Raw genomic sequence first — 144,179 nt, 5'->3', positions numbered from 1 at the left:
GATTGGCATCAGAGAGTCATAAATGGTGAGGGAGTCAGTGATGCAGTTATCTGCTTCAATCTGAAGGGATACTATGGAAAGGCGGAGAAGGTGGCCCACAGAGGCAATAAGCTTAAAATAGCAGATTGCTCCCTCTGAGGTAGCTTGAGTATCCAGAGGAAAACGCTCATGTAGTTGGTCAGCATAGAGATCATACATGCAATTTGTTCCTGTGAAAATGCCACATTTTCAACACTGGATGCAATCACTCCAAACCATTAAATACACATGGCATTAAAACAAAAAAACCCTAAAACTTGTGTTAAACTAAAGCAAAGTATGAAGGCATATTTAACTTGGAAAACAAAGTAATAGCAGAATTATAGAGTGGTTTCGGGTTGTAAGAGATCATCTAGTTCCAAACTCTCTGCCATGATGGGGATACCTTCCACTCCACCAGGTTGCCCAGACCCCCATCCAACCCAGACTCAGACACTTCCAAAGGGCATCTACAGCTTTTCTGGGCAACCACCCTTAGAGTAAAGAAATTTTCCCACCCTAAACCCAAACTTACCCTTTCTCAGGTTAAAGCCATTCCCCTTTGACCTTGTGTAGCCTCCCTTTCTGGCTGTCTGTGTCACTCACTGTATTCATCTTAGATACAACTCTGTGGTCCAAGAACAGTCTATTTATAACAAGTACATGTCCAACAGTGCTGTTGCCAGGGTATTTTCTTGCAGGGTATTTGCACTAAAGCAGTGCCATCTTGTACAATTTTCAGTTAAAGCTCTGCGGAGTCTCTGGAGGATACTTAATTCTTCACTGAGACATACTCATCTACTTTCAAAGCATAAATGTACTGCTTGCCCCTATGGACATTAGGATATTTAAAATACATAAAACAAAATCAAAGGAAAAATGCAGCTGCATATCTGTATGCTCCCAGCTTTTTTATTGATCAAATATCAAGGTTCTCAGTGTTTTATCATGACATGAGCTAGAAGTGCTAGCAACAAATTCAGATTCACCAAGTCCTTCAGTTTGGAAGGGATGCTAGGAGTTTTCTTGCTCAACATTCTGCTCAAAGCAGGATGAAAATGAATTCAGACCAGGACTTTGTTCTGCCCAGTCTTGAAAATTTTTGCAGTGCTAGAATTCACCATTAGAAATGGAAAATGAAAAAAAAATTATGCAACCTACCCTACACAATATTTATTAAAAAAGGGGTAAAAATTTGTGTCATAATTTAGACAAGGATATTTGAGGAGAATATTACCCTACTTGCCTCCAATTTTCCAATTAAGGTGAAACAACTGCAATTTCCAAATATAATATGTTGAGGTCTTTATTTCAATTCAATATTGCAGCTAGCAGTCAGCAAAAAGCTTAGAGAATTTTTGTTTGGTCATGTCTAAAACTCTTAACATAGCTCTTTAAGAGGTGAGAAGGAAGAAAAATGCAAATTAGGTAGAATAAGATCAAAAGTGAATATTTGTCTTAATTTCTGCCTACTTCAAACATAAGTAATAGTTACCATCATAGAACACCAATTAAGAGCACTGTGAAAGTTTACTACCAATTGTTGACTCAAATTAAATGTTCACCTAGCTAATCAAGATAGGAAGTGGCAGGCTTTGTCCAACTTCTACTTCTAAATTACAGTCTTGAAACTGTGAATGAATGTAACATGAAACTAATGCTATGAATGTTTATGAACAATCTGTAAGGGTCACATTCCATTTAAATGAATTACAGTTAAAACTATTAAAATAAAAAGCTTTTTTTAAGTAATTGTTCTTCCTTATTCCTTGTTCTTACCTCTTCACAACAACATTATTTTTATAATAGTTATTTTTGCTTATCTAGTCAGCCTTAGCAGAGCCAACTTTGATCATAATCTCTAAAATTATATGTAACTACCATTATTTCTTCTAAGTATTTAACAATGGGGTGAGCTCGCTGTTGTTATGAGGCACAATTAAGAAATTCAGAGCTGACTCTAGAACTACAAGTAGTTCAAGCATACTAACTTGAAACTAAAGCTGGATAAAGTCTTTACCCAAGCAAACCCAGCACAATCAGATACTATGGCAATGCCAGAACCCCACATCAGCTGGATGTCCAAAAGTCCCTTCTCCAGCACCACTCTTCAATAAATCTGCTCTCCATTTTGAGCCTGAACCAACCACTGGGTTCATCTCCATACCCAAAGTTAACTCCATTGCTCTCAAAATACAGCCTGCCAATGCTTCTTCGTTTTGTGCAGATGCATGTTCACTTTTACCTCTGCATCGTATTCCAAAGTCCTAAACAGACACAGCCAAAGAATCCCAGCAAATAAAATTGCACCAGTATAAGATTCTCAAGTATTGTGGCCATCCATGCTGTTTATCCCCAGGAGCTTCATTATATACACACTCCACACTTCCCACAGATACCAGCTGGCACCTGTAGGTGCCTATACAAAGTCTCTAAAAGATGTCTAGAATATGGCAGGTCATCCTCCCATTGTGTAAAAGACACCATGTAAGTCCTAAAAAGCCCTAGCAACAATATTTATGTTTTGCTCTTCTTAATTTCTTCTTTTTTAGGGGTTTTAGGGGCTGCATTCTGGAATAAATTGGAACCAAGTTCCAACTGTGCTAACTTCTCCACCCTGAAACATGGAAATGGAAAATGAAATCGCTATGCAAGTAAACACCAATACGTAAAATTCTTTATAGAAATATATGCACATTAATTAGATGGTTTAGAAGCCAATCTTGTTATGCTTTGCAGTTTAAGTTGGGAGGCTTTTAACAAATGAATGCTATAGCAAACTTGACTTGAGTTTTGAGAAATGATGGGCTATTAGCAATATAAACATTGGACCATGCTCTGTGACCTGAAGTCCGCCTGTGGACCTCAGAACAAGCAGAGCTTGACTTGGCTGCATGGCGAAAGTAGTTGCTGGATTCCAAAAAAAAATGCAAGCTAAAACCTTTACAAGGTAACAGAAGTGCAATAAAATGTCTCAGGAAAGAAAACCACAAACATAGAAAGCTCTAAGGCCCTTGAAAAACCAAAATGGTGAGACTTCTCAAGATGAAGAGTCATGCTGTGTCAAGTAGCAAGGAAGGTTAACACATCCCCAGCTGATTGATAACTGTTGGCCCAACAGAGTCTTAGTAGGTGTCTCCATCAGAGGTGCAGTACTATTGCTCAGCCTAGTAGCACCTTTTTTCTAGGTACCTACTTCATGCACTAGTGAAGGGAGATGTACTGTACTTTTGACCTGCTTATTCAGTGCTTTGCACACTGGAAAATAACCCTTCTGGAAGGTTTACAAAATGAAACCAAGCAGGTGTGCAAGTAGTGTTTCCCACAACCCTGGCAAAACTCAACTGCCTAAAGTAATTACTGTTAGAGAATTCATTCAAAAGAATCATTAACCTTAGAGAAAAGGGAGTTAAGGTGGATAAAAAATGGACAAAAGCATGGACAACACATGCTCTTTTCCAGCATATTAAATTCATTACTGTCCAGTTAAGAAAAGGTTAATCTGCTGGTCAACACAATGAATAGCAAACATCTGATTTAGTTAGCTTCCTACTATGTCACCAGCTACCTCTAAAAATTTACTAGCAGATTAAAGGTAGATAGTTCCTGTATTTCTTACAAGCAAGATTCATGGTCATCCTTTTAGTAAGTCAGGACTTAAATGCCAAGGCTGAATTTAGCCCTCTTAAATTACCACACAACAGTATCTAAGTCCAAGTCATGAACTAAAAGCTTTGTTCTCCACCTGTCCTCTGCTGGAAGCTACCAAAAGGGTGAATTACCTGTTCCCGTTGTTGACCAATAATCTGACCGAAGACCTGCTGCATAGAAAAAAAGTTGTGTGAGTTCTCTTGTTTGCCTGAAATCCAGAATTCAGGGTTTAATTAAATCACACCTCAGTCCTAACACTGAACACACAGGACAAAACACTTTTCTCAGTGAGGGGGGTTGCCCTAGCCCCCTTTGTGGATGCAATGGGACAGGGAGAGAGAAACGGCAAGCATTTCTCACAGCAGCTTGTGAGAGATTTTAGGGAGTTGGAAAGATGTGATAACCTGTTGACCATAAACAACTTGCGGGGACTGTTTTTCTACCTTGTTTTTCCATTCCTCTCAAGGACAGTGCATGAGAAAGATGTTTGTGTTTGTTAGCCAATAGAGTAGAATCTATCATACCTCTCTATAAAAACCGCGCAGTTCGTTTGAATAAAGCGCTTCTTTGCCTTTGCTACGATCCTGCTTCTCGTCTGTTCCTGCCCTGACCCCAGAGCACGAGCGACACCCCTTTATATCTGAAAATTTTGCAAGCAGCTTTGGAGGTGAGGCAAGAAGAGACTGCATGGCAATTAAGTAAAGTCAGTTGAAGGACTGAGACAGAGGTACCCTGGACATCATTTTCTGGCTGATGCCCTTAGAATGGAAAATCATTAAACATTTTGTAGCTTAATACATTAAATATTCTTGAATCACAGGTTGTGAGTTTGTTCCCCAGACAGGAATGGCACAAGAGGAGTGATAAGAGTCTCATTTTCAATGAAGTGATCCACCTAAACCCTTCATGTTTTTATGCTTTTAAAATCACAGACTAACCCAAATCTGCCTACAAAGGTACCCATTTTACCTTCTGACTATGAACATAACCACTCCCAATACAGGAAGCTTTGCAATCACTACTTGCAGTGACAATTTGTACCTTGATTTGACCTCAAAACTAATTTTTATTTTTCTTAGTTTTTTTCCTCTATTACAATTTTAGGAATAGAAGCTAGAGATGTAGGATCAAGATTTTAGTTTATTTATAGAATTTTTTACTCCAAAGTAAAAATATTTGCTTAATGAAGTATTTCCTCAAGGATATGGATGTGTTCTAGTACTAACCACTTAGGACAATGGAATCCAAGTCGACTGCAAGGCCCTGAAGACTTCCCACTGAAGTCCGGTTAATGACACTTGTCTGAATGGAATCCTTTAAAATGGCAGCCACACAATCCTCACTCAGCACTTGCCCCTTCGCCTGTGGTACCACAAATACGATCCAGAAGTGAATAAGAAGGCCTCCATTGTTGTTGTTACTGAAATAAAGAGCTCAGGTTATTACCCTGTTGGAAGTCCTCTGAAGACTGGATTCTTAGCCCAAGCTTCTGAAGCATAAATTCAGAAGTGCATGGCTCATTTCCATATTTTATAATTACTTTAACCCAGTGCATGTATATTTTCCCCTTAAAGAAACAAACATGACAAATTCCAAAACACCAAAACACGCTCTTCACATCCAGTTGGGAGTATTCAGTAGGCTGATTTCCTGAGGGCTCCTAACTATGGAGATCTGTGGAAATCACATTGTCTACACATGAATTAGAGCTGGACTATTTCCTAAAGATCAAAACAGAAGTAGTAGAACAGAAACAGTAGAATTATAATCTCCAGAAATGCAGAGCCCTGCAGTGCTATGTACCTCACCCTGCACTGTGTGTTGCAGTATGTAGGAAATGATTCCTAGACTATTAAGGCAACACATTAGAGGCCATGTATGATCACACTAATCTCTACCTCGTTAGTGGGGAGAAAGACCTTTAAATTAAACACAGCCTAAAAACCTCCAGTTTCTGAACCGAAACTGTATTTGGTTCTAGAAGATTGAAATAACCAAACTTCTAACATTAGCTGCAAACATTAATATTAGAGTAAGAATACTTTATTGCATAGATTTCCTACTTCTGAATTTAAAAATGCTTTTATTTCAGTAGCAGTACTCATCAAATATGTGTGATTTAATCAATAACACAGAGTTGAGCTCCAACAGCATGTTTAAGTGGTTAAACTTCTACATGAGCCAAAGGATCACCAAACCTCTTTATTGACATTATTTCTGTTCATCTTGCATTGTATTTCTGCCAGACAAGGAACTGTTCATATGACTTTAGTTTGCCCTTACTTTTGTTAAGTGAATGGTAGAGGTTATAAACCTATTTTAGTATCAGTTCAAGTACATAGCAAAGACATTGAACTATAACTATTAAAAATAAGCTTGTTTTGTGGACTTATTACATTATCTACTGCCCAGCAGAAAAGCAATTACTTTAACCACAGTTTTACCTGACTTCTGAGACAGTGGACTGCTTGTAAAATTTGGAGAAAGAAGAAGTTGTGTAAACCAAGTTCATCTGAAAGACAAAGTATAAAGATTTAGCATTTTGAAAACCAGCCACACCTAGAGATACTATATACCTAGGCTTTTCTAGGAACAACCTATTTTCCACCAAGATTATGCAACATGCACACACTTCCAGACATACATCAGCCAAGCTAGGCAAAAGAGGAGATGAACAGACCAGCTCTTCAATGCATCTGTAACAAATCCAGTATTCCCAGGAAACATCAAATCTTCTGCCCATGGCCAGCTGGTATATACAATAATGCTCTTTCCATATAAATGAATTTTGACAACAGTGCACATCCTTCACCCAGAAAATCCCAAACAAAGAGTGCATCCCTATCTTCATGCCAAAACTTAAGGCCAAACTTCAAAAAATGTGCACACACTAAAACTTTTTTTTTTGGTGTTGCTGCTAAGGTACAGTGAACAGCACATACCAGACCTTTTCCCACAGAATCATAGAAAGACTGAGATAGGAAAGGGCATCTGGAGAGCATCTAATCCAATGCCACTGCTCAAAGCAGGGTCGACTATACCATGTTGCTCAGGGCCAGTTTTACGTTCAAGAATGGAGACTCCACACCTTCCCTGGATGAGAACCCCAGTGCTTGATTCCTGTCGCAGATAAGGAATTATTTTCTTAATGTGTCCATGGAATTTTTACTCTTTGATTCCTTTGTGTCTATTTTCTTCATTAACAGCTTATTATTAATATATTTCTTTCCAATACACACAGTGTAAAATGTGGAGAAGCAAAATCTCTGCATGTTCCCTGCTGAAGGACTGCCTTTGGACAAAGCAAGCTCCTGATTCTCCCTGTTGCTAGGCTGTGATAATACTGGTGTGACAATAACCTTCCTCTCCCCATCCTGTTCAAAGCCACAAGGTGGCATGTACCTCAAGCTGTTCGGACCTCACACTGCAACTTTATAATTAAAACTAATGTGCAAAGAACTATAACACAGAATATTGCAAACACTGTTGTCCTAAGGTGATGTTAGGATGCTTGTATCCCCATTCGTGTGTGTTATTTATGCTGGATATTATGTTCTGTGCCTTCAAGACTGGCTCTGAAGAGGGAAAGTTCTGTTTTGGCCTCTTATCAGCCATTCCCCCACAGCTGGTGGGACATACAGACGGGACAGTACATAGCGCTGTTTTTTGCTTTTTGCCCTGCTTTTCGCTTTTGCTCTTGCTTCTGCTTGCTCTTGCTTTTTTCCCTCTTCTCATTAGTTTATTTAGCTAAACAAATTTAGCTAGTCCAAATTCCTTCCTGGACTGTTTCTCCTTTCCTGTTTGGAACTACTGGAACCTGCTGTGGACTGGGACTTGGGAAACACCGAGAGTTTGCACCTTGAGGCTGCAGCAGCTGCCCCAGTGCCGGAGGGACCAATAACAGAGCAACTACCCCAGGAGAGACTTTCTGAATTTGTCATTTTTTCAGAGTGGTGAACGAGTGGTGTCATCTGGTATTGTTCATTTTGTGTGCTGGGAGGTGCTGTGCCTGTTAAATAAACAGGTTCTCTCCACTTTTCTCCAAGGAATTCTTCCCGAACTGGTTGGGGGGAGGGGCCATGTGGGTTTGTTTTCTGGAGGGACTCCCCTTTGGGGATTCTCTCCCAAATTTGCCCTAAACCAGGACAACTGTAAAAATCACATCCATATTAACCCTAACTTTAATCATTTGAAAGAGGAAGTTTAAACAATAATTTTAAGGGCCTAAATAAGGTGGGTAGAGCTCAATCTTGCTCTAGATTAAGGTACAAGAGATTTTATGTATTACTGTTACTATCAAATGGAAAGGACCTATCTTGAGAGGTTTTTCTACCACCACCTGGGGTCTCTGAGCCAGTAACAAAAGGGTTTTGAGGAGAACAAACAAAATCCCAAATCCCTCACTTCCCTACTAACAATTTTAGTCAACAGTTAAGGTTGCCAGTTTCAGCAATGCAAAATCCATTGATGAGTTCAGGCAAAGTTCACAGATAAAAAATAAATTCCAAGTAATGTTCAAGTAGGAGGTGGTGACACTGGCAGCTCAACACCTTCTCCCAGTTGCCTCTCTCCACTATGTATGACATGGGCAGGACAAGAGCAAGTCACAGGAAATACAGGACATTAGAGCTGTTCCATGGAAAGCAGGAAAAGGTGATGCCCTGCATTGGTTATCTGAAAGGACTTCAACAATTAATAAGCAGGACTTGGAAAGAGCTGCAAAACAGGAACATTAGTTCACATTATAAGATGACAAAAACTTAGTAATTACTGAAAAATTTCTTGGTTGCATCTAACTTTTTGTTTGTTTTTGTTTAGCAGTTTTCATACAGTCGCTTGAATCCTTATGTGGACAGCACTGCAGTTCCTGGCAAAAATGTATTTTTGCTCCCTACACCAAATGTCTTTAAAGTCAAATTCTCTTTTAACCAAGACTCCCTGTGCCCCGCTCCCCCACCCCTTCCCATTGTAGAGCAGCAATTGATCCAGAGTTCTATTTTTGCTTTGACTGATGCAAGGTATTTGGGAACTGTAATGGTCTTTAGAATACCTAGTATCAGCAGGAAATGTAAATTTCCTTCTGAAATATGTTTGTGATCCTTAGGGTAATTATAGATGCTTTAAGGCAGAAGATACCAGTGTAAATGCAAAAGAGTTCAAGATTTTTGTCTGTTTGATAGCAATTGAGTTTAAGGACTTTTGTAGAATTTTAGTCCCAGATCATAATTTTTGGGTGAAAGTATGTAAAATTTTAAGTCAAATGTAAAAACAAGATCCATTCAAAACTGTTTGTGATTAACAAGCTGAAAGCAGTCAGTTCCTTCATATCTCCAGACAGCCACCGCTTGCACATAATCCTCCGAGGGAGAAGGGGTAGAAGAATACAGCAGCCTCAATGGCCTCTAAACATCACTTGTCCACAGCTCTGATCTTTTTTTGCTAACCAAGCAGCCCACCCATCTTACCACATGCTGCACAGTCTGTGCCATAGAGAGGAATTCCTTTGATTCTTTCTGCCTATATTCTGGAAGAAACTCTATGTTGGCAACACGAAACAGTCCAACAAAATACAGTGCATCTTTGTTTTCTACCTGAACTGCAAGAAACAAAGAAGACAGTTAGCCTTTCTTTTTAATAACAATAAAGGTTTTTTATTAAATTCTAATCCAAATTAATCTATTTGGCCTAATCAACTTTGTAGTTTTAAACAACTACCCAAAGAACACTACACTTTTATAGCCAAACTGTTCTAGATGTGTACCAACTTATGGTTAATTGAGCTCCTGTTACCTACACACAAGATAAGATACCACCATACAAACAAGCCAGTGTAACTGAAGGCAGTATCAACATCCTGATTCTGGAGCATCCCTAAGGTATCTTAGGCAGTATTAGCATCAGGGGCCTAAAGAGGAAAACATAGCTTTTAATGCTTAGTTACACACATATTTAGTTTACTCCCCTTTTACTTCCTCAAATCCGTTCTGAAAAAGAATGTACTTATCTGAACTTCAGAAGGCCAAGAAACACAAGGGAAGGCAAAATTTCTGAGGAATCAAGCTCATAAAAATCTGCCAAGTCTATGCAAATCAGCTTGCACATTAAAATGTTTTTCATACCCCTGAAATAAAGTCATGTTCCCTGAAGCCTGCTTTTCTTATCACTTGTTAGGTCTTAGCAAAGACAAAAGTTTTTCAGACCCCATTTTAAAATTTTCATGTTTACTTTAGAAAAAACCTTCAGGACAACTGAGATCCTAAAATCATCTCAAAGTACTATTGGCGATAATGATATATAGAGTTGCATGAACTTTCAGCAACTCACCAATGAAGAGCCACAGTAATGTCCAGGTTACAACTCCTAAAATGAATAGAATGAGGGTAAAGAGAATTATTTTGTTTTGAAAATTCCATAGCAACTTATCTTTTTTCTTCAACTTGTCATGCTTTTTCCTTGCCAAAATCCTCTTTACCAGCTTGTCTTCTGCAGATACCATTTGGACTGAAATGTTGGCTGCCTAAAATAAGGTGAAAGACAGCAAAAATCGTGGAATGTTTCTAGCAGAAATTGTCTGATCAACAAGTCTCAACCAATTTGTTCCTCAGAGAAAAGTCTCCACTTCCTTCAGGCTGTGGAGTAGTGGCTACGGACAGGCTCTTCCTGCATACCTGGCTCCCTCTCAGAAGTTACCTCCAGTGAACAGGAGAGCACAGCACAGGTCTTGCTGAGATGGGACTTGCACAAAACCATCGCCTGGATATCCAAATGCTTGACAGTTTTTTTTGAGCTACAGTCTCAAATTTTCTAAGCTGGATACAAAATATGTCCTGACCATCTCATCTAGGTACAAAAGACTACATGACCATTTCTATATTTGCAGGAGTAGTTTCCACTTCCTATAAAGTATCTACATCTTGTCTGTTCTGGAAAGCCCATGTATACCAGACACCACCACCACGCCTCAGGCATTTTCCTCTGCAAAAGAAAATCAACACATTTAAGCAGACACAAAATGTTTATCAGTTGCTGCAGGCACAGCAAGAGCTGCCTGAAGAAGTCCCTTGCACTTCATAAAAATCTGTCTTTAGGGTATCTCCTGATACAGTCAAATGGTTTGTTGTGAGGTCAGCTAGAGGTTCAATCATATTTCTCAAGTCGATTCATTGTCTTATCTCTTCAGAGTTTAGCTGGCAAATTCCTGGTCCACTCAGAGTATTACTGACCATGTGTATTAGATATGAATTCTGTTTTAGCTGTTACACCCAGCTGCACCAGAATAAAATTACAAGAAAAAACAAAACCCCCACAACAAAACCCCAACAAACCAAAACCCACCACACATTTTCTCCTTACATAAAAATTATAGCATAAATTAGATAATATTGCTACATAAACAAGGAGCATTCAAGAAAAATTCTCTAAAAACATGTTGATGCCAGTGAGAGGGAAGATCTCAAGGAGTGGCTTTAGGTAGCTGTGGCTTGTCCATGACTGGAGGTGTTGACAAATACCAGTCAGCAATCAGCAGCAAGGGTTTCAGTGCACAGTCTTTTATGAAGCACAAAACAGTCTTAGACAAAATGATGTGGCTCAGGAGCTCATATATATGAAGATTAAACTGAAATTCATCAAGATGAAGACGAAAACAAATCAGTTTCTTCCCTTGGTTTTGGAACAGCTAGATTCATTTTAACAGCATCTTCAAAGCATGTCTCCCTCACCTCACAGCTGAATTTATGCCACTCAGAGGCCTCTTTAAGTGGTACATCATTTTTAAGCCGAGCAAATAAAAAAACTCTAAGATTTGCTCAAGATGCTGACAGCCTCACTCTGAGGAACAAACTGCTGTCCTATCACCTATCCCTTCTGTGCCCACACAAAAATACACTGAGGAATTCACACTCACACTAGAAGAGACACACTAACAGCAGAGCCCCTGACTTGGGCAGATCTAGCTGTTCCCTGTGCTCAATAGGCCTCTGCAGAGCTACAGCAGGTGATGATGAGGAGAAAGTGTGCAACAAGATGCTCACCTATTTACCAACATTGTATTGTTTGAAGCCTCTCAGAAGGTACCCTGCAAACATCTGGTTGGGGGCTGTCGGAGCTGTACTGGGATTCAGAACTATGTCACCTTGGAATAAACTCTGGATTTAACTCTCCGGCAGAACCCGCTCTCTTTCTCTTCACCATCACCTGAACTTTTTCCACCAGAGGTAAACTGAGTTTCTACTTTTCATGGGCCCATTCCGAGTGCCTGGCTGCAACTGCCTGCGAGCTAAAGGTGTCTCTGAGGAGAAATATCCCCAGCAGTCATATCTAGCTCAGTGCAATGAATATTAGCCCTGTTCTTAAAAAAATTTTAAAACCTGTGCAAGTCTTCACCAACATATTTTTGATACGTTTCTCTGATATTATGCACTAGTGATACTATCAAGAAGAGACCTCTGTGTATCCTCAGAGGAAGCATAAGAAAGATCCCCACAAATATCCTGCTGGTCCCCTAGTCAAATGCAACAGATAGCAATCTTTTATCTCAAGAGTGGAGGATGTTGTAAAAGGAGAAGAAAACATGGTAATAATTAATAAAAAGTAGAGTTAAAAGACTTAGTATGACCCTCTACAATTTCCTCAAACAAAATCTTTAAACAGAGAATTGGAACATTTCAGATTCATGTCTTCTATCTAGGTAATGAACTGCACTTGTTTTGTGTGCTCTCCCTTTATTTACCCATCTTCTGTATTTTTTACAAACTTTATTGAGTCTCTTTCAGGATAAAAATGAACATTTGTTTGTTTAAAGCTCTGAATTGTCACAAAGCTCCTTTATACTCTTAGGTGTTCAGTAGGCCAGCTTGAGGCAGTTCAATGAATGCTGAATTCTGACATCTGAAATTTCATCAAGAAATGAAATTTCATTTTTTTTCACTTTCATCAAGATTCCCACAATAATATTTTATATTAATGTTTTCCCATGTAACTCGTTTTTGTGGCTCTAGACCTAAACAGACAGATTTATTATTAAAAATTAAATCCTGTCAAGTATTGTTAAAAATTACTCAATATTGACATCACTGGATATATAAGTGGGCAGTTGAAACAACTGATGTCTTCATTTCATCTACTGTAATCCTCATCTTATTTTTCTTTAAAATCAATTCATGTATCAAGCTTTCCATGACAAATTTCTCTTTTACATGGGTTTCATAGGAATATTGAAAGCTGTGTGCTACATTATCAATATTTTCATAGTTTTTATTAATTTACCATAAACCTTTTATACTAAGGAAAGCATCAGCAAAGTTAAGCTGCTCCCTTCCCTCAGTAAGGAACATAATTCTCAATCCAGCTTTCCTCTACTGCAACTTAGTTCTTGTATTCTAGAACTGGTTTCCAGCTAACATAGCAATTTGACTATCACCATACACTAAATTATTTAATTACATCATTGTCATGAGTTAGCACTCACACAACAATCCCCTTCTCTATCTTCTCTGGGAAAAGCAAAACACTTTGCCTCCTTTAATGTTGCCTTTCTTGCCTAGAAGTTAACTTTTTTGAAAAACACACTGCATGACACCAATATAAGCTTTTATGTTGTCACACTGACACGTCCATTATTTCAATTGTCTGAAAATATATAATATTAGCAATTCAGGGATAAACACATGTTGATATTTTTAGACTGAGCTATAAACCAGAAAATGATACCAAATCTAACCATCACATTAATTTTAATACTTGAGAATTAGCTCAGAAGACATCTAAAAAAGTCAAGAAATATAGAAAATCAAGAATGTTTAAGTCACCTACTTACATTTACTTCATCTTCAGGTTTAGCTGTTGGGGGATCATTTTTTCCAGCCATTTCACCAGAATTAATTTTATGACTTGTCCAAGCTGAGAAAGAGCCTTGCACCTTTCCTCAGGCACCCCTTCTGCTTGTGAAGCTGAAGACAGCTAATTGCAAGGTCCAGGACCAAAAGAGGCATCAATTTACTTCAATGAGTATCCAGTTGTAATCTCATCTGCCCTACTGCACCTTTGCAAATGTTAGAAGACTGCTATCATGTAATTTCAGACTTCAAATTCAGACTGAATAAAATAGGCTTTTCATGGACTTTAAAAAGCTGAAATAATAAAATACAAAACTACAGTTAAAACTACAGTGCAAAAATCTATACATCACTGATCCTAATGGGTCCTTCCCAATTCAGCATAATCTATGATTCTGTGAAAATGTCATGAACAAGAAAAGTGGCAAGCAAAATGTAAAAGTGAGAGCAAAAGCATGCTAAAATAAGGAAAAGAAATGTAAGCACCCTAAGTACGAGTGTTGAAAATCACAGATAGCAACAGCAAATAGAGATGAGCATTTGGACTATCTTCTAAAATTTTGTAATGTACACTGTTGAACACTCACATTTGATTCTTGTATTATAACTGAAAAATTAACTGCTCCAGGCAACTTACTTCATATTATTAAAATAGATCAGGCTTCAAACTGAGACTTCTTTTTGTAATCAGATGCAGGAAGTCACTTGTATTATAACAGTTCCTATTGTCTTAGTTAATTAAATATTTATAGAGGATGTAAACCAGTACTTTCCTCAGTGGATGCTAAGTATAGAGCTGTCTTTCCTTTTTAGTGATTAATAATCTCAATGCCTTCCTTGAGTCAACTGCAGAAATGGTACTGGAGATATACAGTTATTATTTTAAAGATAACCATTCTATTAATTTATCTTTGAAGATATATTAAAAAAAAAGCACTAGAATAGAAAAAATTTTATTATTAAGCTCTGGGCTGTATTAAAGCTTAACAGCATAGGAAAGTGTATCCATATACTCCATATTACTGTGTTTAATTGCTTCAAAGTCCCTATTTTTTGTTTGTTTGTTTTTGTTTTTATTGAATTATGCTTAACTTTTAGGGACTACTCTGGTCTCAAAGTCTCCCACTCCCCCATACATAGGGAGTTACTTTGCTGTAAGTGCTATTTCAGAAGCTAGTCCATAGATTGAAAGTGCATTGACAGGTAAGTCCCTGTTGTAGTGTGTTTTTATAATTTGTAATACTTGGTAATAGTTTTGGTTTTGTATCCACATATTTTTCCCAAATGGTTTATCCCAAATTGTACCCCCCTCCCTTTACCTGTGTAATCCCTTTCCATAGCTGACATAATCCCCAAATCCCCACCCTGGCTCTCTGTCAATCACTCAGCATCCCTTCCCCTCCATCTAGAAGCTTCGGTCCAGGATGTCAAGTAATTAGCCACAGGCTAGGGGTCAACCCCTCAAATGTTACCCCATACGCTGTCCTAAATGTCTATCCCCCAGTACCCATCCCTTAGGGTCACTTATTGGTTAGTAAAATGTTACCTGTTTTTGGTTTCCACTTCCCTTCAAATGTAACCTTGGCACATCTCCCGGGCCTCTCAGCAGGAGGTCCCCTGAGGTGTAGGGGCTCCTTTGGGACTCCTAGAATAAAACCTTAGATTAACCCCTGCTAATCCAAGTCGGCCCTTTTATCTTCTACTGATGTCTCTAGCGTCTCTTCTGCTGCAAAGGCATCTAGCCTAGCTGCCCTCAGCACTCTGGGGGCATGAGAGAGTGTCTCCCTGCTGTCGGCTATGTCGGGGTTGCCTCCCCACTGTCTGCTGACCCGGGGCTGGCCGGGGATCCTGAGAGGCTCCCAGAGAGACAGAGACAAGTCCCCATCCCCTGCACTACATGCAGTTTGGGAGGTGAAAGGGTGTGGGTAAGAAGAAGAGCAGCAAGCAAAGAAGAGGGCCTGGGAAAGCAGGGAGGCACAATGTTGTTTTGATGTTTGCCTTCTAGTTTCCCACAACCCACATTAATACTTCAATTTCTATTTGAATTTGCAATAAATTAAGTAAATTTTCCCCAAACTGAGTTTATTTTGCCTGTGAAAGTATTTGGCAAATATAATCCAAATATTGCTGAGTGGAGCATGCCTGGGCTTGTCTGGCCTTAGTGCTCAAAAGTAGCAGCTGAGGTTTTTCACCTCAGAGACACCCTTGGCTGGCTGGGAGTTAGGTACTCAGAATGAGTCCAAGCAAAGTAGAAACTCAGTTTACCTCTAGTGGAAAAAGTTCAGGCAATGTTGAAGAGAAAAGAGCGGATTCTGCTGGAGGGTTAAATCCAGAGTTTATTCCAGGGTCGCAAGAGTTCTGAATCTTTGCAACAGCTCCAACAGAATACTGACCACATGGTTCCAATGCCTTTTAAACCCACAGGGAGGGGGGAGGGAGAGGATAGGTGAGCCACCAACCAGGTGGGAGGGGGAGGGCCTCAGGGGACAATGACACCTGGACAGGCCTATGACCCCAGGTCTGAGAAGCATCTTTTGAACTTCTGCCAATCACACGACACCCTTGCTGAATGTGGAACTTGACAGACAGCACTTAGAAAGAGGGCAAGGGGGCAGGGGGGAGGAAAGGAAGAAGTTGGCACAATATCCTATCCCTATATCTGGAGGGACAGGATATAGCTTCACACCACAACAGGCAAATAATCTCCCTCTCTTCATCAGAAATCATTTTCCCTACCTCCTGTTCCTTCCATTTTCTCCCCCAATCCTGCTGAGGAGAGGAGGCAGGGACTGAGCAGCTGGGTGGGAGTTTGGCTGATAGCCATGGCTAAACCATGACATTGTTGCATTACCTAATACATACTTTCACCTCCTCTCCTTTTAAGAAGCATGGGTTTGAGTTTTGTTCATGATATCTTTACTTTGAAACAGAATGCACTCAATATAAAGAGACTGACAAACTGAAATGAAACATGAAACACATTAGAAATAAAACCATCTTACAAAAGATGTTTGCTGTTGTTACACTGTTGTTTGCTTCTGTTTAATTAATTGCATAATTAATTGCATATTCCCTATATTAAAAAAAAAGTTTGAAGATTAAAAAAATTTAAACTTCAACAGACTTCTCAGATCATTCACGCACTGACCAAGATACTTGTTTTTACTCACATCATTCTCGCTTAGCGGAGTAACTTCCTCATGCACATCTGTTTGGCAGCCTGACTTTCTTTTTCCCACCTCATCAAGACCCTCACACAACCAGGGCAGTTTGACAGTCTAATCTGTGACCTCCCATGATGGGGGGGGGGGGGGGAGGGGGGGAGGGAAAAGATAGTGAAGAAAAGATAACTGGATCTTTGGTGCATCCTCCCCTACACACACAGACACCTCTCTCCCTTTCCACTCTGATGGGCAATGCGGTTTGTCCTAGGATGAAAAACACCAGACAGTATTTGAAGGAGGAACAGTCTGGATGCTCATGTAATGAATGCATTCCAGAGATGGGGAAGCTGTGATGTTTGGATTGACATTGGTGCATGCTGGCTTGCAAAAGGGTATATGAAATACCACTGGAGACCAGGCAATCTGGGCAAACTGATGTCACACACAGACACAGAATCACTAGGTTGGGAGAAACCTTCAAGATTGAGTCCAACCCATGCCCTAACACCTCATCTAAACCACAGCACTGAGTGCCACATCCACTCTTTTTATAAACACATCCAGGGATAGTGACTCCACCATCTACCTGAGCAGACCATTCCAGTACTTTATCACTCTTTCTATAAAAAACTTTCTCCTGATATCCAACCTATATTTCCCTTGGCACAGCTTAGGACTGTGTCCTCTCCTTCTGTCAGTTGTTGCCTGGAGGGAGAGACTAACCCCCATTTGACTACACCCACCTTTCAGGAAGTTGCACAGAGTGTTAAGGTCACCTCTGAGTCTCCTTTTCTCCAGGCTAAACAACTCCAGCTACCTCAGTCATTCCTCACAGGGCTTGTGTTCCAAGCCCCTCACCAGCCTCACTGCCCTCCTCTGTCACCATTAGGTCGGATGTGACATAGACATGTGATCAGGGTCCAAGAAGAAAAAAGTTTTTATTCTGCATGTTCTCCAGTTTATATACTCTTAACAAAGCATGATCTTAAGTCATTAACTACATCACAAGAACTTCTTATATTCATTGGTGCAAAGAAATTAACATCAATATAATTGGCAAAATTTTACAGAAATTTAATAAGGCATGTATACACATCTACTTATACATGTAGTCTAGCTTACAAAAATTTTCATGTATCTTTTCTATACTGTTTCCTTGCTGATGGCCTTGTCTTCTTCCTTGCTATGGATACACTTGAAAATCATCAATTGTTATTTCTTCTATTAACTCAACTTTGCTTGCAGGCCAGCTGTCAAGCCCCTCCATACCCCTCTGGATGCGCTCAAGTGCCTCAACATCCTTCCCAAACTGAGGGGCCAGAACTGGACACAGCACCCAGCTGTGGCCTCACCAGTGCCAAGTTCAGGGGAAGAATGACCTCCCTGCTCCTGCTGGCCACACTGTTCCTGATCCAGGCCAGGATGCCTTTGGCCTTCTTGGCCACCAGGGCACACTTCTGGCCCATGTTCATGTTCATTAGTCCCTTTGCCCCTGGGCACTGTCCAGTCGCCATCCCCAGCCTATAACATTGCGTGGGGTTATTGTGGCAAAAATGCAGGACTCAGCACTTGGACTTCTTAAACTTCATCTATTGGTCCCTGCCCACCCATCCAACCATTCCAGGTTTCTCTGCAGAACCCTCCTACCTTCCACCAGATCAACACATGTTCCCAGCTTAGTGTCATCTGCAAATTTACTGATGACAGGCTCAATACCCTCATCCATGTTGTCAATAAAAATATTGAACAGAACTGGCCCCAGCACAGACTCCTGGGGAACATCACTGGTGACTGGCCCCCAGCTGGATGCAGCACCATTCACCACCACTCTCTGGGCCCAGCCATCCAGCCAGTTCCTAACCCAGCACAGAGTGCCCTGTCCAAGCCCTGGGCTGCCAGCTTTTCCAGGAGTGTGCTGTGGGAGACAGTGTCAAAGGCCTTGCTGAAGTCCAAATAGACAACATCCACAGCCTTTCCTGCATCCACCAGGCAGGTGACCTGGTCATAAAAGGAGACCAGGTTGGTCAAACATGACCTACCCCTCCTAAACCCATTTTGACTGGGTCTGATACCCTGGCCAACCTGCATGATGACACTCAGTACAAACTGCTCCATAACCTTACTGGGTACTGAAGTCAGGATAACTGGCCTATAATTACCAGGATCCTCCTTCCCACCCTTGTTGTGAATGAGCATCAGATTGGCCAGCTTCCAGTCATCACCAGTGAGACCGGACTGTTGGTAAATGATGGAGAGCAGCTTTGCAAGCTCATCTGCCAGCTCCCTCATCACCCTGGGATGGATCCCATCTGCTCCCATAGATTTATGAACATCCAAGCAGCTCAGCAGTTCTCTGACTGCCTCCTCCTGGATAACAGGGGGATCATTCTGCTTCCTGACACCATCTACCAACCCAAGAGGATGGTTGTCCTGAGGACAAGCTCTGCTGAAGCTGCCAGCACTCCTTTAACAGGGAAGACAGGGAACACTCACTTTTGGATGAGTGACTGAAAGTGCTAATATCCTGATAAATACAGAGATACAATCTTGAATTAACTACATAGGTGCTTTCTTGCTTTATAATTGAGAATTCTGCAGGGTCAAAGACTGTAAACTGACACATTTCTAGACAAATCTCCTTATATTTATAACCTTTTAGATACTATATTCCATTGTAATAGATCATAAAACTTTTATTTATATGCTGCATTGGCAATATTTATATACTGTACTAACAATGAACCTAATCATGATCATGCAGACACTGATTGCATCCTGCTTCTCATACCTGGCTGACAACACTCCTCAGCTTCTCTGCTACACCCCTCAGCCCATTGTGTCCCTGGTTAAGGGAAAGGTTACAGAGGATCCACACAACAGCCTCAAGCCATAGCAGAGATGTCTGTCTGTATTGCACAGATGTATCCTGGAGGAAGCTGGGATATTGAATTCAGCAATTCAGCCTTCTAGGACAAAAAGCTTGTCCTAGAAGCTTGTCCTCCCCCCGCTGTGCTGGGGGGAGGTAGGGTACATCTCATCTGTCTTAGACTGTCTAAAAGTTAGGCATGTAAATCCAAGTTTGTTTTCTAGACCGAATCCATACATGATGGTGACAGGGAAGATGAATCACACTGTCACAACTGAGTACAGACAGAAAAGAGGCAATTATCTTACCAAACCTATCTTCTACAAAATCATCTCTGTGTAGTAGAAATGTTGACCTTCTGACCAAAGCTGCCTTCATGCTCAGCTCAGAGGCCTTCTTGCTCCTTTAACTGATGGGAGCCCAGAATCAACCTGACAGCATCAGCCCACTAACAGAGCAGGGAGCTCCACAGAGCTACTAACCTCAGCATGACATTTTTTCCAAACTATTCATCTGAAGTGACAGAGTTTGCTTGTTTTGCAGAATCTTCCATTGCTTGCCAGAAGTGTCTAACAAGCTGCATGAAATCATAGAGGAAGTCCCTGCACAAAGCAAAGTTAATTCTACTACAACCTGGTTTTATTACCTATACGAATTCTCTTGCATGCTGCTTGTATCTGTTTTTCTTCAATCAAAACTCAGGTAAAGCATAGATTTTAACATGTCTGTGAAACCTAAACAAGAGCTTAAGAGGCAATTTATAGCAACCTTTCAGGAGGCATTCATTAACATCCTTATCAATCGATTTTCATTGGTACACAATCACACTGATTCCATACTTTGTCACTCCAATAATTTCATCATATTACAGCCTATTTTACTTCCAACAGAAGAAGGAAAGGTTTTGGCTGTCCTTCCTAATAAGCCAACTGAATTTGTTATTCAGCTTCATTTTGAACACGGAGAAAGTAAAATACCTATACCTTCAATAAGCATGTACTAATAACTACTGTGGTATTAGTAGTCTGCGAAGATCTGCATACACACAGGCAAGTCATTAACATCTCTTCCACCCCTGAAGACAGAGGGAGCACACAATAGATGCTATTTCAATTTTTTGAAAGCTGAAATTGTGAGAAAGATGAAGTGATGCTTTTATCAAAGTATGAAAGTGGGTGATGATTACTAAATACTAAATTATTAATAACTGTCTAGTAATGCATATTTCAGTATCAACTTTGAACCTCTTTTCCCCTCCTCCACTGAATGAGTACCATGTTGCTTGCTCTCCAGGTCTTTGTCATCTAGAAATGCAACTATAATCACAGTGCTTGTATTTATTTTTCTTCTTCTTGACCTCTTACTCAATTTCTGATTGCTGACAATGCTTGACTATGGACTAGAGGTCTCTGATGTAACAAAACATTTTCCAACAGACAAAATCACTTTGGAAATTACAGGCAATTGAGCTGCCTTCAAGGATCCAGAAGCAATACATGCATACATAACTGCCATTGGCAGAGCACATCACCTGAAATGAAGCAGTTGACCGTCTTGCATAGCAGTGCTAACAGAGCTATTTCATCTCAACAACAGACTGAGAATATCTTAGTGATTTGCATCACATCAATTTAAATTAAATTTAAAACACTAAGTGAGCACATTTTTGGACACAACATCCATTCATCAGTCTGTGCCATTTTAAGGACAGCAAGCCCTGCGTTTCATCAGTTAATGGTCTTGCACTATTCAATGCTCATTGGTGCCACTAGCTAATTTTACTCTCCATTTCTGTCTTACTTATATGAAATTGCTATGTGTAGCAAGGCAAGTAACAAGTCAAGCAATACTGACATAGCATACATGTAATACTGCTGGATTAAATATGACTTATTAGTGTGGTATTTACCACAAAGGTTCCAGGATGAGGGAAAAGACGAGAAAGTTGACTCCATGTTTCAGAAGGCTTGATTTATTATTATATGATAGATAATATATTAAAACTATCCTAAAAGAATAGAGGAAAGGATTTCACTAGAACGCTAAGCTAAGAATAAAATAGGAATGAATAACAAAGGTCTTCTCTCAGACCGAGACCGTCTGGGCAGGTGAACTGTGATTGGCCCGTAATTGGAAACAGCCTGATGAGGCCAATCACAGATTCCCCCTGTTGCATTAACCATAGAATTGTTTACAGTTTGTTCCTGAGGCCTCTCAGTTTCTCAGGAGGAGAAAAATCCTAAGGAAAGGATTTTTCATAAAACATGTCGGTGACATATTAGGACAATCACAGAGGTATGAAACATGCTGTGTTTCAAATAAAATAAATACTATAAAAAATAAAGTTTCTGCAATAATGAGGTTGACCCAGCTGAAGTAGCACTGAAACCAATAGTAACAGCTTCTACAGGGGCCAAGTTAGGGCAGCTCTTCAGCCAAGCAAAAGCCACATTTGTAGCTTTTCAGGTGATTTCCTGATGTGCAACCTTCCATCTTTCAGAATGCTCAGTGTCGTGTTCTTGGATAGGTCAGGCCTGAGCAGAGACTGACAAGCCAAGTCAAAGCACTTTTACTGTCCCTGCAAATCACACTTCAGTTGGTGACCTGGCTCTTAATTGGTTAAAAGGGAACAAAGATAAGATTTATAAGGTCATGGCTTCAGCTTGTAGGCAGTGCTGTACAAAAGCACTGGTCCATGAGGCTAAGACCTCCAGAAATTTTTATGGTTAATGGATACTCTGTTCTCTATCACCAAACCCTGTGTGCCACATGGAAAGCAAAGAGGAAAACATCCCTTCTCTCACTTTCTTAGCAGTCATATCTGTTGACACAACAGATGCCAGCGGATGTGAGTCTAATGTTTAGTGCAAGCAAACCACAAACATCTTACTCACGCTTATTTCCCCAGGAAACCCAAAGCCCCATTCCAGCCTAGCCTCAGTGTTTGCCAAAGACAAATGCCCCTACAAAATGCCAATGTAATCTACTTGTTCTGCCTTTCTACTGTTGCATTTTCCTTGCAATTAGGCAGAGAAGATCTGAGATACACTGATAGAAGACCAGCACTGGAAGTTTAACTCCTTGTCTTCCCTCCTCTTTCTTTCAAAACCTACCCATGCCATTTCCTTTCATGTTTTGATTATTTCTATTACTCTGAGCATTTTCTAAGTAGGAGAATAGACCAAAAAAGCCTGGGGGGAAAAACCCCAACAAATCAAACCAAAACCCAATCCCTAGAGTTTTTTCTGCTTTATTACTTTTACCTAAAACACTTCAGGAGGGCACTGATGCCACCTCTGATACTTTTATTACTACTCTATCAGTCCTTCCATGTTATGATCCAGGCAGGGAGAAAATGGCAAGCACATATAACTTCAAACTGTTAAGGAGCAATACAGGTTTTTTCTTTCCTTTCAAAACAAGTAATTTAAACAAACTATTTCACCGAGTCTGGTGAGTTTGGAGTTTTAGTTTCTTTGTTCTGGAGTTATGGGGCAGCTTGACAGTGAAGAGTGACTAGAAGCGACTGCCACTGCTGTTGTCATCCCTCGCCCACTAAAGATTTTGTTAAGCAGAGTACCCAGAAGTCCTGAGATTAAAGAGATTAATTCAAGAACTTAAAAACCTACTTGACAGGGAGGGGCTCCAGGAAATTAATCCATGTAATTTGACAAAAGTTTACACAGAAGTATTTTTAGTATTTGAATAACATAATTCTGCTATTCCCAAATAACTTACAAGGAAAATCTGGTTTTCAGAATAAAAACCACATGGAAGCACAGACAAGCCTGTCAAGATGAACTGCTCATGAGGGCTGTTAACCATGAATATCATTGACCAAGATTTGCACTGGGTTCAATTGACCAAACTGCCCTGTTGAAATTTTATTATTTTTTTCCAGAGATGCTCTTGACATTCTACCTAGGTCACTGCAGTCTTCTCTGACCTTGACATCTTTGGGTACTATCAGGCAATTTCTTTTTCTCAGCTGCAGGGATGCTAATCTTCATTGTAGTTTGATCACCAGCAGAATACCTGCTCGTGCCCTTGGGCTGAGTGACGGGAAATAACAGACAGAAGTTAAGAGGATCTGGAATGATGGAAACAAATGAAAGTTTTATTTTAAACTTGTTACTGTGATCCACACAAGCTGCTTTTTTCCCTTGCCTGCTTCTAGGTTCTGCATTACAGAGATTGCCGTTGGTATGTTGGTAATAGAAGCAGGACTTCAAGGGTTGGATGTGGGCATGTTCTGTATATGGCAATGTCCTTACACATTCACTGCCCTGTGAAGAAATTGTAAGAACTAAGGAACTATAAACAGGAGGGACCTACAGCCCTGTCTGCTTCATTTACAGTATAATAACTTTCAGAAAATTTAAAATCTTAGTGTCGTTTTAACTAGAGCTGAAGGGATTTGGTTTTGTTTCTGTGTTTTGTGTCTGCCATGTGGAAGGTCAGCAGAGAGAAATATCATATCCAGCTGCTGTGTTATGGAGATACAGCCTCAAAACAAAGAGCTTGTAAGCCTTTCTTCAGCATCATCATGTTATCCAGCTCCATCAGTCAAATTCTTACAGTTATCCCACTTGAGCCAGCTTTTTTGGACAAAAGATTTATCTGGGATTTAAATACTGTATTATCCCATTAGCAAGTCCTATCCCATATTTTTTCAAGAAGCTTCAACTCTCCCAATGTTAGAGCCAATCACCTTGTGAAAGGTAAAATGAAGCTAATCAAGATCATTGGGGAAATCAGTCTTATCAGCAATTTGCCAAATCAGGCAAGCCACCTGAGATTTAAGGCTCAGGTGGATATCACAGCACACAAGCTGATCACACATGTACAAGCGCAGTGCCTAGTAAGGGCAGCTGGTCACATAAGCTTCACCAGCATACTGCAGCAAAATTTCAGTAGCCTTTGTTATCTGGAAAACATGGGATAAGATCCCCACACTAAATCCTTTGTGTACAGTAATGTCAGAACCTGCAAAGACTGCACTTCCTGTATGTAACGCAGTAGTGCCAAATGTCTGTGTCTCTTGACCTTCAGACACAGGGAGCTCCCTAGATTCACTTCCATGTTGGCTACCTATCTACCTTTTGCCTGCCCAGACTTGTAGTGGATTTATTTTAACAGGCCAGATAGATTCCTTATGGTGTTTTGAGGAGTCAAAAGCAGCAGAGAGCTAACTTAGGATCATCTGAGATGCTGGTAGAGCCACCTTTTTTAGTGCCAGGGCCACAAAACAATATAAACAAGACAAAAATCGCCTACAGTTCTATAAGGACAGCCTGGACCCTTCCTCACACAGCTCAGAATTTTGTGCACCCTCATGTTGTCTCTGCTCTTAGTTTTGCAAGCGACATGCAGGGCTGTCAATATTTCTCCTCCAGAGTATTCATTACACACTGAACCCATCACATGGTTGGGATCCTGTTCAAGACAAATCTTGGAGCTTGCCTCAGCCTCATAATGTCTCAAACTTCTTTCTCATAAAAATTTAAAGAATATATTTGACCCCAATTTCCCTTTGGGTGTGGACGTGGGGAGGTGAGGACATGACACATAACTGTATGTATATGATTTCAAATTGGTTATAGATATTGTATTTTTCAATGTGTCTTCATAATACCTTGCATTTTCAGTGCAGCCCATGTCATGATGATTATAAAGAACTCCCAGACACAATAATAGGAGAAGCACTGAGAATAGCTTTGCATTTGTAATGAATCCTAAGGGAGGAAACATGATTCATTCTGTAAAACACTGAGCACCTGGCAATAGCCACATCCTCAATCCCAAAGGACAAAGTGTAGTTAGAAGCACCCAGCTCATAAGTGATGTTCTTTACAGAATTATTTTTGGAGTTATTTTTCCTCACTCCAAGGAAAAAAACCAGTGTTCTTAAAAATCTAATTTTAAATAAAATGTTCTTTTCGAGGTCCTGGTTACCTTTTGATAGACACGAATCTATATTGGAATAAAAACACTTTAGTCAGCGCACTGTCTTTCATTTCTTTGTGTTTTGAGTAGCTCCTGCTGGACACAGGAACAGTTTTTCCCAGTGCAGCATCTCTGCCTGCACAGAGGAGAGGATCTGGAGACAGCTTGTGCATTTTGTTGTGCATTCAGTCTTATAGTAAGACAGCAAACAAGCAAATGCCAGTTCTCTTTAAGCTATGTACATTATCAGTGTCCCCTATGAACAACTTCCCACTAAGGTGAATAAAGATCTGCCTTCCCACGTTCCCAGCCAAGGTGACGGGACTTGCAGCTTCACTTGCTATATATAGATTTAAATTAGAAGTATTAACTGAGCCTATGCAAACATTGACCAAAGGAACAACTAAAATTTGAGACCCCTGGTGACCTTTGATGACAGAACAGATGGTATTGATGACATCAAATATGAGTGGTGTATGTTTCCATTTGCAGAGGTACTTCATCTCCATCTTCTCCCAAATGAGGGAGATACTCCTTTTTTCTAAAGGAATAGCTTGTTACCCTCCACTCCAGTCTTTTGTTCCCAGGAATTTTATTCTGCCTTTATTTTACTGGGCTTTGTGGGTTATATTTTTCTGTATTTCATTGGTTATTTCAAGTCTGCTGACAGGAAAGACAGCTTTAAAACCATTTATTCTTCCAACTTTTTCTTTCTAATTTGCAATTTTTTTTTCCCTACAGACCTACCACATGTATAAAACAGGCAAGTTAGCAGCAGGAAGGTTTATTTGCAGACTGCATCTGCTCCCCTTTTCAGAGTTAAGCAAGGTAACCAGAAGTAGGAAGAAAATTAACAGCAACAAAAACCCCCTCTCTTGTTTGCTCTGCTCATTAGAGGGTGTTATATCCCTCAGCCCCACCTAGGCCAGCCATGACCACTGCAGTTCAGTTCCCTGCAAGCTTTGCTGACCACACAGTGCTCTGTAAGGGCTCACACCTCACCACCATGACACAGCAAGCGAACAAATAAATCCAGCTATTTCCATACCACATCTTCTCATACTCTAAAAATGTCACTGAAAGGTTTTGAAGTTTAAAGCATGCTAACTGTTCTCTGCTGGCCTTGCTCACATGTGTTATACCTACAAAACAATTAAGCTAACTATCATTTTACAGTTGTTCTTCTAAGCACAAAGCTAAAATGCTCCTTTCATTTCAAAATCACTATAAAGAAACTAACAGTTTCTGAAATGCATTGTGTTTAAAACTAAAGATTCATTCTAGATGTAGATTAAGGTTTATGATTCATCCCTTTATAGCTAGTACAGAGCCTCTTAAAGGAAGAGGACAATGTTCAGAACTAAAACCTCCTTCCTTTATCCCTCCTGCTTTTGTAAGAGCTAGCATTTACACTTAGCTAAAGGGCAAGAGCATCACTGCTCCTGCAGTAAAGTGCTCCCTGGGCCCATCTATCTCCAGCTAATAATTCCAATTTGCCTGGATGTACTTGACTCCAGTAGGAGTGCAATTCACAGAGCAACTGCAGAAGGTAGTTCTTAAGGAACTCATCGTATTACTCAGAGACAGGCATTTCAAATAGAGAACATATTCTGTCAGAGTGAGGTACACTCATGCAGCCTGCTTCAGTGACATGGCAGTACTATGGCTTGCTTTATTTCACAACTCCCAGTTAAAAAACAAGCAGCACAAAAACTGTTTAATCATTCATGGATTAATTTTACAGAATGCAGAGGCTGTAAACAGTAATTTTGTTTTTGATTTTAATTCTACACCAAGCATAAAGAAAGTGAAAAAGACAGAGGTAATAAAAAAAATAAGAAAAATAACCACTTACTGTAAAAGCATCACTCTCTTTTTTCTACTTACTTTGATTCAACAGGATACAGGTGTCTCACATCCAGAAAACACAGAAATATACCACAACAATCACTTTCACATAATACTTCTCTTCATAGTCTTTCTTGAAAGGCTATGGAAAAGCATGACTTCATTAATGCATAACCCTGCCCAACACCACCACCACAAAAACAAACAAACAAAATTTCTCTGTTCTAGCCATTGTATTTGGCACCTCATGATCCAGCTGACATTATGGCAATGCTTCTGGGGGAAGGGTTTACGTGATTAAACATGTCACAACACAAGAAGATTTATGCTTTTAAGCAAGACCTCAAGAACCAAGTAAATTTCTTACAAAACACAGTATGATTTCAGTGGATTTTTGGGACCCCCAGTAGAAATGTTTTTTAATTGCAGTAAGAAGCCCTAAAGAGAATATCTCAAAGAAAAAAGGTAGAGAATGAAACTGATTGCATAGGAGCCTCAAGAAAAAAAAAATTCCCAGTACTCAGAAACTGCAGGTCTGTTCCCTAAAACTCACTTCATGGTGGCAGGCCAGCACTGTGAGCAGACCGGACTGGCGTCAGCTCAAGCCTCAGGACTGACCCCTGGCACAGCCACCTGCAGGGCTCACCTTTAGCTGTGCCACTGCCCTAGTTAACAACAGCCCCATCGACATCCAGCAACAAACCACACTTCGTAACAAACAGCCAGGGAGGATTAGCAGCTGCTTTCTACAGTCCCAGGAACACTTGCCCCTGCTGAGTCCTTCTAGAGTTCCCTAGAGCAAAATGCCCCACAAAGTTCACTCCAGCTTACACACACAAGGCTGGGTGTTGTTTACCTCACCTTCTCTTTGCTCAGGATGGGCTGAACCTTCCACTGCAGGTCTTTCATGCACTCCAGCTGCCAAATTCACCTGGCTACAGCTCAAGCTCTTGCTTTTCAGTAGCAAAACCTTCTTCAGCTGCTATTTGCATGGGGGCCCAGCTGTAGCTCATCTTCACAGAATCATACAATCATTTAGGATGGAAAATACCATAACATTGAGAATTTTAATTGAGTCTGACCATTATCCATGTTCCAAAATACACTTCTGAGGTAGGAGAATCTAAGAAATACTGCTTTAATTTAACACCACTGTCAGAGCTGTCATGTCAGGTCTGGGGAAAAGGTCTTTTTAAGAATGCCAGGAGATGATGAACATTCCTGGCACATGCACGGAGTCCCTTGGTCTCCCACTTGCACCTTCCAAACCTGAATTACTGATTTTTCCTCCTTCAATCAAAAGGTTTAGCTATTCTCCTGGAAAACTAATGTTGCCAGACCTGAATTTATGTGATTTTTCCTGAAGATGAGGAAGGGTATTTGCCCCCTTTAACCAAGAATGACACCAACAAAGAACATGTCCTGTGCTCAGCAGCCCTGGGAGTGCTGGGCCATGCACTCTGGTGCATGCGTGCAAGCACTCCACCAGCACATTTGAGAACCTGGTCAAAATAGTGCTTGGGCTGAGTCCTGGAAAGAGCTGGAAGCAGCAGTTACCCTAACATTTACATTCTGTGTGGGAGGTAATACAAAGATAGAATGAAGTGTTGACTCATAATGACACTAATGCAAAACCTCCTCCTAGAAACAAACCCTGTTCATTTCTGCTGGCCTTTCTGTGTCTTGACAAGAAATGAGAGAAACAGAGCATTTAGTTAATTCTTGTGCAAACAAAAAAGCTTTCATCTACCTCACATATTTGCTGACAGGATAAAAATTTTCTTAAAATCCAGTTTGAAAATATGCAGCAGTGATGCCTGAAGATTTTTGCTTTTCATATATTTTTCACATACTTATAGTTTTGTAGACTGTTAATAAATAGTTATATAGCTTCTAGTACTTTTCCTGCCCTTTCTTTCACATTTTAGAAAAATAAGCTAACCCTGTCTAACATGTTCCTAAAATTATGTTCAGTCTTATTTTCAATAAGAGGAATTCTAACAAGGACATTGTTTTGCATTAGAACTTAGACATTGTTTTGCATTAGAACTTAGAAGACATAACAAGAAAAAGGGCAAAGACATCCCTGGAACAACTCCAAGGTGCAGACCCTAAGGGTGGGTTACCGGGGCAACTGGTCTCTTATTGGATGTATCTGCTAGATGTACTAATTAATTAACTTTATAAAATTTGTAGTAAATCAATTGTGCTTGTGCACAGAGCCATATATGTGCATCTGAAAGCTTTCATTAAAGATCTGCTTTTAATATAAGCACTCTTAATATTGTTTGGAAATTTTGGTCTTTGATTTTAGGCAACAGCAGTCACCAGCCTGTCTCAGATATGTGCTGCTGCCAGCCCCCAAAAGCCTGAGGCTGCCTGCTCCTTCCCTCTAGCACTGCCTGTCCCCTTGCCAGGAAGCTGGGCCCTGCAGATCTCAGAAAAGTAGAACGCTCTCTTGAGTTTCTGGACATCTGAACCTAGACATAAACATTGAAGCTGCCACATGGTCTGCAGAGCACTGTCTCAGTGGAGCATAAGATTTACTGCTGCCCAATAACAGAGTAACATTTCGACCTGAGTCCTTTAACAGAAATTTCATTAGGGAGAAAGGTCACCTTTCTAATATCCCCTATAAATCCAATAGTACCACAGACAAATCTATTTCTACATCTGAGGAATGGCATTTTAACTTCATTTGAATGTCACAGCAACACACACTGTGTGGTAGTGCAAACAATGCAGGTGAAAGCAGAAGAGCTTCCTTCAAACCAAGGCAGTGATTTTCCCTCTGTGGTAACACTTAATTTTTTTTTTTGTCCCTCTCTGTCATTTTATCTCATTGTTTTGTGCTGCTCAGCCTTAGTTGTAGAACTGTGGTGGTTTTATTTTGGAGATTCATGGGCAACCTCAGCAAAGTTAAAATAGATGCATTGATTTTTTAGGGTGTGGAGTAGTGGCTGCTTCTGAATGTTTTCCTGCTAGTGGCTTGTGCTGTCTTCTTACCTGCCCTTTCTGCAGGATGGCAAGCCCCATAGAAGAGGAAAATTGTTTCCTGTCAAGAGCATACTGTGCACAAAACTCGTGTTGACAAAATTGTCTGTTACTCTGTTTGGTGACAACCTTAAATGTATGGTGTTGCAGGTTGTTTCCTTTGGTAGCTCTTGCATGCATTAAAACAATCAGCTTTTATGTTTCTCTTAAAGTTTGTAGAAGACAAAATAGCTGTAGGAAGATCTGTGTACACAGGCTTATCTGCAGCCTTCGTAACTCCTTACTCCATTGCTCAGGACCTACCATGGCAATCACAGAATCACAGGCTTAGAGTAAATGACTGAATTTCTTTCCTCTAAAGGTACTCCTCAACATATTTAAAGCTTATTTCTAGTTAGGAGACATTACCATATCAGGGATGCTATTGATATCTGAGCTGTTCCAACCACCACTAGTGTTAGTATTTCCCATTAGAGGAATGGAGATAGCCAATCCAAACAGTACAGCCAGAGCCAATTGCATTAAATTACAGACATGGAAATGAACCTTTTATCTCCTGAGTCCTTATCCTTGCTCCTTGGGGGCTCTGTTTGGACCTAAGAAGTCAGTAAAACAAGAAAGCTTGGTCTGAATGTATTGTGGCCTGTGAACAGCCCACACAGACAGCTTCCAGGTGAAAGAGACAGGGCTGCTGCTGCCTATTGCTGCAAGGAGCACCTTCCTTCTACTCTCATCCCTGCTGAGTGTGGGAGATGCTGTTTAGCACAGGCATCTTAGAAAATGATGCTGTGGGCTGATTTACTGGAGAGCAAAGCCTCTTCATGCTATTCACCCTCATTAATTTTTATTTTAAACAGATCTTGTTATGTTTGCCTGACAGCCCTCAAACTCCAGCTTAATTGAACTGGCTGAACTTAATACTTTCTGTTCACTGTATTTTCTTTCTGCTTTTCTTGTACATGGAGATAAACTTGGATCCCATACTCATGTATGCAGTTCTTCCTCCCTCACAAAGTTGTTGAACATCCTTTCAGAAGGCCATTAGATGCCAATTTAATGTTAAAAAGAAGTTATTTAGGAATTGTCCATAATGAGATCACAGTCTCAAAACATCTATAAAGGCAGATAAATGTAATTTACTTGTCTAGAAATATGGGAAAATGAAGCTCAAGGTGACAATATTTAAGGTGTTTCTGGTCAAGCCTGCTCTGATGGGGCTTTCTCTAGCTGATGAAGGGGATGATATTACAATGTTTTTTATTTTTAATCACAAAAATATTCTATTATTCTATTCTATTCTATTCTATTCTATTCTATTCTATTCTATTCTATTCTATTCTATTCTATTCTATTCTATTCCTGGGATAGCTCATCAAGTTACAACCAGGCTTCAAACAGGATTATAGGCAGTGTGTGGGGAATCTTGTTTTAGCTTGTCCTTGCTGTCAAACTGAGTCCAAAGCCTTCAGTGAAATGCTGTTCATCATCTGCAGGGGAAACTCCCCCCTGAGCATTAGAGAGCTAGGAGAGGAAACACATAAACCCCTCCTCCCAAACACACACTCTACCCCTCAGTGTTCAAAGCTCTTATACGACTTTATTCTGTATATCAAGGCTTTTAACTACACAAGGTTGTCACATAAATTAATTAGCCTTCTGGGAGACCTGAATAGGTGCTTTTGATGCAGTAGAAGCAAATTTACAATGGCTTATTGCTAATATAAGAGAAGTGATGATGTTTTCTGTTAAGTTGGTGGCAACTAACTTGGTACTGCATTACTTTACTTCTTAGCTTAGGATGTTTGTAAACTTAGTAGTAAGGATATTTTAATAGAAGAATATGCCAGAGCTGGCCAATATGCCAGAGCATATTTGCATTTAATTAACAGTAACATTACTACTTCTATATCTGCCATATGGGAATATGAAAGGATAAAGCTAACCCCCAGAAAAAAGTATACTTTGCAGCATTGACTGCCAGGTACTAACAGCTAGATTAGTTTGATGGATTAAGGTAGCAAAAGAATATGTTATGATCTTAGGGATTGGTTGCAAAAAAAAAGATTCTGGGGAATCAGTATTTTTGGCCATTGTTCCCACACCAACCAGGTTCTGTGTCTGGAGCTATATGGTGTACATTTTCTTTCCTGGAGCACTTAGCTGTTTTTCCCTAATAAAGTTGGTTACTTTTCAAAGTATAGTACATAACTTCCCCCTAGATATGACATTAGTTGTAGCATGAAGAGACCAGCAGATTTTCTTACTAAAAGGAAATAAGCTGATTAAAGAAATCTGGGCTGATGGCAAGACAAATGCTTGCCACCAGAAATTTCATCTTGATGAATGTGAACAGCAGCCACCATCCTCTAATAGAAACTACAAAGTCATAGACACAGTGGGTGAACTACTGCCCTACCACAGCTGAAATGTGAGCGCCTCTGTCTGAGATGCACCCTCTCGAGCTGTCATCTGTTATTCTGCTGAGCTAATTCACCTAAGTAACAGAAGAATAGCCCTGAATAGGTAGTAAACACAAACCAGTGTCACAGTAGTACAGTGGAGGAGACAAGATGCCCTGGAAGCTGTAAGAGGAGGTACAAGTGGGGACAGGACCTTTTTAGTGGCAGCTACTGCAGATCCACTCAGCCCCAACAACATGACCTTCATATCACTTTCTATGCAGTGCTTTGTTGAAGCAGGGAGATCTTATTCTCTTCTCCTGACAGGGAAGATAGAGCTTCCCATGGGCTGGAGGAACCATCTTTTCAGTTTACTCAGTGGCTGAAATTTTTGAAGCCACATGAACCTGTGTGTGGCTGGCCCTAGGGCTATTTAGTAAACACCTAGCTGTCAGCATGTGTCACTGGGTTAAAAGCCAGACAAAAATCACCCCGTCTGTATATGTAGGCACTTAGAGAGCTGTCAGAACAGATTAATCTTCATTTGTTACCTGCCTAGATATTATGTTTTCAAGCCTTCTTGGAAGACTTTCATTAATTAAAAAGAAAAAAACCAAAGAACCCACAGCGTTCATTTATCATGTTTCCCTTCCCTCTTGCTTGAGGGGAAGAGGTGAATGGGCTTTGTGAGTGAAAGCCCAGAGACAGTCAATAGCAAGGAAACCTGCACAGAAAATAGTGTGCATCCCTCAAGTGTGTGTGGGGAACAGCCCCAAGGCAGTTGTGCTGACTGGCAAGTCAAGTACTCAGAGAATGCTCTGTTAGCCTTTGGTGGCCAGGTAACTGTGTCAGCCACTTCTTCTCTTGACATTCCAGCAAACTGTCTCATTCTCTTGACATTCCAGCAAACTAGCCACATTTACAGCCCTTCATAAATGAGCATAATAGACTATTTGAATTTGAATGGTGGGTGTTTTGCAGGTCAGAAGCATTCTGGTACTTTTGCTCTATTTCTTGCTTTGCATTTAAAACACAACTTGTTTTGTTCTTTGCTTGGTATAGTAGCAACTATCACAAGATGAAGCCTGTTCTCACCTCTGTCTGACAGACTGTTCATTCACAGTGGAGAATTCCCTAAGTTTGGAGACTCACCTGCTGGTGGGTGTACTGAGTTTGGCTGGGTGCTGTGCTTTGGATTGGGGACTAAAGAAGTTGATAACTCACCAGTAATGGCTACTGCTAAACTGCCTGCACAGTACCAAAGTCTTTTCTCTTTCTCATTCTGTCCCCTCAACTGTGAGTGGGCAAGAAGCTGGGAGATGCACAGCTTAAACAGCTGACCCCATGTGGCCAAAGGATATCCCATACGTATTGTGTCATGGTCAGCAGCAAAAACTCAGGGAAGAGGAAGAAGAGAATAGCTGTGGTGACAAGTAACCATCATGCATGCTGAGGCCATGCTTTCCAGGAAGCAGATAAATGTCTGCCTGCCAATGGGAAATAGTGAATTAATCCTTACTTTGCTTTGTTTTCACACACAGCTTTTGCTTTCCCTATAAAACTGATCTTAGCTTGCTCCACAAGTTTGTGGGCTGAAGATGACCCAGCATATTAGGTCAAGAAAAATCTGAGTTAAATTGGCTGGGACTATATGAATCAGACTCAGTGGATAGTAAAATTTTTCTTCTTTTTAGGAAAATACTTTGGATGTGCCTTTAGACAAACACTAAATTGAACATGTAACACAGACTGTAAACACTGTAGCAGGGAATCAATCAGAGAGTGCTCTTGGTTAAAGATAAGAGAGATTGACCATTGAAAATATTTAACTCATCTGCACAGTACCATGTGGTTGGTTTCAGTTTTTACCTCCTTTAAATAATGAGTCTTTGAGGTATCTTTATTTTGTCTTTATTCTTCAGTCAAACAATATCATCACTGATTGAAGAACGAGGTTACTGGTTGAAATACAAGTGCAGTGTGAGACAAATATGGAAGATAACACTTTGCAAATAAATTAATACAGAATAATTGTCTTTGCATAGTTCAGAAGTGAAAAGTAGGAGGCAGCAGTGCGCACGTGCTGTGAACTGACACACACCACCACAAAACCCCAAGTTCCTAGGTGAACTCTTGCAGCTGCAAAGAAAACAAACCAAACCAAAAATACCCTAAACCTTAGAGAGCATTAACTATTAAAAACCAGGCAGAAAAGGAACTAATAAGCATTTTTTCTTTTTCTTTTTTTTTTTTTCCTTAACAGACCATGCTGCAGAAAGAGTGTTTTCTCCACAGACAGAGATGCTTTTAGATAATCTGCCTGGGCATCCCATAGCCTGTCATACCCGACTGTGATGCTCCTTTGTTGCTGCCCATCTGAAGGCCTATTACATTCTGTCCCTGCCGAAGCTGCTCTTCTGAAAATCCTCGTCGATTCTGCTGTGCTTTCCTGTCCAGATACACACAAAAAAAGCAACATACGTACATATCATCATTCTGTGTAGGATCATCAAATCACACAAGGATTGTGATCATGAAAATCAATCTGAAATTGGTTCATATCCCTTGTAATGCATTAAGTCATTTGCCCCATCCCATGTGCTGGGCGGTACTGGCTGGGCTAATTGCTTTCCTGCAGATAGAAGTAATGCTCTAGTCAAACCTACAATACTTTAGACTTTTACTGTCCCTGTTATAGCAGAACCCCGAGGGATTTCCCCAGAAGCTGTGACAGGTAAGCTATTTATGCAACGTTGTATATAAAACACAAAACAGGGTAAATTTGTGTTGAGCACTATAGTTCTTAACAGCTGCAGTCCATGGGATCTGATCCATGAGACACTTACCTGTGCTGCACTACAAGTTAATACCCATCTGGAGCAACAGTAAAAACTGTTGTAATTTAACTCAGTGGAGTAAATAAGAGCAGCAGTGGGTCAGAGAAGGGACTTGATCATTTTTGCAGACGAGACACTGATTGTAGGCAGGACAGAATGTTTGCCTTGTTGCTATTTCCAGATCTCTCACCTCCTAAGCAATAGGCTTTGCCCGTTGCACCTGTGTCTTAACTGTATGGCAGTTCCTTATCTTCTGTTAAAACATACTGACCATTTTTGTTCAGTGTCCCTGGTCTCAAAAGCCCTTTGAATCAAGGAACCTTTGTTAGAACATAAAAGAAGCCTTTTTCTCCCTGAAAATAGCATTGAAGGTCAAAGTGGCAGCTAGGCAGAAGGAGAAAATTTTGCACTCTGCTGCCTTGCAAGAAACTGTTCATCTTGGATTCATCTTTCATTTCTACTAGGTGGGGAAAGCAATTTACAATGGAGAAGAATGAGCCTGTTGTTATTGAATGTGCCATATGAATCGGCAGAGTCCCAGACTGAGGGAGGCTTTTCATCTACCAGACTCTGCTCCGACATGGGTAGAATCTATTTCCCTGCTTTGTCTGTTTGTCCTGTGATTAGGTTACAGGTTACACAGCAATATGGCATTGCGTTATAGTTCCCTTTTTCTTCCCCACCCCACCACTAGATGAGAATACTAGGTTAGGTACCTGCTGTGATTGAAAACCATCAACATGATCCTCTCTATGAGGGTGAGATCCTGCACTGTGCTGACAACCCTGGCTCAAGTCTGAGAAAGCACTTAAACTCTCTGTTAGGCTCAGGGTGTTCAGGAAATTGCAGGAGACAAACTCACGTCCACGTGAAAGCCCAGCAAAGTGGAAAGGGGAGAAAGATCCACAGGACACCAGGGCTGACCAGTCATTTTCCAGAATGAGTCCTCAAGTGATGAAGTATAGACTAGTAAGAGGGCCTATAGAGGCACACCACAGGCTCTTAGATCCCACAGCTCTTGGTAGAAAACTCACTGTTTTGGGGGAGGCACACAGAACTGCGGTGCCTCAGAAAGCAGGCCCCTCTCACTGCCGCTTAATTTTTTTCTCCAGAATACTTACACAGGCAGCAAAACTACTGCCAGAATCTTCATGAGAGAATGTTTTTAGAACAACTCCTATTACTTAATTGAATCTCAGGTTCACTGTGTCTGCCTCTATTTTAATTAAAAAAACAGGAAAGTATTCTACTGTTCTTTTCTCTTTCCTCCTAGAATTTTTTGCTATGTTGATGAGTACTTCCACAGAAAGTCAAAAAGTAATTAAACCGAGAAAAAAAAAAGAGAACTGCAAAGAACTGCAAAGAAGAAATAAAAGGAGAGACTAAATGATAGCCTGGATAGGCTAATAAAAGTTAATCACATATATGGCTTGGATCATATAGTGTGATTTTTACCATCACAAGCCCCACATTTAGTATATGATGGTCTTACAGATAACATGTACAAGATTTGTTTTCAGATGAGTGGAAATGGCCTTAACTGAGACTAAGAAAAGAGAGGAAGGCACGTCTACTCACCTGCCATGTCTCACACTATGTCAAGTTCTGTTTGGCCTGTCTGGCATCACTCTTACCTAAAACTGAGCCCACCAGATCTGTCAAATTTTTGTGCCAACTTTACACTAGTGGTTGTGTTTGCCAAGCCACAGAATAACAAACAGCTATGGAACCTTGAACCTTGCTATGCGAGGATGGGGATATCAGTCTGATGGCACTGGGAATGTCAGACACTGGCAAGTTAAATGGCTTACTTCAAGTGTGGCATTATCCTAATCACTGTAGATCCCTTCATGGATATGCTTGCATCATTTGATACAGGTCTCTCAATTCAACTTAAGGCGATTAAGAATCACCCTGAAAGCTCTGAATTATGAGTAACACTGGGTGGCAGTGAGTGGGTTTGGTCTGCCTGAAGGGATAGAGAAGCTACTCAGGAAACACCTCCTGACTGGCAACATGCCTTAACACCGGCTTTCCTTAAGGCAGCAACAGTAACATGGTATTTCACAGGGACTGCAATGGATATGGGTTGGCTATCCAAGTAGTTTGGGCTGAACAGACAACTAGAAGAGAAGGGAGGTGATCACATCTTCATCCATGCCAACAAAAACTTATCCCACCCCATAATTAAGAGTCCAGATGAAAATTAATTTTTCTATGTGGGACTTTGTTTTAGTTACATAAAACAAATAAGCCTGTCTGTGTCATAGTGATTTCATGTCTGCTTTATATTAAAGAATGTAACTGGATTTGAAATAAATTTTACACTTCATTATATTCCATAAATACAAATCTATTTGTGCAGTGTATTAAGTAAATGTAACCTGATTTCATTAAAACAATGCATAGGAGTTTGCATTTATTCACCTGAAATTCAAATCTCAGATTTGGTTTAACCAGCTCAGTGTTTAAGACAAACAAAGTGAAGTTTGCTTTATTTTTGCTGAGCCTCACCTAGATGTCAGAAAATTCAAGCAAAGACAAGCAGTCAGAACTCTTTTTGCTAACCTGACTTTGACATTTCTGTGTAAGAGATACTCTTGGATGGCAGAAACTTATGTCAATAATATGCGTGTGGGGCAGGAGAGTAACTGCAGGAGGATTTTCTTTTCTTTCTGTCCCTGCTTTACAGCCTCCTTAGCCAAAATAAATGGAACTTCAGAACAAATAAACAGCTTTGCCAAGACAGAGACTTCTTTACAGATAAGCAGTGCTCCCCAAGAATAAAGAAGCCTAGGAAATGAAATAATTTTTGGCTGGATGAAAAAAGTAAAGAGACTTCATGCTTTCTCTTGCTAAATGAAGGGGTTGCTACTTGGGGGTTCACAGACATCCTTAACAGCCTTGTCTTCCTTAGTCTTTCTATCTGCTATCTGATGTGAGAGAGCAAACCTGATGAAAAATGTTTGCCCTTTGCACCTTCCATCTTCCCATCTCTAGCCTCCAGAGAAAAAAACCTCCCTATTACAAGGAAACTTGGGAAATATTCTTCTCTTCCTTTCCCAATAAATTTCCTTAAAGCCTAAAGGCAGATGATATTACCAGCTTCCCAGGGAAGACAGCTCTGAGCAGCTGAGCTCTGGACTTTACCTGTGGAACCAGGACGGATCTCCTTTGTAACAGCCATCATCCTTGGTGACTGCCAAACTGCCCAAAGCCATTAAGGTTCTCTGCACTGCTGCCATGTCCTTCCCTAGAAAGCCAAACAGTGAAATTAATGTAGGAAATTCTTGCTCAACAAATAGCTTGGCACACTGAAAACCAGTTTTATCTGATGTATTAATTAACTCCCCCAGGTCCCTGAAGATGTGCATTAATAGAATTATAAATGCTATGTTACCATTGCTGAAAGGAAAGCACTGATATGCAAGAGCTTATTAAAGTCAACAAAGGGATGGAGTTAAAGCAAAACTTGATTTTTCAGGCATTTCCAGGTTTTCAGGCCTTTGATTATTTTAATGCCTTCCTCCATACCATTTTAAGTCTGTAGAATCACTTTGACAAAATTTTTTCCTAAGGAGAGATTATTTTGGTATGCAAATAATGGTAATATAGTCAGTAAAATGTGGCTGAAGGAGAATAGTGTGTTAAATAACAGTTTATTCAGAGTCAGTTTAATCCCTGTGCTAACAGAGCTCACAGAAGTTCTGGGAGCTCCTGTGCAGGTAAATTCTATCAGTCCTTCCCAAATTAACCAACAAAGCACCTACCTAAACCTTCCTACTTACTATGATGCTATTCAGTTTCATACCTTTAATTTCTCCCCTTTGGTCCATTATTTTTCCATGTTCTCCCTCTGCTATCTTACTTCATTCCTCAGTTCAGAAAGTCAGGGCTTGTCTCAGCTTTAGCCAAATAAAAGTTACATAACTCATTACCCAATCCAGACATGCACCTTTTGGAATACTTTCTAGTGAAAATAAATTGCAGCAGGTATTTCTGTTTGTGTGAGGTAGTAAGTTATTGGAAATCTGCCTTTAGCTTCTCCCTTATGAAATCCTTCCATAAGCATTTCTATTACTCCCCTCACCTCTTTCATTCCAGTTCTTCCTCTTTCCTAAAGTAATGTATCTAGTTAATAGATCTGATTCTGGCTCTTCACAGGTGAAAACAAGCAATTCAGTAAAAAGGAGACACTGGAGACACGATGATAACAGAAGTCAGAAATACCTCCAGTGGACCAATATAAATGGGCATCACTGTAGATGAGTTGGAGTGTAGAGGGAAGGGAGCAGTGCACACTCTGTGTTTTTGTAGTGCATCACCCTGATTACAGGCAAATGCAGTCCAGAGCTCTGTAACACAGTGGTTGAAGTGAGGACAGCACACTAAAGCTGAAAACATCTATCAGCTTCCAACTGTGGCTGTCATAGACTACTAAAGTTTATAGAAATCCTATCAGCAGGGGACCATTTGCTCATAAAATAAATTGTCAGCCCTCCAGAACTGATGTATTTTACTGTATTTAAGGCAGACTGCATCAGAGGGGTCCTTGCTGGGGAGGGCAGCCACAGAGCTGACATTCCCCACATGCACGTCCGCAGGCGTACCCAGAGGAGCATGGGGCAGGACCCCTGAGAACTCCCACAGCAGCAGATGTACCATATGCTGTAACAGATGCTACATACAACGTCCTTGGGATGCCTGCTGTATAGCAGGAGTGCAGTGACTGCCTGGGATGAAAAGAGATGCGGAGAAGGATTTAAAAGTGAATCAGCTGAATAATGATGGCAAGCAAAGGAAAAAAGCAAAAGGAACAAAAGACAGGCAGTGAAATATGATGATCAGCCTTGCAGAGCCATCTGGCAGTCCCCCCACGCTCTGTGCTCAGCTCTGCTTTATTTGTCACATTTGACAAGTGTAAGATGCTGTAGGCGGAAAATTGAGTAAGTGGGAGCTGAATGACACGTGACAAAGCAAAGCCACAGCTCTGCTCTTCAGAGACTCCTTGCTACATATGATGAGTGCTGTGGGTGAGGGAAGACCTGAATCCAAGTGGTCTTGTGTCACTTGACCTCCTCCAGCAAAGAATACAAAGGGATTGATGGTCAGCATAAAGAAAAAAAAAAAAGCAGGAAAAATTTTTTTAAATTTTCAGTGCAGTTACCTGACAGAAGGGATCGCACACCTGAAGCCAGGTTCAACTCTGGAATTGCAGCAAATTGTAGTCAGTGCCTTCCCTCAGCTCCAGTACTTGTTTATTGACAGCCATGTGAGCACCCACCTAGCCCACAGCTTCAGCCTCTCTTCAGGGACCCACACTGATGACTCTCCTCCATGTCAGCGTCCTCTGCAGTGTGCTTTGAATAGCACAGTCTTGTAGAGGAATTTGGCACTGTTTTTAAGACAAGGAGGAAGGGGTCTCATCTCACTTCTTGTTCCAAGCCTTTCTCTATAGGCAAAACCTATCTGGAAGGACTGCCTCTCCAGGTCCAGAAAGGAGAAGGTTCAAACAAAGATGGAGAACTGCTCTGAAGAGTACTCCTGAAAAGCTTTTTTGTAAATGTTGAAAAAATGCTCACTGGTTCACCTGCCTCTTGCCTGTCTGGAAATATAACAAGGAGGGATCTGTAAAAGGCAGAGAACATGTCTTGGGTATGGATCAGGGAAAGCTGCTCAGCACAGTACATTTATGTAAGAAGGAGCCAAAAAAGAGGTGATACTTCCCCTGGATCAAGAAGCCAAAGAGATGAAGAAAAGTGCAACAGATGGACTGAGTGAGTTTGAAACAGCCAACAGCAGGTCATATCCTAAAATATTTTCATTAATCATTGCTAAGAATTTCAAAGCAAAAGCTCATGGAAAATAATTAGTGCCAGGGGAAAGCTGTTTCTCAGTAACACACTTTTCTTTCTCTATAAACATACATTGACATTTCTCTTTCTAAAGAGATAATGGTGTGAAGTGTAGGAATGCTGCAATTATAAGTGAAATAAAGATTGTCCTTTCTGCCCAGCTAAGGCATCCCTGTTCTGACAATTCAGCCCTGAAGCAGCACAGAGGTCAGTTACAGTGAGACACAAAGAGCTTCCCCTACTGGAGAGACATACTATGTCATCCCAGCACTGAAATGAGCAGCAGGAAGAATGAAAAGGGAGAGGGAAAGTGAGGAGTCACAGATTAGCTTTGGGAAGTCTTAAAATAACAGTGAAGAAAAGCCTCGTATGTCTTCCTCCTAGGTTGCAAATTGTGTTTTGACTTCCTGTCCTCTAGGAGTTACTATCTTTTCACCTTCAGTCTGCTGAGAAAAGGTGATGAGTGAAAGGAAATTAGGAGACAGCCACTAGCAGTAAGAGCATTATGTCTTCAAAGCAAGTCCTTTTCCTCGTAAGGATAAATGTACCATATTTTCATATGCATGGTGGGAAGCCATTATGAGTAGCAAAAGACTGTAAAGAACAACATCTGAAAGGAGCAATTGTCATCCCTTACAAGTTAGATGGAGTTTCTCTCTCAACAGTCTGCTAGGCTGAGGGGTGGGAAGGTGCTACTTCAGGGAAGTGAAAATCCCTTCATTTAAGACATGTAAAGATAGATTGCATAAAACCCTAAAGAATGAACTGGAAGAAACAATCCTGCCCTTGTGCCAAAGGTATGGATTTGTCAAGTAAATCTGGCACTCTGAGACATTTACAGATCCCAGTAACACTATCTGGAAGTATGTCCTTTCCCTCTAACCCATTCATGAAGAGCTCCCTAGTCTTTCATTTCTCCAGCCGTCCTTCAGAAGAGTGATCTTTTCCACATATATTCTGACTGCCTGTGAAAACACAACCCACATTTTTCTCTTGATATATACTCCTACACAAACTATGCTGGCCAGCTTTCTCAGTGGATTGTTTCTTCTTTCCACTGTTTGATTCTCATGGGAGATTTTTGACCCTTTCATATGTGTCTTTCACTGCTCTGCAGCTGTCTTTGCTCTGAGCGCTTAGCCAAAGCATTGCATCACCTTGTCCAGGGAGATGCAGCATATACAGTGTGTTTGGTTAGAGCACCAAGATGGGATGTACCACCATAGAAACCAGCCCCATGAATTCACAAATGACTCAGCTCTTTAGCCACTAGAACAAGCAGTTTCCATTTCGAGCCTGGGAGGGAGACAGACTTCACCTGCCTTCTTGTAAAACCACAGGAACACCCTGAGGTTTTTTTTTGCTGTTGCCATAGTGACCTCTCCTAAAAGACTGTCTCCTTAGAGAAAGGTCAGCCAACATGGCATTAAGCAGTGAGTTTTGTTTCTCACTAGTCATAAATGAACACTCATAAGCTTCACAGAGGCACATATGCTCCTGGGAATGCATTTCCTAGCTCTTCTCAGGATAATTTAAGCTTTGCTTATAATTTGAAGACTTCAATAAAATTTTGTTATCAGAAAATCAGGGCTTTCCATGTTCTTATTAGGAGCTATTTAATTTGAAATAATTAGCAGAGAGAGCAGTTATTTTATTAGGCCTGTGAATTTCTATCAGAATGATGGGGTTTTGGATAACACATGAGCTTGGAAAGGTTCTGTTATGCCCTCAGGGTAACATAAATCCGTCAGAGGAAATAATGCAGCACTGGAAGAACACGGTAATGAGGTAAGGCAAACAGAAACAAAAGATAATTACATTAGAGAAGACAAAATGTACATCAAAGTAAAACGAAGACTGTAAACTGACTTTCAGTTTATTATTTTTACCTTCCCATAAATCCACTGTCTGGAAAATATCTGTTGTTCTTACTCCATAGATTTCAGCAGCTTTTAAGAACTGAGATATTTGTTCCATCTGCTTGAAAGCCATTTTTGATTCAGAGATCTTTGCAATAGGCTCATTTCCCTTTGGATGCAAACTGTTTATTAACTTACATAACAGCTGAGAGATAAAGACAGAAACAGAATTAGAAAGCAGGCACCAAACTAGAAGGCAATTTGTACTCATGAAATGATGTTGCAAAATGCTTTTGACCTGGCCAGTTTCTGTTAGGGACATAATTTCTTCAGTTAAAAACAAAAAGTGAATTGATAATCATTAAAGTATATTAGAAAAGCATTAAAGCTTTCATTAACTGAGGAAAAAGCATAACCATAGAAATCCTAATCTGCTAGAAAAAACAAAGCAATCACTGGTAGAGGTTATATAACAACTGACAGAGAAGAAGCCTAATGCCCAAGCCAAAAATTAAGCAATGTCAATTGAAATGTTGTTAAAGTCACTTTGGCAAAGATTCAATGATTAGCATAGTCTTAAAGCCACTGCAAACAGCAGCATCTGCCTGTTGTTCAATAAACCAATGGAACAATGTTTTAGCTACAGAATTATTCCCAAGAAGACAGTTATGACACAATCCTGTCTTTCAAATTTGCTATATCTCTTCACCTTTCCTTTTCAACACTGATTATTTCTTTAAGATAAAAGCATACATCTGGTTTTAAAAAAAGATCTCATTTAACAGCATGAGAAAAAAGCTGAAGGAATGAGTCATACTTATATATAAAACATGCATGACTCATAAGAATCATAAATATTGTACTGATCTCAGTGCACTAGTAGGATAATTTATATTCTGAGATTAAGACTTTTAGTCAAAGGAAATAAATCAGATTCTAAGACATATATTTCTGCACTGACCAAGAGCTCTGATCAATTTACCTAAATGAGGACAGAACACAGGAGCACTGTGCAGATAAAAACATTAAAGTGGGCAATTGGATAAAACACTCACTGTTCCATCCATCAACCAGGTCTGAAAATGTTGCCTTCCAGGAGGAGGGTGCTCTATCTGCTCTCCACACTGTACAATAATCCAGTTCACCAGTCTAGACTCTAATTCTGCATCGTATTTCTGTTCAATCTTTTCCTGAACTTCTCGGCTTAAGCCATAGCTTGGTCCTCTGTTAGCCATCTCTGGAAACAAGGGAGAACTTACTCAGTGGGCAGAGTCCCAGTCCATACCTTTGAAGTATACACAGGAAAATTAAAGGATAAAAGAGTGAGCAGCTTGCCCTAAATGTTAGACAGTTGAACAGATGTTCATCAACACTGCAAGTAACTGTATATGCACTGGGTTATAGCTCCAAAGAACAGGGGAGGGATACACAAAGGAATATCCTTTTCCAAAAGCACAAATCAGCTATGTATCTTTTAAAAGGAAGGGAAAAACAGCAGTCCCCCTTGCCCAACCACAGAAACAGAAAAAAAGCAAGATTTAAAACACAGTAGGTTTTAAAGAGATGCTTTTACTATGTTTACAGAGAATACAGTAGGGTTGTCAGATTAACATTACAGCTGCCTGCAAATCCAAAAGCACTTTAAAATTGCCTACCTAATACTTGCTAATAAGAAGAAGGTTGTGCATGGGATCTCAAGCAATCCGATTAAAGATGCAGTCAGAGTCTTCCTCAGCAGAGATGCAAGGATGGATATCCAGAGATCAGCACACTGAAAAGCGAAGATGAATTTAAGAGATGAAGACTGCCACAATGCCCTGCTGCTGCAGCAGCATCGTGGTTTGAAGAACAGCGTATTGATTTGATTTTCCTCACATATAGGGAGGGTCAGAGCAAGGGCGTTGCTAAGAGCCATTAAAGAGACCTGCCTCTTCAGTCACAGCCCAGGGACCCTGTTTATCTCGCCCATCTGTGGTCTGTTTTCATGCACCTTTCCTCAGCCTTGCTCTGCTCACCCCACTGGCTCAGATTTACACCACCCAGACTGCATCAACCCAAATTGCATCAGGCATCCCAGTAACAGGCAGAAACACAAATAGAGGCACTCTGTTAAATGCATGTGACAGAAATTACCCCACATCTAGTTTATTTTTAGTCATAAGCCAGAAACAAACCTTTTTTTCTCCCTGTTCTGCACATCAATAACAGGCTGAGAGTGTGATAAATAACTTTTCCTCTTCACTGTTCAAATGCTGATAAAAAGTTTGAACAAGGGGACAATAGGATGAAAAGTGAAGGAAGAGAAGGCATGTAGCAGAATATTATTATCGCCCTCTCATCAGTATATATTAGGCTATCAAATAGTGAAATGGTGTCCTGAAAACAACTCAAGCCACTGAAATCATGGGGAAATCACTGAAAAGTAGCAAAGAACAAGGATTTTACTTTCTGCTGCTATGAGTCAGCTAACCTCCAGTGATAGAAAGAGAGCTATGCTCATATACAGTCATTTAAATTTTGATTACATCACTCATACAATATGGAAGGGGAGAGAAGAGTTAAGATGAGATTTTTCTTGTGGTCTGATTTAATCCTATATTAAATAAAATCACTTTGCTTCTTTCCGAGCTGTGAAGGACTGTCAAATATCTTTCATTCATGCTGCATTATCCACCCTAGTAGGAAATAGTTTCCTTTTAGCAAATGATTCATGTTCAGCTTGATATGCAAGGAGGTTGATAAACCCAAGATGAACACATAATAATTTTGGTAACAAAAGTCCTGCTGCTGTATTCAGAAAGGAAAAAAAAAGGGAGAAAAGCAATAAAGCTGCACCTATACCTGTTTCATAATGGGCTCTTCATTACTTTCTCATTTTAAGATTCTGAATTCTCAGACTTACACAGCTTCTGATGTTGCTGGGCTTGAATAGACTCAAGAGATGAAAAATTTAATAGATTACTTAATTCATTGTTGTCCTCCACAGGCATTTCATTTAGTGCTTTCTCTTCTCTGCACTGGTAGTTCTAAACCCCTGTGAAGCACTTGATTACATAACTCAGAGCATGCTACGTGACAGGGCCACCCCTTGAGCACTTTTTGTCTCAGTGAGCATGAGGCTGGAGGCACAGAGGATGTGCAGGAACCAAGGCTGCAAGCCCAGCCTGGAGATCAGAGAAGAAACAGGCTGCAGCTGTAACAGGAAAAGGTAGTATATAAATTTGAAATCCTTTCCCTTCAAGCAGCTGTTAAGGGCTGGGCTTCACACACTTTGGCCGGTGGCACAACCAATAAGCTTTATTTTGCACTTTCAGATCTTTTTGTGTTCTTCTGTTTAGAAGGGAGCTACCTAGGGTGCCTGGCAGTTTCTGGTCATCTGGTCACACCAGGGGGCTCAGTGCTCCTTGGCAACAAGATTTCGTGAAAGTCATTTACCTTTGCATCAGCCTCTGTTTCCTAACTTGGGGGCAGGGATGTGAAATTTAACTCTCCGAAGCTGCAGAGCAGAGGTCTCCCCCTTCACAGATGTTGGCTGTGCAATCTGTTCTCGAGGGACCATTCCACACTGGGAAAGCTTGAAAAGCTTGCCCATCAATATAAATTTTTAATAGGGCTTTGAAAAACTGGGAAACTGCAGAGGATTGGAAAAATGCCAGCTCCTCATCAGCATTTCCCAAACTACCACTAAACAAATCATAACCCTGCTTTCTGTGCCATCAGTCCTGGGGAAAACAACAGAATTTTTTTTTTAGTGATAATGTTGATGCAATTTACTAAATGCTCTGTAATATATTAGAGTTAGCTACTCCATGACATGTTGATTAGGGAACTAAACCAATTCTGAGGCAACATGACACATTAGAGAGATGAAATCTGACTAACTAGTAGATCCTGTAATATGATTGTAACTGAAAAATCATTAATGATGATATTTTATTATATATATATATATATATATTATATTTATTATATATATTATATTATATATTATTATAATGATATTTTATTAAGTTTGTACAAGAATATGTTCCCAGGCCTGAATTAGTTAATGTTATTAGAAGTCAACAACATCCCCCCCACCCCCTGAACTCCTAAGATCCCAGCTCATGTTAGTAAGCAAAAAAGACAAACTTTTTTGAAAGCAGTCTATGTGAAAGCAGACAAAAAGTGTCTAATTGCAGCCAAAGTCCAGCCATCATTGAAAAAGTACTTTTAAGAATGCAGCACTCTGTCAGATGAAAAAAAAAGATGTAAAAAAAAAGCAGAGGGTGATGAAGACGCTGGGTAAGACACTATGATTGAAGGGCTAGGCTGAATAAAACATGGGAGGTGCACCAACAGCAATGGGAATATCATATCAAGTTCTGGCAATTACTCTTCATAAAAAGGAATCGAAGAGTAAAGTAAATTTAAATAGTGATTCCAGTAACTGGAGGACTGAAAATTAGTTTATCTCACCAAAAATAGAAGTTAAGAAATGGCAAGAACATGTGCCTACAAGTTAAAGAACAACTGAAGAACCTCAGGTTCCTTATGTCAGACACAGGCAGATTAAAGCCCGATGGTTAGAAATATGATGTGGAAGAAAGAGGCAGGTTTACAGCACAAAGGTACTACCATTAGAACACTTCACCTACTGCTTCTAATAGATTTTGTCCTCTTATTTTTCTTGGCAACACAACACTAGAATTTATGACTAAAAACTAGAGCTGAAGCTTGAATAATTGAAGAAGTATTTCATGACTGTAAGCACCATGACTCCCCTTATGCTCCCAGATAATCACAATATTATCCTATAAATTGAAAAAAAAAAACCAACAACTGCTAAAACCAACAACTGACATTAACTAGCTCACTACCCACATGTAGACCCAGGGTAACTCAGTAGCTTTCAATGTATTCCAAATAGATTACATAAGAAAATGCCTGAGAAAATCATGCCGGCAGCTTTCTATGGAGAGAGCTGTGGCTACAACTGATCACCTTCCAAGTAGCTTGCCAGCAGAAACAGCTACCACTTAGCCCTGGAAACCAATTCCTGTGGATATAATTGTCAGCATTCCCAGTACTCAAGATGACCTTGGAGGTAAATTGTGCATTTGAATTCTCAGGACCTCTTAAGTTTTGGGCTGGATTCTCCTTTGAAAGAAACCCGGAAGTCTTCATATCAATTGCTTATCTCTCCCCAGCTAAAACAGTACCTCATGAGAAGTATTTGGTTTGAAAATTATGCATTGCAATGTACATTCACAGTAAAACAGAAAGCAAGTAGCATCTTTATTTCACTGAAATATAGGTCAAAACAGACAGCAGAATTTACAAACAAAAACCCCCTAAAAGATCAAATCCTCTAACTACATAAATGCTGCTTCTTATGGTTAGGGATTTAGCTTTGCCCTAAGGAACTCTTTCAAGAGATACTGTCCCAAGGACTAGCACATTCTGGCACACTTTCTGCTAGCAAGCCATAACCAATTAAGCCCCAAACCCGATGATTCTTGTACAGTTGAGATCTGATCCTAGGCAGGCTTCAGGGAAAGCTTTTCCCAGGCTACAGTCTGGGCAGCCCACTTGCATCACTCCAGCCCCTAAGTATGCTACTGTTCAGCAGACCTTTGCCACTGATACAAGCACCTGCTTCCATCCCAGCAAGCAGCAGTGACCTTCTCATGTTGCCAAGTGGGAGGCAAGTAGACAGCATGGTGCGGATCAGAAGGCCCAAAAAGAACACAACCTTTCATGTGCTAGCCTAGAAAGATTTCAAATATGTATTTTAATTTCAGAACCGAATGACTGGAAGTTTTAGGAATTGTCATTTGCTTTTGCTTCCAAATATAAATGCAAAGCTAGCTGAAGCTCCTTGCCAGACACAAATCAAGAGACTGTAGCAGGTTGAAAATGTGTCTATCTGTGACCTGCAATTACTGCATCATAAGGAGGATGCCCATTAATCTTTAATGGAAAAGAAGCACTGGACCACATAACATACATATGCAGGACTTGAAAGAGAAATACAAGGTCAAGCCTACAACCAGACTGCAGTAAGTCCTGTAATTTAGATTTACATATTAACATGACCAAGGCTGTAATGTTTTTCTGTTCTAGGCAAATATATATTGTAGAGAGATGAGGTGCTACAGTCACAAAGCAAATGTGAGCTATAAAAACTGACCAACATGCAGTAAATCTATGAGCAGTGCATTTCCGAAATCTCTTAATCTCTTTTTCCCAACAGTAAAATCTTCCCTTAGAAAATTCCCGTAGAAGCAAAGTGCCATTGACAGGGGCATTAAAACCTCATGCTCAGCAAGCTGGCTGCTATTTAATGTAATGGCTGAGTTCCCCCTGCCTTTCTCGTCCCTGCTGGGCTTGAGAACAAACTTAGAAGGGTGAGCGTGCACACTAATGTTTGGTATTTCTGTCTGCACTCCTTACACAGCTGATGAATTTCCACCAAGTGTTGGTGAAATTTTACATTCATACACATCTTAATGAATTTGGTCATCAACACAAAGCAGAGAGATTGCTCATCTCAAAGACAGGTCAAACACAGAGCCCTCTTCTATTTCCCTGGAAGTCTTTAGTATAACATAACTTTTCAGCATTTAAGAAAACTGAAAAAATGTGAATGGGTAAGGTAGGTCTCTTTGTAACAGCAGAACTGAGTAGCTTAGAAAACAAGTTCAAATCTCATTATTCCCCAGGACATGATTTTCCCCCCAACTTGTTTGGGTTTTTTTCCCCGCCAGAGGAGAAAGAAAGTGCAAGCACAAACCTAATGTAGAAACTCTTACCACAGCACCCGTTCAGAAATTGTTACAACTCTGTGTTGCATCATGACTGGAGCACTGACAATACTTGAGCAGCTGCAGATAACTGACTGGTTGAATATTCCTCTCTAAGCACATTTTAATTTGATATGAAAAGTATGGTACCATAAATCTTTTAGCCCCATTGAGTAACAGCATATACAAGACAGCATGTAACCAAAATTAACATAAAAATAAAACAGCAGGAGGTGGTTTTTCTAAGGCCTATCCAGCCAGGCTTTTTTTGTGAACACTGCCTTTTTTGCATTTAGTGTTGATGCAAGAGAAAACAGCTTAGCTAAACTGAAACTAAATGAAACATTTAACACCAATTAAGTTAAACAGCCCCCAAAACCAAAAACCCCAAATCAGATGGTGTGTAATACAAAGCCAAACAAGAGGAGAGACAAAACAAGTGGAATATTTAACAAGATAAATACATGTATCTAAAAACGTGGAAGTACAGCTCAATACGAACAAAATAAGAGCACTTGTTTATTAGGAAACGAGTTAGCTTTAGAAACAGAATATTTCACGCAAATCAAGCTTACTGTTGAGGAACTGTACACTATATGTTCACAGAATGCTTAGCATTAGTCAACAAATCACCAGTCTGTTAAAAAAAACCCCAAAACAGAACATAATTAATTACAAAGGACTTTAAAAATCTGCATCATGCAGAGTTTTCCAAGTGTGTAATATCCTATTTTAATACAGTATCTCTACAGAGTAATGAAATATTAGTTTTTAAACATGACTAATACTGAAAATAATTACTATGTAGGCATCTACTGACATAGAAAAAAGCAATGCCCCAGGCATTAACACAGAGGACAAAACAGTACCAATTTGGAATGACACCATAATATGTGAATACCACATTATCTGAGATTGTCAAAACTTCCTGGTAGGTCAACAGCTGCTCAGAGGTAGGATGTAAATCTCCCTAGTTATCACTATCTCTTCTTTCAGGCATGTCAACATGCAAAGTTGCCAATAGTCAAAATTCTGGTAATTTCCAGCATGAACACAGGGAAAATGCTTATGGTTTGCAAAGATAAATATCAATGGAATTACTACACCAAAGTCAGAGAAAAAGGTCTGTCTGCACAAGGTCTACCTCTTCATATCTAAGCAAACCAGATTTACAAAAACAAAAAGTGAGCACAGAGAGAAGGACACTAGCATTCACTGAATTTCAAAACACTACCTGTAATATTGTCTTTATGAAGAAAGTACCATCTCTGCCTTTGCATTTAGACTATATGTAACAAACTTTGGGGGTACCTGTACTGTAAATGCTGCCACTGATCTCCATTTAGCCAGCAGAGAAGGAAAACAGGACTTTTCAGTAATGCTGTGGTTCAGCAACCAATGCTGCAGTTCTGTATTCCCAACAATTATGACAACCCTGTTTTACACTGAATTCTCCCACCTCATGTTATTACAGCAAAATAATGGAGGGGGCAATAACAGAAATCACTAACAGCAAACAAGGAAAAAAAAAACCAAGGAAAAAAAACCCTCCTGAAAACTCTTAAAACAACAGCTCCACTTCACATTTGCTTTCACCTATCGTGCTCTAAGGCATTGCAACAGACACCTTACCTGTAAAATATAAATTATTTAATAAAGGCTAACATGAATCATGAATACAATGCAACTCTTTCAAGACAAATATACAGCTACAGTTTATGCAGGCACACAAAGCCTTTACCTTGTCTGAAGTACTAAATTGAATATTTACAGGTATAACTCCCTATTAAGAAAAAAAGCTCAAAACTTTTCAGTCACTGAAATAACTTTAATATACATGAAGAAACAGTATATATATTACAACTGGTAACTCTTGGCATTAATTAAAAGTAATTACTTTGGAATTATTGCAGTCCACTTGTTTCAGCCTCTTCTTTCATTATGAGCCAAACTAATCTAAGATGTGACAAAACTGGATTTAAAAACCTATCATGGCTTAGGGCAAGAAGTTTTAAAATAATTTTGATTTGACTGCACCTTTAAAACCCACAAAATCTGGTTTTTAGGTATTATCAGATGCAAGTCATACAAACACATATAAAGATGACAACTGCTTAACAGTACATAAACACGAACACAGCTCCAACTCCAGGAATGCCATTTGCATTAACTTTCTCAAAAGTTAGAAACATATTTCAGAGGTTTTAAAGCTAAAGTGAATTGCATAGTGATAGAAACAGGAGAACAGTCTATGCCAGAAATACTTGGGAACAGGATTTCATGAAATGTTCTAATTTCCTCAAGAAATTATCCCAATCTAGATCATCCTGAGCTGGATAGAGACTATTTATAAGAGCATGTTGTGACAGAGCAAAGGGAATAATGGGTTCAAACTTAGCGAATAGGTTTAGATCAGATAATTAGGGGAAAATTCTTTACTGTGAGGCACTGGAACGAGTTGCCTGTAGGAGCTGTGAATGCCCTGTCTCTGGAAGTGTTCAAAGCCAGGTTGGTTGGGGCTCTGAGCAACCTGGTCTAGTGGACTACAGCCCTGCCCACGGTATGATGGCTGGAACCAGATGATCTTTAAGGTCCCTTCCAATCCAAACCATTCTATGATTGAGTTAGGGAATTGGTACACTTGAAGTAGAAAATTTGCAACTCAACAAGAGCCATCTTTTTTTACTCTTATATCAAAATTCAGATTTTTTCATCACAGCTTGTTTTTTGCAAGCCTAAATAGGAACTCATCCAAAACTTTGGTTTTGTTGTTGCCGTGTTTTGGGGTTTTTTTTAACTTTAGTTATTTGTTTGTGGTGGTTTTTTTTTTTAATTAAAACCCATTACCTAGGCAAAACCCTGTTCAGCACACTTCTACTGACATAGCTAAAACTGAAAATTACAAACTCTCTAGAAATACCTTACCCCCAACAGCTCTAGTGTTTTAAGGTAACAATAGTGATGCCATTTACTACTTCAAATAATAAACCCAGAAACAATTATATGCTTTTGACTGATGTTACACATTAAGCCTGAACTATTTCCAGCCTCTCAAGTGTACTAATGGTACTGTATTTCTATACAAAACCCAGATAACAGTCATATTTGCAATTAAATCCATTTCCTAATAAATTCCATGGATTTACATTTTAAGACTTATTCAACTATCAAGTTCCATTTACAACTTCTCAGGGTTGGACTCATGCAGCTGAAGACACTGCGCCAAGCAATCCACAGCTCTCAAGTCATGGGAAAGAGGCAACGGTGCTCTGTGGCACTGTAGTCCCTACTCTGAAGAAGTTACTATTAAAGTCATCTTATTAATCCAGTTTTAGTTTACACCAAGATTATTTATTGTTTCCTTAACAGTAGGCCCACAAATGAATGATAAATGGCAGTCTGGAGAAGATCACACAGATCCTCCTGATAAACACATATAAAGAGCTCTTAAGGCTTTGAGGCCCTGCTTTCTTCAAAGTCAAATTCTTCCCTATGTAGTACCCCAAGCACACCATCAGGGTGTGCTTTCCACTGTTTAACAGCATTTCAGAACAAAATAACCATTTATCTGAAATCTGTTTATTGTGTTTCATGGTACTCACTATTCTAATAACTAACTTCAGTAAACACTCAAGTTGTAGTCTGCCTTGCACAGATGGTTTAGACATAAGATACAATGATGTTACAGCAGAAGGACAGTAACAGGCGTCAAAGCTGAAAATAAAGTTTTACTGTACAGGCCAATAGCAACAAAAAGTAATCAACATGTCAGTACAAAATTGTAGGAAATTTGTGAAAAAAATGGGTAAAATGGTGAAGGAGAGGTTCTGAGCACAATAGCAGCACTCCTTCACACTTTGGACTGTGTGCAAATGCAGCAAGAATACAATTCCTGTATTTACAAAACAGAGGTAAGGAAATAGCAGATAAAGCTCAGTTCCTGCTGTGACAGTCACAGGCCTGCCACCATCTGGGTAAGAACAAGGCTTCTGTTACTCAAGGAAAAGAGTCAGGTTTAGAGTTCATGCACTAATGCTACTCTTCAGCTTATGCTACTGTTGACAGCTTGTCAATTAGATCATCAACAGTATTCACGAGGAGCTTTGTATCCTCCTTGTCACTCATCCGATGCTGGCCAATTTTGCGGAGAATAACATCCACGTCCTTGCTCAAAACACGGTCAGCAACTTGCATAGAGATCTCCCAAGGGACATCCCCATCCTTCATGCCATGGATAAGGCGTATGGGACATGTCACAGGAATAGGACTATTCAGCACACAGTGATTTTCTGCTTCTCTGATGAAGTCATAGGTCAAGGAGTAATATCCTTCCTCATTTTGCTTTGTTTGATACTTCCATTCACCCTTTTCTTCTATTTCTTTTTGTGCCTATATAAAAAGGGAGCAAAGAATAGACAAAACACATATTAGGAGTACTTAAGGAGTACCTCATCTTATTTCTGTTCTAAAAGCAGTAAGACTCCCCCAAGCACAAAATTTCACCTTGTTGATTTTTATTATCATGGGTGTATTCCTGTTCTCCTCACAGCATCTGAGAGGACAAATGCCCTATCATGTCACAAAAGCTGCCCTCCGAACCTCTCCTGCAAATTAATCTAGTTAAAATTCACCAATGAAATCAAGTTTCTTAGCCAGAATCTATCAGAAAAGAAAAATATGTACAGCCACCATGAACAGTAAATCTCCTTGGCTTCAATCAGTTCACTGATCCTCAAACAAGGGGGAATCCTAGGGAAAAGACATTGTGCAGTGGTCAATCTTTTCAGTCTTTGCCACACTATGTATCTCTAAACACTATATTTCCAGATTGTTAAGTATTTTCAGATTCTGAGTTCTAAATAGTAATACTGACACTACAAAGTACCTTAGAAAAAACCCAAACAAATTGGGAAAATATTTTCATTATTCTAAGGCATACATTATTTATTGCCATGTAACACATTTACTTTCCTGAAGACTAGACATTATTACCATCAAGGAAGAATCTCAAAACAGCAGTTCCCACTACCTAAATCTTACAGTCTTTAAAAACACACTAATCTGAAGAATTTCCTTTCTATGCACACAACCTGTGTCATACGCATCTCATCCAGTGAAACCTCAACTACTTTAGTGGCTACTTCTCCATCCTTCTAAGCACAAGGTTTCAATTCCAATGCAAATATAAGATATTCAAAACTGAAATCTAATGGACTGCAAACAGCAGGGATCTGACTTCACATCCTCTAAACCACAATAACAGAAGTACATTCTGGCTAGTGCTCACACTAGTCCCTTAAGCTACTTAATACTGTAAGCTTACATTAATCAAACACAGAAAACTTACCCTAAAATTTGCAGGAAAAGTACAGTTTAAATAACATCATTTCTTAAATTCTTGGTAAGATTTTTAGACTGAACTAAAGCCAGCCATCAACATTTACCTCAATAGGAAGTCTCTTAAAAGTTGTTACAACATGATCTGCTGCTACAGCAACTCCAACCAGAGCAGCTACTTTATCTGGACGTGCTATTGCAGCATGAAGCATCAGCCATCCACCCATGCTGGAGCCCACAAGAATCTGGAAAACAAAATCAAAAAAAGAGAAGAAAATATAGTGTTCTACAGGAAATGGCTAATAGACTCTTTTCTTCTTGCACAAAATACCCGTTTTCACTTGGTTTAACTATATAAACCTTGGGCATAATCCTGCTGTCCTTACCCAGGCAGAACTGCTGTCACCTCCAATGGAAATTTTGCCTGAGTAAGCACCACAAGATCTGGTATTTATTATTCTGTGTGGCATGGCTGGTTATTGCTGTCTGAGACTGAAACACTGTAAACAAAATGAGAGTTGAAACAATTCAGTATCATATGCATACTTCTATGTTTCCTTCTCAAGATAAATGCACATGGTAAAGACTCAGTGCAGTCAAAGAAGTAAACAAAAGCAATTCATAATACAAAATTGGTTTAAACACAATACTAGGTATTTCTAGATTGTAGGAGATTCCAAGTTTCTCACAGCAATTTCTAAAGTAACTGAAGAAATCAAATGATGCCTCTCCTGCCTATTTAAAGCTATTTGATCATATGGAGTATCTTGTAATCTTCTTGCAAATACTTTAATTAATGCATCAGCATGGTACAGTGGCACAATTTTCATTAACAGGGCTGCACTGCGCAGAAACAATTCCTTGTCCCCTGTCAGGTGGCACCTCTACCATGAGGCTTTCTCAGACTCTCTAGGACAACGGCCTTGCTCTGAGTAGGAGATCCTAATAAACAGCCTTCAGGAGGTCCTGCCAAGCCATGCTTCCATGATTTTGTGACCTACCTGGCTGCAAAAGAGCTCCTATGAATGTGACCTCTCAAATGATTCAGCTTGGAAGTGAGCAGGTGTCAGCCGTGCAGCAAAAGCTACTGCTGACAAGAGCTACTATGACATATTTTTGATGAAGGTTCTACCCTGAGAGAAAAACAACATTCTGTATTTAAAAATAAGATATAACCTGTGGTCCATCTGTAAGTTCATCCAGTATAGACAGAACATCTTTTCTCCACTTCCCAATTGTACACTCTTCAAATTTACCATCTGAACTTCCACATCCCGTATAGTCAAATCTGAAAAAATAACCATCAACACAAAAGTCATAGTACTGTCTACAGCAACACAGACACTAAATAAATAGTACTGTATCAGCAGGGAACAAGATACCACAGTGAGTATTTTCTTACTTGGTCCTATTTATCACTAGGACCAGAAATCACACAAAAACAGTTTCAATACAAAAAACACAACTAAGTTATGCAATGTAGCATTCTCTATCATTTGAAAGAACATCATAACATTTATAAGAATAGGCAAAAAAATTCCCTTACAGACCAAAAAAAACCCCTCAGACACTTGAATTTTAAAGGTACTTTTAAATGTCCAAACTCTTTCAAACACTAAACCCAAACACAATGACTTATGACACATTCAGAGAGACAGCATACAATCTCGTCTATCAAAGGACGGCATCACCAAGCAGGGGCATGTTCTTCTAAACCCACAGAAGACACAGGGTAACTTAATCAGACTTGGCTCGTAAGGACAGTGCTTATAGTGGTAACTTAAAATACGGAACTCCAGGTCCTTAATTTTTAATTTTTGCGCCTACAGCCTGATTGTAACAGGTAGCACTGGTTATACTACAGAAAACTAGAGAATTTTCTGAGTTACTTTCAGAATACCTTCCCCTGATTTACCTCAGTCTCTCCACTGACAGAAATCCTACATTTGGAAACAGAAGAAAGACTTCTTGTCTTGTATACGAGCTCCTTTAGCACAGGGAGCATCCCAATCCAAATGCCAAAGTTTATGTATTTATGTTAAAACCCCTTCCCACAACTCATGAGACTAGTTTCGTTTTCTCAAGAACAATACTCTTCTATGTACCTGATGAAGGCATGACCTAATGATTTGCAGAAATCTTCAAGGGCAGTTGCTTTCTGACCATTCATATTTGAATTGAAGCCTGGAAGGAAAATAACCCCTGGATTTCTTCCTTTTAGTTTCTGATAAGCAATATTTGGTCGATCTGGTCGAGTGAGAAAGCTGACTGATGACTTCAGCCTGCAAACTAGTAAGAGGAGCTATTTAGTACAATCATGATAACCTTGGCAGAAACACAAGTTTTTATAAACCCATGGTTTGGCAAATATGGACACATTATGTGAAAATAAGGTATTTTGGCACAAGAGAGATGAAAAAAGCATCTCCTATGTTCCTTAATGACTGACAAGTACTGATGCACCTGAAAGACAAAGTTTATTGCGATTCATTCTCAAATCATTCATCACCAACCATGTAAATAGTTCACTCAGCAATTAGCAAAGTGGTTGACTGAAAACAAACTCTCAGGCTTCCTAGACTTCATCAGTCCTCATGTTTCATACCATCTTGAACATATTTACTCGTTTCACAAAAAAATCTTCCCATTTACTATTAGCTTAGTTTAAACTTTTATTTTCAGAAAGCATAACTTTGAGACTAGTGTACTCTGTGCAATGGAAGTTTACAAGTACGTGAGGTGACAAATTTTTCATTAGAATTAAAACTGAAGGATAAAACTGCACCTTTATCAAAGCCCTGGATCCACACGATAGGGGCAAGTTCATTACCAAGAACTGGGAAAGAATCTTGCACCTTTTTCATCATGATGAGCGTAAAACAACATTAGCATTGTTTAAGTCAAATGAAATAAATAACATCAAACAAGGAAATGAACACAGGAATGTTAACTAATTAATAATTCCGATGAATCTTAACAGCTGCTACAGGACTTAATCTAACTTTAGCAGTCAGTTGTACCTCTACTGCAGGTGAGGACAAGTAATTCATAGAGAGCTGTTAAGGAGACTTAATCTACTCTATTATCCAACTGAGCAAGATAATTTCTTAAACTGAAAGCTTGGTCAAGTCTTGTAAGACTTTGACACTTAATTCTTAGATTAGAACATCACTGGCTTTTCAATAGGGAGGCACAGGAATGATGCAACCCAAAAATAAAATGCCAGGGGTGGATAAATAGTACAAAACCCAAGCCCTCACAGTATCACACCACTTGTCTTGCAGCCTTGCAGCCTTGAGTTCTGTCACAATCAGAGAGATTACATTCATTAGCTTGTTGTTAAACTTGGATGTGCATGAGTAAGTGTGGATACATAACAGATACAGGGTGCAGCTAGCATTCAGAACTTATCTACAGTCCAACAGAAATGGCATCATTTGAACTATAGATTAAAACCATAATACTGCTCCTCAAACAATGAGGTTATTCTTTATCCTACTGAGGCATGAGTTGTTTATAAACGGGAATGACTTCCACAGGAAAGGTATTCAGATGCATCCACACTGTGGCTTTTGATTTGTGTGTGTCTCTCACTGAGCCAGTCACTTACTCAGGGCCAGCAGAGTGCAAGTGCCAGTAAGAGGAGATGAATCAAGAAGTGCTAAATTTATTAGAAAAATAACTGGGAATATTTTTCTCCCCCTTAAGCCCTGATAGCCATCTCTGAAGCCACTTGTCTTCCATGCTGCAGCACCCTGGAGGTGTCCTCCAGGGACACCTATGAAATTACTTTGATATTGGGCAGCGTTCCAATTGCAGCTACAAGATACAACCACTGTCTAAGCTATTTCGCAAACTATTCTTCCATTTAACAAGTTAATGGAAGCACCAGCAGCAATTCCAACCTGAATAATGAAAAACCCTAAAGCAACCACCGCAGAAAACCCTAAAGCAAAGCACAATGCCGTCACCCTCTCAGTTTCTCTTCAGACAGAAAAAACCATCAGCAGCTACCCAGTAATTTCTCCTCCTGATTTTAGAAAAGACCTTAGTAAGAGCAGAGAAGCATTTCTGAAGGGTGCAAGGCAGGTATTAGTGTTTATAAAAGCAAGTTACAGACAGAAGGTTATAGCTACAGGAAGACCACAGGACCCTTGCCTGATGGTATCTATGAAATTCTCTTAATATTGGAGTCACTGTGAACTTTTATGAACACCAGAAACTGTGATTGAGACCAGTGTTACATTACACATCAAAGCCAAAGAAGTTCCCTGAACTCTGGGAATATTCCTGCACTGAGATCTCCCTACTCCCAGCAGTAGCAGATTAATGCTGCTGTGACAGGTAATGGACTCAATTCTGTCCACACTTGGTTTCATGCAACCATCCACATTCCAGCAGGAACTGCTGCTTGGCCTGGTCCCAGGGCACCTAAAGACACACTCAAATAAACAGATACTCTGATAATATTACTATTACAAACACAGAGAAAGGCAGAACAACACAGCAACAAAATCCACTGTATTCAAGCTTTTATGCAGCTACAAAATGTGCTACTACTACCGTAGTAGCAATTAAGTTTTACTCATTGAGCAACCTTAGATGAGATTCACCGGTCCAATTAAAGGCACTGAATAAACTCAACAGCTCAGACAAGCACGAGGTCTGACACATCAAAAAGGGACCCTGCGTGATTGGCCAGAGGCCGAGCTCACTCAGAACCGGACGCCAGCAAAGCTTTTCAGGCAGCTGACGAAGCTTTACAGGCGAGCACGTTTCACACCCGATCAAGCCCTGGCGCACGATTCCCAGCTCCTCAAAACCCATCTGGGCAAGAGCTTAGAGCCAACCAAACACACCTAGGAAAGCAGCTGCCCCTGCCCTGCGCACAGTCACCGAGCCCGCCAACCTCCCCCCCCCGCACCCCCACCCCCAACGCGGGCCAGGCGGGGACGGGGAGGAGACGCCTGTCAGGAACCCCGTGCGAAGGGAATCGAGTTTAAGATGCCCGTTCCCACCAGAAAGCCGTGCCCCGGCCCTTCCCGATGGCGACGGCGCTGAAGGGGAGCAAAGGGTGCCATCCGCAGCTGCCCGAGAGCCGCACGGGTGCCGTCACAGTCGGCACCGACAAACATCGTCTCCCCTCCGACTGGCAACCCTTCTGCTCTGAGCTCCCCGCGGCCATTCCCTTACCCAGGACCGCCCGGGCCGCTCTCAGCGGTGACAGCGATCCCCGCAGGGCCGAGGCACGGCCGGCCCGCAGCAGCACTCCCGCCATGGCCGCCGCTGGCGCACGCGCCGCCCACCTCCCGCGGGAGTGAAGCGACGGCCGGGGCGGGGCGGGGCGGACTCCGGTCTGCGGTCAGGGCCGGACCTCCCTGGAAACTGCAAAGTTTTCTCAATAAAAAAAGCCAAAACATTGACAGTGCGTTTCCCAGCGTGCGTGTTTCCCTCGAGCTAGCTGTGCCTTGTAGCCAAGAAGGCCAGAGGTGTGCACTGGGAAGAGCACTGCGAGCAGGTCGAGAGAGGTGATCCAGCCCTTGTGCTCAGCCTTGATGAGGCAGCTCTGGAGTCCTGTGTCCAGGTCTTGGCTTCTCAGTACAGGAGGGACACTGAGCTCCTGGAGCGGGTTCAGTGGCAGGCTATGAGGGCGATTGAAGCGCCTCTCTTAGGAGGAGAGGCCGAGCGAAAGGCCTGGGCCTGTTCAGCCTCGAGAAGAGATGGCTGAGAAGGGACCACGTTAACGGGTTCACACCTCCTTGTCTTCTCTCAGCCTTAGGTATATGAGCACAGGAGCCAAAACGACATCTTTATGCACATACATCTTTCATATGGAGGCCATGGCAGCCACAAAGAAAATAAATATAGAATCTCCAAATCATTTCGATTGGAAAAGATCTCAAATATCATTGAGTCCAACCTTTGACAAATACCACAACATCAACTAGACAATAGCATCACCTGTGGTTATGTCCAGTCATTTCTTGAATACCACCAGGGATGTCCCTCCACCACCTCCCTGGGCCCATTCTTGACAACCCCTCCTGATGTCCAACCTCCCCTGGCACATGAAAATGACTGCTAGAAAAGGCCAGTGCCTGCAAAGGGAAGGGTGTTTTCCATTCAAGCACCAGGCCAGCACCTGTAGGTCATGGGACACCGCTGAGGAGGTTTTTAAGAGTGAGACTCGATGGCTTGCAATTGCCCAAGAACCTTCAGGGTAAGCAGGTATTTCACTCCCAGGCAGATAAGCTTGAAGAACTTTTATGATCAGTGCAGACTAATCATAAAGGGGGTGCCTACCACCATGTTCTACTTACATTGTCTTGATATACACCACTACAGAACCCAACCCACTTCATGATGATGATGATGGCAAACTTAGTGAAAACAAATCAATCATGAAAACACACTTCTTTTCATTTCCACAGTGAGTTAATACTCACTGTGACTCATTTGACTCAAAAGTCAAATATTGGGAAAACTTTGAAATCCTTAAACTCAAGCAGTTTCTGGTTTGCAGAAAACAGACTACACTCTTAATTTCACTGCCCTCTGAAAGATTATTTTCCATAGCTCTTTTATGGAAAATACATGGAATAGTTCAATTAAGTGTTACTGAGAAATACAGTGTTGTTTGCATGACTGTATACAACTACTTAAAAGACAAGCATATATGTCTCAGGACATGCAACAAGAAAATATTTGAAACAAGTATATCTTTAAAAATGTTTATTGAAATGCCTTCATTGCATCATGCAGGGTACAAAAATCAGTATTAGAAAACCTTTATAACTATACTTGGGAATAAAATCAAAATACATCAGGAAAAAATAATAACTGTATAAACAAAAGCAATTTATTTAATAGCATTTTAAATTATAGATTGCAGGCTGTGATCTGCACAGATGATAACAATTATCTTGCAACAACAGTCTCTTCTATGATTCAAGTAGAAACTGATGTTTGTCATGCTGTAACAACCACATCACCTGTACATACCACAAACCTGTTCATTACAGATACAGGGTTTAAAAAGTATAACAAAAATATTCTGCCAGCATACTTCTATTCTTGTTTCAGTTAATTTGTTCAGTTAAAAGCCATTAACTTTTCATCAAAGAAAAAAAAGGTGAATGTGCTTTCTTCTCGTATACAAACCACAGAGTAAGTTTCAATTATAATCAAATAGAACCTCTTTAAAGTCATAATATCACACTTTCTTGAAGTTCATTTCAATTAAATAATTTATATTTTTGCAATATTACTCAAGGACTTGGAAGTGATTTTAAAATGGGAGACCACTGCACCATCAGTATTTTTGCTGCTTTAGGAATCTCAATCCCTACTACTTCAAACTTTCAGAATTTTTTATTCATACACTGCTTAGTGTAAACTCTTGGAATTCCCCTCTCCCTTTTTGTTCTATTTGACAGCATTATTCTGTGCAGATATACATTAAACAACAAAACAATTCTCTGGGACTGAAAGCTTGGCTCCAAAGAATTCAGACAGGTAGAGATTTTGGTGCTGGCTTCAAGGCAGGCAATATTTGAGAGATTTCAATAGAGTGAAAGATTTCACTTGGCACAGAGTAAGATTAGAATGACACTGGGACCATATGATATAAAAGAAAATTGCTGTAGAGTCCAGAATCAGCTTATTCTGTTCAACAGGGAGGATTTAAAAAACCCCTCTTTATGAGGAAGTTAATACATGTGTTTCCATTTCTCATCCTTCTGGAAAAAAATGCAGCTTTATAAAGCTATCCCTCTCGGGGTTTCTTTTTTTTCACTTGTTGAGCTCCATAGATGCAAACTTTAAACACAGAGTTGTTGCCACAAAGTGTTTGAACACACAGAATATAATCATTTAATTACATTAAAAGCCATTAAGAGTTTTGGCACTGTCCCTTTACAGAAAGTTAGGTACAAGTAACAATATGAAAATGTAAAGGAATCATTTAACTCTTTGGCTCTGTTGTAACACTTAACTACTAAGGCAAGAACTGTGTGTACTTAGGGATTATTTTCTGTTTGTATTTCTATAAAATACTTGACTAAAGGTATTAAAAAGTCACCTAATCATCTATAAATGTCAAATTTTGCATATTAAAATATATGCTTATTACACTTTTTTGTTTCACTACTAGAATTTTTGCATATCAATGAGAACACGCACACTTGTAAACTGTTCAGTATAAATTTATGAAGACATTCTCTGTATAAGAGAATTTGTAGAAACTTACAATTCAACCAGGATGCTGTAATTAAAATTGCTTGATTATCCATTTTGGAGCACTATGATTCTCTCAAAAGCTTAAGCTCATTCATTCCTATAAAGATCAACTATAACAGGTAACACCCCCACCTTTTCAATGCATTTGTAACCCCCTCTCAATCTGAGGTTTTGGGTGCACATCATAAGGAGAACATTTCAGGGTATTCACTGGCTTTTCAGCTGTCACAAGCTATGGCTAACTTCATTAGGTATGTTATTGCAGGATGCCCTATTGCTCTCTTTTATTATAACATGAAGTGGGTGTAGCCTTCTGCGCCTGTAACAATGACATCCATCCATATCCTCATGGCTTCTGGAGAAGGAGCAACCATGTAGTAGATGCGGTCATGGGTCTTAACACTGAAGGTCAGCAGTGGGTTGGGACTCTCAAATAAAACACAAAGAAGATACCAAAAGAGTGAAATCAAAGCCATTTATTGGTATCAGAAGGGGATTAGCTTACAGGGATATTTATGAATAGGGCTAAGAAAAAAGATAAAGTGCTGTACAGTAAAATAATGAAGCCACAGGGGCTAGCTTCTTAGCTGGACAGCTGGTTCCCTGTAGGGTTAAAGCACCCCAGGCAAGCAGTCTTAAGGCCGGATACCTCAGCCCTTTGGGGGCTGAGTGCCCTAGCCCCGACTACTACACAGCCATGGCCTCTTAGCAAGATCAGTGATTGTCAGCTCTTAGTAACATCAGCTCTTTTATGGTTTCAGCTCTTTAGCTTGCTACAGGCTCTGGCTGGCTGTGGCTTCTGGAAGGCAGACGACGGAGAGAGGAGAAGATGCATTGGCTGTTCCACGATGGTTTATTGAGGGTTTTGCGAAGGGTCCGAATGCAGCTCTTCAAACAAAATGGGCCAAGACAGCCCCTTTTATAGGGTTGGGGGGATTGGAAACTGACCAGTTGTAAGGGTTAGGGAAACTAGCCTATGGGGTCACAGAGAGATAAGCAGGCCTGGAGGACCAGAGTGAGGACTTCTGGTTCAATTCCTACAACTCAGCAAATACCTATCTCTAAACATTCCTCCACCTAGCCATACCCGGCCCTGTGCCTGCTACACTGTACCACTGCATCTTATATTGCAGCAGAGATGCATTTAAAGTGTTTGTAGCCACCATAAACACCTTTTCCAGCATTTTTCCAGTAGACTATTATACAGTACTACAGGGCTCCAAGCTGTTGTTTCATGCCCAAATAAGTAACTCCCCCACTCTGTCCAGTGGCTTCCACCAACTGTTCACTGTAGCAGGCACAGGGCCAGCTACGGCCCCATGGAGGAATACTTAGAGATAAGAATATGCTGAGGAATTGAACCAGAAGTCTTCACTCTGGTCCTTCAGGCCTGCTTATCTCTCTGTGACCCCATAGGCTAGTTTCTCTAACCCTTACAACTGGTCAGTTTCCAAGCCCCCCTAACCCTATAAAAGAGGCTGCCTTGGCCCATTTTGTTTGAAGAGCTGCATTCGGACCCTTCGCAAAACCCTCAGAATAAATCATCGTGGAACACTCTGATGCCGCCTTCTCCTCTCTCTCCAGTCTGCTCTTCTGAAAGCCACGATCAGCCAGAGCCCCTTGGCAAGCTAAGAGCTGAAACCATAAAAGAGCTGATATCACTAAGAGCTGACAATCACTGAGCTTGCTAAGGTGGCCACAGCTGTGCAGTAGTTTGGGCAGCCCCCGGAGGGCTGAGGTATCCGGCCTTAATACTGCTTGTCTGGGGTGCTCTGACCCTATGGGGAATCAGCTATCTGGCTAAGAAGCAAACCCCTGTGGCTTCATTATTTTTACAGTTCACAGCTCATTTAAATTACAACTGAGAGGCAGGGTGTACCATGAACTGCTGGCACACCCTGGGACTGAGGCGTGCAGCCAGCCCTTGACTTGACTTGTCCAAGTCGCTGATTTCAGTGGTCTTGCCACTGGACTACGGAACTCCTTGCAGCAAAACTACTTTGCAGGTAGACACTTATCTCTGCTTCCATCTGTATGAAAAAAGCTGCCAAAACAGTGCTAATCACTGATTAGCTTCCTCTTCCTTTTCCTCCACTCCAGGGTTTGTTTTTAAGTATTTGTTTGGGTTTTTTTCCCCTCCAATAATGTTAGTTCTCCCTTTAATTTTACAGCCGCTACCATACTTAAGGTACTCTGTGTGATACATAGTTAAAACAGCAATAACAAAGTTTACCTTATATGCATTCTTTAGATGATCATAATAGACTTCTTCAATAGCTTGAAAATATATTACACCTTTTAATTTAGTTTCGTGTTTGTCTAAAACAGAAAAGAGAGAAATTACTTCAGAACTGAAATGACCACTAAGAAGCAAAAGCTTAATTTGCATTTCCATATATTTTCAGTTGATAAGTAACTGATTTAGCAGTTCTGTTTCTGAAATCCCATTGATACCTTCAAATTTTCTTACTAGTTTGTTGGTTTTATTGAGAGATGCATTTTTTACTTTGCGTTCTTCTTCACCTAGTTTCTAAAGATAAAAGCTTTTGTAATTTCCTCATCTATTTGCAAGTCACTCCCTTCACTGAGCTGGCTAAATGTCATGGAGGGTATTAGCCCACAGAAGGACAGATGTCTCAGATATATCCAGTCTTCCAATTCCATGAAAACCAGCCAGACTTCACACAGTTCACAGGCTAAGGCCTCCAGTTTGCCTTCAAGTGAAAACTGTAATGACAATCAAATTTTCAATACAATCTGACAGCAAAATCTTTTTATTAGAACATAGTTTGTGCATGTACTTTTTTTTTAAAAAATGCTTCTTCACACGTGAACTTAAGAGTCACCACTATAATTTTTCACAAGGAAAAGGAGCAGGGCAGGGCAGCATTCACCCTCCATTTTCCTGCAGTGGAGAGAGAAATTGTTAAGAAGCATCCCAATTGCATGTGGACACTGAAAGGCAAACTTCCTTTCACTCCCAGCACTTTTTATTAGAGAAATATAACATTTTCTGCCCTTAAATCATAGTATCATCTCAACACTGAACAGTCATGCAGAACATCTTTATCAGTCCCATGAGGGATTCCCCATGTGTCATTTAAACACATGGGGAACTCAGCTTACATACTATGTATAGCTGCAAGGAATTCTTAAAGCTTCATATGATGGCAGAATGAAATCCCAGAGAGCAAACAATGCAGCTTTGGGAATCTTCCTGCCACCCCCCAGAGGAGCAGTGCTGAAGCACTGAGATACAGGCTTATGAGATCACAGCACACATTATACTGAGATAAACACAGCACTATAGAAAGTGTGCTGTCTGTGCGCTACTAGTAGGCAGGGGAACCACTCTCTTTTCAAGCCCACCTGGGGCCTTGGTTACCAGACTATTTTAGGTACCGACAAGCTCCCACTGAAAGTGTCTTGGTAGAGTTCCCTGAATGCTTCAGTTCAGAAAGTGCAGGTGCTTCAGTCACCACACTAAGCTGTCAGACTTCAGGCTAAGTTCTTGGTTCAGTGCACTGTCAGAACTAAAGCATTATCTCAGGACATTCACTTAGATTTCAATTACTCTGAATTTGCAGCACCAGTATTTATTTTGGAAATCTACTACGTATTTAAAGATCTATAGATTTATAGATCCTCACTCATACAAGCAGCAGCATACTAGTGCAGCTGAGACTTCTCTTAAAACTATGCTTGTTGGCTGGAGTCCTTGAGACATTAGCAAAAGTTTGCTTTGGTAATTGAGATTACATAATGGCAACTATAATGCACTCAAAAGTGAAACCATTAAATGTTAACAGAACTGCTAAAAAAAGACAAAAAAAGATCAGTACCAGATGGGAACACTTACTGTGTGTTACAAGCCTTCCTAACCAATAAACCAGATGTTTAGAACAAAATAAAGAATATTTGTCACATTCCACATTGTATTACTGCAAACTAGTAAGAAATATTCAGTGGGTATGTAATGAATGAATGTAATGAATTCAATTTTAATTTCCTTAGAAGTTGCTGGAAAGGAGTTATGTCAGTAAAGTAAATGAAACTGGATGGTTTTTGTACTCAGTGTTTTCTTTTGCGTCTTAGCAATAGCCGTCCCGCATTGGCCTCTTTCTGGCCTTTCTGAACAATAAATATTCAGAGCTCAATGTTATATTTTGGCCTCCTCAGAACTGAAACTTTAAAGTCAAACCACGTGTATATTTGCACAGTATTTGGAAAAATAAGTATGTCCTTAAATTCCCCATTTCTGGGCTTACCCTAAGATAACAAAGTAATGTAATGCTTATAATGGCTTGAGATATTGTGTAACACAACTTCATGAACACTTTTGGACTATTGCGTATTCTTCATCTGAAATTCCTTACACTTTCAAAATAAGGCAAATTTAAAAAGTCTACCATAGTATGTTTAATTTCCTGAAAACCTTTTCTTCACATTAGGCATAGGACTGTGAAAACATTCACTTCAATTTTCACGGTAAGTATAAATTATATTCTGATATGAAGGGTACAAGAAATCATTCAGTCATTGAGGGAAGTATATAATATTTAAATAATATATAATATTTTATTTAAAATAAAATATATGGAACCATTATTCTGTGTACTTGTAACCTGATCATCTTCCATTTTTTGTCTTGCCCATCTGCATCTCCTCCTTTATTTTGTTTTGTATGCTCAATTCTGCCTTACCTGGCATGAGGATTGAATGCTATAGGGAAGGGCTCACATTACCTCTAAGGGAATGGATGAAATGAAAATCTAAGTTTTATCTGGATTCCCTACTTGTTCTTAACTCAGCTGAGTTTGATAAAAAAATAGAAGAACAGATGTACCCTAGTAGCAATCCTGCAACTTACCTGCATAATAAGTAAAAGTTCTCTTGTTTCTGTCAAAAACAAACCACCGTTTTTTCCATGTTTTAATTTTCCCTCCCATTTTAATCAGAAAGCCTCGGCAGGTTTTCTCAGTGAGAGAAATGTGATAACAGGTCTCTATGTTGTGCCCAGCTGTTTCAATGTGACTTCGTAGGTCGAAGTCTTCCTTTCTAACGGGCAAATAGCGAGTCAAGGGACGGGCCTACAGGAAAGGAAAGAAAATCATATTAAGAGAAGCCTTATCTTCTCCTACACTTTCTGCTGGGAGGACATAACTGAAAACTCCTCATTCGAGTTCAAGAATAAATGTAAGAAAAATAAAGAGCTTTTACTGCAGCTCTAATATTCTTGAAAAGAAAAATCCTTTAAACTTCTAACTTTACAGTGTTGGACAACTTTGTAAAAGTCAGATATACCCTAGAAGTTTCTTGAAATCAACAGCTGATAAGCTGGTAAAACAGGCCATAGCACAGAAAAGCTGTCATAGAATTAAGATATAAATTAAATATAAGGGTGTGTTGCTGCCTTAGATGAAGTCCAAGAACTTAATACGTAGGATGTTAAGCAAACTCTTTATTTCTCTAAATACTCATTGTACAGATGTCACTCTTTAATTTTAAGTTACAGCTACAGGCATCTTTATGCAGAGTATAATATATAAATAATAAGAACATGCGATTGCAAGGAGCATTAATAATAGGAACTGTAATCGCCAGTTAGTTTCACACATATTGCGGTAAACAAAACAGAATTATTTTCTGCTGAACAACTTAACTCTCATAACTAGTTCACATCCCTCTGCAAAAGATAGCAAAGCAGTGCAGAAGATGGTGCCTTCTTCTTGATTGCAGTTCAAGACCCTGCACCAAGCCTGGATAGTGTCAGTTGGGAGAATAAGCAGGAGGAGATAATGATTTGGAACCTCTGCCAAGTGAAGGAATATTCTTGTTTTTTGCGCCTAGAGGGTCTATGCACAATCACCACCCTGTAATTTTAAACATAGAAGACAGTTCTCCCAGAGGAGGCTCCTGCTGCAGCTGAGGCAGAGGTTACTTTGGAACAGAACCTAATTTTAGATGCTTTCAAGGATCTGTGAAAGGACCATCTCCCTCTCTCTCTCCCCCTGGACTCCAGAGAAATCAGTGACCTGAAGAAAATAATCTGCCCCTGCTCCATTCCTCAAGTTAGCATGTTAAATCCCATTGTGAGTCTCAAATCAAAGGGACTTTCCCTTATTGCATTCTTAAGAGCATCTTGGTGCAATAGGAGCTGTGTTGCTCACAAGAAGTCTTAGCACCCTTCTAAAAGTATGCAGTCCTCTATGATATGAGCTGGCACCGGCTCTGGCAAGTGCAAAGATGGAGTTCCTTCCTCTCGTTTACATTTCTAAGTGTCAAAAGGTGCTGGGAAAAAATTGGTCTCACTGTACAAAGGAAAGAAAAAAGAAAAAAAATCAGTCATTTCTGACAGATAAGTTTTTGTCTTCCTGCCATTTCAGTCCTCTTCTCTCTGCCAAGTCAGACAATTAGCAGTCACTGACAGGACGTTCTATTACAACACATGCATGCTCTAGTTTGGGATAAAGATATCAGCACTGCATTGTTGTTTATGCCATACTTGAGTTGTCAACAAATTTCTTAGAAGAAAAGGAGGCAAGCAAATAAAATTTAGCATTCCTGATTACATTTTATATGAAAACAAATGAATGAATATATTTAACTAGAAACAGCTGGTGAAACATCAGCAAAGGCAGCACAGATAAAACCAGAAAGATAATCCAATATGATATGGAATCTTCTGCACTCAAATACTTCTATTAAGATGGAGACATTGTCTTGCTCTGGTATACTAGCAATGACTGCCTAGTCATTTGCTGTACCCCATAGATATTATTGTTTTTGGAGGAATAAACAAAAAGGTAAGACACTAAGCCTAAAGAAAACTCAAGGTACCTCTAAGCCCAAAGAAGAAGCAAAAATATGTAGGAGGTAACACTTTTTAAATTAACTAATGTTTCTCATGTTGTACAGTCCCATTAACTTCAGAAAAAAAAAAATTTACTCTGTATGGAAGATGTGGAGCTGAAAAAACTTCCTTATTTGTCTTTTTCCTTTCTGTCAAATGTTTGGAAATAATAATTCACATTTCAAGGCATTTTATGTATTAAAAGAAAAAGCAAAACAAAACAAAAACTCCACCAACTCCACACCAATGGTTTATAAAATTAATACACTCACAAATTTCTGTTGTTCTGGCTAAAAAATTCTGCTCTGCCTATACTCAGTAACAAACTTCATAGGATTAATATTCATACTTTATATATAAAAAGCTACATGGATACCATGCTGTTATCTAACTTTAAATGAATACTTGGCTCCAAGAGCCCAAACATACTTTTAGCAAAACAATTGCACCTCAGAAACACTAAATCTATCTGTTCAGTTGAAAGCAGTTCTGTTTACCATTGGCAGAAATACACTAAGTCCTTTTCTGTATATGACGGGGAAGTCTTGCACTTCAAGACCATTTCACATCCCCATATCTGACCTGTGCTCTTTGTTTCTCACGTATTTTGACTTCTTTCTCAATTAATTTTTGCCTCTGGCTCGTTTCTTCCTCCAATCTTTTCTCCAGTTGCTCCCTGCGGCGTTTTTCTTCTTCCAGAGCTCGTTTCTTAGCTTCCATCTCCCGTTCCTAAATACCACAGCACACAGAGAACTTCAATTATATGCAAAACTATAGCTGGCAATGTCATTTCTAAGCTAGGGCTAAATACCTTTTTGTCCCTTAAGTAGGCAGAAATATATATCCAGCACACTGGACTGAAATTTGGAGTAAGAACTGCAAATAGAAATGAAGGTTCTTCTTAAGCAGCTCCCCCAGCAGGTATCCAACCAATGCTGAACAAGTTTCTGGGGATTTTGCCATCAGCTTGTCCTTTGAGATAGCAGATACTGCATATGGGCTCAGGGCTGTAGTGTGAGGTGAAGCCAGGGAGGAAGAGGTGGTTTTTTTGAGTGTTTACTAGGTATAAGCTGGGTGGGTTTCTATGTTGCATTAGAAGAATATTATCCAAACTTACATGCCTCCTCTCAGTTACTCAAAATTACACTCACCCTGGTCTCAAGCAGCCGAGTCTTTTCAGCATGTGCTTGTTTGAGAAGTCTCTCCATCTCCTCTATTCTTGCAACATTTGAAGTGCTAGCACTGCAAAAAACCCCATTATTTCTTATTTAAAATAATAGCTGGTATTTAAAGAAATATTTTGCAGTCCAACATAATTTAAGAATGGAGTTGACAGTGTTCGGATCCAATTCAGTGCAGCAGCCACTAACAAAAAAAGAGGTATCTTTGGTGAGTTGATGAATGACTACAGCAGTTCTGTTTCTTCTGTACTTTGAGCACCCACAAATTTTACACATTTCTACAAAAAAAGAGTTTTTCTCACCTTAAACATGGTAAAATATAACTTATACATTTTAAATTGGTCAGAACAAATCATCATAAATTGTTTTCTTTTAAAGGCTGATAAGGCTTGAAAATATGCTCAAACACCATCTACAACAGTCTGAATTAATTTTACTTAAGGGAATTTCTGTTAAGGAAAATTAACTGCTTATGTTCCAGAATTTATCAACAACATCAGCTCACACTCTTTTCTTCTTTCACCAAAGTTTGCCTTGTGAGAAACAGAAAGATCTGTGGTCCTTTTATGGTTTTTGTATTGATTCGGGCTATTTTTTTCTTTGTGTTGCTTGCTTTTGTTTTCCTTCTGGCAATGCCTGCAAGAGTCAGAGGGAAGCAGAAGAGCAAGCAGTCCCAGTGAAATTCCACAGGTGTTGGGGTTTTCCAGTCCTCGGCTGGAGACTGGACTTACAGGATGGTCAGATCCTGTAAGTCCATCCTCCTTCCAAATGGTTAGAGCAGGAAGTCAGAGAGAGAAAGGTTTCATGTCACTGGCACATTAGCTGAATGCACAGAGTTAGTTCCCAGCCTGTCTCCAACTATCAGAGACTTGTTGATTATCCATTTAAAGCAGAAATCCTCAAAACCCAAGTCCTAATGTTTTTCCTTTAAGAAAACCAAAACCAACATCAATCAGTGCAAAACAACCCAAGCAGACCAGCTAGCAAAATGACTGCCAGTGGTATTTTTTAAAACTCTTAACACTGCAGTGATAATGACATTAAAGGGGAAATCAGGGTCTTCCCTGCCACAGTAAGCAGATGTTAAGTAAAACACTACATGCTAGCCAAAAAAACTGTCCTTGTGTTCACAAGGTATTCATAGTGCTGTGACAAAGCTGTACTTAATCATCAGCCTCTATTTATGCTTGTGAAACTGCTGGGGCAGGACTGTGAGCAGGAATGAAAGCATTACCATAATGTCAGATATAAAAAATGGACTGTGAGGAGAGAATGTTTGCACACAATTTTGAGATTCATCTGGACTTTTAACACAGATCATGGAAATTCCTTCCATCTGAGAAATGGTGTCTGAGCTGACAGCCTCTGAAGATGAGTAAACCAAGCCTTTCAATGTTATCTCTTCACTTTTACTGACTCAGAAAAGGGAAAGGGCAACATGACTTCTGGAGGAAGGCTGAGTGTTTTAGCTTAAGCACCTAGTTGGTTAACATGATGGACATGTGGAACAGTGTACATCATCAATGGCACATGTCCCTGAAGAATTCCCTATCGGAGGAAATCCCTTCCCTGCAGTGATCAGGTGAGGAAGCACTGATTGCTCTTAAGTGATAATGCTGAAGTTTACTGAAGTTTTCCATAGTTTTATTTTTATCTTTCAATAAACAGGTGAGATGTAGTTAAACCCGATTATGAGGAGCTAGACAAATATGATGCCTTACTAATGATCTTACATTTTCTTAACCAATCAGCAGCATTCATACTCTCATAGTATACATGTACACACTCTCTTTTTTCATATGACCCTATGACCATTGCAGGATCAGGAGGAAAGAAGATTTACCTGGAAATATTATCTGGTGAGCATGCTGATATGCTCGTCTCCATGCTGTCAGAGCTGTCTAAGCTTAATGTGTCAAAGGCATGGTCCTTGTAACTACGATCTGGGTAATGGAAACTGTTCAAATACACATTGGATTCTGATGCTGTTCGGCTGTAGAATTCTGGCGACTTCTGTCTTTGGTTTTCACAGATGAGCTGATGGTTATACCCTATAAAAAGTATAGAGAAACACTGATTTCACACAAAAATTTTGTCACAGGAGCATAACTTGTTAGCAGCACAAGCATTTTGAACATCACCTCAGAATTTACTGCACTGTGACCAAGGTACTACAGTATTACAGTTAATTTTACAAGTTAATCACACTGAAATAAAAGCTTTAAATACCTGTTTTATCTATGATGGATTCAAATATATGCATATTCGTATAACTGGCTTTTCAATATATGTTCTTAAATGTGTATTATGAAACTCTAATTTGAAAAAATGATGTTGTTTACATTTTTAAATAACAATTAGGCTTAATCTGGAAAGTAATGTAGTTAAATTCAGGAATTTAGAAGAAATGACACTGACTAAATTAGAGGGAAAAAAAAGTCCTGATATTCAATATTCTTAAGTACTTGTCTGGTTGACTTTATTGAATATTAATTTTTTTTGTTTGTTTGTTTGTTTGGGAAACTTTGCCTTCTGGTAACTGCAATTGGACTTTTAGTTTCAGCTGAAATAATACAGACTGCTTCTTATAGAATCATAGTTACTAGTATAGAGGTACTTTACTGGAGTTTCGAAATTGCAGTTCATCCTATGGAACTGAAGCAGATCCTTATAGCAAAATGATAATGAAGAAAAATAAGGTTCGGGCAAAGGTTCTTTTGTTATTTTTCCACAAAAACATTTTTTTTCTGAAAAGTCATCCTCCTTGATCCCAGGTAACTTTGTTTGACAATGTGTCCTTTAAAAATGTCTCTTCACAATTGTTTTTATCTCATGTCTCTGTTGCTCTTTGAAAGTAATGCAGACTTTGAGAGAGGTTTTTGACCTTGCCTAATGAGGAAGAGTTGTCATTTTAACTGCTGAAGTATTTTACAGTGCCCTTTTAAGGCTGTTCCATCTATGTGATTACAAATGCAACTGCACTGCTCATCTTTTCCTTGAGACTTTCTTATAGTTCTGATTGTTAGGTTTGTAATATTCTCTGCACATTTCTGACCCAAATTCTGAGCTGCTGGCAGAGCTGGAGATTAGGAAGGATTAACGGACTACACAAAAACCTCACATTCTTACAGGAAGGCAGCTACTGATATTCCACATATTTAAGATAAACAGACATGGGAAAAATGCAGATGAATGTACAAATGCAGCAAGGTCCAGATACAAATTTTTACTAGACACCATTAAGACACTGATGCATGAAATCATCTAAAGTGCAACGTTTTTCTGCCTTATTCTGCCTTATTCTGCCTTATTCTCATTCTCATTCCCTATCTGTGCATACCAGGTTACTCTTTGGTATTTTTTGCCATGCCAGAGCTGGGAGAGTCCCAGTTCAGAGAGCCAACAACTGCAGTTATCTGAAAAGTGTGTCTTCAGCTGAATAATTAATGCGTATCATTAAAGAAACTGTGCCCTACAAGCATTTCTAAGGTAGTTTTCTCCTCACTTCCCTCTGTATCATACAAAGCTTTCTTGGAGATAGTTAAAGCTGGTTTCCAAGGACCTAATAGGACTCACTTGCCATTTAAAAGAATGCTGAATTTTAATAAAAAATTAGTTGCATCAATAAGTAAAAGAGACAAAAGGGACACAAATCACACAACACAGGTGTTACTGATTCACATGTGTGGTTTGCTTTTTCCCCCTTATTTTGGCAAATGCTTCCGTTATTGCAGATAAGCAATTAGCTTTCATACTCAGACCTTTGGAATGACTAATTGCTCCTGTGAAATGGCTATCAAAGATTCATTAGAGAAAGAGAGAAAAAAATAAATTACTGAAAAAACTTTATTCAAACGCATGTTTTTCTGTTGAGCCCTCTACAAATCCTTGCCTACTCGGAAATTTTAATTCCATATTTTGTATTTCACTGAAAAATAAACCCATCTAAAAGACACAGAGCAGCATAGCAGTGCTACAAACACTCTAACCCTTAAGATAAAGAACCCATTTTTGAAGAAAACATTTACCAGTAAAATTTATGTAATCCTGCAAATATAACTAAACGCTGGAAGAAATCAACATTTCTTAGGTTGCCAAATGAGATGCATTCACAGAAACAAAGCACAATTCAGTGTTCTCCTTTTATCTTCATGCTGTAAGCAGCACAAAGCTCAAAGCTGAGGATCAGCTGTGTACCAACACCACAAGGCTTCACAACCAACCTACCTCCATTACAGCCACACCTACATACTAGGCAGGCACAACCTGTTGTTTAAAGAATTTTTAGCTGCTCAGGTGCCTATTGACACACCATGCACTTAGAAATATTAGACTCCTTGTAAGATCCAGTACTTAACTAAAATTTCCCACAAGCCAAAATTTTATCAGTTAAGTCTAACCTGATACAAGAGCTAAAATATTTGTTGTTGCATTGGTTGTACTACAGAGTTCCACTGCTCTGCAGCAAACCTGTAAACTTAACAATGTTGACAGCCATACTGTTGAGAAAAATATTGCAAAAACCCATAAAGCCATGTCATCAAAGAAAAATATTCCAAAGGAATTCTTGCAGAATCACAAAATCCAGGTATACCACCACAAAATTATAGTGAGGGTAGAACTAAAGGTGAAAGCTGTTATTACAAGTTGCACTGTCAAGTATGTAAAAAACCTACTAGTATTTTATGAAAATTATCCCATTAAATTTTTCTTTTCTTTTATTTGTATTCTTTCTTCTTCTCTTTTTTTTTCCCTTTGTAAAGACTGACATTATTAATATGTCAAGATACATTTGTTTTGTGGAAACATGCCAAAGTAGGAAGCCCAAGTCTGTCTACCTTGTCATTGTCACTCACAGAGCTGCAAAGATTTTTAAATTTTCTGCTCTACTTGTGTGGCTATGAGCAAAGAATTAAAAAATTAGGCCTGTGCAAAGCCATAGCTCTGCAGATATTAGCATGAGTCAGATATTTTGTTGTGACAGGTTATTTGACAGCATGAAAAAAAGAATTTTTGAAATGCTGTCATTATTTAACAATTATTTAAAGGTTTTTCAAGAGTCTAGGAACTACTTGACAGTGCTGATGCTACTGGTACTTTTGCAAAAACATCACGTGAGAAATACAGCTACGGAAGGGGGTATTTTCATACCTTTTCTTTTTTTTTCCTGAGTTTGACAAGAAAAAGACTGAAAAACAAACAAAAAAGGCTGACTCCTTTGAAAAGTTTCTAGATTGTTTGTACAAATATCCCTTGCTTGCAATATATTGGTTTTTATATACAGAGCTTAGAAAGGACACAAATAATCATCTTATTGGTACCTATTGGTTCTCTGTTGCAACTGCTTTGTTCCCAGCACTGTGTCTATTCTTACAACTTAACTCCCAGCTAACCATTCCTTCTTTCCTTCTGGAGTCCATCCTACAGTCAGTGGGACTGCATTGGCTAACCCTCCCTCCTTGTGCAAGCTTCTGGCACCCAGCACTCCCTGGGAGCTCCAGGCATCCACCTGTGCAACGTGAGGTCTTGAGATGGTACCAAACAGAAACTTCTTCACTCTGTCCACAGGAGGTCAGTTTATAAATTCAGTCTGTCAAAAATACCTCATGAATGGCTACTAAGAAATACATTTTCCCACTAATGATTTACAACAAATATGTGTTCTCTGAAACATTTAAGTTGCCCTTAACTCAGGCTGTGATTGCTGACTCTGACTGTTTCTTTCAGTAACAATTCTTGAACTCCTATGACTGACTGAACATGGTTTGGTAATCCTAGAATAAGGACTGTTTATTACTTAAAAATCCATGAAAATATTTATTACTGCATCCAGTCTAAAATTTATTCATAGATATTGCTTGTTCCTGCATAAAGAAAATGAGAATGAACTCCATGTTAAAACCCAAGAGGCTGGTCCTAATTTCCTGATTTCACTTTTAACTTCCTTTTTTTTTTCAGCTCAGACTTTTACAGTTATCTTCTTGGACTGAAATAAGAAAAAACGGAGAAAGCATATTAGAGAAAACTCACTTTGGACCATGATTAGTTTAGTGATAATACTCAGATAATATCTTTAAACCAGATGAGCTGCTACTGCCTCCAGCCAGCCTTGAATATACTTGTTTTCAGATCTACATGCACACACCAGAACATCTGGTCTAGAAATTTGTTTAATGCTATTGAGCTCTAAGGAGAACAGGAAGGTACTAACTAACACCACATCTGGAGCACATAATCCTCTTTGGATAGCAGTGTGAGGGTCACTGCTTGATAGCCAGGGCTCCAGACTGAGTGGATGAAGTGGCATTTATCAGTGAGACCCTGTCTCCCCACTGAACCCAGTTCCAGTGCACTGGGTGCAGCTCTGTGCCCAAGCTATCAGGAAGCCAAGTTGCCCATGTCGTTTGCAATAGATCACCTTGGAAAACTGACAGAGTGAAAACTGACCGGAGTAAAAACCTGTCAAGTGGGGAAAGAAACGCAAGGAAAGCAAGTGCTGACTCACAACGCATGACAGGTAGAGAACACTTTTTATCTATTCATCACCTTTTTTTAGGTGAACAACTAACTTTTGGAGCAAAGATTAGAGAGCTTGTATTTATCAGTATAATCAGTCTCCATACATTTACAAAGTTCCACTGATTTGTCAGTAGAACTTCTGAAAAGTATTCACTTATTCTGAAAAGGCAAACCTGATCTACCTGATCTACAGGTCCACTGACATAGCATCTGACTTTGTTTTCAAAGATGTGTTTAAAGGTGCCTGATGAAGTTAATTGTAGTTACTCAGACTCTAGTCCTGTTGACTTTAGTGCAAGACAAGTAAGGTTTCATCATTTTAATGGATAATGATATTCCATTTCAGTAGTCCTGTGTGGTGCGCTGAAGCAGTACAACATGTTCAGAACATTATTCAAATCTCATTTTTCCAGAGAAATGCACTTTCTTTACCTTTGACTTTGAAAAAAGTTTGTTTTCCTTCCATGTGCTGAGGATGGGTGTGAAGTGTGAGGGGAAACCAGAAATCCCACCAAGATAAACCCAGTCCCTTCCCTGCTCAAACAACAAAGAAACTTCTGTTAAGGCTTTACCTTTAAGGCTGAATGAAAGGTGCTTAAAGACTGTTTCTCTGGCTCTTCTGTATTGCTGGATAGAAGTACTCTGGGATCTGACCCCATCCACCTGACTTGCATATTCCTGTCCTTGCTGAGTTCTGCACTGCAGTGTGGAAAGAGCCCTGCAAACACTTTTGTGGTGTGTTACCCAGACAAAGGAGCTTTCCCCAACCTAGAAATGTGGCACTGCAGTGCAAAAGCAGTTACACTCTTCAAGTTCCACCAGTAGCAGTAAATTCAAGGAGCTTGAGGTTGAACAAAAAGGGAATGAACACTTTAGTAACTACTAAGAGAGGCCACAAATGATCCTTGTGTTCCTATATCCTTCCTCTTAACAGGAGCTTGAGGTTGAACAAAAAGGGAATGAACACTTTAGTAACTACTAAGAGAGGCCACAAATGATACTTGTGTTCCTATATCCTTCCTCTTAACAATGCTTTGAAAATCCTGTGACAGTTCAAATAAAGCACCTGTCAGCAGCACTGTTTCCCTTTGGCAAAGCTGATGTTTCAGAAAAGGACATCTAGAACTATTCTCTTTCCCAGTACAAATTAATCCTTTAAGGCTCTCCTCATAATTTTCTATTTCCATTCAAACTTCTGGATCTTTCAAAATATAACAGCCGACTAGTATGACAAGCAGTATAGCACCTGATTCCTCAACAGCATATGAAGAGTGCTATGCCACCTGCCCCAATTAATACATCTCTCTCCTCCCCTGCCTCTATTTTTTGTCAGGCCATAATTCAGTTTTGATTCCTGAAGTTTCTCTCTTTCCCACTCTTAAGACAAGAAATCTGACCCTACTCTTAGATTGTCTTAATTGCACAGTAACAAAAAATTAAACATTAGAAGTGATTTATTTTTAAAACTTTTGCCTGTGTTAGGTTGGGTAACACTTTAAAAATGTGCTTTAGGGCACACACTAACACTCTTTGCAATGATTTTACAGAAATATTTCCAATTTTAAATACTTGATCTCTTATTAGAGTTTAGCCAAAACATCCCTCTTGATTTTCAGACTGAAATAACATCACAATGATGACTCTGAACATAATTGCCAGCTTTGCAAACACATTACATCGAAGACACTTTCCAAGCCAATAATGAAGCCCCTTTTGTATTGTACCTGAAATATGTAAAGATAAGTTAGCCACAACACTGCAGGTTTGTGTAAGGCCTGCTGCATAGCTAAAGCTCAAAACCAACAAAGCTCAAATCCAACCAACAGGATCAGCTCTGGAAAGGAGTATGTCATGATCCTTTTCCAGCTTGCTTGTTCCATCCCTGTGTTGAGTCATCTTGGTGCATATGATTGACCTCAGTCACAACCTTTAACAGCTGCAAGTTCTGACAAGTCCTGTAACAATGGGATGGATCTAGCTCGGCTCAGGCTCAGTTAGTGCAGTTCTACACAAGGACCTCTTGCACTGGTATTGAAAATGGTGATGCAGATGCTGGAAAGAATATAAACTGACAGATGGCATTGAGGAGTACCTCTTTTTGAAGATGGGATACTTATGAACGATATATCTCACTAAAGCAAAAAAATATATGTATCAAATCAAGTCAACATGCAGCAGACACAGAATCCCATTGCCTACAAGATCATATTTCAGAGGTGCATTTTTTTTCGGATCCAGAATTGCTGTGTCCCTATTAACAAACCCAGCCATCTATCAACAACAGAACAGCTCTCTCCCTTTCTGTTTTGTAGCCCAAATATTTAAGACCACTTATAATACCACAGTCACAGCTTCTCAGAGTTATCTATCTCTGGGGAATTTATCCAGACAAAAACATGTGCCTGTGAAAAACAATTTTTAAGATCCCAACATTTAAAAAAAAAAGGGAAGAAAAAACATGTAATATATTGCTTCAAAAACATTCACAGAAATTACCCAGTTACCATAATGTGTATTTTCAATTTACTTTTCTTGTTTACAGGATTGTATTTGGTGACCATGTACTTAAAAACTACACACATAGCTACATCTTATTTTGCCAATATCAAAAAATCAGTTACATTTAGAGCTTGTTTTGTCACCAAGAAGTAAACTTTTATTTTGCAGACCTGTTGATTATAGCAACACCAGTTTCAGGCTTATTTTTGTAACACTGAACACTGATTTTAGAAAGAAGTCCAACAATTAAAAGGTCTTACCTTTGTGCATCCTTCTTGACTCTGACTCTTTGGTCATGGTTGCCAGGCAGTGAGGAAGTACGCTACCACAGCTGTTGCTCTGTCCTAATGGTAAATGTCCCTGCAGAAAATTTTGTAAATATATGCTTAAAACTGTATTTCAAGATTTTTTTTTTATCAGCAATGGCAAAATAATGTGCTTTGTCAGGGATATCAGTGTCATGTCATAGCAATCAGCCAGCTGTGTACAGTGTCTATTACGCCAAAATGTTTTTTCAAAGAGGTACCTCCACCTTCCGTGCTGTTTGCTGACTGACCACATCACAAATAAAAAGTATTTTCACTTTATATATAACTTTATTTTTACCATTTAGAGGCATTCAGTAGGAAAGAAAACAACAAGTTGTGTCTCTAGAATCAATTTAAACCAGCCCAAAAATATAATCCTTGATACAGAAATTGTGTATTTATGATTAATGTTCTACAGCACAGCATTTCCAGACATCAGAAGAATGGCCAGAAGTAAAGACGGTTTCACATACATTCCCATTTGTTAATAACCCTCAAGTCATTTCATAGTCAACTTCATGTGTGAATTTGGGGGTGTTACGTAATGCTTAGGGTGCTACCCAGCCTTCCCTGTAACCTAATGCAGGATTTCCTGCAGAGGCTGGAAGGCTGTAAATAGCAGCAGACACATACTTTGTTTGCAATGTTGCGTCCCAGCGTGGCACTGTTGAAGTGGGGAGACACGGATGGGGTTGTTTTCTTGCGGGGCAGAGTATCGCTCAGGTACGTGCCCTCCCTGTGCTGCTTCTTGCGCTCCTCCAGGCTTCTGAAATGCTTCATGGGGAATTTGTTACAGTTTTGACAAAATGAATTGATGCACTTACTCAGTTGAACTCTATATGGAAAATACCGATAGTCTGGAAAAAACAAAATCTAACATACAGAGCACCTCCTGCTTCACAATGCTTTCCAACACATTAAAATCATACTGATTTAAAAAATGCATTAAATTCATGTGCACATTTTATGTACATGTCCCTGTACATTTCCTTTTGTGTTAAATATTCAAGTCTAGTGTACAAGTGGAATCCAATTATAAAGGAAAACTTTTCCTTAGAAGTTATTCTCATGACTTGGTGGCTTAAAACCAATACAGCTTTTGAAAGGCATTGTTCAATTGTATATGAAAAATTAGTTTAGGATTTCACACATACATTATTGTTGCAAGTCCTCTAAAAGTTACAATGGGTCCTGAATATTAAAATTTGCCTCTGCATTATAAGTTGAATTTCTGTTCAGAAACATTCTATAATACATCATGTTAATCTTTAAATGAGCAGTGCGTTTAAATGCAACATTCTACAAGCACAATCAACTTACAATGTATCACACTAAAGTCCTCATGTATAAATCAACTTTGTGGCCATCATATCAAAAGCAAACAAAACAAAATAATCCCAATTTATCAGCTTTGAATCTGTTACCTGTTGTTGCCTGCGGTGTTTCTTAGCTGGCAGAGGTGGAGGTGTATCAGATAAAGGAATAGGATCTACATGAGTAGCCATGACCTCAGGCCAATGGACTGATGGAAGTTGAGCAATAGAGCGAGGAGAAAGAGAGTGAGGAAACACAAATCCAGAATAGAGAGGTGATCTTAGCTTTATAGAAAAAAGAGAAATTACACACAGAGTTTTCTTTTGGAATTTCTCAAAAGATACGGCACATAAAAGCTGAAGTTTCAGCACTGTGTTTGTTGGAGTGTTTAGCAGGAAAGGAGGTGTACTCTATTGCAACTCTCAAGGCATACTGAGCTACCACAAGCAGCAAACAAATGTCAAATTCAAAATCAGTTTCTGACTTATTGCAATGCAAAAGTACCTGGATTTACAATTATAAGGTTATTACATTCCTTTAAAAGGGGATTTATTCAAAATTTTACAAAGAATAAGGAAGAGAAAGTAAGCTAGAAAACAGACTGGACAGAGTCCATGGAATAGCTAAGATGGGTAGAAGCTAATAATCTCCCACATCTATTCAAGACATATTTCTACCACCTTACAGGGGGAAAAGAAAAAGAAGCTACAAAACAAAATGAACACCTGAACACCACTAATCAAGTTGCCATTAGCTTGTCCACAGACAGTTTCCCAAAGGTGCATTACATTAGTGTTGGGCAGGCAGAGTTTGACACTTAGTGCTGCTTGGGTCATGAGAATTCAAGTTTTTTGGCCTTCAGGGTCCCATCTACCCCATCAAAGACACTTTAAAGCTGGAGCAGTCCTTCAGCTTTACTATTAACCTGTTATCTGACTTGGTAACTGGCATAGGCAGTTTGCTTTAGGGTCAGTTTGTTACATGTTGAATTACCGAAAACTAAAAAAAGTAAAGAAAATAAAAAGGCAGCCATGAAAAAACAATGCAAACAAAGGGAAATGTCTCTCAAACAAACCTCTTTATTTTGTGGCTGGCTCGTCAGCACAGCCGTGGAAGGCTCAGTGGCAACTGCTTCAACATCTGAGGGGGTCTGAGTGGAAGGGGATATATTCGTGGAATTGCCATACAGCTCACTAATTTCACTTACACTGATATAGCCCTAAAAGGAGGAATTCAGAAGTTAAAAGGAGCAAAAGCCAAAAAAGACATGCAAGAGTATTAATGTATCCAGTACAATGAAAGTTAGTTTAAAGTGATTCAGCCAAATATTTGTTATCAGTGAAATACTTATTCATAAATAAAATAAAATTAGCGTCAAGATTTTTGAATGTTAAATACTTGGACTCTGAAAATTGTTCTTCATTTAATTCCAGAAACATTTGTGTAATCAAAATGCAAATGTACATTAAGTGTCCAAAAGATTTTACTAAAAGGCAAATACCCTTTAGAAATTATGTAACTCTTTCTTAGGAAAGCAGACTGGGTGAAATGGAAGAATAAATCCTATTTCTGAGATAATTTTTTTTTTTTTTGTCTCTGCATAAAATAACCTGATTTGTTTCTTGCCTAAATATTAGGCTAGTTTGAGTTAATCAAATGACTAACATAACTGGGAAGAACTTCTATAAGGACAAGCTGTTCTCAGAAATTACACTAACACATCTTCCATTTGCATCGCCTGGAAGACACTTCTAACTTTTATGTGTTACCAGAAGAACCTGGTAAAATGCTGTTAGTGTTAGCCTGCAGCCATTACAATTTGCTATTTATTTTTTTTTTAGATTAAACAGTCATACAGAAAGTGATGGTCTGAGGCATGGCAGGAACATCAGTGTGCTGCTGCCTGCTTGGATTTATGGAGGCAGATTTAAGATATGAGGGCAAAATGTGGTTATTGCATGTATTTAGGTGTTAACTGCACAAATGTTTTTTAAAAAGTAGAATATGGATTCTAATCCATTGTGCATAGAATACCAGGCTGTAAAAAGTCAAATGTCCTAATTTCTAATCCACAGAAAACAAGGCTATACAAAAGTAAGAGTAAATCACTGTTGAAGCAATGCCAAAAAAAGAAGAGCTAGAAAAATGATTATTTTAAAATCAAGATGTAAGGCTGCTTTCAGACTGACAGTGTCTGGCAAGGGTTGTGTTTCTATTACTGCACCAACATATACTTCAGCAATTCTGTAAGAGAAGCCACAGACTGCTATACTATTTCTTCTATTTAGAAATGCCTAAATTTACCAATGATCAAAGAAGACAATTGAAAACAAATACCAACATGACTATCTATTAGCATAATGTTCAATGTATGTTATCAGTTAGTTCACTCATAGAAGACAATCCTGTAAAATTATGTATTATACAGTGAAAAAAGCACTCTACAAATAGGAGGCAAATCTTAAGTCTCATATTATTTGATGAGCCATTAATTGAGGAAACTGGGTAAGATAGTAAAGTTTATCTCTCAAAGCATATGACTACAATACAGTAAAACAGAATCCAGTATGAATTAACATAAAACTTGCTTAACCATCTTGCAGTTTATCAGTAACCAAAACTCAGCAATTCTGCAAGCAATATTGTGTTAATATTAAAGATATAAACACTTTCACCTTTATATGAAGAACATTCAGTTCTTACTCACAATGCCAGTGAGGATTTAGAAGGGGAATAAAAAACTAAGTAAGGAACAAATGACTGTTCTTTGCACTAGCTCAGACCCCTGTTACATTTAATTAAATAAATGGTTTCAAGTCAGATTAGTCATCCAAGTAATATTTTCAATGCTGAACTTTTAAACAACATTGATTTTCCTTGCTTATTTAAGAAGTGGGATAAGCATCCTGCTACATTAACTGCGGCAGTGTTACTCTTGCTGTACAGGCTGTGAGTCAGCTCACAATGGATGGCAGAGGGTTACAGACGTGTGCTTTGGTGAAGAGGGCTGGCAGACATTGGACCACAGACTCGACTGATGGATAGCAACTCTATAGTGAAATGAACTGCAGTTCCAGCAGTCTCTGTAAGCCTGTCTTTGGTGCCTGATTTTCAAAAGTGCCAGGACAGAGAAGAATTAAACCGGACCAAGACAAACATGACATCTGGCAAAGATGTTTCTTTTGTAGGACAGAGCCTATGGAAACACTGAGGATGAAACAGATAACCCTTACTGTTCCTTCTCTTATTTGCCTTGGAGTAAGTCCTGACTGACGTCACTGTGGTGATCAGACTGACACCATTGAATAATCCATTTCTTTTTAAAAAGAGTGTAGCCTCACTTAATGCAGTTGCAGTCTGAAGTATGTGAATAAACAAGCCATGAACTGTGTGTGAAGAAAACCAGATAGCACTCACTCTCTAGTGAGAGAATGGGCAGATCCATCTCAAAAGGGAAAAATGAAACTTAGACTTGCCAGATGTCCTGGTGGGAGGTCAGATGTCCAGGTCAGAAACACAACCTAGGACACTCAAAGTCTAAGCAAGCAAGGAAGGGTGCTCAATCCCACTGACAAGTGAAACTGCACACTGGGAACTTGGAGATCATATAAGCAAGACCCTGGTTCCCAGGTGCTGAAAGGTTGTGGTTGCGAGAGCCCAACTTCCCAGAGTGGTACATACATCATTATATGTGGCAGACCTCGGTCAGGGCTTCAATACAAGCAGATCCAGCAAGTTTAGTCAGAACTCTTAAGCAGAAGTTAATGAAGCAGCCATATATGCCTGTCAGGGTATTTTAAATGCTAAATTTTCTGCTTCCTCTAACTGTTCAAAAAAGTGAAATAAATAGCTCAATACATATCTTAGAACCACAACAGCTTGAAGTCTTCAAATCAATGCTTTTTAAAAAGAAGAAAATATACATTTGTCATGCTTTAGTAAAGAGCCTTAGAATGAGAGAGGGGAAGCAATAATAAAATCTACAGTACAAAAATAAGACCAAACTGTATTTGTACTTGAACAGTTATTCCCAGATCTCATTCTTCTTCACTTCAATGAGGTTTAATTGTCTGTTTTGAGAAAATCAGACATACACGCACACTCCACACACATAAAACTAATAATTTCTCCACATCAGGAGATTAAAGCGATACCAGTTACATTTGGAAGAATGTCAAGAGAAGCTATTTTTGCTCACTAGTGAATCTTGCCTTCTACAAATAAGTTTAAAAAATGGTATGAAATTACTTTGTAATTTGGAAGAATGTCAGTTACATTTGGAAGAATGTCAAGAGAAGCTATTTTTGCTCACTAGTGAATCTTGCCTTCTACAAATAAGTTTAAAAAATGGTATGAAATTACTTTGTAAGATTTGATGACTAGGACTTCACTCAATGCTACATACTGAAGTGCTTTTGCGTGAGGCATTATTAAAATGGTAACATCAAAAGCAGAAAAACTCTTTACCTCTTTCAGACTATTGGGACTGACAGGAAATCCCTTTCCTCCAGAAAGTGTGGAATATTTCTTTTCCAGATTACAGAGATTTTCTTTTTCCTGTTAAAACCAGACATTTTATATTAAATACCAACAGCCAAACAGTGAAAATAAATGTTAGCCATTTCCTTCACTAAGTGAAGAAACACACTGGGATACAAGACTGAAATTACATAGCACAGCTTCAGCTTCATCCTTTTAGAACAGAACTGAACAAAATTGGAGGTACAGAAAAAAAACAAATGAAATGCTTTATTTAAAAACCACAGCCAAACCAAGTAAGTGCTCCTTCAGCGTTTTGAAAATTATGATTCTGCTTAGTGAGCTAAACATGGTTTCTCTCATGATTAAAAGCAGAACATAAAATGGACATGAAGGGTTCATGCCAGCTTCTTATTAACCAGACGTTAGCTGATGAGAAGCAGCTCATCTCATGGCCTCACAGGGGCTATTAAAGCCAAAAATCTGAGCACTCTGTGCAGAGTCCCACTAGCCACACAGGTAACACAGGCTTCCAGCTATTAGCATGTGGGTGGGTGCCTCTGCTTGAGTCCTTGGGAAAGAAGGCACCTCTAAAACACTCTTGATTATCAAATGCCAGTAGTGTTTTCTCTTAAGAATACCTGCTGACTGACTGCATAAGATTTCCTTTTTTTTTTAAAGGTGAATGGCTGTCACATTATTACCAACTTGCTATCTTCTGCACAACTGATGCTCTTCTTCTGCTCTACATTCTTTTATTCTATGAAACGCTCTTTTATTGCTAAAAATGTTTGAAAGACAAAAAATACTTACCCTTTGCAGCATCATTATTAAGTTGTTTTTCTCTTTTACAAAATGATCTTGTTCTCTTTGTGCTTGTTGGACAATATGATTGGCTTGTTTTTTGAGAGCAGAAATCTTTTCCTAATATAAGAAAATGACAATTTACGTGATTTATTTTTAAATCTTAAGACAACCTACAGCAAAGGTCCTATTCATGAAAGTTCACTTATTCATATGCATGACTAAAAAACAAGTTTGTACAAGACAGCTCACTCTTCTGAAGGAGATAATTAAATAAGAATTAGACAGTAAAGAGAAAACTTATTCAAGAGGCAAAAAAATAATTGCATATATTCTTTGATAATATAGTGACAAGCATCCATATACTGAACAGAACTGGTTTGGAGATCCAACCTCTGATTTCTGAAAAAAGTGGTATTAATTGATTGAGATAGCACCTTTCAAACTAATTTTTAAAATTACTGTGTTTTCTTAATTTGGTATTCTACTAGTATTTTAACAAAACCATTTAACAGCAAAATCAATAACAAGCCTAAAATAACTGCAGTTTTGTCCAGAGAGTACAAATCTCCTTTCTTAAAGAGGAAAAAAAACCAAAAAAAAGCTTTGGTACTTTTTTTGAGCAAATTAAAGGGTTATATTTTCATATGAAATATGCAAACAGGGCATGAAATGTTATTAATTTCTTTCTTCTTGGATAAGTGCATTATTTGATCTGTGTGGGATGTCACTGGGCCATTCTCTGCTTCAAAAACTCTTTCAAAGAGGAACGTTTTGCATAATTTCTTGCAGATGGGCAGGTTGTAGATCCATTTCCTTGCCCTTATGCTCAACAACGAAGAACAAATTAATCGAGTGCTGGTGCTGTTACCTTTCTACTGACAATGCTGCGCTGATATTCAGCTACTTCATGCAGGAGCTGTTGTGTCAGATTTTCCTTCTCTTCATCTAACCTGCTTTCATGTTCAAGCTGCTGAAATTCTAAATCTTCAAAGTGTTTGCTTTCTATGTCCAGAATATCAGCATCCTTAAGGAAAAAAAGAAAAAGGTAATATAAAAAACAATGCTTTTGCTGACACCACAGTAGAGGTACTTACAAACAAACAGAAAAATCAATCTAAAATTATATATTTCCTACAACATGTCTCACCAGGATCTCAATACTTTTAATGACCTTCTTGCATAATAAGAGAGTAAACAGGGCTAATTATTGTTTTGATGTTGCTTTCAATCACTCCTACTGTGCCTCTTGCTAAGAAGCACCTGCACTGTGAGGGAGCTGTTTTGCAGCACTCAGAACTTGTGCAGCCTCCCGAGCTGGCTGGGCTTTACTGTAGCCTGGCTGGGACACCACCAAAGCCTGAACCCACCTGGTGAGGTTGTCACATGCCAAACTCAGAGGACATCTGCTTTCCAACCAAAAAGGACAAAGTATTGCACCAGTACCCTGGAGAACTGCACATGGAATTAACTGCAGAAAATTGCTCTCTGTGCAGTTGGGGACTCTAGTCATCCACCCTAGCCAATAGGTACAGACAGTACTTCAGAAAAAGTATCAGCCCACTTTTTATGCATTCCCCTGAAATGATACCATGTTTTGTCAGAAAAAGAAGTCGAATGCTGCAGAAATGAACTGAGAAGTAAGAACACACCTGCCTTCTGCTTAGAGATGATGAGATAAAACTCATGGTGCTTTTCAGCACAAGAAATGAATGCTAATCTTCCCTCCTGCAACATCTGTGCATTCATAATATGAATTCCTGCTTACAAGTTTCAGAGCGCTGAAGAAAAGGGTGTATTCAATAATTGCAGCATTAGTAAATGGTAAGGCTCTCTAAAACAGACACATGACTTGCTACACAAGAAAACCTACATCCTGGAAGAATGCAAACTTGTTCCTTTTCTTATTTCAACCTAAAGCAAAGGTTAGTGGCCAAGATAAGCTACTACTAAGACAAGTCTCTATAAAAGGAAATCAAAAGCAGATTCCAGTGTACCAGAGAAAGACACAGGATGCAGAAACTGAAGAAGCCAAGTTCCTACATGGAATACAAACATCTTTCCCTTACTCTCCAAAGATGTGCTCTTCACTTGAAGGAGAGATAGTGAAGAGATCAAAAGCAAATGTGTTGGGTAAAATTTACAGGAAACCAGTTATCTACAATACAGAACTAGCCAGACATCTTCAGCACCCCCAAAAAAAAACCCAAAAGGGCTTTGCCTGGGCCATGAGAGTCAGTAATTTCAGCCTATTGTACACAACTGTAATTGCTACTGAGGTGGTAGAGCAGACTTCAGAGAAGGCAACTGATGGTGAAAAAGCCAACTGGGGGCATTTAAAGTACACTTCCTGCCCAACAGGGAGAGTATATATGTGTTTCAGGCACAAGGAAGCAAGAATTCATGATTGCCCACTCCAACCCAAACTCCATCCAGACTCAGCCAGCAGACTCCACCCTGCAGCCAGCCGCTACAGTGAAATTGTCTGCCCACTCCCCTGGGCAAAAATTACTTAAGCTCCAGGGAACCATCAGGGAATTTGTCTCCTTCATGCCTTCCTAATTGTCAGTAAAGTAGCACAACAGAACATGTTGCAGACTTGTTGTGGTGTGTGTCCAGTTCCCAATTGAGTTATCTTCCCTGTTTTGTATTGTTCTGTGATGATTCCCCTGGTTACAACCCTATACCCAGTTTGATGGTTCAGTCCTGGTTCCCCCTTTCCCTCGAATGGTGTCCTCCCTGTCTGGGCTCGCTGCCAAGCCCTTGTCTCCACCCCCGTTCCCCTGGCGACTGCCCCTTTCCCCTCCTCCAGAGCCCCGTTCATCTCCTGAAACCCCCCCATCCTTCCAGAAACTTCTCCCTTCCACAGGGGGTGATTGGGCAGGTGCCCTGAGCCCCTCCTTAGTTCATGTATCACTTGTTGCCACCCCTGTCAGTCATGTTGAATTCCCCTCCTCAGTTTCTCCCAATTGGTTATTGTACACCCCTTTATATACTGCTTCTCCCCCTTTTGTGCTGTCTTTTTCCGCCTGGACACAGTGGCGTCTTTTCCCTCTTGGACGCGGTGGAGGAATGATACATTAAAACCACTGAGCTACACCGGGCGTGTCAAGACCCTCTTTTCTCTCGGCTTCTCCGCCTTGCCGCTTCTTTTCGATACTGTTGCTGCTGTCCTGCCGAGGAAGGCGCAGCCCGGACGTCCCTGACGGATCTGGGTAGTGCCCCCTTAGCTGCTGCTGTGCTCTGAGCTAGCCCCGGCCGCCTCCCCCCCCTGCTCGGACGGGAGGGAAGTGCTTTCGACACAGCAGCCGCGGCACAGACTCAGGTATTTCACATGATGGTTTGGGTTGGAAAGGACCTTAAAGATCACTTCATTCCAAACCCCTGCCACGGGCAGGGAACTTTACATTAGACCAAGTTGCTCAAACTCCCATCCAAAGTCCCTAGCTTTTACACTTTCACAGTTGAGGTGCCTACAAGTATTCTGGGCCACCTGTTCCAGAGCCTTACCAACCTCTGAGTAAAAAATTTCTGCCTAACATCTGATATGAGCCTCCCTCTTTCAGTTTAAAGTGACTGGGTTATCACTACCTGCTCTTTTAAAAGGTGCCTCTCCAATTTTGTAGAAGACCCCTCTAGGTACTGGAAGGAGCTGTAAGGACTCCCTGGAGCCTTCTCTTTTCCAGGCTGAATGCAGCTCTCTCAGCCATTCCTCACAAGAGCAGTGCTCCAGCCCTCTGGCCATCTTTGTGGCCTCCTCTGAACTCACACAGGTCCATGTCCTTCTTTTGTTTGGAGCCACAGTTATTTTTGGGGAAGATATTTTCTCTATTTTGGGTAAAATACTTACAATCATTTCATGACTGCTCTCACATTTTGAGATCAGTTTGAGAGCTACCGGGCACTACTTCAGTGATAACTTCTACTGCATCGACCACAGCAGGCACAGCAAACTCCCATTACAACTGGCCTGGAACAATACGCAATAGAACTAACTGGACACAACCACACCCCCAATTTCAAGTTTTGTCCCACTTTCAAAAAAGTTCATTTCAAGTTTTGTCCCACTTCCAAAATCATTACTAAGACAACTTGCAAGGAACAAAAATAATTTAAAAAATAAAAAATAAAAAATTTAACCAAACAGATTTCTAGAAGGATCTTGGTGCTCAGCAGTGAAAAGAGATTTAGTACCACCCCACAACAACAAGATAGCAGCATCTCATTAATTAATACATTCAAGCATGTGACTGCAGAGGAAAAGCTTCCTTTCCTTTAATATGTATGAGACATTACATAATCCTCCCCCCTTTTTTTTTAAGGTAACACACAAAAGTTTTAAGTGTCTCAAAACAAGCAAACTTTCTGTAGTAACTGAGAATTTAACATTGATGTTTCCAAAGCTGGGCCCTTTTTTTGCTCTTTGAAAAAACAAAATAGAATTCTACAAATAAAACAACATCTAAAGATTATTACCTATAAAGCAGAAAAGCCCTTTTTTCATTATTGCTATTACAGCCTTTATTCCTGATACAAACACCCAAGAAACACCCAAGACAGAAAAAAAGATATAACTTTTAGATGACCTCTTGAGCTTCCCATACTGATGCTTCTAAAATTATTTCCCCCACCTACTAAAGCTAACTATATGTGCTGTATAACCTGCTTAAGGTTAATGAATATTAAGATTTTTTTCAGAGAAACTAAGGGTGCTTTCACTGCCAATATTCCAATTTTTTTGCTTACAAATAATACAAACTAAAATCAAGTTGCAAATAGACTTTATAAAAAGTTTATTTATACCAATGTGACACTGTTGAAAATATAGAACAAAATAAAGCTATTTTAGAAAGTGGTAAAATCTTCAAAATTAATTTTTCAAACTACAGTTCAGGCTAACAGCTAAGTTATATATTGAAAAAAAAGAAGTTATCCACAGCTTCACTGACACGGTAATTTACTGGCTAATTCCTGTCTTTGTGCACACAGGTAAAGAATGATGTTCCACCATCCATCGAAACATCACAATGGTTTCTACATAACCCAGCAGGTCTAAAGGGCTATTTACGCAAAGCTTTAGAAACATTCAACACCAAATGATTTTTAATCCACACATTTGCACCTTACTTGTTTGCAATCATGCACATAATCTATTACAAGCATTCCACAAAAAAATCCGCAAGCCATAACCCTGTTACAATTCTAAGTTGCAAATATGTTCAGATACTGGATACTTGAAAGAGAAAATGTTACACTTAGCTAAAAAAAAAGAAAAAAAATCAACAAAATAAAAAAAAATTATTGCAATCTTGAAACTTGCTACTGACCCTCTTCAGCTGCTGCTGTAACTGCTCCCTCATGGACTCAGGGCAATTATCAAGCTGTGTCTTCTGCTCGGAGTAAAGCGCCTGAAGCCTCTCTAGTTTTTCCCTCTCAGCATCAAGTTTTAATTTTTCCTGAAGCACGAACCAGAAAATAAAGACAATTACCTTCAAACCCAAGCAGTTGTTAGTGATTATGTTAGTGTGTGGCAAAACCTTCCTTAACAGATGAAGCATGCAGGTCAGAGACAGAAACCTCGTTAGTTGAATTGCAGTGGTGGAATACAAAAGAATCAAAACAAAACATGCATCATTTTAGTGGGGGTGATTAATTCTCTCCCTCTTCACTTTGCTTTGGACCTGTGCCTGGATGATGCTGTTAAAGTCCCCTGCCCAAACACTTGTCTCACCTAATGTAAGAAAAAAAATAAATAAGAGAACTGTAGCCATGTCAGTGAGGTAACTGATGAAGCTGAGAAGGTGTAGCTTTTAGAATAAAAAAGTAGATGGAAAATGACTGCAGTTTGGTAGTGAGAGAGAAATGGACCTTCCTAGGAGAATCAATTTCATGCCTGTGCAGCTCTGTAGAGACAAATACATTTACCAAGCAGTGAAAAGCCAGAATGAGACAGAGCATTATAAAGAAATAACTCTCGGCCAGGAAATCCTGTTGCAGCAGAAACACCAAGTGATCCAGCAAATTTGCTTCAGGATATAGGAACTACAACCTGTCCATGGGGATCACAGGGGACAGCTTTCTTGGTCTCCTTCAATTAGTTCAGCTCAAACAGCAGTAGTCAGAACACTGCTTCTCACCCTCCTTTGGCCTTTTAATTTTTGTAATCAAATACTACATGATTTACTGTGCAACACTGCTCCAAAGACTGACTGCACATCACTTAAAGCTTGGCTGTAGACTGTTATTTATCTATGGACCAAAGTTTGGGAACCAATAAATCAGAGCACAGAGCATTTTTTCAATGTCTTTCACTGGCTGACACGGCAGATGCATTTTCTCCAATTCAGCAATTAATAAATGGAAAAAAACAATTTATGCCTGCTATGCCAGGCATAAATAATCGAGTAAGTCCCTGAAGCCAGGCTCTCTGCAATCTTCTAGCATCACACCTGTAGAGCTCTCTTTTCCTAGTTGTTGTTCTGTGGTAATGCATCTCCTTCCAGATGATCTCTAGCTCTCCTTAATACTCAAAAATTAGCAGGATTCTGATTACTCCAAGAACAGTTGAGTTCTGTCATAGCATCTACTCATTTCCACTCTTTCCTGTCCCAACTATTATTTAATTTTGAAATAAAATGTGTGGCACAGCAGGTACTGTATGACTGGACATTGCATCACCCTTTGCCATAGAGAAGGAACGTCTTTCAGTACATGGCACTTGCCATTACAAACTGTGGGAAAACTTCCTCTTTGCTATGCCTAACATGTTTCTCAAACCCTAATGCAGGGCAGAGGCATAGTAATAAACATTAGCTGCCTACTTTCTTTATGGTTTTATCTCTGAGTGAGACCAGGACCTGGGATTCAGTTCTCCCAACATCTAAAAACAACAGGAAGAATTTTTATACAAGTCCAATATCAACCAGAGTCCCAGCTCCATTATGTTAATTTACACGTGCAGCTTCTCAGTTCATACAATCAGATGAATATTATTCTGAACACAAAAACATTTTATTAAGCTTGCAAAAATAGCAACTGAGCCAGCATATTCTATGACTTGAACTTCCTGCAGTAGCCTCTGTCTTACAACAGCAGCAGCAGGCATCAGAAATACAGAGGATGTAGCACAAGGGAGCTGCACAATGAGGGAGAAGCATGCAACTCCTGAGGTGTCACCTTCAGACCACCGTTCCCAAGAAGCCCCATTTGCTGAATCATCCTTACTTCCAATACAGAAGGAAAGCTACGAATAAACTGGTAGTTCCCCTCCTCACAAACTCTCTAGTCCATTTAACATTCAGCCCACAGTCTTGCACTTTGTTCCACACTTGCCTTTTCTGCCCACCTAGCCATCCAAAGCAGCAAGGACTTCTCTGACCGTAGCTGCAGTGCCTCTGAAGCTACAAATAGCTCTCTAAATATCTATGCACTGCTGTAAGCATGCTCATTCATCAGCAAGCAAGTCAAACCTCAAGTGTGAGGAGACATCATCAGCAAGGATAAAACGTCCTGAGAATCCTGCCGGAGATACTGTTACATGCCTCAAGAAATTAGAAATGTATTCCTTTGAGATTGAAATCGATACTCATCTGGTCTATTTATAGTATTGGAAGTGCTAATATTCCACCAGACTGGCTCCCTTCAAAATGTGCAGTCTTAACAGGAAATATCACTTTCAGCAATGAGAGGCATTACGTGTTTTGCAGCTGTGGAGTTAAGCTCACTGATGTCTCAGGATGTGCACTGGTGAAGTCCATTTCATTCACAAGAAGTATTTAAATGAGAAGAGAGAAGTAAATGAGAAATTTTTCATACAGTGTTTTCTATAAGTGAATCAAGACAAGTTCTTCTTGAAGGGGAAAGATTTGTGACCTTGCAAGCAAAGTGCAAGATGCAGCTGAGGCAGGTCTGTGGCTGACTCCACATCCGTTTGCTCCAGAGCAACTGGCAGCACAGCTGAGAACAGAACCCATGCTCCTGTTGCTCATGCTCATTCAACTGCAGGAGCTCGGACTTGATTAGTACCTCTCTGAAGAAAGCCCCAGTGTGGATGCCAGAGGCACATCAGCTGTAGTCTGGCTGAATTCTTAACATCTTATTTCCACAGAAAACAAGTGCAACATCTGGTCTTAGCCTACTGCCCAACTTGGCCTATGGTCTGCCTCTACATGAACCATATGAGCAAATGTGGGGTCAGCCCAAAAACAAAGCAGAACTGACTTGGGGTTTGATCATGCTTGGGGCAATGCTTGGATCAGTTTTGGAGGACTTCGGGGAATTGTGGAGGATAGCAGTAAAAAGAATTGACGTGTGACACTGTCCCCAAAGGCAGTGAAATGATGTCAGCAGAGGATACATGGTATGAACACCGACTATAAGTGATCAACATGGGTCAGAAAAGGAAACCAGTCTTTAGATCTGGTGAAATTGATTTTAGGGCAAAGAAAGAAAAAAACAAAAAAAGACTATGTATACACAACACATCTCATAGAAGATCGTGACAGAGAGGAGAGAAAAGGATGGTACTAAAGCCCCTAAAGGAATGGGAAAAGGAAGAAGGAGAAACAAAATTGCTCCAAGTGTGTCTCCAGTGGTTGAAGATGCCCCATGCCTGATCAATGCTGCTACTTTAAGCCTTAGTGGTTTTCCATACCCTTTCTGCAGAGAGCTGCTGCTTTTCAATTTGTCTTTCATCCCAGTCTGCTACTGTATGCAGGCTGGCTGGCTAAAATTGTAGACCAACATGTGGCTGCATGGACATATTCCCCGTGGACCAACCTTTCTGCATAAACTCATAGATACTCTGAAGAAATTAAAGTAAATTGGACGAAATAGAGAAAACTTCTTGAAAATCCAGCTAGAAACTGGGCAAAAACTCCCTAAACAAGAAAGAACCCTATCATTTTATCAGCTCACTGTGAAATGCATTGTATTGCTAGGTGATTTGGGCTTACTTACCAATGTTCCAAACATCCCTGTCCTCCAAAACAACACAAAAACCCCTCCAGGACTCCCCCAAACCAAAAAAAAAAAAAAACAAACAAAAAAAAAAAAAAAAAAAAAAAAAAAAAAAAAAACCAAAAAAACCCAAAAAATCAAAATCCCCCACCAAATCCCAAGGTATGTGGTAATTTCAGAGATAAATTGTAAAGAAGCCTACAAGGCAAATGAAAGAAAAATCCCAACAAGCTGAATGATTCACTTCTAATACTTTCCATGATCTAATCTGAAATACTCCAGGTTCTTCCTCAGTCCAACTCACCTATAAATCATCACGTTTTAAGGTAGCAACCTCTCATAAACCACATCACACTTCAGACACGCACATTCAGTCCCTCTCAGTTTGGAATTAGCTAGTCTCACAAGTCTCACAGGTTTCTGAGAAATGTAATTACATATAACTGACCAGAAAACCCCACTGAAATAAAACAGTCTCCTGTGCAAACTCTACATGCTTTCTCTATTTTCTGATTACTCTTTCTTGCATTCCTCCATCTCTTTAAGGACAGATGCATGAAACTTGCCACAATTTTTTTCTTTGTCACTAAATTCCAGTCAGTTTCATGACAAAAGCTATTAAGAGAAGAAAATAACAGGTATGCCAGGCATATGAAAAGGAGCATAAGAAGAAGGTTGATAAGACAGAACAAGGTCACTCATAATAGCTCTTTTTTCTTTTCTCTGTATGAATTTATTACATAGCAGTTTGTATTCAGTGATGGCATCTATACAAGAGATCTCAATAATTTTGTTACAGATGCGTATTATTCTACTGTTAAAAGGCATTTTAAATCAGAGTAAGCAATCCCTCTGCTTCAAGTAAAAAAAATCCCAATAGGTGCACACATTAACCTGCTCATAAGACTATTCCAGTATTTTGGAATTTCTAATAGGCTCATTCTCTGACCACTGCAATGTCTTGTCCCAGTGAACAGATGGAGGGATAAAAGAAAGACTGTGATTCTAGAGCACTGTTCCTTCATGAGTATAAATGAGGAAACAATCATCCAAACCACAAGAAAAAACCATTCAAGTTAGAAAATTCAAATTCATATAGTCTTCAATATCTAGATGACACTAAGAGGATTCCCATTAGGGGTATAACTCATCCTGATATTTCTCTCATGAATGTTTTAAAAGAAAGCTCGTGAATTCAGGTTTTTCTCTGTGAGTCTTTGTAATCCTCTTTGTGGTCGTTAGTGATCTCTCTACAGGATATCCTTATGTGGGTATATCCAGCAGATACAAGTATTCCTCTAAATGTATAATCTTGTGCATTGTGTCTTAAGGAGGCAGATAATGTTATAGACATGGTGGCTCATCCTTTTAAAATACTTGCTTACATCTTGCTGAACTGGAATCTGACCAGTAAACATTTAAGAGGCTATACTATAAGACATAAATTTGTCACATTCTTCAGGATAAAATCCAGCAGAGGGAATTTTGCATCCAGAAGAGGAAGGATTGAGGAGAGAGGTGACCAGTGTATTTAACTTTGCTGATGGCTCATCAGACAGCTGCTCTTTCCTTGACTCTATCCTTGCAAGTCTTTGCAGTACAAATTCAGCAGAGGCTGAGCTTCAAATGTTTTGGCATGCCTGGGATATTTTTTTAATGACTGAAAAAATATTTCCACAAAAGCATGTGGACAAAATTAAACATATTCCAAAAAAGATGAGTTTTCCTCTGCCAGCTGCTCTTGATTTCTGCTCTTGAAGAGGGACAGGAAACCCAGGTTGTTAAAGAAGTTCCAGAGTACATATTTCTCCATGACATAGGCAAAGGTCCTCTAGAAGAAAAGGAATAGTCTCCCTCTCTTTTTTAAGAGTCTTAATTTTTGCATAAATACTTATTTTGAAACTGTCTCTCAAAACCCCCATTTAGCTATGATTACATCCCACAGCACATCTGCTGAATTCACTACTAATTTTCAGTTATTCTTGTTTATTCATGCTTACTGATCTATTTTTTCTTTCCTTGGCTATGCTATTACTTTCAGCCTCATGCTTTACTTGGAGTCACAGGGTGTGGGGAATCATAACCATCCTTCTCCACATATGCTGGACTGCATGTTTTAAGATGGCACAGATTATTGAGGCACTGTGTGAAAACAAAGTACATTGCAGAGCTGGATGACATACAATCAGGCAAATACAATTTTCTCCAATTTCCCTATGGACAAACGTCAATCCTGATCTCATGAGCCAAGGTTCATTGAAAAGGAAGTCATGAAAATAAACAGCACCCTGGGCCTGAGGTGCTGTTCCACTAGAAACAGCAGCATCATTATTGTACACTAACAGTACTGCCATGGGAACTACAGGGAGCTATGCCCTAGTGGCAGGGAAAAGGGAAAAGCTTCACCTGCCTGCTTGTTTCGGCTACTGCCCAGCTCAGCTCCCTCTAGAGCAAGCTGCGCTCAAAGTAATTTTGTCAAGATCCATAACTAAGCTCTTTCCCAGAGAGCTTCAAGCTGTATCTGTCAAATTGTGTTAGTAAGGATTTATCAGGGCTCCCTCTGCATAAGTGGAACTTGTGATTAATAGCTTAACAGCTGATATTGACATATGTAGGTCATCATCTTTTTCTGTAGAGAGGAAAGGAAGAAGGGAGGAAGAAGGGAGGAAGAAGGGAGGAAGAAGGGAGGAAGAAGGGAGGAAGAAGGGAGGAAGAAGGGAGGAAGAAGGGAGGAAGAAGGGAGGAAGAAGGGAGGAAGAAGGGAGGAAGAAGGGAGGAAGAAGGGAGGAAGAAGGGAGGAAGAAGGGAGGAAGAAGGCCAGACAAGGAGGCAAAGTTGGACTTTTCTCCAATTCCTAGCATGGTTTCCAGCATAGGCCATGTGAAACAGCTCTGGGAGTAGCTACTCCAGCCAGGACAACTGAGTCCTGACAGCACTTGTAGCTCGTAGACCGGCCAGGTACAACATGAGAACTATCCCAAGTCCAGCAGGGGTGCTGAAAGGTTCTGTCATCTTTTTGAAATGGCAATCACCCATAGCTCAGATTTTCAAAACTCAAGAAAACCAATACAAGGTGCTTCACTCCTTTTAATGCGTGTGGTGGCAGAATCACAAAGGCAAGGGAAATGCTTTAAACTAACCTGAGGGTGTGCATTACATCATCTTCCCCACTGGTTCACTTGTCCTCTTCCCCATTAGTCCTGCCTCATGATCTGAGAGGGTTGCGCATGGGACTTGGATGAGACCAGCATGCAGCTTAACATATAATGTACAAACCCACTCACAAAATACACCCCTGCTTTACAAGCAAGGGGCTGGGACACAGAGATATTGCAAAGAGTGCAGCAAAAAGCACACTGACAGCCCAAACCCGAACTCACTCCTGCATTCTGACTTTCAGTATGTTTTCCAGTCAGTTCTTTTGCCTTGCAAGGACTAAAAATTGTGGCTTTTATACTCTGAAAAAGTTGGCAAAACTTTGTGTCATCACCTAAATGAAATGTGCACAGGGCATTAAAAAAAAAAAATTAAAAAAACTCTAAATAGTTAGGTTGAAGGTAGTACAAGAGCTTCTATAAACAGTTCATTTCAAATACATAACATGGCCCAAAAATTAGATTGTTGTTTATTATCTCTCTTTTTAAGAATTTCACAGGTTTTTCAAACAGGTGTATGGGTAAGGATGAGAGTCAAGTAGGTAGGAGTTTCCTGTCAAACAGTGCGAAGATCGGCGGCAAATTCCATGAGATGATCAAGCTGCTCCAGAGACAAGTGCCATCATATACAGTACTAATGCCCCAACCATTGAATGAACTCTCCCGCTCACCTCCAGATAATGAACACCATGTGGTGTATTCAGATATCACTCCCTTACCCTGGCAGAAATGCAACCACTGTTCAAGATAGGGGACCCCAACAGCTCCTTGCCTGAAAGCCCCACCAAAACCATGACCCCAGCTATCAGTAGGGGTGAAATATTTGGGCAACTAATAGAAACTGTGACCAACCTGTGGACACTGGGAGACTTGTTTTAGCAAGACATAACACAAAAAGCACCATGGAAACTCCTGGTCGAAATCCAAGCCTTAATTCTGTCCCAAGTTTCAAATTATTTCAGCAAAAGGGACTACCAATCACTCCTGAGCCCTCTTTTGGTGGGTGGGGGTTGATCCTGTATTATTACAGAGCCAAGATGTTGACTATCTGGCAGCAGATCTGCATGGCTTGAACTTCAATATACATACAACAATCAAGCTTTTAAAAATGCTACTGTTTCAAGCCAGCCAGAGCTTTTATTTGTTGACAGGATCAGTGCCATCTGTTTTGCGGGCTGACACTACTTTCCCCAGAACACTTCACTTTCTATTTTACTCCCTTTGTAGAAGCCCATCTCCCATTTCTATTTTCAACTTTCACTTTTATGCAATGTTTTCAGACATATTCCTCCCCCCCAAAAAAACCCCACCCAACTGTGAGTGTATTCCTGCAAAGATAATTTTAGTATTAACTGAGCCATGGCTTGACATTTAGAGCACACACTCACAGCTGGGTTTCTTTGTTTGTTTAAAACAAAGAGGAACACAAAAGATAACACAACTAAAATTTTGTAGCTGATCTGACTAGTGCCATGCCTCATACTGAAAAAATGGTTTTGAGTGAACTTGCCTTTTAAACAAAAAGTGCTTTTTATAGGCTGCTTTCCATGTTTCATTTCACCGGAAAATTTAAACTAGACCTGTCATTCGCTACCTATACACTAACAGGTGGCTGCAAGAAAATTTACATTTCATCCAGATTTTACAGATACATTGTACATTTCATACAGATTTTACAATAACTTCCATTAGTTTAACGGAACTTTCAGGCTACTGGAAAGCCAATACAAAAGAGATCTTGATTTCTGAATGTGTTACTTATTACCGCTTACCAACCAAAACTTCCAGCAGCATTCTTTTGAAGGGCATCTGGTTGCACACCCTGTCTGCTGATACCCACTTTAATTCATCTTTCTGCTAAAATCAAGTATGAAACATGTCCTGTAGGCAACTTAAAATGTGACCACAGGCAACACTGAAAGCTGAAGGATCAGTGGGGGGTACACAAGCACAAAGAAAAGTGCAGACAGGGAAGTTCAGGGAGGTTCAAACTCAAACTGGATGTGCACTGTCTCCCCACAGAGTGGAGATGTGGGAGCACCATTCTCCTTTTCAGACACAAGCTTAATAAGCAGAGCCAAAAAACAGAAGCCAGGCTCCTGACAGGGCAGGCAGAAATTGAGGACAGAAAGCTCAGAATAAAACAATGCAAGCTGTAAAATGTGAATTGAATGGGAACTGTGAACGTGCTAAAAACATGCAGATTTTCTAAGCAAAAAATGCAGAAGACTTCCAGATATTTCTGAAAAGCTTAAGAAAAGAAGAAAGACTCGCTAGAGCAATTCCACAAGTGACAGATCTAAATTATGAGGTAGAGCATGAAATTTTAAAAGGAAACAACGCTGGCTGAAATCCGTGGAAAAACTTCCTGACCTTGAGGTATTATTGGCCGTGGCAGATCCCCTGTGGAGAAGGGAACTGCATGCCTGAAGAGGCCAGCAAAGAGCCTTCTGGAGGGAACCAGAACTACCTCACTTGAGTGATACAACTTCATTTTGCAGGCCCTTTCCATTTCTGCACTTAAAAATCTTCTTATACTGCTATCTTATTTTGGAAATATGTGCCTATCTATTTCTTGTGTAGTTGAGAGCAATTAAGTATGTGACTGTATATCAAAACTAATTAATTTCTGAAACTTAATTACAGAGGGAAAATTCTTCAGTACTTAAATTGCCAGTCAGCAAACAAAACAATTTAATGACTTTAAAATTACATACTTGATGGATGTCTTATATTATATATTCTATATGATGTTAGATAAAAACTGCACCCTTTTTAATTTTGCTCCTTTGCTGAGAAAATAATTTCTTTTTTTTTCCTCCAAATTATATAAAGGAGGCTACTGGAACAGTTCAATGAATACTGTTCTTTTAAACAACAGATAACCCAAGTATAAGCACTACATGGGATGTTTTTATTAATAAAAACATCACAGTAACTTCACAGTATGTCAGATCTTTCTATTTTAGCTTACTATACTTTGCTTGTCAATCATACCTTGGAAAAAAAGTACTGTGAAAGGGAAATGATGGTGAAACAATAATTTTTTTCTTCCATATTTATCAAGCAAATTTACTTATAGGCAGTATTTCATCAAATAAGCTCCATTAATATTAACCATATAAAAATATATTTAAAATCGAGGGTAACAGAGAACACAGCAGGCTACTATAACTGAATTACCTTTGTCTTTTCACCAATAACATTTCTCTCCAGTTCAGCTATTTTCCTGTTTAGATGATCCAATATTTCCTTTTCTTTCAGCAGCTCTGTTGTTTCAGATTTCTGCTCCCCATCCAAAAGGGCACATTCCATATCCAACTAGGAACACAAAACATCTTTCAGAAGCAGTCCAGATTTAGAAGAAATCTTGACACACATTATTTTCGGGGCGGGGTGGGGGGTGGAATGAGTTGGTTCACAAGAGAGAAATATTTTTCAAAAAGGAGAGGGTAAAAAATAACCCCATAAGTTTTTCTGCCACAAAAGTTAAAAAGAGGTCACGAATTTGAGAAGTAAAATTGCAACATAAAATAGTGCAAAATAAAGTCCAAACCAACTTTAGCTTGAAGATTCTTTTTTCCAAAATTTTTTGTTTTCTAACTCTTTGTGCTTCCTCCTGTTATGATACTGTCTCTGTGCCCAGGCTCTGCAGGAAACCCTTCTGGAACAGCTGCTTCTTTCCTGTTGCTGATAATTGGAGCAGGCACAACCCAAATGCCTGGCCAGCTTAGTTTGCAACTGTGAGATTCCAGAAGCCAACAGGGTGCCAACCTACCCTTGCCACTGTAAAGCCAAGGAGGATTGAAAGGAAGTTGTCTCACTTCCTTTACCTTTAAACAGTCACAGGAGACACCACCATAAAACTCCCAAGTGACACAAAGTATTTGGATTAGCTGAGTGACCATTAAACAAGCAAGATTGTTCAAATTCCACTTCAGAGTGTAATGGTTACAGCTGGGAAAGGCTAATCCAAGCATTATAAGCATCTCCCAGCTGCAGAAAAATACCCTTCATTGCAGGAGACTGCCAGGTTTGTGATTCTGGTGAAAAAGCACAGAATATGAAGACTACGCACATCCATGAGTTCCCTCATGTTGTACTTGCTGAACCCATCAGACTTCTGCTATGGAGGCACATGTAACAGCCAAGACATTGAAAACCAGAAACATATTTTCATACCTCTCTTGAGGATTCATCCATCTGGTCATTTAAGTCTTTGATCTTCTGCTCAAGTTCTTCCAAGTTATTCAGTATTACCATGCGTTCCTCCTCCAGCTGACTAAGCTTCTGCCTTCTTTGCTCTTCACTGGTGCATTCTGGTATCTGCAGTTGCACATCATAAGAGATTCATGAGAAAAAGAAGCAAATGCTGCCTTTTCTGCCCCTTTTCATATGGTTTTCATTTTAGACAAGTATGGCACTGTTGGTTTTAAACACATTACCTATTTCCTATCTACTATATTGCTATTTCTATATTTAGGAGGTGCACAACAGAAACAAACATGATACTTTAGTTCCAGGCATTGGAAGTAAATACTATACTTAACAGTAAATACCATTCATTCTAAAGGAATTACTAAAACTTAACCTTTGAGAATACTTTACATGCTGTGCTATTTAGGTTGTGAAAATCCAATTTTTTCCTTATTAAAAAAACACAGACAGGTGAAGATGCTTTTTAGGTAAATTTCAGCTGTTCATTTAATACAGTTCAGGAGGTAGGATAGGACATTTTTGTAACCAGCCATTAAGACGGGTTGCTTCTGTAAAATAAGGACAAAAGTTGGTCCCATCTCCCCAGGTAGCACTGAGGATATAGCACCCTTAATGCTCCTCTTTTCATTGCCATTTCCTTACTAGATGCCTGTGTCAAGAACTAAACAAGATTAGGAAGAAAATACCTGGGATCTTACACCACCCAACACTAGCTCAAACAGTACTGAGTTTGAAATTCATTCTTCATGTTCATCTGACCCCAAGGATTTGCAATCCACTTCCTCTGGGAAGGCTGCTGGTTCATTATCCCCAACCAGGATTAGAGGTGGGCTGTGTGCAGGGCTTCGCAGTCACCTCTGGGCCACAGAGCCTTGGTCAAGAGAGACTCAGTTCAGCTACTGAATGGCTACTCAGAGAGCAGGCATTTTACCCTGAACAAATCTGAGCTCAGAATTTAAAGACGAGCTGCACTTCATTAATGCAGCTGCTTGCTGGTGCTTTTTTCAGGGCTTAACAGAACTCCCTTTACAGTGAATGAATGAATGGTATTTCTTGATTTAGGAATAGTAGTCCTAGCAGCAAAGCCTCTTTTTGTCCTGTGTCCTGTTTGGATAATGCTGACATAACATCTTTGATTTCAACTTCCTAATAACGATTTTAAATAGGATCTCTGACTTGCATGAAGAAAGCAACTAACAGAAAAGAAATGACAGACCACAACAACTTGTAAGTGAGATGTGTTACCATCTCTTCAACGTGGAAAGAGCAATTCAAGCCATAATAGCATGTTCCTGTTCTACACAATTTCACACCAGAAGACTCTGCGGACAGAGATTCACAGAGATCACTCTTTGGAAATGAAAGTGTGTTACTGTTACACACCTCTCTCTTCTTCTACACACACACTACTGACTCTCAAGTTGTGAGTGTAGGAGGGGTTAAATACAATTCACCTGACGCATACAACCATGCTTAAGATGGTTGTATGCGTGTGTAAATAACAGTAAATAGAAGAGACAAATTATTTTGAAGGTGTGGACTTGTTAAGCAGAACCTGCTTTTATGGCTTTGCTTGGTCTCATTTCACTCCTGACTCCAGTTCTTCAGCCCAGTTATTTAACATGCTGCCTGCCACTGGGATTTGCTACACTGCTGCTCTGGCACAGGCGGGAGGAGGCTGCTGCTGCAGTAGCACAGAAATAGGAATGCTGTTAGCTCCTTTATTAAAGTACAACTTCCTTGTGAAACAGCAGTGAGAAGCACACAGGAAAGAAGGAGCAGCTTATTAAAGGCAGCAGTTGGGTTGGAGGGGCAGAAGGCTTGCTGCCATGCATCATCCCCAAGAGACAACAGCTGATCTGGCAAGAGGCTCGGGTCCATCCCCAGGAAAGAGACATGACAGTAAATTTTGCTCAGGCAACTCCTCTTCACCTCCCATGTGAGTGTGAGAAAACATACTCCTCTTACAAGAGCCTCAGGTTGGGAAAAACCAGCAGAGCGTCTCTTCCCTCCTACCTCTCAGCCGGATGATAAGCAGGGTTCTGGAAACGTTTATTTAAGTAGCTATAATTGTTCAAGCAAATCTTTCTCCCTTGAAATGTCTTAAAACTCTTCCTGAACAATACATTCCACTAAAAAAACAAACCAGCTTCCAATACCATTAGCTTCCACAAGATATGGAATAATCATTTGGTGGCTGCTACATTTTGCTGGCTATATCTTCTACATTTGATGGCTTATAAAGCTGTATGAGTTCTGAGATTAATTCTCATACCTAAGCCAGCCTAATTGTGGCCCTAGCCAGGACAGACAACTCCTAGATGAGGATTTCAAGCCTGGATTACACTGTCTCCTCCTATAGAGCATTACCTTTGGTGTGATGCTTAGGTAGGATGATTCGGTGGCGTCCTTCAAGAAGCTGTGAGCAGCAAAAGGTGGAGGCTTGGTGCTCTCACTGAAGTGCTCCTCAGCCCTCAGCCCCCGCGAGGGCAGGTAAGCAGCTGTGCCACGGCTGTGGCTGCTCAGCTCCGAGAAATCTGAGTCGCTCGCAGATGATTTCAAGTAGCTTCTGAACCTTGTTTCCAGATTCATCTGGGAGTCTTCAAACACAGAATCCTCATCAGAGAGCTGAAGTTTTTCGAGTTCTTTGTTAATTTTCTGAACATCAGCAACTGTAGTGGCTGCAGCAGGATCACTGTCTGATTTGGAGTATTCTGCACACAGATTGAGGATTGTCTCGAGCCGCTGTCGTTCCTGGTTCAGAAAAAGATAATAGCGCCGAGTGTCACATGTGAGCTAAAGTAAAGCTGAAGTTAAAAAAAGTTTGTCTGGATTTTTTGTTTTGTTTGGGTTAGGTTTTGGTTTATTTGTTGCTTTGGGTCTGGTTTTTTTTTTTTTGTTTTAGAGTGAAGGATTAAAGTCCATCTACCACTTAGAGATAAAAAAACTCTAATAAATAAATTACAGTGCAAGGTGAAGAATCAAAATTAATGTGAAAGAAGATTTTAAGAATATTAAAACTTTCTACATTTTTAAGATAAATAAATGTGAGGACATCTTATTTAACTAGCTATTAATTTCTGTGAAATGTACTTTTAAATTTTTTATTGAGGTTTTTGTGTCTATACCCCATTTGTATGTACACATGTCCAGTGATCTCACTACGTAAATCCCTAATTGTTCCACTTCACACTTATGCTATATTCCTACCAAGCTGCAAAATATTGCACAGATTTTCCATGAACTCATACATTCCTGACTTTTTAGATTTTTCATTTTGTTAACTGATTCCTCCTTTTGAGAGAATTAGTCCACATTTTGAAAAACACAGTTTTAAGAGCATTAACAGAAAAAAGAGTCATCACATCTAAAATACAGCAAATGCACCAAAGTGGAGGAAATCTTTATTTACCAGTTTACTCAAATTCTCTATGGATTCATACCAACATTTCAAACTTGAGATTCAGAGTGCCATTTTGACTTGATATGCTTCAGGTTTTGATAAACATTTAATTTCTGAAGGATTTCTAGATCTTTATGACACCTTTAATCAACTGTTAGCAAGTTATATTTGTTTTCTCTTACTGTATGCATAGCTTCTGGTAACTTCTATTTCAGATGGATTTTTTTAAACCTTTTCATTTTTAAGAGGTAAAGCATTTATGTAATTTCATGTTACTTTTGTTAAAGAAAAAAGGAAAAATTGCTTACCATAAGTCTATTGAAAATTTTGCGGGAAAAAAGACCACGGTGAGAGTTCCATGCTTGGCATTAGTATCTGCACTAATGATCTAATTTCTGATTTCTAAGAAATCCTTCTATAGTAGTATTTAAAAAGAAAGCCAAAAAAGTCCTCAGCCTCCCTCCCTGGGAACTACCAGCTCTACCTGGCACTACATTTGCACAGCAGCTACTTCTGCCAGCCCCAACATTTCCTATGCCCAACAGCAAGGGATAACGAGGATCAAGCAAAACAGGGCAGGCAATGCACTGCCTCAGCTTTCCCTGCAGCAAACCATTGGACTGTATGAAAATGTAACATCGGTTATCTGCACCCCGAGTTTTATAGGGCTACTGAGAGATTACCTGGCTGTACACACCTGCACATCACCTGCAATTCAGACCTCTGAGCTAGGGAACCTGTCTGAACCCACCCCTTTCCAAGCACTACCCAAACAAGAGAGCGCTTTTGCCTTTGGGTGGCTTATTCCCAGGTTCCCACTGCAGCTTTCCTCCGAATCCTCCTGTATCGAGATAAGCCGCTAAATACCGGAGCCCAGGGCAGGAGCTGAAAACTTCTGTTTTCCATGTAATAGGTCCAGCAGATTCTCAGACATCCTTCAAGCCAAAATGGTCGACATAATTACAACTATGGAAAGCCTTCTTCCCTCCAGGCAACTACTGCCAGAGGTTCTTTCCTTACCCTTTCAACACCTCTATCCTCCTTCTTACCAACTCCTAAAGCCCTGTGCAAGTGCTGGCTGGTACAGCCAGTAATTATGAGCTCTCCCTGTTGTGATGGCATTAGGTCTGTCGTAATGAGTACAGATGGGAAACACGGACATCAGGACACGAGGGAGGTCCCACCCCTCCTGCAAAAACGGGCTCTATCGGGTTCCCCCACACCAAGCTTCCATTCCTTGGGCAACAGGAAGGAAATAACAGGAAACGGCAAATTTCAAAGCAGGCCACTGCTCATTCCAGCCTAAGTGCTCAGGTGAGGCGCTCTGGCAGCAAACCATCCCTTTGCCGAGCAGTCAGGAAAAAAAGGGATTCTGCCACGCTCCCCCCCGCACCCCCAATAAGTCTTGGTTGCTCAGAAGAAGCTTAAAAATTGCAGGAAAACCCATCTTCAAAAAATTTCAGATGAGCTTTTAGACACATTACAGAAATACTGATATTTCTCACTTCTATTTTGACACGTGCTGAGAGGCTTATGGAAAGGAAGCTCTGTGGTTATTTTATACACTCTTATTCTCATCATTTCATCTCAGCCAGCTCGTTCCAGCTCCAGCACACCTGCATGTAACTGTTTCCAAATGAATTTCTCAGTGAAGAAACAAGCTAAGAAAGCACCCTTGCAATGAAGAACACCGAATGAGTAGGACATGGAAAATCCAGTCAATAATTTTGCAAGAGATACCACACACGTTATTTGTGACACTGAACACAGCAGAGGGGAAAAACTAGGTACGTCAAAAGCAGGAAACGGATTTAAAATTGGTTCTGGTGGGAGGGGGGATGTTGAATCAAGCCTTGTAAGCTGGTCAGTGTGTTTCCCCATAAAATGTCTTTTCTAACTTGTTGAATTCCACTAAATAGCTTATTTGGTTGATGCACTGGTGGCGTGGTGGCGGGTTTTCCCCCCTCCCTCATCACATGGTTTCCCCCTTGCACACCCCCCACACCCCCCCCCCCCCCGTACCACACACCTGGTCTGTCCCACAGGTGCTTCGCCCCTCCTCAGTGGTATCCCATTGGCTCTGGTTCTCTCTCCCCTGCCCCTCACCCCCTAGGGTATAAAACCTCCTGTGTGAGAGCTCCAAGCCCTCTTTTGTACCTGGGTGACCCATCACCTGTGTCCTGCCCCAAGCCAATAAACAGGATACTTGCACCCACGTGGAGAAGAGCGCCTCTCGTCTTTTACCTTTGTCTATGCGGATCCGTGTGGGCTAGAGTCTTAAGCTAGCCAGATTGGACTCATATAAGGCCCAGGAAAAACACGGAATACCGCACTAACTGATTTAAACATCTCCGTGTATTTTCTTTTAACATTTAAACATTTCCATGTAGTTCTCTTCTCCACAATAAAAAGGGGTAACAAGTCTTGTGCAGCTTCTGCCTGGCTTTGAGAAAGCTACATATCACCGATGGTTGGCTGCAAATTTAAGTGCTGAAGGACAAGGATGGGATAAGGAGGTAATACCCTTCTTCTGCTATTGATTATCAATGACATTAAGAGACATCCCTGGTACCCTGTAAAAAAATTTCCAAAATAGCCAAGATAAATATCTCATTTTTTTAACAGCAACCATGTGGTGATTCCTAGATTTGTTCATCTGCTACATATCACATTTATGAATTTTACAAATGTGTAGAAGGACTTGATATCTGGATATCAAGGCAAGCCTCGGTTAATCAGCTGTGGCAAACAGGAAGCTTTTCAGGTAAGTGCCACTAGGTACTGGATAACCTCAAATTTCATTAAAAATACATATGCAGTCTATCCCTTGTGACAAAGACTAACATGAAGTATGGCTAGTCCATGCAGCCAGGTTCCCTTTGCCTGAAGAAGCTGTTGCACTTTTCAGCTGCCAAAGAAAAATGTTTCCTAATGTTGCTCAGACAGACAAACCACCACCTTCCCAGCAAAAGCTGGGAACAGCAGCTAGTCAAAAAGGATGGTGGGGAGAGAGGCAGAGAGACTGGAGAAGAGAGCTGCAGAAAACCCCCAAACTTTCTTTCTCACATGTACATTCACTGCCTCATGAAGGAGAGGCTGGAGAAAGCTTTCTCTTTTCGTGCTACATTTCTGAGGAGCTTATTTCAATGATAAACTTGAACTGGGACTGAGAACAGTTCGCCAAGTGTTCTTTCCCTTCCCTCCAGTTTGAACCAGTTTCTCACTCCAGACTAGTTTGTTTTCTCATTGCCAGTCCTTGTTTTGATATAGCTAGTGCTTCAGCTCCAAAGTTACCAGCAGTAGCACAGCTTTCAGAAGCAGCACCTGTATTTCATTTCCACTCTCAGAGGCAGCTGTGACAGCAGAGACACCTGCACAGAGAAGCAGTGTGGAGAGGCCCAGGTCACAGCAGAGGAGCAGGTGTGCCTCGTCCTTTCCTTCCAAGAGCAGGCACAGGAGAAACGGACTGGTAAAAGCAGGAGAGAGCAGTGGCACAGAGCAGAGATAGCCTGCAGGGAGGAGCTGAGCAGATGACTTTCCAAGAATTAGCTCCTGTACCCAAAGCACGTATGCTGCTCCTGAGCTGCCAAAATAACAGCATTGTTCAGCCCTTTTGTCACTACAGTACCGATGCAGATGCTCCTTTTGAACCACACTGAGGGCAGGAGCCTGAAGACCAGAGTTACAGAGCAGTACTTAAGTTCTGTAAATGAGAACAGGTCTCCCGTAATTTATTTCTTCCTGGACCTACGTGTTAATTTACATAATAGATATAGCTGCAAAAATTAAGCATATGTAATCCAGATTTTGGCTTATTAAAGACTCCACAGAAATGTTTTACAACACAATTGAAACTCAATGTTCCTGTAAAGTTATGGAGTCATCAATGTTAGTTATATTTGGCAGGGGGTTTTATCCTATTATACAGCACTTATTTAATTACAAAACTAAATTATATTAAGTAGCTATTCTGTAAAACTATAGAGACTGTCAAATACTAGTGGTAGGAAAAACTACCTTGAAGCTACCCTTTGTCTACTTGGCTTGGGCTCCTTTAAGAGTTAATCACTTACAGTTTTACAGCTTGGGTACTTTATGCTTAAAGGGTCTACAGAAAGAAACAGTGCCAATATAGATTTATAAAACATGTATATGAGGTTTTCCACAAACCATATGAAGATTTACATAAGCTCCATTAACCATGATTTTAAAACAGTACCATCTTAAAAACCCCAAAATAGTTTCATTTCATTTTCCCTTTGCATATGCACATCTTACTAAATTGCAAGGCATCAATGCAAACCAGGCATAGTGATATTCTGTATTATTCCCTACTTCTGAATACACTTACGAAATTCAGTGCTCTTCTGACTGTGATGAAGTGGACTGTGGAATAAGCCCCTTGAATTTTATTACTGTTCATTCAGGCACTGATAACATGAAACCTCTCCCAGTACAAATCCTGGGTCTACTAAAACTTCATTAACAATGTTTATGTATGTTCACAGATCCCTACAGACAGCTGAGCAATGGAAGGCATAATGAACCTACTGCACATCTAATTTTTAGGTACCTACCACCATCTAGAGGAAATACACTGTACTGCCCAAAATCCAGTACTGGAAATCTAGAGGAAATATACTGTACTGCCTAAAACCAGTGCTATTTAAACAAGGTGCTATCAAAGAAAACAGATGACCCTTAATATCTACTAAATTATGTTGCCTGTGCAGTTCCACTCCCAACCCCCCTATCAGCTGAAGAAAAAGAGCACCTTTTAGTTCCAGCCGCTACAATTGGGCTTTCATCTCACGGGAAAAACAAGAGTGAGGTTTCCTCTTTAAATAATAATTAAAAAAAAAAAAAGCTAAATCACATGGAACATTATTAGATCATAGCAGTAACTTTCTCCCTTGTTTACAAGGCTCCTGGGCTAGTGTCAGCAATAGCTACTCCACCTTCTACGTGTGTACACATTCCATGGCGGGATGTGATGTCCGGGTAGCTGGGCTGGAGAGGAAGCAGAAGCAGGTCGTGACCCTGCTGCCTGCGCCAGGAGCAGCCGTGGCTGCCCCACCTGCTCCCACAGCCCATCAGCCCCCAGCACCAGTGCCAGGGGGATGGCAGGATCAGAACACCATCTCCCCCTGCTCTTCAAGCCACAAAGGAACAGGCTGGCAAAGCAGAAGTGGCACCAGTCTTCAGCTACTTTATGTGAATCCAGCCACAGACAGCAGATCTAAAGAAACAGGTATGGAACACCACCAAATCATACACAAGTACTTATTTGTCTTTTGTATTTGGTGCACAGAAACAAATTAAAACTTAGACTTTTAAATAATTAATGAAAAAACCAACCTGCATATTTTTAATATTTGTGCTTTTTTTTTTTTAATCTCTGGTTATTTCTTTGGGCAATGATGGCAGATCATTTGTTTTCATATGCAGGCTGCAGCAGCAGCTCTAAACGGAAACTTCCGGAGGAGCTTCTGACACTTAAAAAGTAAACGAAACACAAGTAAGACTCATAGAATAATTTATATTGAAAAGAAAAAGTGAAAACATGTGAAAGTAAACAGAAGGGTTCAAGGGCAGATACTAGGTCAAATTGCAACGAATGCAAAAAAAATCCGGAAGTGAGTATCAGTGATCAATTAGAACACTTTCAAGCCAGTCTGTGCCAACAGAATAGCTACAGGGGCAGTGCTGGTGCAAAGAAACACACTTTCCACTTCTTATCTGGGCCACAGAGCAGTCTAGTCTCCTGAAAATGGGTGTTATTTTTTCTGATGGACTTAAGTATTCCTACACTGCTGTTCTCCCTACTGTGCTTCAAAAACCCAGTAGGGAAAATCCCAACACTTGTGCACAGAGAGACTACATTTCCCCTGTCATTTACCTACCAGCTACTCAGCCCAAGCTTTTACACAGTACTGAAAGCTCAGAGCACAGAGTTTTGATATCCATTAATGCTTCTTGGGGTTTTTTATTCATACCTTCCCCAACTCCATAAAAAAAGAGAGACCTGAGCAGACATGGATCCTTTGCCCACGTCAGTACACAAGGGCAAACAAAATTGCTCTGTGGAAGCTCTGGCTGGATATATCAAGACCCTGCTTGGACAGATCCTTCATTATCCTTTGGACAGGGATCCATACAGAAGGACAAAGTAAAATAACACCAGAACAGGACAGGCCCTAAATATACAAAGAACTGATGTGTGGATTTTTTAATATATATCTTTCTGCTTCTCAGATATCTACAAACCTGCTTATGGCTTTTTTCAGACTCTCAAACCACTGGAAGAAGGCACTGTCCTGGCATTTCACTCTTCTATCAGATAGCTCTAGTAAATGGAGAATGGAGCAGATATGGGAGCAGTATCTTGAGTATAAGATAAACTCAAGCAGGAGGAAAATCCTTCATGTTCAAATATGCAACACACAAAACATCATCTTGTTTTCAAAAGCTTTGGAAAAACAGTAAGCAAATTCTCTTTTTGAAGAATTGGGACTTGAAGGAAGTCTTGGTGAGCAAGAGGAAATACTGAGGGGTGGGAATGTAGCCATTTCATCCAAATATAAAGCCAGAATGATTATCAGCATCACTGAATACTGAAACAACCCAGTATCTTTCATCCCTCACTACAAATAATAATTAAAACAAAACAAAGAAAAAGGGCTGTTCTCTTTGAAATACAAATAAGATGCTTTTATGACTGATTATCTCAGGTTTTACAGCATGACTGCCTGCAAAACCTTCTGATAAGAAGCAAAGAAGCAATCACCACTGCACACACAACACACCAGGATGGGAGAAGATTACTGAAAGGAGCAGAGGAATAGCAGGTCAAAGGCAGCAAGAAGAGGGAGAAACCTGTTTCCCAAAACCTTTGTCCTAAGCCACCTAGCCATTTCACTCACAGCTTTGCCCTGGGAAGCCCTGTGCCTGCTCCTGAGAAGCTACAGCTTCAAGAGGAGCCAGCAGAGGTTTTGGGGAGCAAAACAGGGCAGGGGTGGACTTGCCCTGACACTCATGGAGTGGGGAGGGGGCAGTGCCTGCCCACCTCTCACACCTGAGCCTCAACACTATAGCCTTTGAGCAGGCAAAGACTTTTTCACACTGTGTATCTTATAAACTACAGTGATCAGTGAAATGGGGAGGAGAATGTGGAGGAAAAGGCAGACTTCTGTCTGTGCAACAGGCTCCTCACCAGCTTGCATCAAGGACATAGATGAGATGAGGAAGGGGGAGACATCTTACTGGGTTACAGTTTTTTAGCCTGAACCTGCTCACTTGTGTGGTTCAAGAGGGGAACTGTGGCCCTGCACAGGCACCAGGTCATTGCTAGTGGTCATTGACAGGCATCCCCTTCTCCCACATTCCCACTACCCCTGCGTCCATCTTCCCCATGGCTTTTTACCTCCACCCCGCCAGAAAGTGAACTTTCCTGCAGGCTTGCTGTCTGTATGCAAACTAGACAGGTTCAAGAGTATCCTATTGCCATTTTGCTCAAATTCGTAAGATGTGAGTTAAGGCACACAAATGCAAAATTAGTGTCTCAAATTTAAGACTCAGGAATACCAACTGGTCCATCAATGACCTCTGTTTCTATAGGGATGATAAAATATGAATGCATGTTAATAGGGTCAGAGAATCCCAAAGCCACTTTGAAAACACTTTGGAAGAACTGTTATGTGTTTCAGACAGTTTCAATACAAAACTGTTTCAGACACCTCTGTAGGTTCTGAAGACCTTTTTACTTTTCCTACACACAAGTTGTTTCAGTATACATAAATTACATTTTACTATCTAGATAATCCCAAGATGAGGCAGTATGCACTGCTTTACACTGACTGAGACAAAAACTGCTCCCCTCTGCTACTCTCCATCTTGGGAAGGGGAGAAGCAAGGAGGCCTCTACTTTAATGAGCATGTTCAGAAAGACAAAATAAAAACTAAGGAGAAAAAACTCTGCTGATGGCTGTTTAGCCCACACCAATGTATACCTGACCCTAAAGCACACAAGGCTGAGCAGAATCTCTTTTTCTTTGCTCACTTATCACAAAACAGTGCCATCATCTAAAATAAAAAGTCCTGCAGGATCCCTGCAGTGTAATTTGTGGATTTTATGTTGTGAGAGTCTGTCTGAAATATCCTCCAATCTGCCTCACAACTGTCATTGAGAGACCGCTCAGAAGACCCCTTTGTCCCATTCCTGGCCCTACCCGCCAAGCCAGGGGCTTTGAGACCTGATTGCTAAGTTACTGTTTCCACAGGTGCATTTATCTGCATGCTACACTGAACCCAATGAGAAGAAGGGGACACTGTGCCCTTTTTGCAACAATAGCCTTGGAAGCAGTTCCACCTCTTGGCCTGGCTGAACTTCTCCTGAGCTTTTGAGTGGTCTCCACAGAAGATCCCTCTCGTTCACCTACAACCACCGTGACAGACAAACCGAGATGACAGAAGCCTCTCCATCAGAGGAACCCGAGACATCCCCATGTGAAGGGGCCTCCCTCACAATCCCCACAGACTGGGACAGAAGCCCCCAGCCCAGGGGAGGTGCACGGAGGGAGGCGAGCAAAGCAAGATGGATGACTGCAGGTGCGGGCATTGGACCACAAAAACCATGGCCCTCGCCCGCTGCGAGGTGGACTGTGTGTACCCCTTTTCCAAATACCATTCTTTTTATCAGAAGATACAATAGATTCAGTTTCAAAATAATCTCCCTTTCCCCCATCGAAAAGTGGGGGGAAAGGGAGATTTGAGTCCAGATGGACTGCATCTCTGAGATCTCCCCAATGTAACAGGCAGATCCTCGACTGGACTGGACCTAAGGACTTAGTCTCTACGTTTGGTAGCTATATTCCCCTTTTTCTTTCTCTCTTTCTCTACCTTTCTCTCCCTTAATCCCTCTATTGCATTTTGCTGTGGTCATTCAATAAAGGTGCATTTGTTTTATTTATTGCTGCAAAACCCCCTTGTACCGTGTCAGTTTTTTGCACCCTGAGATCCCTTACGAACCACCACGAAACCTGTCCATGGGGACGGATCGTGACATATGTACGCAGACATTTTAACACAGCCTGCAGGATAATTGAACACAATTTACATGGACTCCAACATTTATCCAGGGTGTCTGAATGGTACTGTTTATCCAAGCAGCATACTTTGTAAGCGCCAGCTTCATGGACTGTGATAATAAACAAGGTATCTGCAGCAGGCTGCATTTGAATTTTGAAACAGAGCAGCTTATTCTTTGCTGTACCTTCCTGATGGCTAGACCTGGGATGGTTGTCTTCCTGATGGCTAGACCTGGGATGGGTGTTTTGCAAATGCTAAATATCACAGATAATTAAGAGGAAGAAAAAAAATTACCAGCCGTTCCATCTCCTGCTCCCGAAGTCGCTCTTCCCTCTGCCTCCTGTGATAGTCCATGAGGTCTTCCTTTCCTGAAATCGAGCTAATGCTGTTCTTCCGCTCTCGCATGGATGTTTGCAAAGAATTTGGCGTCTGTCTGTAACTTTCCAGATCTGGGTCATCAAGTTCCATGGAACTGGTGGAAAGGTTTCTTCCAACAGAGAATGATCTGTCAAATTCCACTGGAGAGAAAGAACTACTGGGACTTATTCCTGAGCCTCCAAGTCTGTCAAAATCATCAGGGAGATATGGGGAAGAAGGTGCTAAAAGCATTTTTTTAGCAATACGAGGACTTGCAGGAACACTAAGAGTTGAACTGACATAGGGATTACTCCTGGAGACAGAGTTTGCATGTGGTGAAACCCCTGAGCTGCAGGAAGAAAAATTCAGGTAATTATCAGCATCAAAAGCATTCTGAGGTAAATCTTTTTCTCCAAGTTTTTTCCTTTTACTATTACCCAGAGAGCTTCTGGGGGGCAAACTTAATGGCACCAGCTGGTTTTCTGTTGATTTATAAAGTCTGGGCAGGGAACGACTGTACATTCCCATATGACTTAGAGATCCACCAGAGTATTTCCTCGCCCGTGAATCCAGAGTTTCCATCATCCCATCCTTGTACTTTACTGGCTTTATATGAAGGGTCAGACTGTTTTCAGCATTCATCCTCCTGCCCTGCTTTGGGCTGGAAGGCATGCTGGCTGCCCCCGAACTGCTACCAGGTGAAAGCATCAGCTCGTTCCCCGAGCTTCCATTCCACATAGTCAGAAGAGAGCCTGAGATCTTCTTTGATTCCAGCATTCCTGGGAAGTAGATGTTGTCATAAGATTTATTTCTCTGACTGTACTTCAAGTAGTGAAACTTTTCCATGTGTCCAAGGGATTTTTCATTTTCTCTGCTGGCATAAATGTCAAAATCTGTCCTTCCAGAACTATACCCGCTGAGGGATGGAGACATGCCTGATATGGAACCCAAATGCTTTACAGAGATGCTTTTATCTGGAAGATATGGGCTTTCACAGGGGAACTGCTTGCCTCCTTGAATTTTGTTAATAGAGTGTGTATTTTTAACACTGGTGGAAGGATTAGGCTTAATTGGCATAGGTTGTGAAAGTGTTAAATAAGAGCCAGCATAGTCCCCATTTGTTTTAAATTTAAGAGTTGATGAATATTTCTTTGTGTTGAGGTTTTCCATAATACCCTGGAGACCATTTTCAAGGGAATTCACCACAGAACCCTTTCCCAAACTATCATTTTGTAATTCCATCTGGTTCTGTGAGTGGCTATAGTCTGCCATAATCTTACTGGAATCTGTAAAGAAGATCAAACAAGAAAAAAATTTAGCAGGTAAATAGCCTTGTGCATGTGCATGCCTGCAAAATAATGTGAACACTTTTTGCAATAGTTACTGTGCTTGTAGTAAATGCGTCTCAGATCACTAAGCAAAGGAGGAGACACACAATTTTCCCATCTGTTTCTACAAAAGATGGGAGACTGAAAAAGAAGGGGTAGAGGCACAAAACCATACCAAAATCAGCAACACAACTGGAGAGAGGCTAGACTCTTTCTTTGCTGTCTTGTCATTTTCAGGAGCTTGTGGCTCAGCCTTTATATACCTGAGCCTCTTGAGATATCCATGAAGTAAGGAAGAATTATTGCCCTGATGTTTTACAGCTGAGGAACTGAGGCACAGGGAGAATATGCAACACAGACAGCAGAGTAAAGAACCCAACTCAGGTCTCCCAGGGCCAAAAACATAAAGCACTGCTGTGGATCACCTCTCCTTTTAATCTGTGCAGCTAGAGCATCTGAGCCCCAATACACTAGTGAGCGCAATTTAAAGCTCAGTGGGAGTTTGTCACCTTTTTGCTTAGTGGATGGTCCTGCAAAGCTTAATGGGAAAGTACAAAATCAAGGCACATTTTTCAAGGTGTTTCAGCTCATTGCTCTAAAAATACAAGGCTGCAACTACATCTGCAAAGAGCACTTTGGTTATAAGATAACCTTAAGGAAGCAGAATACTAGCTTGCATGACTTCATTCAAAACAACAAAACCACATGTCTATTAAAAATACTGCTGGGGGAAAGGTTACACATTCTAATGATTTTGCTAAAATCTAATTTATACTCAGGAAGAGAGCACAGACCAGAAAAGCCTTTGCTCTGGTGGATGTTGTTGTTCAACAATGCATTAAGCTCTAGCATACAGTTCTGAGCTCCACTTTGCTCAAAGCAAAGAAAGGAATTCAGCTCCTGACAGTGCCAGTTACTGCACGAGATAGATAAACTGGACCCCCAGCAGGTTTACACGTAGACCTCAGCTGATGTAGAAATGACACCAATTAATATTTACAGCAGCTCCTGGTTTGTGCTAGTCTACACTTTAAACTCATAAAGCACTCCTGAGTGCCAGCAAGAGTTTCTGAAAATAAGGGTCAAATCTGGGATTGGCTCAGTCACATTTTACCTGTGACTTCAGCTTCCTCATGAAAAACTGAATTTTAGCTTGTCACTTGGTGGGAAAATCTAATGTGTAAAGTGCCCTTAATTTAATATTATTAATTAATAAAAAATATCCCCAGAGGCAGTACTTTAGTCCAAGTACTGCTTCAGGCAATTACATAAACTAAGAGACAGAATTTGGGACTCCTGTCCGCCACCAGAGCTCACATGACCTGGTTTCACTGAGAATCACTAGCTTCAGATCTTGTGGAAGGCGGCAATGCATTCTTCACTGTGGTTTCTGGGACCTTCCTTGCTGATAAGGCACAATGCTATGGAATTCACCACTGTCCAGGGCATCAGCAGTGCTCTGCTGCCCAGGCTTCCCCTGCGCCATCAGACATGCAACAACAGCTTCTCCTCGGTTATTAAGGAAAACAGCCCTAGGTTTGAGAACAAAGGTAACCATCACTACTAATGGAATTGAATAGGCAGAAGATAAAAGGAGCCAGCATTAGGGAACACAAACACAAAAATCAAAGGAAAATACAACACCTTCTTGACCACAGTAGACCTGGTTAAGCTGTTGTTCATTACAATCTCTGGTAGAAGCCAAAAGCATTAACTTGCACCTTCAAAACTAAACTTCAAGTCTACCACTACACAGAATTTAATATTTTTATGCTGACTATAATTATAGGATTTATATTATAAATATAATTTTAACACACTCATTATGATGATACAACTATCTAAGCTGCCTTGGAACCAGTGAACTCACAGAGTTCTACATCACACCATCACCACCTTGAGCAGTGAAACAGCAGTTTCTTATATTGTGATTTTTACTTGACATTTTTAAGCTATTTTCATAAATTTTGATAACAGCAATGATGAAGCTCAAATGAACAAAAGGATAAATGTGACCCAAGTTCAAAAGAACTCTTGACAGGACAAGAAAACATCATCTGGATAAATCAAGTATTCATTATATTATTGGTGTTTTATGGAAAAATATGTAGAATTTATTTAAGAGCCCAGATGTAAAGCACAATGTATATGCCTTTTTTACTTAACCTTTCATTGTGGAACTGACCCTATTTTCCGTCTCAGTCTCACTTTCTCCTCCCCTCTTCCAAATCTCTCTTAAAACTGAAATCTAATTTCATATGAAAATTGTACTGTCCAAATCTTAGCTAACACAGCTAAGTTCAAATATTTTTGCATAAATTTCACAGGCTCCTCTATAAATAGCTTGGCAGACATATTAAAGGGACATTAATAATTGTTAATTACTCCCTAGCAACAGCAGTAGGACACATTTAATCCTTCAAAGACTGAATGCTTTAGTCAAAAAACAAGTTAGCTCATAGAAACTTTCATGCCTGCTCACCACAGTGAAGCAGTGAAGGGTTCATTGTACTTGAAATCCAAGCAAGTACAGTAAGAAAAGGTCATGATACCTTCATGTAGCCACTCCAGTTCAGCTTTTCTCTATTATCCCTTATGCCAGTTCTTCTGTGTTTTTGCTTCCAGTGCCACAGTGCCCGCAGTCATACAGTTAATCCCAACTGGATGACAGCACACGTTTAAGGAAATCATAGCTGCTTCCCTCCAACCAGATCTTGTTTGTTTTATTTATTTTTAGGATAATGTTTGAGTAGAAACTTGATGAAAATGCCATGATGTGTTACACATCCTGGCTGATGCTGTCTTTGTATGCATCTATAGAGACTGAGGATGGGAGCTTCAGCTTGTGATGTGCCCTGAACCCTCCTGCAACCAGGTCAGACCCAGCTTTCCCGCTCAGCACAAGGGTCCTCAGTTTAGCAAAGTATTTGCTGCCTGGAGCAACAGAAGGAAATTCTTCCTTTTTTCTTTTTTTTAATTTTTATTTTCCCTTTCTCATTCCTTTTCTTCCTTTCCTGAGTTGTTTAGCTGGGTGTCACTGGTATCTATTCCAGACAGGCATTAAAGTGATGGGGGAGGGTTGGCTGTCTGCAGCATATCCAGCTGTGTCTAGTTCTGCCTGGTAAACGGAGCTAGACATGGAATAAAAATAGAGCACTGATCTTAGCCATGTGTCAGGAGAATTAACGGGCCAAAGTCAATTAGAACTTCTGAAAGATCTCAGTGCATTACAAATAAACTTCATTTTAATTGATTACCTGATCCAGCATTCTGGAAGGAGGAGAGGTTACTTCTGTTTGGCATCATATTTCTCTTCTATTGGATGGTTAAAATGACACTAATTTGAGTGAACCAGATAAATTTTTACCTGAAAATAAAGTAAAAAAGGAAAAAAAAAACAGCATTCTGTTAAGTGTATCCTGGGAACATTTTTCAAGTGCATAATATACGACATAATTAGCTTTTCTTATGGTAAAATTTCCAGAGACAACTCAAAGAGAAATATGTTAAAAGATATTTAGAAAGGATATTCCATGTTTAATTAGGTGACTGTTAAAAAAAAAAAAGAGGCTCCAAAACCTGTCTGCAGCTGGTTTATCCTTTTAAAAGTACATATAATTAGTTTCCATAACAAGCCATTATCTATGATCCTGACTCTGTACAGGCACTTACTAGTCACACCTCCTGAGTTTTGTCTGTAATCTTGTGGCTTCCTTAAGAAATCACTAACAAGGTTGCACCTTGCTGCTGAAGACTTTATTTGGAAAGCCCATAGCCCAAGTTCACCCTGCGCAACACCAGCATCCTGCAATCACAAATAAACCTATATAAAATCAGGTATGTGATCCAAAACAAAGAAAATGTGCTGGCATGTAATGATTTCTGAGTTTCCAAAGAAGCCAAACTAGAAATGCAAAGGGAAAGTTGAAAGTTTATTTAAGATCAAATTTAGAAATTGATAGTTTAATTGATATTTTAATTGATATTAAATATATACAAGAGAGATTTGGTTTAAAAGAAATGCCAAAATTGAATCTCAGCCACTAAAAACTAAAATTAAATCTAAATCCAAATAAAAGACCTCTAGTGAGTTGCTTTATTAATAGATGTATTTATTTTTTATACACATCTGTTTTTAAAAGGTTAAGTAAAAATTTTTTTAATTGCATCAACTGACAAAATTAATGATGACGATCTGTAGGTCCTCTGGGCTTAGCCCTGGACAAGCAAATAGAAATGTGTCAGAAAAACAAGTAAAGAATGGAGACAGATGTCTGGGCTGTCTAGAGACAAGCCACCTATTTAATTAACTGCAGTCATCACAGCCCCAAGGTTGCAGGTCTGTAGAGCACATGCTTTCCTTGCCATGCTTTTTCATGTTATTCTCTTGGGAGGACAGGCCTGGGAGAAGGGAGCTGGCTGCTGATCCTTGCAGAGGGAGGCTCCTTCTCTCTGACCTCTGGCTTTTGCCTCTCCTCCTCCCCACAAGCTGCTCTACCAAGGGAGGCCAGACCTTTCCCTCTGTTCACCCAGGAATCCCCCTGTGCTAGCCTCACTTTGCAATGCTTTTTCTTTCTCTGTAGAGGTCATTTCTCAGTCCTAAGGAAAGTTTTAACCACACTGCATATTCTGCCCCTCACAGCAAGATGCAGGTTCCTTTAAGATCATATAATCTGCTGCTCCCCGAAAATGGCACTACTCTCCAAGGAGGCAGAAAACAGGAAGCCCCCCCAGAGCACAGCAGCTCCTGAAGGGACTCACCCACATGTCCAGACTTTCCAGCACAACAGGACTGAAATTCTCCAGAGGGGGTGATGAGGAAGAACCTGGGCAGCAGAGAGCTTTTCAACCCAATTTTCATCCTCAAAAGGTTATTTTATTGACATGAGACATTTATCATCATTTTTACCTCATTTTCTTCCAATCCATTGACAAACCCCTTCCCTAGCTCCTTCCAGCTTGCCACCAGCAAGAGGTGACAGCGGCTCTTCCACTTGTCTGCAGACCAAACACTGAAGGATCAGGACACAAATCCAGTTAATATTGCCACTATGCTGACACCTTGGCATATTGTTTGTGTTATCTCTTAAAAGTACTGCACTTTGTGCCAAGAAGTCCCCAGAAAAGAACCAAAAATTTAATTTTTCAGGCCATGTTCAACTTAATACAGAAAACTGTAAAAAAAGCCACAGGGGTTTGCTTCTTAGCCAGATAGCTGATTCCCCGTAGGGTCAGAGCACCCCAGACAAGCAGTATTAAGGCCGGATACCTCAGCCCTCCGGGGGCTGGGAGCCCGAACTACTGCACAGCTGTGGCCACCTTAGCAAGCTCAGTGATTGTCAGCTCTTAGTGATATCAGCTCTTTTATGGTTTCAGCTCTTAGCTTGCCAAGGGGCTCTGGCTGATCGTGGCTTTCAGAAGAGCAGACTGGAGAGAGAGGAGAAGGCGGCATCAGAGTGTTCCACAATGGTTTATTCTGAGGGTTTTGCGAAGGGTCCGAATGCAGCTCTTCAAACAAAATGGGCCAAGGCAGCCCCTTTTATAGGGTTAGGGGGGCTTGGAAACTGACCAGTTGTAAGGGTTAGAGAAACTAGCCTATGGGGTCACAGAGAGATAAGCAGGCCTGAAGGACCAGAGTGAAGACTTCTGGTTCAATTCCTATGACTTAGCATTTCCTTATCTCTACCCCATTGTTCTCCACGGGGCTGTAGCTGGCCCCATGTCTGCTACAGAAAACTAGTGACACTCACATTTCACAGATGTCTGCCACAAAGATGTCACCGTATCATTGAACAGAAAAACAAAACAGGGACAATTTGGAATTAGAAGACAGAACAAAGGGTTAAAAAACCAGGAAGATTCATTGCATTTCCCATGTCTCTAATACTAATTTATAGTAAAGATCAACAAAAACCTCATCCTTTCTATCTTGTGAGGTGACAGCTACTACTTAATCAATGTGACAAACATTAAGGAGAGCACATCTGAAAGGGAAGGGTTTCTATGCAATTAAAAATTCAATCTTTTATTCAGTTTGGTGAATACTTGGATTTTCTAATAACCTTTCTTAAGGTTAAATATTTATATGATTTCATTTGAGGTTTGAGAACTCTTTACACATTGTAGCATCCCTCGAACTCTCTCCCCTTGGTCAATCCCCAAGACCTCAGCCCTAGAAACATCAGTGACTACTCACCTTAGAGTTACTCCTCCTGTGGGGAAAAACAGATTCCAAATGGACCTTTTGTGTCGCAACTTCCTCTAGTTTCTCCTTCCCCAGTCCCCTGACTGGCTTGGCATCCCTGGTGCCCCGCCTAGAGGCCAGCGGCCCCCCCCCCCCAACTAGAGGCCAGCGCCCTCTGCCCAGCCCTTAGCTCCACCCCCCACCCCTTCCCCTTCTTAAACTGCCTGCTCCAGGCAGTTCGTTATCTTTCCCGCCGGGATCAGCTGCTGTGTTATTTCCCTGGAATAAAACCTTGCAAAAGAGCTTTTCTTGCCTCTATTGCTGAGCCAGTTGCTATGAGTGTTGAGTGGAGGTTTGACTGCATTGCCTGAATGTTAACTCAGCTTGCTTTTCGACAGGAGAGGTTTGTTGGGGACAAGAGTTAGGCAGCAGCACCCATCATTCTAACACCCGCGTTTTTTAACACATCTCCTTTCCTAGAGGATGAGAGATCAGAGAAGTCCTCACTTAGTAATAATTAGATTTGAAGGAGAAAAGAACTTTTTAAAAAACTTTTCACTCTGAGCAAAACCAAGAAACAATTGATGAATTAATGAGCTAATGTAACAAACAGCTAAAATCCATAGTATATCTGCTCTCATGAAATCATATTCTTTTAGATGAGGTTAGCAGGGCCTCCAGCAAGGCTGACTCTTGTTACAGAGCACATGCCACACTCTGCCTTGTCTGGAACAAAGCAAAATTATTTCAGCTGGGATTTATAAAGTCATATGAAGAGAATGTATACAGCATTACAATCATGTTTCATCTCTACAGTGCCCAGGCCAAATTAAGTTTTGTTTCACTAACAACCAGAAGAAACAGTGATTCACAACTCAAGCAGTGAGTCAAACAAAGGATTCCAATTTTTAAGATATTCTAACACTGGGTGGCTTTACAGTAAGAACTCCTTTCCTTTGTGAGGTGGTTTAAGCCTGGCTGGCAACTCAGACCCCCCAGCTGCTTGCTAATACCCACCCAGATGGGGGAAGAGAATCATAAAAGAGGGAAAACGTATTAAATTAATGATAGTTTGATAGATAAAGCAAAAGTCATGTACAAAGCAAAGGAAAATAAGGAATTAAACCCCTAGGAAACCCTTCTCCCAGCTTTATATGCTGATTATGATGCCATAGGATGTGGGATATCCCTTGGGCCAGCTGTCCTAGCTATGACCCCTTCGAACTTCCCATGCTCCCTCAGCCTCCTGACACCAGTGAGGCATAAGAAAGTGAACAGTCCTTGACTCAACAGAAACACTGCATAGCAACAACTGAAAATATCAGTGTGTTATCAACATTATTCTCATACTAAATCCAAAACACAATGCTGTAGCAGCTAGCAGGAAGAAATACACTGTACCCCAGCCAAAAACAGGACATTTATTGTAGGAGCCAAAAGCTGCAGTTCAACCAAGCCACAAATACACTACCTGTGTACACAGCACTTCCCAGCATTTCATCCATAGATTTAGGGAGAAGTTTTCCCAGCACATAAGCTTCTCACCTATTCTTTACTTCTGCCTGGGCTGATACCTACCTCCCTTTAGCAGAGTCTGCTCTGGCACCCACTTTGCTCTTATGTTACCCATCAAGAGGGTTGCAGTGCCTCAGGCATCACCACGGCCCTTCTCTGACTGATAATAAACCATTTTAAACAAAACTTTCAAACTTGGCCATCTATCTTTTAAGGTTTTTTTGCTCTTCATTGTTTTTTTCATTTTCAGTTTCTCGCTGAACATCAACAGTGACTCCCTACAACTCTTGGCACCTCTACTATTTATGACATTTCTGTTCAAAACTCCTACAGCAGTGTATTGCCACTCTTGGAAAACAGATGAAACCCCAACTGACGGAGGGTGAGGACAAAAGCCCATCACTGGCACCACCTGCACATCATTAGAGTTTCATTTGTTCTGCCACAAGATCTTCAAATGATTAGGGTCTGTTTCAACTATCCAATAAAAGACACACTGATTTGGAAGCAAGAAAGCCTCTTGAATTTCACACTCTAAACAAAATTTGGTGAATGAGAGTTGATTGCTTTAGTGTCTGGAGATTTCATTTTCCCACAGTACAGCACACCTACATGCATAAACAGATTGTTCTATCACCAAGCTCATTTACCTTTTTCCTGTGTAATCTGAGGACAATTTACTTACTCCTGATTAAATCAAACCTGGTTTTATTCCTGATTTACTCTGCTTATTTTCAAACAAAAGTCTTGATAGGCTCAATAGCAAAGTAAAACTCACTGGAATCTACTGTTTACCTCTGAAACACTTACATGGAAATCCACCTTTCCCCAAGCCCATTGTCATACTAAATATATTCACAGAAAGGCACCTGCATGATTTGGTGGAGATTCTGTACCCATGAATGGACACATCTTTATGAGACAGTAAAGTCATCTCTGCCAAAAGCTGGACAACTCAGCAAGGTTGTGATCTACAGGCTGCACTAAACATCCTTCTTCATTTCCTCCTCCTACCCCACAACATAATACACTAGACCCCAAACGATACCTAATTTCTTGCCAGCATCGTCCTGAAATCTGTTCAGTCCCTGTCTTTTCAAGATATAAATCCTGCAACACATAGGTCTTTGCATGCAAGTGAGCACAAGCTCTGCTTACAGGCAGATTGTTTTAGTTCCTAAAACTCACAGCTTGGCACCTTCAGCAACACTAAATAAATTAAAAATCAAATATCTGTGAATCATATTTGACTAAGTCACTCCCTTGCAACCCTGCAGATTTCCGGTGTGGAAAAGGGAGTGGCAGAGGAAGTCGCTCTTATGGCTTACCTCTTTCTCTGAGAAATTATCATGTTGATACTGGAGAAGAAGAAGAAGAAATAAAACAGTGCAACGGAAAACACCCTGAGTAAGATTATTCCACTCATCAACCACATATATTTTACTGTAACAACCTACATGACTACTCCAACCACTGCACTTAAATATGACATTTTTAATTACCCTGTCTTACTGTTATAACATGATTCTCTCCTATTTGATAAGGATTGGTGTTGCAGGCATTGCCACATCAATTGCTCTTTCCAATAGATGGACATAATCATTTTAATCAGGTCACGACAGCTGACAATTTTAAATGCGCATAAAAAATGAAAACATTCATTACCATGTAAACACTATGGCTGGGTGACTACAAACTGAGGGTCGAGCCATTTGGTAAGACAATATATTGCACCATCTACTCAACAGCATTACTTTAGTAGACATCACTGCCTCTCCTTACCTTAGAGTCACACTAACCACTGTTTCATCTGGAGTAGCTCACTGAGAGAAGTTAAAGGAAGAAGGAGGGTTAGTTCCTTTCTGCTCGAACAAAAGCCCCAGACAGATAGAAACATACTTGAAGAGATTTCTGTTAAAACAATGAACTCCTTTCATCATGCAGAAAGACGGGGTTGACAGAGGACAAGCCAAACTCCAGCCATAGTCATCTTTTCTATGTTGGTACCTTTCTTGTAGTTAAGTTCCAGAGTCAGTTATCCGACCCAACGACTGTATCATCTCATGACAGTAGTGACAAGCTCCTGGTATCATTCTGTTGCTATTTCATTAACTCTTTTCCTATTGAAAAGTTGAGTATGTTCAAAAGATTTACAAACTGAAACTTTAAAGTTTCACACAGAAATGGCAAATAGAAAGCTCTGCTGGTGGGCTGTGACGGCTTACTGTGCAGACTAAGAAAACCCAAACCAAACAACATAGCTGGTGTACAAAAAATACACTTAAATACTCTAGACCAATATAATTCTCATTCCTGAAGCCAAATAAATACAGACTTTCTTCACCTAAAATTTCAGGAAGGGTACTGAGTGCAAAACAATTATGTATCCAAATTCATATCATACAGGAGCAGAAATTCTGTCTGTATAAGAGCAGAAAGACCTTAAAGAGAAGTTTCTCTGTTCCCACCCTACTTGACATGACTAACTTGCCCCTAGGGCACCCCTGCCAAATACAATGAGAACAGGTAGGTAAGGCCCAAAAAGTCTAAGCACATAGAAAAACTAATCAAAACAGCTTCATCCCCTCGTATTCTTTTTTTTTTTCTTGCATGTCCTTACCATTTTTCTCCTATTTATTGCATTTTCCCACTCTCAGGCAACCTTTGCCCATGATCTGCTTTCCTTTGTGCTGATTTCTTTCACTGCCACTTTGTGCCTGTCACTTCCTTCCATTAATAAGTTCTCTCTAGTGTCCACTTACTCTGACAGCTTCTGTCTCCTGTTTCGCTCATCCATTTCTCTCAATTTGTCTCCTTCCCGGAATGCTTGCCCCATATTTCCAAATGTCCCCTCTAGCTCTTTAACGCTTCTTTATTTCCCAGCAGTCTCAGGGAAGCATGCCCCCAGACTAAATGCTTCTCATCACACATGCTTGGCAAACCCCACCATGACAGTGACAGCTCGAGTGGCACCTGCTGTGGCTGCTGGGCTGCCAAGCCATGGGTCTGCCTGCACCAACACGGGGCAGCATTTATCAGCAGGTCCCAGGACTGTGTTCCCTCAGGTGAGGAACAGAGGTGCTACACCTGCAGTTACACTATTTACTATAATAAAGGAAGTTAAATGAAGTGGTTCACTTAAAAACTGACTCCACCTGCACGAGACCTGAGCAAGGAAAAAACCTCAATCTTGGTCATATTTACACAGTTCACTCTACACTGTAGTCCCTGGAGGACCTTCTTTCTACGGGGGAAAAATCCCCTTGGATTTCTGTGGCATCTTGGATGTGCTCCACCAGTCTAAAACAAATCCTAAATGAACAGCACCTGCTCAAAACACCCAGAACATAATTTTATAGCGGCTTGTTTAATTCAGTGGGAAACACTGTTTGCCTTGCTGACAGTTATTACACACCAGATTTAACCGTTCATTTTAACAAATTAAAATGGAAATAATACACAGTGAACACAGTGTTAATATCTTCATTAACAATCACCAGCACTTGCCAATACAAACTTTGATTATTTCAGCTTTTCTCTGGATCTTCAAGTGAAAAAGACAAAAAAGATCTTCCCATTTAAACATCTTCCCATCTTCCATTCTTCTTATCCAACTCCAGCCTCAAGATGGATCAGCTACCTTTAGCTCACCCAATCTCTACTTCCTATCTAAACCCAAAATACTTTAAATTTTTCATGATGGGCTTTGTTGCTTCTCAACAATAGTCAACTGATGCCTTTGACTACTTCCAAGGATATGGTTGATAATTGTATCTGATAAGCATAGACAGTAACTGATATGGAAAAAAATGACCACTCTTCCTGCCCTGGCTGATGGCAAAGATTACCATTTCCTCAGTAAAAAGAGACACACTAATGAGTCGAGTAGCATTTGTCGAAATGGAAGCAGAATAAATTACTGGTGCGTTAAAGGAACTGTGTAAAATGAACTATATAGAAAGGGTGGGATGTCACTACTTGACAGCCCTAAAGGTATCTCTTTTTCTGTAACCCGCTTAGTTAAGACTACCCCTCCCCATGACAGCAAAGGTAGGCACTCTCCCATCTTCTCATCGCTTAATCTCCTATTTTTCCTACACTGCTTTCTGCTGTGGGAAAGCAAGCCCATCCTCACCCTTTGCAATTCCATTCTATCATGCCTTACTTCCTCCCATCTCTGATCCTTTCCCATGTTAATAACTTATTTTTGAGGACATTATCCACAAGAATATGGAAAATACAAAAACCAGAAAGTTCACTAAACATGAAAATCTGCAAAAAAGGTTGCTCTCGTGTCCCCCTTCCTCCAAGAGAGTGAAGGTGTGGCACAAAAATGAAATATTCACCATGTTCTGAGTGGCAACATGTTCACCCAGATGCCCTGAAGATGCAGACACAGAGGATTTGGGCACATGCAGAGTCAAGGCACAGACAAGTTGACAGGCTGACAAGATAAGCATTTGGGGGGAAAAGGAAATGGTGACAAAAGCCATGTGTGTGAGATCAAGCAAGCACTCAGTGCAGGAGCAGAAAGCCATCTCTTAAGTCTTTATGTAAGCGCAGTCTATTTACACTTCTGCACATGGGTAAATTCCTCAGGCAGCTTTGGGACAGGAGAAGGAGCGGGGACCGTAGTTTCCAGCCCGCTGCTCCCTCTGATCGCGGGCAGCGATATCTTCCCAAGAAAAGCTCTGATCTCCAAGCTGAACTCACCACCGAGCGCGGGGCTTCGAGAGCCGAATCCCGGCTGCTGACAGGGCTACAAGAGGGGGAACTTGGGAGCTCTGAATCTGTCAGGGGAGGTGGAGCTCAAATCCCTGATTTCCGTCCGCAAGCCGATCCGCCGTATCGCCGGGTTCCTGCCGCTAAACTCCAGAGATGCCGAGACGGCATCCATCGCCGGCTCCGCGCCGGCAACCCATCCCCGCCGGGCACGGCAGCCCTCGCACAGCCGCAGAAGCCTTTATAAACCACCAGCCGAACAAAGGATCACGGACAAAGAGCCTTGTCCCACGTCTTCCCCTCCACCAGGTAGATTATTTACGATGGAAAACTAAACCAAGCAAAGCCAAGCCCCGCCGTTCCTCCATTTCTTCCTCAGACCTCGGACGGATGCCACCGGCGCCCCCGGAGCAGAGGCTTTGTTCGCCAGCGGGGACGCGGCAGAACCGGGGGAACACCCGGACAAAGAAGGAGAAGCGTCTGGAGACGAAATGGGTAGGGAGGAAGGGAGCCCCGTCTTTATCAGCTGCGGGGTCCCAGCAGAGCCGGGCGGCAACAGGGGACTCCACCGCCCTCACCCGTCAGACGTACCAAGGGACCGAAGGCGGAGGAGTGGATGGGGGTGATGGTGGCACAAACTCCCTTAAAAGTAGCTCAAAAAACGGAGACGGCTCCAAGCAGCTGAGCCGGCGTCAGTCCAGGCTCTGCGTACCTGAGAAGGACCCTCTTCCCCATCCCGCGGGGCCCCGCCGCCTCTTTCCATCCTGGCCACCCGGGAGGACATCACCCACCCCACGGGACGGCGCTTCCCCGCACTCACCGCCGCCTCCCGCCGCCGCTCCCCGCGCATCCCAGTCCCCGACGCCCGCCGGGCTGCAGGAGCGCCGCCGCCCCCGGGAGCCGCCCCCCGCCGCAGTGCCCGCCCCCCGGCGGGGCCGGGGCACCCCCGCGGGCTGAATGGTTCGATCCCCTCAGGCCGGGGTCGCGGGAGCAGGGCGGGCAAAGGGCAGCCGCGATGGGGGGAAGGGACGGAGGAGGGGGTGGACGGGCGAGAACGGGAAATGGGCACAGGGGTGTCCCCGGAGGGGCCGCCGTGGAGCTCTTCACGATCCATAAATATGAGTCGCCAGGCAATTTCCTGCCCGCGAGATTAGCTGAGCAAACAGGGCGGCGCTGACAGGGCGCGGGCCCCATTTTCCGTGCCTGGGGCGCGCTTTACCTGCGCCCGCCCTCCACCTCATTTTCCTCCTCCTTATCCCCGGGGAAGCCGCATTTCAGAGGGGGCTGCCCTCCGCCCTCCCGATCCCGGAGCGGAGCCGGGTTGCTTCCGTTCCCTGACTGGGGCCACCCTGCCACTCACGCAGCCCGGAGTTGCCTCTGCCTGAGGTGTCCTGAAATTCAAGATTTTCACTTACCTGAGAAAAACACACTCATGAAAGTGTGTAATACGTAGACACCCTCGTGTGTATACACACACGGAGATCCCAAAAGACCCCCGTCCAGTCCCCATGCATCACTGAAGGATGTAGCTGCCACCACTAGCTCTTTGCTGTTTCCAAAGCAGGGAACGAGCTTTGGAAGACCGGCCGGTCCTTGCTGCAGGAATTTTCACACCAGAGTAATCCTACAAACCAGCACCAGCTAGGCAAAGCGTGTTTGCAAGAGCAGCGCGTCTGGCCCGTCTCGTGTTTGGCAAGCGGCAGGAGGTGCCAGGACCCACCTTCAGGTGCTTGGAGCTGTTACAAGGGGAAAAGAAAAGGGGATAAAGCCTCCAGGGAGGGGTCGTCCCTCGCCCGGGAATCACTGGGTGCTGGCAGCCCAGGGCGTATAACCAAGCTTTGCTTTCCGAGCGCCTGTGCGGCGTCAGGCTTGGTAAGGAAACTTCGGCGGTGAGAGATGGGAGCCAGCGTAGAGGACTCAGGGTAGTGAGCCAAAGTATCCTGCATAGAGATCTTGTTTCGTCCTGTGTGGCCTCATCACTTTACCTTTCACCATATGTTTCCCAAAGAGGGAATTCGGGGATAGCAGCACTTACCTGCTGTGCAGGGGTCCTGCGGGATGGGTCAAAGCTCACCCAGCACTCGGCCAGGTAAGCCACTGCGGCGGCTACCGCCTCGTCCCGTGTGCCACAAGCAAACGGAGCTTGCTGTGATACACTTCCTGCCTTATGTGTTTTACTTGACTAGAACCATAACTGTACTACAATATAAACCTGGTAATAACTCATTAGTACCTGAAATCTGTATAGTGATACCCACAGTACTAGAGAATATTTTTTAAAAGATGCCCTTGACTGTCCTAGTGTCTACTCTGGTTTACTATAAAAAGACAAGCGTTGAGACTAATTACTCTAAAAGGCCAGAACCTAGATGGTCTCTTCTGTGATGCCTCCACAAACATCCCAGTGTTTCATTTTCCACTAGCATTGAACCTGGCTCCTCTGTTTTGTTCACTGAGCAAGCAAAGCACTTAAAAAACAAATGCTTATGTGTGTAATAAATGCAGAGTTAAGGGCATGTTCACAGTTGGTAGAACAGAAAATTGCTTTTAATCCTGCCACAGACAGAACCAAAAGCAGCCAACCTTCCCATCATCTCACATGATCTTCCTTTAAGTGGGAAAAACTGTAAGTAATAGTCTGCAAAAATCTCCCTAGGAATGTGAATCCTAGAAGTATGGAAAGCTGTAACTTTGCTCTTGTGGTCAAACTGTTGCTCTGAAGGACTTGTGATATGTCAGCTGAAATATTCCTTCACTTAGTTCCTACCCAGTAGATGAGAAGGCAGCAAAGTTGGATAAGGCAGACCATATGTTTCCCCTGCTACCTGTATGCTGTGAAAACTTTGTCTAAATCAGTATCATCTGTTCCTTTTCAGCAAAAGAAATAAAACTACAGAATAGGACTTATTTCGAAAATAAGTACTCAAAGTAATTATAAGTACTCAGCCGTAGCTGAGGTCCTAAAGTAACTTGCTAAGTTTTAATGTTTAACAGGCAAGAGTCTGGCAATATAAAACAACAACAAAAACTCCATCTTACATTTTATTAGTAGGAAACACTTAAAAATTAGGAAACAAGAGAACCTCCATAAACTAAAGAGCTGAAAACTCCTTTTGGAGCAAAAGAAGCAATGCTATTTTAAAAATGTCAGGAAAAAGTCTATGGGAACTTGCAAGAGAGCTACGAGTCACAGATGGGTTCAACAGTCCATTAACAGTTTTCATGGCAACTGTACTTCAACATCAGTGGCGCTGCATATCACAGAGGCTTTTAAAATTCTCCACCCTTCAGTATACAAGCATGCCCGATAAAAGTTTGGTTTCCATGGTAATTCATATGAGTAGAAATCAATGTGGAAATGTTTACAAAAAGCATGCTTTAATCAGGAGCATTGCAAATGGTAATAAAATGCCATTTTGTTACCATACTTCAATGCCATGCTTCTGTAAAATAGGTGAAATCACTTCAGCTGCTTCAGAACTGAAATAATCTCTGAGCAGGCACCCACAGTCACAACCTCTGCATTACCTGGTCCCTTACCTTCACAGATTTTATTCACATCAGGTGTGGACAAGACTGCATTTCTGTCAAATGAGCCAGAGCCCACAGCCTTTTGTTACCTGTGGGAGGAGAGGCCATTCCCAGTCTGACAAACTTGGTTGAGATAAAGCTTCCCATTGATGACTGGGTGCTGTTACACCCAGCCTTTTCATTGGTGGCAAAACTGGTCTGGTGTCTTCCATTTTCTGCCTTAACTACTCATTTGGATTCATAGTCTATGACTTGTTACATTCTTTGGCGGGTGATCCAATTTTTTTTATTTTTATTTATTAAAACCAGATCAAGAAAATGATCCAGGTGAAAGCTATTCCTTCCCAATGCCTCTATGTATTCTGAAAAAGGTCCCAAATTACTTGCATTAGAGTGATTGATGAGAAGAGAAACAGCTAGATATGAGCAGTTGTGCTTGAGACTGGACCTTTGTTTCTTGAACCAGCTTCACCAACACACCAATGGATTGTTAAGTTGCACACTTTTTGAACAAACCTGTAACAACAATTGAAGTCATAAGGATTCGATGCTTTCCAGGATGTAACCAGAGCACATTGAACCACCTGTCCATAGCTTGAAAACCAGACCTTTGGCTGAAACGTCAAAGTAAGCAGTGATTCCTCTGCTGTAACTTCCTCAAAGACATTTTGAGGCAGTGTAGCAGGCTGGTTACTAGGTTATGAAAGAATCAATTTTTAAGGCTTGTTAGGAATCTGCAAAATCAAAAGGCAAGTGGAGGATGACTGCATTCATCAGTACCATTCTGGTGAAAAAAAAATATCACACCCTGTACTTATAATGATCATCCTAGTTAAAAATCTATAAAGCTCTCAATGTAGCATTCAATAGAAATGTATATCAGTAATAAAAGAAGTTGGGGTTCAAGCAGTGGAGTGTTCTTGTGACTCATCCTGAAACTTTCTTGAACTGTCACACAAAAGCTATCAAGAAGAAACTGCCTGGGGAAAATAAGTTAAATGAGTAAACAAATCTCATGCTTCAAGGCACAAGTCAGTTGCTGGAAGGCTCAATAAAGGAATTTCCTTACACTCTTTCTTTTGCACAGTTGTACACAATTAACTAGGTTGTAATTGCAAGGCAAAAAAAGTGATTAAATTTTGCTCGTTTTCTGAATCATCAGGCACTAGCTGCTTTTGCAGTTGAATTCAGAGCTTAAGGGACAGGTCTGGTAGGTGGGCTTTCTTGCACTTCAGTGAGTTTTTGCCTAAGTTTACAATACATTTGGGAGGTTTGCTCTTCCTTTATGCTGACTGCCCAGCCCACAGTATAACTCTGTTGCAGAACTACCATTAAAGGAACACTAATTTAGACAGTTAATTTTCTGTTAATAATCAGTAGTTACCTTAAAAAAATAACTCTATAATTGCACAACTCATAATGCCTCGTTTAAGTAGCAGCAGTGTTGTACCCATAATGGCCTAAAGATAAAAAGAAGACAAGATTTGTCAGACAGGTAACCATTTTCATTAAGCAACTGGACCATTTAATGCAATAGAAGAGCATGCTATTTCTTCATTAAAAAGGTTATTTTAGTAATCAAAAGAATTTTTGCTACCACAGTATGGACATTATTTCAAATCACAAGAGCACTCCCCTATTAGCTTGTGTATGGTTCTCTGTCTTCACAGCTGATTAATTGGTTCCCTTTCCTAGAATCAGTGTGTGCACTGGTCAGTGGGGGTGGTTTAGGGCTTCATCAGCCAGCTCTGCTAGTGCTGCTAAGATCTCTACAGCTAGTAAAGCGTTTTTTCCTGTACACAGGTACATTTTGGATATACGATCTGTGAGAAAACACGTTGAAAACTACAAGCACTAGCTAAACCTTGGTCAGTGCTCCTCATAGATGCCAAAGCAGTAAGAAAGCAGTTGGCAGAAGACATGGTGCAAATTCTGGAGCTACATTGGTTTACAATTATAGTCACAGATTAGGACAGCTAGTAGTTTTGTACTCAGTGGCTGGATACATGGGTACCTTCATTCCATAGTTGCCTTCATTCCCCTTCTAGTCTTATCTTTTGCCCAGCAAGCAATAAGCTGATTCATAAGTCCTTACATGCACCAAAGTTTGGTAACTTATGATTTCCTTCTGATTCCAAGACAGGGAAGTTTTCTATTCTCCTTTAGTCTCTATCAAATCTGGATGCATATATAACAGTACTGTGGGTCATGTCAGTAAGACAGTACTTCCTTTAGAAGGAAGTGAGATGAAATCTAAAGCAATTTTAGCTATTTGCCCAAGGTTACACAAGAAATCTCAGTGGGGGCATGGTATGGAACAGAAGAACCAAAGTTACTACTTTAATTTCATAGTTAATCTGTGTAAAGATGCATCTCTTTGTACTGAAATAAATTCTCAATTGCTTTCTTCCTCCTGCAAAAAAGTATTATTTCTCTTCAAGTGAAATTAAATTAATTAATATGGAGTCAAAAGAGGTAAAACAATGTATTTGTACCAAAAAGAAAGATGGCTGCCAAAACTTATTTCTTTCTGTTTGGAGTCATTTGAGCTTTTGTAAAGGAAAAAGCCTTGTCTAATGAAATTTCGATAAAATATATTCTCACAACTCATTCATGAAGCTGTTTTTACTGACAAGTTTTTATATGTGCATTCAGAAGGGTTGCAGAGGTTTTCTTTTCAGCAGATGGCCCCCAAATGTGGAATTATGTCCCATTAGCCGCACAAAGGATGACACAATATTGCTACTACTTTTTTTACAGTAGTAGGGGCCAAATGAGGTGCAGACATAGATTTTAGCCTCGGATTTCTGGATTTTTTTATCTCCTAACAGAGGCAGGATTAAAAGCATCTGAAAAATGTAAATTATAACAATTCTCTCCCTGCACAGCCCTTACTTAAGATTGCCTTAAATGCTTAGACAAAATATGCTGCACCCAGAGACAAACATGCTGAAGATGTGCAAATACCCAAGGTAAAATCAGCCTAAACCAAAATAGAAGTCAAATGACAACCCACCACTGTAGGAACTCAGCACATCACTCCTGATGCCCCGAGCTACCGAGAGAACCCTTGGGGGGCTCGGGAGCCTTGGAATGTTGCCAAAAGCACTTGGTGGCTTGATTTTGATCCATCCAGGGATGTGCCACCGATGTATGAGGAGATGGAACCTGTGAGAATCACTCGGGTGTGAATGATGAAGGGAAGACATAGGGTAAATCACAGATTTTGGGGTTTTGGTACAGAGGGGTTGTGGAGACAAGATGGAGGAATCAGGGCATGTCACCAGGCTCTTCTTTCTTCTTCTTGTCGTCCATCTTCTGTTGTGATGTTGGCACTTGTGGATTGGTCTGGGGTGAGGGTGCACTTGGTGATGAGGGTGATAGGTATTGGGGATAAAAAGTAAATATGATATACGTAGTTTTTGTTATAAAAGATGCGACCGCCTCATGGGTGGTCAGAGTGCCTTTGGCTGCCGTGCTGGTCAGATCCAGGTCAGGCAGAGAAGGGACTTTGTAGATAAGAAACAATAAACAATTCTGAAGACCGAAAAAACCTAGAGTCCAGACTCATCTTTTGAAGCCCAGTGTGCAAGAACCATCCTAAGCATGTGTGGGAGCAGAGACAGACAGCCGAACCCCATACACCACCACGTGGCTTTCCCACTGCACTTGCACCCCCTTCAACCCTAAAAGTATATCAGGATAGTGGAGAATGTCACAGAATGCAATACGTTCATCTCCAAACAGAATATGCAAGGGAAAGGGGAAGATGGTCCAGCACTTCCCCACAGGTTTTTAACAGATGGGTGCCATACAAGCCTGGCTCCTGAGGCCAGGATATATATGCCTCGTGCCAGATTCATCTGTATTCTGTTCTTTCCTTTCCTCCTTACGTCAGCCCAAGTTTGGCTTACCCTGGGGAATAGTGGGGGACCATGCCCAGCCATCCTACAGGCAACACTGTTCCCTGTGCTTGCTGTTGGATGTGCCACCTGTCTCACAGGGTCTGTCAAAGGCCAGTAATGGGACTGGGTTCCGGCAGGTTGGGCAGGGGATGAAACTGTGGGAGGGCTCTGGATCACCTTGCTCTTTGTGCAGGCTGCAAACTGCTGGAAGAGCTTTTGGTAAAGAAAGTAAAGCACTTGGGTACGTCAGATTCAGAGTTCTGCATCTCTCCATCTGCCCAGCCGGTGGTCAGTGGGAACTCTGCTCTTTAACCAGAAGCCAAAGCTTTACAGGGCAGCACACCAGCTAATGGTACAAGGTAAACTAAAAAGCAAATAAACACAGATATTTTGGGAATATGAGTAGTTTGAAAATGCTGTTTTACAGGAGCTGAATAATGAAAAGTCTGCTGTCTTATGCCCGTGTCCTCATCTATGCTGGTCCCCACAGAGCACCTGTCCCTGTCCTGCCATGCTGCTCCTGGAGCTTGGGCATCCCTTTTCCACAGAGCCCCACATATGCTCTTTGCTCCGTGTTTCGCTGCTGTGGACATGACACCACACGTTTCTCATGAAATTCCCACTGACTGATGTAGGATTAGGCCCTCAGGAAGCAATAAAATATGCTTGCTGACCCCACAGTATCACAGGAAATTACCATATGACAATATTTAGCACATTGTTTAAATAAATTCTAATTTTGTACTGTAGTTTAAAGACCACTGTAAAATCTGAGATAGGAAGCTGGGGGTAGTCTGGCTTCTTTGTCGTAATGCCTTGTTTACATGTTCTTTTTTTTTTTCTTCTTTGTACTACTGAAACCTTAAAGCACTCAAGGGGAAGTATCTCAGTATTGGTGAGCAAAAAACCTTCTTTTTGGTTGCAAGCTCCTCAGACAATCCTGTAAACTAGAAGCCCATTCTAAACAAAAATAGAAATGCACTATTTCAGTGATACACTTTGCCAACAGGACATAAATTACTAAGCAATATGAAATGGCGACCCAAAAGTAGCCCATAGGAGCTGGGCGATTATTGCATAAAGAGAGAGAAGGAATGACTTAGAAACAGTTTGTCATTAGTGTATTTTTTTTTAACTTCAGAATTTTAATGGGAGAAAAATGTTTATTTATGCCTCCAATCTCCTCTTTAGTTAACGGAGGTTTCAGGTTCCCCCTCCCCCTTCTTTTCTGGAGAGGCTGCCAAGTTTTCCCAGAGCTAAAAGCAACAACTTTCTGTTAAACGTTACTTCATGCTTCTGGTATTAATCTAATAGGAGGCTGGATGGGGAGGAGGGGGAAGCTGCAATGAAAGCTGATTTCCTGCCATGCAATGGGAAATCCATTGAAAATTCAGATCTAACACTAATTTTAACAGCTGGATGACTGCTTTGGCTTTTACTTGCCATAGGAACATACAACTGCATAGAGGTTTTTTGATTATAAAAACAAACCAGATGTCAAACAAAAGGCAAAATGAAAAGGAGGCTTGCATTTATAAATGCCCCAATTAACGCATCCTTTTCCACTACTCTAGAAATATAAACAAATTTTGCAAATTGTCTCTTATTTCTGTTAACATTTCTAATATGAATATTCATGAAAAGAGAAAATATCCAAGAAAATTGTCTTCCTAATAAATATTTACTTGGGAAGTGCTCCAGCGACCACTTTGAAAAGGGCATTAGTGATTTTGAGAGTCACACAATAGAGACATTTAAATAAATCTCTTGATGGAGATGAAAAAATCATCATGAAACCAGTAGATTGTGAACACTCAAAATATAAGTGAGAGAAAACTGTTCTGTAGCAGTCGTGGCCGCAGAGAACATACAGCATAGAACTGTTAGCAGCACTTCTCTCAGACTTGACTATTCTATTAATAATTATTTGAAGAGTGATGGCCACAAACGTAATCCTTTATCTTGACTATTTAAAATAACGGCTGTTTTCTTCTTTCAATGCTTGTTGCTCCACCTGTTTCTTACACGCCATATGGCTCCAATCACGACATATTGCAGAAGATTTTTTTACATTGATGCAAAGAAAGCTTAATACAGTACACATGCTGAAACTGAATGCTGTTTTGCAGATGAAGCAGGGCTATAGCTTGTGTATGTATACAAGGAAGGACCTTTACCACAGATTGTATTGATTATAAAGCTTTACCTGCCCGCTGATGCATGCAATCACAGAACATGGCAGCTGTTTTTTATGTCCCTAGCTGCAGCCAGCTGTTAGGCTGAAAGTGTTAAGTCATCCTTTTCATCAGTCCTGGGCTTGCATTACGCTAACTGGAGGACTCTCAGGAGCAGTGATGCCTGAGAAATCCCAGAAACTAACACCCAAAACATGAAGTTATGCTATGTGAGCAGTGAGGCATCTCAAGGGGCAGATAAGAACAGGGCTGGAACATTTGATAGTCTGAAGTACTATGGGCAGAAGAGACGAGGAATGGGCAGAAGAGACAAGGAATGAAAGCCTGGAAAATGAGAGAATGAAAAAAGTTTCTGTGGATATCACATTAGAACAGATTAAGCTGTTGAAAAGGCAGAGACCTCTAAAAAGAAAATTGTTTCCTGTTTCTTTATTTTGTGTTCCTAAACCCCAGGACATTATGCATAGTTTTTAAGTCAACAGGACTCTTGCCATTGCTCTCTCTGTACTCCAAAAATTCCAGCTGCTATCAGGTTTTCCTTGTAATGGAAACAAGCTGGCAGAACTTCAAAGTCTTGATAACAGTTTATACAGAGAAAGGACAGGAACAGTTAGTTATACTTCCCTATTAAAAATGTTGTTTTCACCTCTCAATGTTTTGTAGAAGTTGGATAGAATTTGGCAATGAAATGGTGCTACTTGTGTCTGGTCAAAGCTCAGGAAGAGAATGTCAAAATGTAGCTGTACTGGAATTTGTTTGGGAAAGGTTATCTGAGAGCTCAACTTCTGTTAAATATGCCATGACCAGGGGCTATGAGCACCATTTCATGGTGCTCATAGCCCCTGGTCATGGCATATTTAACCATATCCTCACCAGCCTTGATCTCAGTTGGACAGCTTTTCAATGGCTAAGAAACTGAAATGGAAGTTTGAAAAATAGGGATATATAAGTTTCCTATTTCTTTATTGGAAAGCACATGCAATTCTGATAAACACTAAGACAGTATGAACCCTCCAAAGAACATAGGAAACTAAGTGAAAAAATGAATGGGTGAAAAAATGCTGAGTAAGTGAAAAAACCACTTCAAAATAAATTTGCCTTTGATAAACAAATCCAGTTCAAACAATTTCATCTGAGTCTTAATCTTTTCTAAGTTTTTACCACAGTAGAATTGTAGCTTCACTTTCAAAGCTGTCCTAACTTTCCATTTTTACTTCTCTGAAAAAAAAGTTTCTCTTTTTAAAAAGTACTATAGTCCCTCATTTATTTTCTTCCTTCTTTTCTTCTTCCCTGATCATATGCAACAGCAGAAATGGCCTTTGTTAGCTTTTTCTGGGCTGCCAAGAAGTCCTTTCCAGAGCCCCCGTTTCACAGGATCCCTGTCACGGAGCATCTCAGCAACAACACACAGAAGAGCCTTGCATTATCCTCTCTTCCAAGGTGAATTATCCTTGCTCTGTTCCTTGTGTTTCAGCGCTGAGCTCTCAGTTCCCCACCCGTTGCTGCCTGGCGTTTGTGCTCTGAGATCTGGGGGTGGCTGATGCGACAGCAAAACAAAGCTCTCATTACTGGGTTCGAGAAGCGACTGCAAGGCTCAGTGGGCCAGCTTCTGTGCCTCCCAGCCCTCATTACATCTGAAAAAGAGCATCCTGTACTCAGAGGGAAGCAGCTTGAGAGGCTGTATAAGCCTTGACACAGTAGGGTCAGCAAAAGGTCAGCAAAAGGAGTTAAATACACGCGTGCTGCTGTAATCCCCACCCACTACTGGATCACTGAGTTTGCACCAAAATTTCTAACACAAAAAGGTCAAGAGCTTCACAAAAGTTGCTCGTTCACAGTGTGCAGCACTCAGAAAAAGAGAGCTGTGAACAAACTTATGGGTCTATCTCATGCTTTAGTTGACTAAGGTGAATTTTGATTTATTTTTCTCCCCCAAGGGAATTCAATGATTTTTGAGGAAACAACACAGTAAAGAAAGACTTCACTGGGCTGTGCAGTGATCTGAACTACAGCTTTGCAGTACGGAAGTGGTTCATCATGCAATTACAGCACTTCATTTAATATCAAAATAAGCACTTATTTCCCATGCAGTTTTCTTTCCTGAGTCTTTCTTTAGTGGACACAAGTGAACACTGTGCTTTTTGTTCTTTCTCCTCCCCTTTCCTCAGTAATCCTTTGGTATTTACCTCTTCTCATTTTGGATTTCCTGTCTGTACCCTAGGGAAAGGATTTTCCTGTGAGAAACAAATGTCATGTTGCTGATCTGTTTGGATGCCTATAGTTCAAGCATAATCCTCCATGTGAAGCAAAGCTCTCATCTACCTGCTACCAGAAGAGTACTGCTCTCAGATTTTTTTTTTTTTCCTGAAACATTTCATTTGGAACTAGCTTTATAGAATCAATTTTCTGGTCCCTAGCAGAGCTGCTATTTCCATTTTTAAAATAAAGGTGGATGCAACTGTTTTAGGTAAGTGAAGACCTAAATTGGATTAAATCTCAAAATTCAAACCAAACATTATTTTGAAAACATATGTACATACATACTTTCTGTAGGGTCCTGCATAGCACATATGTTTTGGTTACTGTATTTGATGTTTTGCTCTGAGAGGGGGAGAAAAGCAAGTGTGAGTACTCTGCATTTCTTCTGCAAATATACAGAGAGCAGGGGGCAGTGACTCTAGTATTGTGATATTAAACACACACAGCTGTTCCTGAAATTGCAGAAGGTGGTTCTGCATAAGAGAAGAAATATTCCTGGCAATTCACACCTAATTATTCATGGAAATAAAAGTCACCAGCAGGACAAGAGAAGGAAAGAAAGCTCTGCATTTGAGCAGCAGAAGTCCCAGAAGATGTGTCTGCACAGGTGGTTGAGACCCAAAACTTTCTTTCCCTCAAAGACAGATCAGAGCTTTTCATTTTTTCCAGTGATCAGAGAGACCAAAAAGCCTTTAGCCTCTGGGCTGAATCATGTCCAAGGCTGCTGAGCCTTGGGTGACTTGCTGACAGGCCTTGGAAGTGCTTGGGAAGAGAGATGCCACCTCTCTTCTCTGGCTCTGGAGAGGCAAGAAGACATACCACAATCGTGATATGATTACAGAAAAGTAGTTTTTGGAAGCTCCCTGGGGATTATGTTTATGTACATGAATGCTCAAGTGCAAGGTACAAGTCCTATACTGAGCATGTGTCATACCAACAGAAGTGCAAAAGTAGGGCTAAGGAGTGGAGTATATTGCTCAATGTATTTTCATTTAGAGGTCTTTAGTGTGTTTGGTGCTTAGGATGTTGAAAATGCCTTAGATTTCTTTGCTATCCTCTTGTGGTATGTGATAAGAGCTGCTGGATTGGTGTGATAGCAACTGTGGCAAACAACAATCTGTCTTTGAATGGTTGTGCTGTACAACTTCAAGCTGTTACAGAGCACTGGGGAGGGTTTTGTGGCTTGTGGTGTATGCAAAATGGGTGATTTGTAGACCTTCTAGGTCTGACCCCTGTGCTTGTGAGGCATTGGATTGGATGACCATTGGATGACCACATATACAGTGTATGATACTGCACACTATTTTAAGAGAAATAAGTAATTGCCTTTGTTGTATTCTCACTTTGAAAATTGACTAAAAACTTCTTTACTTCTTTAATGCACATGAAAGAATGTCTAGATGTTGAACAGTGGGTAATGCATTCTGGAAAGCTCAAAAAAGGCAGTACTCCTGCCAGTGCATCACCAGAGAGCTAGCTGGGGTTCAGAAGAATGCAGCAGAATCATGCGCAACCTTGCTTCAGTCTTACATTGAACCCATTTGCTTTTCATTTTCTTCAATGTCAGTATAAGAGGAATCTAAATCTACACTTAGTGATCATTCATGGGACTAATGAAAGGCAGATGCAGACAGTGCTTAAATAAAAGTTAGACTGGGTTGCAGGGGAAATCATGTGGAGCTTGCAGACACTTTCAAACCAGAGGAACTATCTGTGAAAGGCACAGTTCAGAGAGTCTTGAACTTTGTCTCAAAAACTCATAATGTTAGAAA

General features: G+C 40.5%; 4 protein-coding genes across 13 annotated transcripts in view; all 4 read right to left on the bottom strand.

Annotated features, from left to right (window-relative positions):
- Positions 1–13,552, bottom strand: part of TMPRSS7 (transmembrane serine protease 7) — a 32,935-nt gene extending 19,383 nt beyond the window's left edge. Inside the window, exons 1-7 of the mRNA XM_009095481.3 lie at positions 13,487–13,552; positions 9,994–10,186; positions 9,135–9,265; positions 6,114–6,181; positions 4,896–5,089; positions 3,801–3,839; positions 1–209 (exon numbers count right to left, since the gene is read on the bottom strand). The exon at positions 1–209 is cut by the window's left edge and continues 20 nt beyond it. Coding sequence (XP_009093729.2) covers positions 1–209; positions 3,801–3,839; positions 4,896–5,089; positions 6,114–6,181; positions 9,135–9,265; positions 9,994–10,186; positions 13,487–13,537 — 885 coding nt within the window. The 5' untranslated portion in view covers positions 13,538–13,552. The remainder of the gene's footprint in view (positions 210–3,800; positions 3,840–4,895; positions 5,090–6,113; positions 6,182–9,134; positions 9,266–9,993; positions 10,187–13,486) is intronic.
- A 21,162-nt stretch (positions 13,553–34,714) lies between these two features.
- Positions 34,715–45,024, bottom strand: TAGLN3 (transgelin 3). Its single transcript, XM_018920225.2, has 5 exons — positions 44,929–45,024; positions 44,329–44,510; positions 43,304–43,478; positions 38,710–38,812; positions 34,715–35,171 (listed from the first exon to the last, which is right to left on the bottom strand). Exons 2-5 carry the CDS (start codon positions 44,506–44,508, stop codon positions 35,030–35,032), a joined length of 600 nt encoding a protein of 199 aa, XP_018775770.1. The 5' UTR covers positions 44,509–44,510; positions 44,929–45,024; the 3' UTR covers positions 34,715–35,029.
- Positions 45,025–48,526: 3,502 nt separating this feature from the next.
- On the bottom strand, positions 48,527–61,704 carry ABHD10 (abhydrolase domain containing 10, depalmitoylase). The gene is made up of 6 exons (XM_009095477.4): positions 61,699–61,704; positions 60,589–60,751; positions 57,501–57,684; positions 56,572–56,683; positions 55,503–55,640; positions 48,527–54,447 (listed from the first exon to the last, which is right to left on the bottom strand). The coding sequence occupies exons 1-6, from the start codon at positions 61,702–61,704 to the stop codon at positions 54,106–54,108; spliced, it is 945 nt and encodes a 314-aa protein (XP_009093725.2). The 3' UTR covers positions 48,527–54,105.
- A 408-nt stretch (positions 61,705–62,112) lies between these two features.
- On the bottom strand, positions 62,113–137,537 carry PHLDB2 (pleckstrin homology like domain family B member 2). Of its 10 annotated transcripts, XM_030233977.2 has the most exons (19): positions 131,338–131,420; positions 121,354–121,463; positions 116,706–118,054; positions 106,292–106,675; positions 103,886–104,029; positions 102,887–103,024; positions 92,918–93,046; positions 88,462–88,617; positions 87,600–87,710; positions 86,775–86,864; positions 83,383–83,526; positions 81,627–81,767; positions 80,946–81,045; positions 73,511–73,718; positions 71,638–71,728; positions 71,069–71,215; positions 68,504–68,723; positions 65,867–65,952; positions 62,113–64,061 (listed from the first exon to the last, which is right to left on the bottom strand). In XM_030233977.2, the coding sequence occupies exons 2-19, from the start codon at positions 121,400–121,402 to the stop codon at positions 63,921–63,923; spliced, it is 3,828 nt and encodes a 1,275-aa protein (XP_030089837.1). In that variant the 5' UTR covers positions 121,403–121,463; positions 131,338–131,420; the 3' UTR covers positions 62,113–63,920. The 10 variants fall into 10 exon arrangements, with proteins under 10 accessions (XP_030089837.1, XP_030089838.1, XP_050836998.1 ...); XM_030233978.2 differs by lacking the exon at positions 92,918–93,046; XM_050981041.1 differs by lacking the exons at positions 62,113–64,061; positions 131,338–131,420 and adding an exon at positions 131,933–137,537 and having other exon boundaries at positions 65,413–65,952.
- Positions 137,538–144,179: the final 6,642 nt, after the last annotated feature.

This window comes from Serinus canaria, chromosome 1 (assembly GCF_022539315.1).
Source record: "Serinus canaria isolate serCan28SL12 chromosome 1, serCan2020, whole genome shotgun sequence".
Lineage (NCBI taxonomy): Eukaryota > Metazoa > Chordata > Aves > Passeriformes > Fringillidae > Serinus > Serinus canaria.
This window is presented reverse-complemented; position numbering and strand designations above follow the sequence as displayed.

Excerpts from the sequence above, each read along its gene's own strand:
- TAGLN3 (XM_018920225.2), bottom strand. The coding sequence starts at position 44,508 with ATGGCTAACAGAGGACCAAGCTATGGCTTAAGCCGAGAAGTTCAGGAA. Across the intron at positions 43,479-44,328 it reads CCTGGTTGATGGATGGAACA|CTGTTATGTAAGTTAATAAA; the intron begins GTGAGTGTTTTA and ends TTTATCTCTCAG. Across the intron at positions 38,813-43,303 it reads GACAGTGGATTTATGGGAAG|GGAAGGACATGGCAGCAGTG; the intron begins GTAAAAATAATA and ends TTGGCTTTCTAG.
- ABHD10 (XM_009095477.4), bottom strand. Across the intron at positions 57,685-60,588 it reads AGCGGCCCGGGCGGTCCTGG|TTTGCAGGCTGAAGTCATCA; the intron begins GTAAGGGAATGG and ends TCCTCTTACTAG. Across the intron at positions 56,684-57,500 it reads TTAGGTCATGCCTTCATCAG|ATTTGACTATACGGGATGTG; the intron begins GTACATAGAAGA and ends TTATTTTTTCAG.
- PHLDB2 (XM_050981041.1), bottom strand. The coding sequence starts at position 121,402 with ATGATGCCAAACAGAAGTAACCTCTCCTCCTTCCAGAATGCTGGATCA. Across the intron at positions 104,030-106,291 it reads ACCTAAGCATCACACCAAAG|ATACCAGAATGCACCAGTGA; the intron begins GTAATGCTCTAT and ends GTGCAACTGCAG. Across the intron at positions 86,865-87,599 it reads TAATAATGATGCTGCAAAGG|GAAAAAGAAAATCTCTGTAA; the intron begins GTAAGTATTTTT and ends TGGTTTTAACAG.